At 33.0% G+C, this 120,790-nt stretch overlaps 11 protein-coding genes, 1 long non-coding RNA gene and 1 pseudogene across 13 annotated transcripts; 5 read left to right on the top strand and 8 right to left on the bottom strand.

Moving 5' to 3' along the window:
• Positions 1-6,074: 6,074 nt before the first annotated feature.
• On the bottom strand, positions 6,075-7,447 carry LOC106361397 (homeobox-leucine zipper protein HAT22-like). The gene is made up of 3 exons (XM_013801132.3): positions 6,828-7,447; positions 6,654-6,733; positions 6,075-6,559 (listed from the first exon to the last, which is right to left on the bottom strand). The coding sequence occupies exons 1-3, from the start codon at positions 7,266-7,268 to the stop codon at positions 6,268-6,270; spliced, it is 813 nt and encodes a 270-aa protein (XP_013656586.2). The 5' UTR covers positions 7,269-7,447; the 3' UTR covers positions 6,075-6,267.
• Positions 7,448-27,493: 20,046 nt separating this feature from the next.
• Positions 27,494-30,239, bottom strand: LOC106359937 (1-aminocyclopropane-1-carboxylate synthase 8-like). Its single transcript, XM_013799555.3, has 4 exons — positions 29,237-30,239; positions 29,015-29,146; positions 28,748-28,908; positions 27,494-28,646 (listed from the first exon to the last, which is right to left on the bottom strand). Exons 1-4 carry the CDS (start codon positions 29,381-29,383, stop codon positions 27,677-27,679), a joined length of 1,410 nt encoding a protein of 469 aa, XP_013655009.2. The 5' UTR covers positions 29,384-30,239; the 3' UTR covers positions 27,494-27,676.
• An 11,453-nt stretch (positions 30,240-41,692) lies between these two features.
• LOC106361398 (AP2-like ethylene-responsive transcription factor ANT) lies at positions 41,693-44,087 on the bottom strand. The gene is given in 8 exon segments (NM_001315805.1): positions 41,693-42,114; positions 42,196-42,272; positions 42,364-42,488; positions 42,591-42,679; positions 42,786-42,794; positions 42,927-43,009; positions 43,099-43,648; positions 43,754-44,087. Coding segments are annotated over 8 exon segments (1,689 nt in total).
• Positions 44,088-44,366: 279 nt separating this feature from the next.
• LOC111200094 lies at positions 44,367-53,034 on the top strand. The gene is made up of 5 exons (XR_007315401.1): positions 44,367-44,576; positions 44,837-44,971; positions 45,073-45,186; positions 45,420-51,499; positions 51,626-53,034. It is a non-coding gene; the product is annotated as an uncharacterized LOC111200094 (long non-coding RNA).
• Positions 53,035-59,824: 6,790 nt separating this feature from the next.
• On the top strand, positions 59,825-60,404 carry LOC111199764 (putative phytosulfokines 4). The gene is made up of 2 exons (XM_022690107.2): positions 59,825-59,955; positions 60,071-60,404. Exons 1-2 carry the CDS (start codon positions 59,827-59,829, stop codon positions 60,203-60,205), a joined length of 264 nt encoding a protein of 87 aa, XP_022545828.1. The 5' UTR covers positions 59,825-59,826; the 3' UTR covers positions 60,206-60,404.
• Positions 60,405-60,533: 129 nt separating this feature from the next.
• LOC106359939 (VQ motif-containing protein 29-like) lies at positions 60,534-61,552 on the bottom strand. The gene has a single exon (XM_013799556.3). It carries the CDS (start codon positions 61,140-61,142, stop codon positions 60,669-60,671), a length of 474 nt encoding a protein of 157 aa, XP_013655010.2. The 5' UTR covers positions 61,143-61,552; the 3' UTR covers positions 60,534-60,668.
• A 2,035-nt stretch (positions 61,553-63,587) lies between these two features.
• On the bottom strand, positions 63,588-64,493 carry LOC106361400 (50S ribosomal protein L7/L12-like). Its single transcript, XM_013801134.3, has one exon. It carries the CDS (start codon positions 64,491-64,493, stop codon positions 63,930-63,932), a length of 564 nt encoding a protein of 187 aa, XP_013656588.1. The 3' UTR covers positions 63,588-63,929.
• On the bottom strand, positions 63,588-68,752 carry LOC106361401 (protein SHORT-ROOT-like). Its single transcript, XM_048737841.1, has one exon. The coding sequence runs from the start codon at positions 68,303-68,305 to the stop codon at positions 66,728-66,730; it is 1,578 nt and encodes a 525-aa protein (XP_048593798.1). The 5' UTR covers positions 68,306-68,752; the 3' UTR covers positions 63,588-66,727.
• A 1,826-nt stretch (positions 68,753-70,578) lies between these two features.
• Positions 70,579-72,387, bottom strand: LOC106359940 (annotated as a pseudogene).
• A 2,738-nt stretch (positions 72,388-75,125) lies between these two features.
• LOC106359941 lies at positions 75,126-76,112 on the top strand. Its single transcript, XM_022690623.2, has one exon. The coding sequence runs from the start codon at positions 75,126-75,128 to the stop codon at positions 76,110-76,112; it is 987 nt and encodes a 328-aa protein (XP_022546344.1).
• A 5,147-nt stretch (positions 76,113-81,259) lies between these two features.
• Positions 81,260-86,312, top strand: LOC106361402 (calcium-transporting ATPase 2, plasma membrane-type-like). Its single transcript, XM_013801137.3, has 7 exons — positions 81,260-81,649; positions 81,730-81,784; positions 82,456-83,264; positions 83,441-84,586; positions 85,057-85,387; positions 85,463-85,761; positions 85,840-86,312. Exons 1-7 carry the CDS (start codon positions 81,476-81,478, stop codon positions 86,077-86,079), a joined length of 3,054 nt encoding a protein of 1,017 aa, XP_013656591.2. The 5' UTR covers positions 81,260-81,475; the 3' UTR covers positions 86,080-86,312.
• Positions 86,313-90,420: 4,108 nt separating this feature from the next.
• Positions 90,421-93,626, top strand: LOC106361403 (BTB/POZ domain-containing protein NPY5). Of its 2 annotated transcripts, none has more exons than XM_013801138.3 (5): positions 90,421-90,662; positions 91,015-91,433; positions 91,574-91,643; positions 91,722-92,822; positions 92,910-93,626. In XM_013801138.3, exons 2-5 carry the CDS (start codon positions 91,372-91,374, stop codon positions 93,402-93,404), a joined length of 1,728 nt encoding a protein of 575 aa, XP_013656592.1. In that variant the 5' UTR covers positions 90,421-90,662; positions 91,015-91,371; the 3' UTR covers positions 93,405-93,626. The 2 variants fall into 2 exon arrangements, with proteins under 2 accessions (XP_013656592.1, XP_048593796.1); XM_048737839.1 differs by lacking the exon at positions 90,421-90,662 and adding an exon at positions 90,891-90,909.
• A 2,603-nt stretch (positions 93,627-96,229) lies between these two features.
• On the bottom strand, positions 96,230-98,455 carry LOC106361405 (probable N-acetyltransferase HLS1). Its single transcript, XM_013801140.3, has 3 exons — positions 97,962-98,455; positions 97,485-97,660; positions 96,230-97,407 (listed from the first exon to the last, which is right to left on the bottom strand). Exons 1-3 carry the CDS (start codon positions 98,121-98,123, stop codon positions 96,534-96,536), a joined length of 1,212 nt encoding a protein of 403 aa, XP_013656594.1. The 5' UTR covers positions 98,124-98,455; the 3' UTR covers positions 96,230-96,533.
• Positions 98,456-120,790: the final 22,335 nt, after the last annotated feature.

Here is a 120,790-nt window from a genome sequence, read left to right as displayed (position 1 = left end):
CCTAAACCTTACCTAACCCTAAACCCTACCTAACTCTAAACCCCTTCTAACCCTAAACATTACCTAACCCTAAACCCTACCTAACCCTAAATTAAACCCTACTAACCCTAAACCCTTCTAACCCTAAACCATGCTAACCCTAAACCCTACCTAATTCTAGACCCTACCTAACCCTAACCCTACATAACCCTAAACCTTACCTAACCCTAAACTCTACCTAATTCTAGACCCTACCTAACCCTAACCCTACATAACCCTAAACCTTACCTAACCCTAAACCCTACCTAACTTTAAACCCCTTCTAACCCTAAACCTTACCTAACCCTAAACCCTACCTAACCCTAAATTAAACCCTACTAACCCTAAACCCTTCTAACCCTAAACCATGCTAACCCTAAACCCTACCTAATTCTAAACCCTACCTAACCCTAACCTTACATAACCCTAAACCCTACCTAACCGTAAAACCATTCTAACCCTAAACCCTACATAACCCTAAACCCTACCTAACCCTAAACCCTACTAACCCTAAACTCTACCCAATTCTAAGCCCTACCTAACCCTAAACCCTACGTAACCCTAAACCCTATGTAACCCTAAATCCTACCTAACCCTAAACCCTACCTAACCCTAAGCCCTACCAACCCTAAACTCTACCTAACCCTAAACCCTACCTAAACCGTCCTACCAACCCTAAACCCTACCTAACCCTAAACCCTAAATTCTACCTAACCCTAAGCCCTACCAAGCCTAAACCCTACCTAACCCTAAACCCTACCTAACTCAAAACCCTACCTAACCCTAAACCCTACCTAACCCAAAACCCTAAACCCTACCTAACCCTAAACCCTAAACTCTACCTAACCCTAAGCCCTACCAAGCCTAAACCCTACCTAACCCTAAACCCTACCTAACTCAAAACCCTACCTAACCCTAAACCCTACCTAACCCAAAACCCTTTCTAACCCTAAACCCTTCCTAACCCTAAACCCTGCCTAACCCAAAAAACCCTACCTAACCCTAAACCCTTTCTAACCCTAAACCTTACCTAACCCTAAACCATGCTAACCGTAAACCCTGCCTAAACCTAACCCTAAAACCCTACCTAAACCTAACCATAAATCCCATCTAACGCTAAAACTGTAGCGTTAAAACTGTAACCTAACCATAAATCCCATCTAACGCTAAAACAACCCTAAACACTAAAAAATAATCTCAAAACTTAAAGCTAAAAAACCCTAAACTCTACCGCTATGTAAGTTGTTGTTGTTGTGATATTCAAATAACAAATTACATAGCGGATTTTAAATCTTGCATCCATTATTTTAATTGCCAAAATATTTTAAAAGTTGTATCTTATGAATAAAAAAGGTAAATTATATTTTAATAACGTTAAATTTTGTTAAAATAGAATGAAAAACTATTATCATAAATAAATAAAGAATTTTGATGAAATTTGAAAATCTTCGAATCAATAACAATTAATTAGTAATATTTTAAAAACCCTTAAACTATTATAGTAGTAGGATCTCAAAAAAATAATAATTAAAGTTCTCAAACATTTATTTGCCAATAACCATCCTTTAATCTTTGCTCATTCACAAAAAAATAATATTCTTTACATAAATTGGAAACAAGTTTTGTTTTTTGACTAGAGACCCAAGTTTAAATTATAACACTAAAATATTTTAATATTTAATTGTTCAGAAATAACAACTTAATGTTCTTAAAACAATAACCATCCTTAAATCTTTGCTCATTCAAAAAAATAATATTCTTTACATAAATTGGAACAAGTTTTGTTTTTTGACTAGAGACCCAAGTTTAAATTATACCACTAAAATATTTTAATATTTAATTGTTCAGAAATATATATATTTATATATTCGAGAGTAGACAATGCATAGATGATACTAAATTGATCGTAAGAATTCTTTTTGGAAAACACAATATAACTAGTATAATATACAAATAAATTTTCAAAAATTTATGAAAATGTTTAAGCCCGCTTCGCGGGCAAAACACCTAGTATACTATTATATTGATATTGGTAAGATAACGCGTATAAAGCTCAGCAATGACACGAGAGTTGTTATGCTAACTTATGTTTGTTTTCTTTAATATCAAATTTAGGAGACGAATAACATGCGAGGAATTAAAAATACTAGTATGTTTTGGAGTTTTCTACCAAAATTTTCTTTTGAGAAAGAAGTCTTCAGTCTTCTAACACCAGATTCATACTTAAAAAATATTAATACATTTTAAAAAGAAAAGTCAGGAGCAAGAATTCGACAAGCCGACAAGTTAATCAGCAATTGACACATGTCCATTAGTGTTCTTAATACACTAATTACGTCCATGCACACGTAAACCAAATCTATCAATCATTAAAAGAAACAAAATTAGTCACCTGGATAAATATACTTATTAATAGAGTAACATATAATACGAATCTTAATTATACTTAATTATCGGTTCCGAACTTCCGACCTATATATTTGATACGTTTCATCAGAATCTGACCGTCTTATATTAAATCGTTCGTCTTATCTTGATTGAGCATTTTACTTTTTGCTACAACGGCCACGTATATTGCAAAAGTTCTGTATTAATCATTTAATCTTTTTCTTTTTAACTGATAAAAGATGGTGTTCTTTTAATCATTTAATCTTAGAAGTCTTCAAATGCCTATAATAAAATATTATTTTTTGCTGATCCAATTATGAACCTTCACTTGCCAATATGTATATTGTAGACAAACACATACACATACACGCACACGTTTAAACGTATAATTAAGTTGGTGGATTAGATGCACTCGACAACAAAACTGAGTGAAAAAATAAAAAATTAAACAAGCAAGAAAATTTGTTCATTTTCTCGGTTACTATTTACATATCCTAAGTCCAAAGTCGTATCTGAGATTATAAGACCATAAATATTTATTAAAAACTTTGATATACAAATAAAATTTTAAGAATTTGGACATCAAAACCAATGTTATCCGACCATGTCTAAGAGCATCTCCAATGTATATCTCTATATTTTCCTCTAAAATAGAGATCTCTATTATAGAGATGGATTTGCTCCAATGTATGCCTCTATAATAGAGTTCCTCTATTTTAGAGGAAAATATAGAGGAATCATATTTTTTACCTCTATATTTAGAGATGAAAATAGCAAATCTCTATATTTTCCCCTATAAATAGAGGAAATCTATTATAGAGGCATACATTGGAGCAAATTCACCTCTATAATAGAGTTTCTCTATTTTAGAGGAAAATATAGAGATAAAAATAGAGGTGGGTTGGAGATGGTCTAAGTCTCATTGAAATCTGGAGGATAAAACCAGAATTGGATTAGTTTTTTCTTAATAGTACATATAATATATTAAACTTAATTATTTACCATGGTGCTTAAAACAATATTGAAAAAATAAAAGAACTTTTCAAAAAAAAAAAAGATAAAAGAAGAAAAGAGGACAGTGGATGAGAGTGAAAATAGATTTGAGGGGGGGAGGGGGGTATAGAGGGTTTTAATCAACTACGCTACAAAATCTTAGATAATTTCTATATAATTTAATTTTATTATAAATTTTATTGGAGGAAACTACCTCTGCTGTATAGGATAGATCCCCCATCTGTATTATATTATTTTATATAGAAAATTTTGATTTTTTTTTCCTTTTTAGTTTATGGGGTATCTAAACCATATATAGTACTAACAATTAGTCTGGTTTTGAATTTTTAATGAAACCTAAAGTATTGCTCAATCTTTGTCTTATCAAGTAAATGACAATTTAACAGGATCCGAATCCAAACTGATGAATTTACATCTTATTTCAAATTCTCTTCCTTTTATCAGACTACATCGTTTCAAAAAAAAAAGTTAAGACTCTGTTAATACTATTACTTGAACACAAGCAATAGATTAATCTTGAACTCTTGTTTTCCACATTACATTAGGGTAACTTTATCGGTGTGGTTTCTTAAAAAATGTTTTCTAACAATTAATATTACTATCTTAGAAATTTTTTTGTTTTATTAAATTTTATTTTTATTGAATATGTCAATGAATTAACAAAATGACACGTAGGCATTAAAGGATGTAAGAATTTCTAAGCACTTCTCTTTTAGAACTTTTTCTCTTTTTCATACAGTTTATTACTTTTATTAATTAGATACTCAATGCAAATTGCTATTGGACTTGTTCTTATATGTTATATAGGTGTATGTTTTAAAACTTACACAAAGACAATCCACATTAGTAAATATCTGAGGAGAATAAATTGGGGGTGTAGCTCCATTGTAGAGCGCTCGCTTGCATTAGAGAGGGGTTCGAGAGGGGTTCGGTTACCGCATCTCCATTTTTGTAAAGAAAATATCTTAGCAAAATCTTTTATTCATTATATTAATATTATATTAGTTCAGAAAAAAATGAGAAACTTATGTGAATGTTTCTCAAATAACAGCTTCTAACATAAATTTTTTAACTTTTTAAAAATATATATATAACTAAATATTAATATGTTTAAGTGTTTACTTTCGGTGAAAACATACATCCATACTACTTTTGGAGATCGACCGCATATCTTTTACGACGTGGATGTCCTTTTATTAGTTTACCTCGAGCTCATGGTTTGAAAGACTGATTTTGCATTGAAACGTTAGAAAGACTCCATCCATGGGGCTAAGATAAACTGCATCCACACTAGTATTGTACATGTACGTTTGAAATTAGAATATTCATGAATATGTCATGCGTGTTCATAATCAAATAATTACTTTATGATTATTTCTCTCTCTCTCTCTCTCTGTCATTTTCACAGATATATTAACAAATACGTCTCGTTTTCATGTATTTAGCTCAAAAAATGAATATACGTGTATAATAAATATAGGTATACTAGTATGAAGTATGAAAAATCGTAAAATTAATCCCATATATATCTATCTTAAAAAATGAAGAGAAATCATGTGAAGCATGTCCCACCTTGCCCCTTAAAGACAGATCATCTCATTACTTCAAATCTTCAAGAACATTTTTATATTTATTTTAAATTATTTATCTTCACTTTTTTTCATAAAACAGAATTCTTTTCTTTGCTATCAAGTTTTATAATTCGACTCTATTTTTTTTATTGGATAATATTTGAACACATATCTGAACACGTTTAGGTTTAGCTTTCTTTTATAAATGATTTATTATTGTTGTTATTGGCTGAATAAATTTTAAAGGTCGAAGTTTAAGGAGATGTATCAATACACGTGAGCTAACCTCCTAGCCCCACACCCTTTATCTCCCTCGCTTAAAATTATTCACACACATGAAATGATTTTTCAGTTTCTGTTACCGTTGGATAATCTAATAACAAAACCATTATCTCTGGAGCCAAAATTAATAATTATGTAATTTAAAATTATTTCATTTTTTTTTCTGACATAGAAACAATAGTGTATTTACTATGTTGATTGGTTTGGCTTACCGGATTAAATAACTTTCTTCGATTTTTCTTTTCACGACCTTGACCTTCTCCAAGTTTTCAGATTTTTCATCTATTTAGTTATAAGTGTTTTATTTCTTGGCAGGAAATTTATTCCAACAATTACATTTCCATTTTTGGTTATACGGTTGAAAAACAAAACCAGTTGGCACCAGTGTCTCATTTAGATGGACGGCTAGTAGAGATAGACCTTTACCGAATTTGTAACTACAAAATATAAATGAATTCTACGTATACAAATATATATACTGTCTTATTGTTAACATAATCAATATAAGAGGCAAGAACGCTTACAAGACCTTTCAATTCAAGGAAGGAGCGAAGCCATCTGTTTAGTAGTTTGTCATTGCAAGTGTGAACCAAAATTAGGACCCATATCTAGTTATAAGCTTATGATAAAAATTATGATAAGAAATATTATATCCGCGTGAACAAACAATAATTTGTTAAGGAAGACGTAATCAATCATTGCAGTTGTACAAGTTTTATTAGATATAACACCAATATATTCTTAATGATATATTTGAATTTGATCCAACAAATGGGTTGAAAAAGGAATAAATAAGATGGATTAGCAAGTACTGGTACTATATATCTTTTTTCTCTAAAAATTGAAAACTATAATTACAACTATTTTTTTCTTCATCAACCAACAATGGACAATCCCACCGAAAAATTAAGTGGGATCGTTGAAGAGTCTTATCTAATTATACCCCAATTCCTAATTAAATACAAAAAACAAAAACAAATTAATTATTAAGTAATTAACAAGCTGCAGAAGGATTAATAAAAGGGATGGAGAAAGCTCCCTTCGCCGTTCCTCCATCCACCGCCACCGTACTTCCACGGCCTCCTCCAGCAACACCACCGCCGAGTCTCTCACAAGAAGGACACACCATCAGCGTCGCCGGCGGCATATGCATGTAAAAAGGTTGAGACATCTTTAAAGCCTTGAGATCTTGAAGCTCTTTTTGAAGCCTTCTGTTCTCATCCGTTAAAGTCTCGCAACATTTCTTCAAAAACTCACAATCCACATCTGTTTGCTTTAGTTTTGTCCTGTCCAATTTTTTTAATTTAAAAATATATATATAAGAAAAAGGGTAATATATGTGACTAAAGTTTTCTTAAAATTTAATCAATTGTAATTCACCTGGCTCTCCTGTTTTGGAACCACACTTCAACTTGCCTGGGCCTTAGACTCAGCTGTCTCGCAAGAGCTTGTTTTTGCTTCTGTGAATTTTTAGAAAAGAAATCAAGATAAGATCAATGTAAATAAGATAAACCTGATTAGATTAATTAGAGGAAATAATTAACTATATCATACGGGATTAAGAGTGCTATGCATTTTGAAGTTTTCTTCAAGAAGAACGGATTGTTGTTTAGTGAGTCTAAGCTTTTTACGAGCACTAAAACCTTCTTCGTCTTCATGATCATCTCTTACACTCGAACACACCACTCTTTTCTCCGTTTCCTCCGCCTCTTCTTCGCCGTCGCCACAAACTTCTCTTTCTCTCTTGATCCTTCCGCTCGAGAACGATGAGATTCCGCTGTGAGACGACGTCTGCCGATAAATCTGATCTCCGGCGCCGGAGACCGTCTTTTCGACCTTGTAACTCTCACCGGAGAGGCTTAGTGTCAACGACGGATTGACATGGTGGTCAACGGTGGCGGAGGACTTCTTGATGGCATAATTGTAACTATTATGCGTCGGTGAGAGGCCTAACCCAAGAACAAGACCTGTGTTGCATGAATCATCAAGACCCATCTCAAGAAAAGCAAATGATCTTTGTAATAAAGCTTCAAGATCTGAAGAGTAATATATACTAAGAATTTTTTTGTTTACTAACAAGGTTTTTGGTGAAGTTTGGAAGATAATTGGGACTAAATGAAACCAAGAGGCTTCTTCTTAAGAAGGAGAGGAGAGTTTTTTTTTTGTTGATTTATTTGTTTTATGGGTGGGTGGGTGGCTAATAATTAGAATTAATCAAAGAAATGATTTAATCTTTGCTTATGATTTTTTTTGGTATTTTTGATAAAACAATATGGGAAATTAGGATGGCCCATTTCTCGCCTTTTTATTTTCTCATTCACTAAGGTTGACCAAATGCAACTATTCTTCCCACTTCATAAATTCCTATATTAAGTTTGACCGTATGATATTCTTTTTTTTTTTGCTAAAATACCGTATGATATTCTTTTGAATATCTTTTTGCAATATTTGATTATTTTCTAAGAAACGTCGTTTGAATAAATATTGTTTTTAATAGGAAAACTCCGATCAAAACAAAGAGTAATCTTCAAAACGTATATGTTACGTGAATGATATATACTCTGATAATACACTTCGTTATTCCTTTCAATCCTGCAAAAGTGTAATTTAAATGCATACTGAATTTGAGTCTAATAAATGTTAGATTCTTTAAAACTTTTGATTTGTCGGTAGTACCAATGACAGTGGTTGTGAACTTTAATACCCGGATTGTGATCTCCATATCCAAATTCACTTATTATATTCTTACGATTATTTTGTTCAAAAAAAAAAAAATTCTTACGATTATAAATCGTTTTAAGTGTTATTATTATCTGCATTTGCATATTCACTTATTTATTATTTCTGCGATTATATATCATTTTAAATAAGAGACCATGAATTGTCTCCCACTCCATGCTTTGCTTGAAGAAGGCTGATATGGGTGACATGTCAGCTTGCCTACCAATCTTCAACCTCCTCACACTACACATTGGCCCTTTAACATCTTTTAATTTATTGTATTACTTAGCTAGTTTGGATTTTGGATTAACTGTGATCTCCACTTTTTTGTTTAAATTCGGTTCTTTTGATCTGGCCAGATTGTGTTGGGACATAACTATTCAACGATTTCTACCCATTTTTATTTCCACCGTGTTTTAAAAATAATATTATTATTTGGAACCGACAAATAGTTCATAAAATAAAAACTCTATCATGCGTTGAACATCTCTAAAACTCTATCTTTACATGTGTCTTTTTCATAAAGTTAGCCAGAGAAACCGAGGCTTGTTTAATCTACATCACCTCGTATTTTCTAAATAACAATATATTGAAGAATTTTTAGAGTTTGATAAAATTATTGGAGAGCTATTTTTTTAATAAAAAGATTATTGATGGACTTAACTAATATATTCTTCGTCAAACAAAATTAGTAAAAGATTATCGATGGACTTAACTAAGAAAGTTGACGTGGATCGTTTCATTGGCTTTGGTTTGCATTTGTTTTTAGCACTAACCAAGAGAAGTTAGGTCACCCATATGTGCAAATTAGTAAAAGCGTGGGCGCGAAGGAGAACTGGATAAATCACAATTTGGTTAAATTCGCTTTGACTGGTTAATTTAACCATTAATTTATAACCACTATTGTAATATCACGATATTAAAAGTTATGTTAGTGTGAAAATTCGTATCAAAGGTTTTACTTATGCACATGAATAGCTGGAAAAACAATGTTGTAAATTGAATGATTGATTACTGAAAAACATTGTAGTACAAATATGATTGATCACGATACATATAAGAAAATTTGACGATTTGTAAGATTCTGTAAAAACTTATTAGCTTTTAAAAATAGCAAAGAAAAACAAATGTAAAATTTAGGGTATCTCCAATGAAACTTTATTTTTTACTCTATAATTTATACAAAAATAAAGTAATTTTATTATAGTGTAATTTTGTTTTAATGGTGTTATTCTATAATAGAGTTATTATATTATAAAGTGAAATACATAAGAATGTTATTATATTATAAAGTAAAATATAGAGAAATGTCACTTTTTTACTTTAAATATAAAGTAAAATATGACATTTTTTTATACTTCACTCTTTATTGGAGTAAAAATTACATTATAATAGAATTATTTTATTTTATCATAAATTATAAAGAGAAAAATAGAGTTTTATTAGAGATGATCTTACTAGAGAGAGATGACCAAAAAATGCGAAAACAACTGATTGAATTGATATATAAAATGTTAGAGTGAATTGGATTTTCTAACTACATCCAAACCAAACCAAATAACCCAAAAGTTTTTTACTAATCACAAAACAAATAAGTTTTGAGGTGTTAGATTATACTTTATAGTCATCATTCAACAAGGAAATAATACGTAACATAAATCCATTTACACAAATAAGTTTGCTTCTCATGGTATCGGTTCCGACGGCCAGACAAGTCTCCTATGGGGGAAAGGTGTGGCAAACTCATTAACAAGTCGGCAGCTGTATTTAACATTGTTAACAATTAGTATTTTAGACTCAATGTGTCAACACAAGAAAAAATCAAGACTCATGATTAAAGGATCCAATATTTATTTTCTCAACAAAGACACAATATCTAGAAGACTAGAACTTTCAAAGGAATGACGAGAAGACGAATTAGTAGTTGGACTGACCGATAAGATAATTTAATGTTTAAGGCGATCTCCAATAACCACACATCTTGACTGTTTTTGTTTTATCTTTTTTTTTTTTGTGTAAGTTTTTGTTTTATCTTATTTGTTTTTTTCCAATAATTTAAATGTCATTCCATTATGTTTTGGGTGTGTTCTATATATGACATGCACAATCATATAAAATAATCACATTAATTGTAGGATAGAAAATAGAGTGAAAAAAGAGAGAAAGATTGAACGTGAAAAATATAAAAATCAAAGACTAAGTTTTAAAATTAAATATATTATTTATAAAATATATAAATTTGTTTTCAGATATGAAACACAAATTAAAATATTTCACATTATTGTTTAAATGCTATCTAATGTAAACAATATTTTATGATAATTTTATTTTTATGAAAATATTAATTTTTAATTATTAATAAATTAAAATGTAGTAGTTTTTACAAAAAAAAATCAAAATTCGTTTTTCTTCATAAAAGCTCACAAAAGTTGGGTTTTTGGTTTTTCTTCATAAATTGGTTACACTTTTCAAAAACTAGTTTCCCTAAATTTTAGAGAATCTATTAATTGAAAATCTTGATTGGCAACTCAAATGGTTTTTACAAAAACAAAAACCAAAAACTTGATTGGATGAAAAATAATTTCTACAAAAACAAAAACCAAAAACTAAAGCAAAAACGAGAAACAATCAACCTCATATAACGAGGAATTAAATATTAAATTTTAATAATTTTTTTGTCACTTTAAATTTTTGAAAGTATAAATTTTGACAACAAATAAAGTGTTTTTGGGTGGAAATCTTTTTTAAAAAATATTCTGTTGAAGAACAGACAAAGATCTGTAAAAAGTCGGGGGAAATATTTTATTCTCAAGCCACTTTATGATTGTATATTTTTCAAATATACATGTTAGCTATATACCTTCATTTTAAATGAAGAATTCGTTAAGTTATAGGTAACCTGATTTTAAATGAGGAATATAGATATCTATCTATTGACTTCTAAAAAGTGTTGGGCAAATTAAACCAAAAAATGAATGTGAAAGGAGAATAAAGGCAAAGGGGTAAAAGATGTTATATCTATCTTATTAAAACAAAAATATTTTAAGTTTTTGGTTAAAAACATATATAACATTTAAAAAAATATTGTTGTTTGTAATATGGATAGCAGTAAGTTAGCAAAAAAAAAAAAATTTATACTATTAAAAAAATTGGAAGTTATATTAAAAAGTAATGGGTTTATGTTACTTGATATACATATTCAAATCAAAATAATAATTTAAAATTGATTTATATCAAAAAATCATTCAAAAATATACATATATTCAAAATTTGATTTTTACTAACATATTTTTCAATAACCATTATAAAAATATTTTCAATATACATAAGAAAAATACAATACAAAGCTCATTTTCAAACACCAACTTTAATTATGGTTTTTATATTTCACATTAAAATTTAAAGAAAAATATAATATATGTGATTATTTATATCATTGTACGTATAAAATATTATTAATTATAAGAAAATTATTTTATGATACATATAAAATATGATTAATTATATGATAACACATATTTTTGTAATCTCTAATGACACATACATGATATATAATAGTGATTAGGTGTAGGCGTTCGAATTTATTTTCGGGTATGTTTGGGATTTCGTGTTCAGTTTAGATCTTTGAGGATTCGGTTCGGATTTGGATAACCAATTTAAATTGGTTGGTTTAAATATTTGGATAGAGAATTAATAATTATTTAAGTATTTTTGGAGTTTTGAGTATATTTTAACTATTCTAGATATTTACGTTTGATTATTTGTATATATTTTCAAGTATTTAAACGAACTTAAAAGTATCATATATATATTATGTATGTTTTATATATATTAAATCTAAAAATAATTAATATATATATAAGTATATAAATCTATTTTGAATACCTAAGATACTTCGGTTCGGATCAGATTAGGTTGCAGTTCTTCAAATACCATAATTTTGAGTAATTTGGATATTTAATCAATTTCGGTTATGATTTAGTACTACTTATTTGAATTGGGTTCGGTTTGATTCTTCGAATTCGAGTTTTTTGCCCAACTTTAACTAGTGACCTAAAAAATAAATAGTATCATATTTTTTTTAAAAAGTACACACCTTGAAGCACGAATCAAAATCTAGTTATACAATTATAATACGATGTGCATACTAAAAATATTTAAATAACGATGTGACCAGAATTTGTAAAATATCGGATGGGTCTAGATGCTTGGAAGACAATAAAGAACAATAGGTTTGGATTAATCAACACCTCATCCACCGCAAAATCATTAAATATGTATAGTATACATTTGCTTATAACAAAAGTAGGCCTGGGCATTCGGGATCCCAATCGGGTTTTGGTTTTTCGGATTTATAAAAATCAGTCTCATTCGGATTATATGAAAGTTCGGTTCGGGACCGGTTCGGTTTCTATCAGATTCGGGTCAGGATTAGTAAATCTTCAAAAAACCGGTACAACCCAATATACTTTCGGGTTAGGGTCCCAATCGGTTTTTCGGTTTAAAAGTACCTGATTTTTACCTATTTTATAACCAAAACATGAGTAAAATCGGTTCTTCAGTTTTAAAATATCTGATTTGTACCTATTTTGTAACCAAAACTTAAGTAAAATCGATTCAAAAATAAGGAACATCAACTGTGATCATTCAAAATCAAACGAAAAGTAAATATATTTACTGATAAAAAGAAAACCAAATAAATAAAAGCATAAAACGAAAAATCAAGTTCTCATGAAATGAGAAACATTGTTTAAAGAAAACAAAATCTAAATCTAAATACTTCAAGATTCAACGGCCATCTTTAACCATCAACCTTCATGTAATAGAACCACCAATCTTCATGTAATACATAAGTATTTTAGATGTTCAATATTTGTTAGTGTATTTTGGATACATATTAGAAATTGAGATCATGTTTGGTACAAGATCTTTTCGAGGTTTTGAATGTTTCGGGTTCTATCGGATATCCATTTAGATTCAGGTTCGGTTCGGATGATACCCATAACCCGAAATACCACAAAACAAGACCCATTCGGTATTTACGTCGGGTTCGGATCGGTTCGGATTCATTTTTATCAGATCGGATTCGGTTCGAGTTTTCGGGTTCGGTTTATTTGCCCAGCCCTAAACAAAAGTATTAATAACCAAATTGGAATAAAAGAGTTGAAAACGACTAGGAGGGAAGATGGCAAAAGGGTGAGAATAAAAATGGTGGTCGTCTTAGTTCACAAAACAAATGGTGGTTTAACACTTACCATACTTTCTTAGTGGTTCAACTCTTTTTATATATCTGTATTAATTAAATATTTTAATTATATAAAGTAGTATAATGTTCCAAAGATATAATTTACATAATATATATTCAAAATTTTATTATAATAATATTAGGATTATTATATTTTATTAGTTTATAGAGTTATTAACTTACATTTAAATTTTATAAGAAAACAGAGTTACAAAAATTATGTAAATTTTATAATATTTCTATACATTATTAAAATTTAGAAATTTGAGTTTCATTTTATTTTTTATATATTTAGTGTATATAAAATATTTTTCCTAAAATTTATATGTAATTTTGATATAATTTTACCAAATATTATCAAAATAAAGGTGTTATAAAAATATAGATGAACTCCTTTATGAAAATTAAAATAATACAATTTTTTTATATTTATATAAAATTATATATAAAATCTGTTCATTTGTAATTTTAGTAGGACCATATATTGACATAGGATTTTGTTTAAAAATATTATTTTATTATTTTACCAATTTATGTCATATTTTGGATTAGTTAATTCAAAATTAAATATATATATTAATTTATCATGTTTATTAATTTATTCAATATTAATTTATAGATTTTTTGTATTACGTATTTTTTTTTCAAAAACTCTGAATCTCTGATTGCTCTAATCTAATACGTCTATTTTCTCCCACTGATGCACTCAAGAACTCGTAATTTATTCATATCTATTTAACCGGATTATTATTTCTTCATAACGAATGATATATTCTTAAAGTAGACTTTTGATGTCTCAGACTCCATGATTGTTTCTTTACAGTATCTACTTGTGTGACAGAATATTTACTTTTATTCCTGTTAATCATGCAGTTCTTTTATCCTGTGAATTCATGTGGCTATTCATTTATTTATATTTTTGTAAACTGTCTTTTATTAAGGTCCAATAGGCCGAATTTACAAACATACAAACCTAAGATTAATATAGTCGGCCCATTACGAAACCTAAACACAGAAGATCACGATTGCGGCATGTGCGACATTCATCTATATTACATTCTATTATAATGTAACTCTATTATAGAGTAAACTATTGGAGCAAATTTAACTTTATAATAAAATTATTCTATTTTAATATAAAATATATAGGAAAAATTAATGTTTCATTGAAGATGCTCTAATCGCCACCGATTCACCAAAAACTTCTCATCACTTGCTAGATATTGATCCAAGAAAAACTTCAAAGAGAATCAAATTCAGCACCTTGTCGAATCACTTTCCTATACGGAAAGCTCCGCCTCATCTTCGGTTTTGATCTTTTGGGAAACTCCACTTGAGCTGAGGCGAAGATTGATTCCTATCCAGAATCAAGAACAAAGCTTTCTAACAAAATGGAAAAGACTCTTGGAAATCTTACGGGATACATATGAAATAAATAAAAAAAGATAAAGTTTTAAGAACACATCAAAAATCGCCAAACGAAAACTGAAAATCCGATAACCAGAAGTTACAATTGCCTAAGCGAAACAAAACAAATTGATCTATTGGTCAAAGAAAAGATTTATACATCAAAAAACATAAGACAAATCTCTCACTTTTTCTCTCTGTGAAAAGTAGAAGTCTCTGAATAGGGAAAAAAAGGAGAAAGAAAAGAAAAAAATAAATCTGGCTATACATTTAAATAATCAAAAAACATTTCCTTATTTTTCCCAAATATGGTTGAATTATTCGCATTCGTTTACATTTAAGGCCTCGAGGATATTATTCTTTATGATCTTTTAACTTTTAAAACATAACTCATATGTTAAAAAAAATTACTTAAAATACACTAAGTTAGATACCGATTTTCGAAAAATAGACTCAATTATTCAAAACTTAGGATTTAATATTAGTGAGTAAAATTGAGTTTATAAATTTTATAAATAACTTTAAAATATTTAGAAATGATTTAAGAGGATTAGTTTTATCTTTTTCATAATAAATTAAAACATTTATGAAATACTTATTATTTAAAAGTAAATTTAAAAATAGTATCAGATTTGAGGTAAAATAAGAATTTTCTCTAAAAATCTTAAATATGAAAAATTAATAATTCTTCATAAAAAAACAAAGGAAGAGTCTCTGTTTTAGATGCTTTTCAATTAGTCAACACAAAAAAAAATTAACAAAAAAAAATAGAATTTGTATGGTCTATTAACTGTGCAAAATATCTCTATAATATTGTTTGAGAAGTCAGTTTCCCACGTGTCGCTCTCACGTTAATTCTAACAACGGTTATTTACAATTGTATCCTGAATGAATCAAATATGTCTAATTGTCATTATTAAATATTCTATTTTTTCCTTTTCCTTATTTTATTTAGGTTTCTTTTTTTTTCAGATAACCTTAGAATAAATAACATTTATAAAATTTTGACCAAAAAAATAAAATAACATTTATAAAATTTAAAAACGAAAATAGATTTTTTTATGTAATGTGATTTATAAAAAGGAAATTTCACAAAATAATCTTCTATTCAAAAGATATATATTATTGTCAACTAAAATTATTTAAAATAAAAATTAAATATTAATAAATTACTATAATATATTTACTTTAGAAATATTTATACACGTGCATGAGCACGGTGAAATCATCTAGTATATGTTAAATATCACGATTTTAATATAAACATTATAGATAAATTTTTTAGGATAGACCTAAAATTTTTTTTCATAAATATAGACCTTAAAAATAAAAATGACCTAAATAGACTTAAATATTTTATCAAAAGAAGTAAATATACACTTATACTCCTAGGGTTAATTAATCTATACATTATGGTTTATAGTTAAGGTGGGGTGTAGGGTTTAGGGTTTAAGGTTTAGGGTTTAAAGTCTAGAGTTTAGAGTTTAGGGTTTAGAGTTGAGTAGTGGGATTTTAGGGATATGATTTCAAATTTTTAAAAATTTAAAAAATTTAAAATTTTTAAAATAAAAATGTTATTTTGGTCATTTTAGTTTTTGAATTCTATTTTTGTGGAAAAAACTTAAAAATGTCTAGTTTGGTCATTATATTTATTGCCTTTATTTACAAAAACAAAATGATATACAAGTTGAATGATTTTCTTTCCATAATAGTTTTTCTTGCCCTCTGGGTTTTCTTAATTAATACTCCTTCCGTTTTTTTATATTTGACGTTTTCAATTTTCTATATAAAATTTATTACTAATTAATGTTAGATGACTAATGGTATTATAGTTTCTATTTTATTATTAGTTAAATTATAGTTAGGTTAACAATTAATAATGTTTTTGTTTAAAAAATTAAATGTTTTTTAATCTATGCGTACAATCCTAAAGCGTCAAATATAAAAAAAAAATGAAGGAGTAGTAGTAGTAAAAACATTGTCGACAAAAATGTACGATAACATCATAATATTCCTTCTGACATTCTGCAAAGAATCATTAAGACAGAAATCCATCTCGGATACCTATATATAATTCAGGATTATATTCTGATTGATACAGATAATACCACACCGTCAATTTTGGTGGCTTTGTTAAAATCTAAAGCTATGATTGACGGATCTTTTTTTGTCATTGTTATTATATCCGAGTAGATACTTGAAATGGGATTATAGCAAATAAAGAAGCATAATCCATGATTTGACAAACGCCCACAATTATAGTATAAACTAAAAGGAAAAGAATAGAAAAGTATGAAGACACGAAAAGCAACATGTCTGGTTGGCCGTAGAGCCGCGGAGGTGGCAAAAAAGGATAGACAATCCTTCTATCATCATGTTTTAATACGTTATTTTTCATATTGTTATATTTTTCTTGTTGATTTTCTTCTTCGTTTATTCTTATGTACTCTATTAGTCATGTGTTCCTCCTTTTCATGAATAATATATATAAATTATTCTGTTAGTTTGATATTGACTTTACTTATAGAGCGGCAAACTCATGTTTTTCAATTAGTATCGTTACTAATTTTAAAATTTAGCAAACTGCTTTTATATAACCTTTTCACTGTTTTACTAATATATCCTGATAGTATTCAATTTTTAAATAAAATATTTTTACTGTCGTCGAATAAAAAATTATAGAAAAAGGAAAAGAGCCAAAATTTTCAAATCAGTTGAACAAAACTTAAATACATCATATCCGATTTACCATTTCAATCAGATAATTTTGTTGTTATTAAATAAACATTTATAGAAAAAGGAAAAGAGCCAAATAAAATCATATCAAATCTTTTCAAACCAAGTTAAATCGATACCAAAACTGGTCCTAATACCAAAATTCTGCATGCATATATATACCTAAATGTGCAAGCAACGTAATTATTTTAAAGCTTATCGGCTCTTTCATAAAAACTTATGTGAGAAAAAAGTAATGAATAATGATTAAATTGATTGTAAAATGTTTCATCTCTCTTCATTCAACTGATATTCTACGCTATGGTGATTGAATGAACAAACAAAAAAAAACTAATATACTAGGCTACTATAATTTATTTTGAACTCAATTATACAAATAAGGCACATACGATTTTTAAATTGTTGGGTTGTAATATATTCACTCTGTCTCTAAAAAGATAAATGTTTTAAAATAAAAATTATTTTTTAAATGCATGTATAAAGTTTTATATGAGATTTTTATTAGTTAATATTGGTAAATCGCAAACTTCACAAAGATTAATTGTACTTTTTCAAACACTATTGTTTTAGAATTACAGGAAATTTATAAATACAAAAAAAATATAAGTTTATTAAAATTTATAATATGTTATTATTATGTGTAAAAAAATACAAACATACATCTTTCAAAAACAAAGAAGTATATATTTAGTAAAAAGGGTAAGCCACTGTAGTGGATTAGTGACTATGATTCGAAAGAGTAATATACATTTAGGGAAAATAATAACTCGATGTTTCATGTCTTTTTTCACTACTCAAAAACAAACATATAATACATTTAGGGAAAATACAAACATACATCTTTCAAAAACAAAGAAGTATACATTTTTGATCGTGAATCAAAAGATTTGCAAAGGCAAGCCATGATGCAAGCTTTGTCTACTAAATATATATAGTTTTACACTACTAAAGGTCTTTGTTTGCATGAGTGTGCGTATATGTGTGTATGGTTGAAAGCAAGTTAAAAGAGAGAGAGAGAGGTAAGATAAAAAGATGATTTTTCTTTTCTCTTTTGATTCGGCATAGTAAAGTTGGTGCGTCAACCACGCGTTAGTGGTCGGGTGGTACATGGCGTTTTAGCATCTCTAATAAGCTGAGTTTAAATATGTTACTACTCAATTTACTTTAACGTGTAGTCACGCAGATATATGATCATATTTTGGATTCTATTTAAATACTCAAAAAGAAGATTCATCCATAGACTGCATATCTTCTTAAAGATTAATATGTTTTTCGGTCCGGAATTCTCTCAGATTAAACAAAAAAAAAAAGTTGGTATGTCTCTTCGCATCTTCGTCCTTCTAGTCTCTTATCATCACCAAGTCTTCCCATTTTGTTAGGTATCACAATCTTTCCTTCGTTTTTATAAATAGGCCCCCTGATATATAATATATACGAACTTTATGTTTTTGTTTTGCTTACTCATGAAATTGTCATTAAAAATATATATAAGCATTACATAGTGGAAATTTGAACTATATCTGAATGTTTTAGTTAGCACGATTATTTTCTGCGTCATTTTCATAAATCTAATATGTCTTCAAATTGTTTGATATTTTACAGATAATCTTCATGTTATTTGTCAAATAAATATTTGTAATCAAACTATTGGTGTATATAACCACTACAAATTTTCGTTTTGATTGATGGTGGTTATAGACTTATAGTTAGATTCTTAGATAGTTTTAGCTTTTTTTTAATATATGTTAAATTAATTTAGAGCAAAAAAATTGTTTATACAATAGTTGTGACTTAACCAAGTCGTTTCGGTCTAGTGGTAAAGGAGCTACGGTTGGAGTTTCTACAATGAATTCGATTTCTCTTGGCCACCCATTGATTCCTTAAGTGGCACGAAAATCCAGATTTCTATGGATCTCGTATTGATTAGTCATTAGGACTAAAAAACTTTTAAGATCACACCACAATTATCAAAAAAGAAACAATAGTTGTGACTGATACTGAACTTTTTTAAAATAAAAAGATTGAACAGATAGAGATCGGTGGTTGAGATGGTTATGGTGAAGCGCACCATGAACAATAGCACCTTTGTATGGGTTCCTTTTCATCTCTCAGAACGAAGAGATTATGTTGTGTACCATCATATCAACGTTGTGAACAGTAGCCAGAGCCGGCTCAACACTGTTAGAGATCCTAGGGCAAAAAAAAAAAATTTATCCTTTAAAGTTTATGTACATATAATGTTTAAAATATTTTTTAAAGTTCAATCAGTAATATTTTTTTATATTTTGTAATGAAAATAAAACTATACACATATCAAATAATTTTGAGCCCTTTTCAATTTTATTTATTATATTTATAATTTTTTTTATATATAAAAATATAGATTTTTTTAAAAAAAATTGGCTATTTAATTATTATTATATGGGGGACACGGACTAGCGGAGGCATAACAAGGGTTACAATTTATTTGTTTAAATTTCATCAAATTTGAAAAGGAAAATACAAGTAAAATTTTTTATCATATAGGTCCTTTGACCACCCTAATTACACGCTAGCTTCACCACTGGTTGGGAGTAATTTGAGCTGCTGGTATAAAGGGTGACTTGAAAAGTTTAGCGGATAAAGAAGAGAAGGACACTATCTTGAGCCTTATCAACCAATATTTGTAGAATCTTATTCCATTTTGTCGTTTATTCCATGCCCATTAACTTTCGACAAAGGTTACATTGGAAAAATAGGTGATCTAGTGTCTCTAATGAAGCGTTGCCTAGAATACAAGAAGCATCTGTCTGAGTATTCTAACTCTTCATCTTGGTTACTGTAGACAAAATTCTATTTTATCATCAATCCAATCACCACTCATGTTTTTTTTTCTTTTTCACTATCATAAATTGTATTTCAGACAAGAACATCATATTTGGGGTAGCTTGCGTGAACCATACTCCCTTGTACCACCGGACTGGTTGGTTGCTTTCGCGAGTAAGCTACCATGTATGTTTTGTTTTAAATTTTAGGCTTAAATAAGCTGCCATTTAGAGATTGTTTTACGTTTATCTAATGTTAAATTTTTTTGTAAAAAAAAGGAAGGGGGTAAAAAGACAAAGCCCATTAGGTAAAACAATATATGCATAATGAACTAGTTTCATCCCCTTGTTGCTGTTTGGAATCATAGTCTGTATGCGGACGTTTATATTTTAATAGAAAGTCTCCCGTGTTGGAAAAAAAAAAACTAGCTAGTATTCTAGCACGTAACATGAACGGAAGCCATTCCAATAGAAACACAGTACAGTTTTGTCCTTTCGCAACCCGAGATTTATAAGATAAATGGGTCCGTCTTAGCAAAAAATATATATCTTGGTCCTTACTCTTGACGCTGATTTTCACATCGATTATCTTTTGGTGCCCATTGTCTTCTTCACATTAATTGTCACTATCACGCTATTATTACTTTAGGATATTGGGGCATAAAATACAAACTGAAAATGGTATTATGATATTATCATATACCGAGTTATTTAGGAAAACAAACTTTTTGTTTTTGCAATGTTTAAAAAGCAATTCTGTCAATTCTGTAAAAGGCTTTTAAAATGGCCTCAACTCGTCAATTCTGTAAAAGGCTTTTAAAATGGCCTCAACTCGTCAATTCTGTAAAAGGCCCATAATCTTTCAAATTTTCAAACAGTTGTAAATAGGCCTCTAACTGCATAATGTAAGACCCAGCACCTAATGGGTCTTTACATAATTACATATTCGAAATCGCAGGGGTAAGACTTCTTTTACTTTTACAGTTTTACCATTTTTAATAAACTGTATAAAATTATAAATTAATAAATATTATAAATTAATAAATTTCATCGGCCTGGAATTAGATAGATGGAAAATATAACACAAATCGATAAAATAATAAAATAATAATTTAATAAAATATATTAATATATATTATTTTTTATAAAATAAAAAATATTATTATTTGTTTTATATTCACAATGAAATCTATTTCTACTTTCTTAACACTTTAAAATATTTTGAAAAATTTAATAAAATTATATTTACAAACACATTTAAATTTTATGTTACATATTTTATATACACCAAATAATATAGTAAAATAATTTGAAAGATGAGTTTATAAAATTTAATCAATATATAAACTGCAAAGTTAAATATTTTTATGTATATATATATATATATATATTCTAAATGTAAAAATCTAAAAAGAACTTTTTATACATCAATAAAATAATATTGTCTTGGTATTATTAATTTATAGAGTTTTTAATGTATGAGAGTATTGTGTAAGACTACGTAAAAATGTCGTTTTACCATTTGATAAAATCGCATATTTTACATCACACATACATACATGTTTAGTAAAATATTTGAAAACGATCAGGAAACATAAGTCTTTTATCATGAATTCACGATACATATGCATAAAGGATATTAGTCTATATATTTGAAAACACAAATACTTATGTGTTGGAGAAAGCTTCTACAAAGACAAGAATTTTTCGGCCTTTGTTTTTGAATTATTTAATCCAACTTTGAATCCTCATGCCATGCCAATGTTGTTGGATAATATGTTTTTTTGTCAACATTTATATCACTAAACTTTCGATCAAAATACAACAAGAGCATGATTAAAGTTCGCTAAAATATAACGGAGAGAAGAGAGTTGCAAGGTAGAATGCCTGGGATCTCATTCTGTTCCAACCTTGATCACATGGAAGAGATAAGGATTGACAAGTCCAAAAAAACTTGGAGGCTCTTGAAATCTGCATTAGCTGCCATTTGAATTGCTTCCTTGAGTGCCAAAGCTTCAGCTATCAAGACTGAGCCAACAAAGGTTCTACTCGCTGAACCTTTACAATTGTTTGATCTTTTAAACGAAGAATACAACCCAAACCACCATTCTTAGTAAAATCATTCCAAGCACCATCAACCTAAAGATTGCTTATTGAGTGCATATCCCTTTTCTACAACATGATTTCAAGTTCACCTTACAACAATATATGCAGAATTATTATGATTTGGTACATACAACGTAGTTAAAAGAACTATATATATATTATCAGCAGAATTTACATTAATCAGACTTCAAATCCAGAGTTTAATATTAACCTAATACAAACTAACTTCAAATACTGAAATGATAAGGAACAACTGTAAACCAACAAAGCTTAAAGCTTTGAAAAAACATAGCGTCAGGTCCTCCAAGTTCAAAACATCAAAACATATACTATTCTACGAAGAGAAAACAAAGCCATTAGTCTCCAACACAAAAATGTAACTATGAAATTGTTGTCTATCTTATGTTCTTTACTACAAATGGTACTTAGATTTTGGTTCTAGGCATAACACTCAACATACTGAAAAACTTATAAAAAATACGCGAGTTAATGAAAAACAGATCATACTGCTATTACTTACTACCATTAACAAACCAAATGCGCAGTCTTATTGCTATAATGATTGTATTTTATAGTGAAAGAGTTGTATAAAATATATGCGGAATGGTTTGACATATATAACCACTAAACATTTTGTCAAATGCGCACTTATTTCATTTTTCAGTAAAAAAAACATTTTTTTTCATTTTAATACAAAACGAAAATATATTAAATGGATGGCACTGCTATCATGATTGTATTTTATAATACTGCATGATAACATATAGCTAGTAATTAACAGATCTATAAGAAGACTTAACATTCATATGTGATATTTTTCGGAAAAAAAAATTCATATGTGATAATAAAAAAAAATGTAAAATTCAAATACAACTTGAAGTTTTTTTCGTTTTTTACACCAAAAAAAAGTTTTTTCGTTTTCTTTTAATATACTTTGAGGTTGAAGACATGGAACAAATCCCGTGGAGCACTGGTCATGTGGTCCCCGGATGCGTCGATCAACACAAACATAACATATCAACACCAATAGAAATATACAAATACAAGGTTGGTCGAAAATATACAATAAATGGTGGAATATTTGCGGAAGCGACCAATCAGAAAATATTAGCAGATGTTCTCTGTTTCTTTTGCCATGTGAATCCCACCCACATGCACAACATTTGCAACTATCCCCGAGACATCCATCCTTTGTAATTTCTTTTCATTTCGCATCTTTGCACTATTTACCGGTTAGTAACTTAGTACTCCGTCGTGATTCGATTATATAATACTCTTTCCATTTCAAAATATATATATCTTACATTTTCAATGCGTAAATTTCAAAATACATAATGGTGTTCGTAAAAAAGTAGGTTAAAAATTATGGGGAATAATTGATAATGAAAAATAATACATTAGTAACTAAAATCTGATATGTTTTTTTTTTAAGTGTAAAACACCAAAAACATATATCTTTCTAAAATGGATGGAGTATCTATTATTAATGTCTTAGAACATCCACATTGACAAATATTCTTGAAAGAGTACCTAAGCAATATTTTAATAGTATTATCTAATAATGTAATTAAATTTTATTACAGAAGGAAATAACTTCAATCATGTGATGACGCATGATAAAAGTAGTCTCTTAGACCATCTCCAATGTATTTTGTTATTTTCACCTCTAAAATAGGGGAACTCTATAATAGAGGTGAGATATGCTCCAATGTATTCCCCTAAAATAGCAATTTCTAAAATATAGAGTAAAAAATAGAGGAATGCTATTTCTTCCTCTATAAATAGAGGAAAAAATAGAGATCTCTATTATAGAGGAAGAAATAGAGGTGGGTTGGAGCAATTTCACCTCTAAATGCTATTATAGAGGTGAAAATAGCAATGGGTTGGAGATGCTCTTAGCAAAAGCCAATAGTTTCTTCTCCTAAAGACGTCTCTGAATATTTCATCATCTCTCTCATCACTTTTTGATTTTTTTCATCATCTCTCTCATCACTTTTTGATTTTTTTAATTATTTTATTTGTAAAATACTGGGTAAGATATCCTTGCTAATGATGCTCTTAACACACACATTAGATTATACTCATAAAAAAACTCATTAATGCCTTAACACATACACACTAACAATGTAATAATTTCAGTTGGTGTCTTACTTGAGATTACTTCAAATTCCAAGAAATACTATCTTGACATTGTATTTTAATAGTCTAGACATAATTTTCTTATTAATACTTATTAATCTAAAACCAGCATAATAAGTTATTATTTATATTTTCAAATAGTTAAATCAAACACCAATGTATTTATGCATGTCAAATATTTTTCATCAAAATATATACTTATTATTGTGCTAAATTTCTCAAAACATTCATATCCTAGAAAGTTTAGAAAATATCTTTATTTTTATATTTTGCTTGACTAATATTTAATTATAAATTGTTTTATATCTTAATTTTTTTTTAATTTTATAATAAAATATTATTTTCAGATAGCAACACAATAATATATATATAAGAATTATCTTATTTTTAAAATATATTATTTGGTATTTTTATTACATTATTTTATAATCAGTTATTTAATATAATATAAAAAATTTAATATTATTAATATAAAATTCTTTTTGATTATATATAAAATTTATTAAGGATATTTTTAAATTAATAAATTAGTGAATCAGTTAGAAAATAATAATAAATCAATAAGTTAGCTAAAAGTCTAAAACCTGATAAGAATATGACAAATAAAAAAATGAAATTCGTTTTTAGTTATGTATAAGATTCATTAAGGGTATTTTTAAAATTAATAAATTAGTGACTCAGCTAAAAACTAATAATAAATTAATGATTTAGCTAAAACATAATAAAAACATGACAAATAAGCAAAAATAATTAAAATTATGGAGAATATGAAAAATCATCAAATTTACTTCTCAAATTAGTGAATCAGTTAGAAACTAATAATCAGTTAGTAACTAATAATAAATCAAAAAATTAGCTAAAAGTCTAAAACCTAATAAGAATATGACAAATAAGAAAAACTAACTAAATATTTAATATAACATATAATTTTAATATTATTAACATGAAATTCGGTTTTAATAATATATAAGATTCATTAAGGATATTTTTAAATTAATAAATTAATGATTTAGCTAAAACTAATAATAAATCAATGATTTAGCTAAAACCTAATAAAAATGATTAATAAACAAAATTATCTAAAATTATGGACAACAAGACAAATCAGCAAATTGACTCAATTGTTCCTTTCTTACTTTTAAAAAGAATCAACAATCTACTACTTAAGATTAACTCGATACATGAATAAAGATATCTCGCTCGCCACGTCTGTCTACGTGGCTGTGAGTCAATAAATGGGTTCATCTATTGAATTACAATGGTAGTTTTCGTTGACTTACGTAAAAGTCACTACAACGAAATCGATCACTTCTAAACCAAGAATTGAATATTGAATGCACTAATTTATCTTATTGTCAACTAGTAGAGTAATGAATAAATTCTCGTAGCTGTTCAAAAGGATAATAATGATTAACAATGTGAACATATTCTACTACTATAGTGCTCAGAAGTAGGTTCAAGTTAATTAAATAATAATAAACTAGATTTTGATCCGCGCTTTCTGTTGGATTATATTATAATAAAAAGTTTTATTATATTGAAAAACATATTTTTTAACAGCTATATAATCTACAAATTAGTTTATTTGAGATTTAATATGTACACTTTTACGTAAGTTTTTTTCGACATAAGAATTATATCCGGATCAAAAAAAACAAACCGAACCGACCCAAAATTATAGGTTTAGTTCAGGTCCAGAGAAGATAACATATTAGGTTTTTTTTTTGACCCGCAGGTCTTTGTTTGAGTTCGGGTCCTACCCTAGACCCGATCATAAATATGTGTTTATTAGGTATATTTAGATATTCCGAATATGTTTCCGGTATTGTGGATATTGTTTTTAAGTTTTTGGTTTACGATTAGAGTTTTGATTTCAGGTAAATTTTTCAAATTAAAAAAAAATTTGGGTATTTGGATAAAATTTTGGGTATTTTTCAGTTCATCGTGTCAGATTTTGAATAAGATTTTAAATTTTTAGGTATTTGAATTTTTTTGGCATTTGTTTGGAGTTTCAAATACTTTTCGTGTTTTGGATATTTTTCAGATTTTTCATATATTTCAAATTCTTTTAGGATCTTAAATACCCAAACAGATGTGGACCCATTACGTCCATATCAGGTCCAACAACCTTTTGATATAGATTTTTAACGTTATTGTACAAAAACATGGTTGATGAAATATTTTTCTAAGTAAAAGTATCATAAGATATAATAATAAGATCTGTAAAAAATATTTAAAATATTGTATGTTTAGAATGATTAATGTATTATCAGAAAAATAATAAATAGTTATACATAACTTCAACAACTTTTTTATATTAGATTTTTTAGAACTCTTTTCTTTTTAATAGTATTGATTCGTTTTAAGTGAAAAGTATTTAAAAGTATAATATCTAAAAAAATAATTTTCAAAATCTTGAATAATCAATACTGATATCGTGAAGTCAGGTTAGCTTTAGAACCAATGAATTTCTTCATTTTTGTGAAGGTAACATGAATATTCAGAAAAATCATTTTTAAATATGAAAATATTATCAAACTATAGACGGTTGAAAATTTAGTATATGATATGAGATTTTAGTGGGAAAGTTTATATATGATATGATTACTTTATTATAAACAAAAGAGGAAGTTAGAATGTACACATATATGTCTTGTAATTTATCTTGCTTTAAATCATATATTATATGATAAAAATAATAATATAAAACATTAGTTTCAATGCTTTTACGATTAAAAATCAAAATAATAAATATAGTAATAGTAATGATTAGGATTTAGGAGTGAGATTTAAATAAATAAAAGAACTGACTAAATTATTGTTAGAGAAATATATGGTAACATATTGTTAGTATAAATTTAAGGTAAACCAAAAAATAATGAGAAATGAAAGGGTCTAAACAACTTTTATAAGTAGATTTTTTTAGACTGCTTCCATTTTAATAGTATTGATGAGCGGATTTATTGGTCGGACCCAAATTACGGCTTCTCAACCAGAAATGTCGCCAGCAATTATTTAACACGTGACATGTTTTAGCGTAATACTGAAGCAATTTTTGACAATTTTGTTTTTCTTTTCAAATCTCACTAAACAAATTATACAAAAAGCTACACTGCATGAACTTTTCTCTATAAACTTTACCAAAATATAGAATTCTGATAAAAAGATACATCTGACGAATAAATCACTAAAAATAATGAAAACCAATCATATTTATTACACTTTTATTATAAAAATAAACCAGACTATCGTTCCTCGGGTTCACGGTCCTGAAATGATAGCCGTAAAACCCAATTAGAGACTTTCATCTTTGTTAAAGTCTTTAGCCTTTGATGCTCACTTTGACTTCTTGTAGTAGATGACGGTCCATCAACGAACATCTTCAATCTAATCAAAGCAACCTTTAGTGTTTCCTCGCTCATATTCGCGAAACAAACCCTAAACCAACCCGGTTCGTTGCAATGGCACGAAGAACCGGGAGAGATATTGAGCTTAACCTCGTAAACGATCTTTTTCCATAGCTCAATCTCGGCTTCAAACGTGTTAGATCTCAATAGGTGTCTCATGTCGACCCAGCAGAAGAGTCCAGCATTGCTCTTGAGACACTCGATACCTACAGCCTCTAGACCAGACACAAGCTTATCGTGTCGATTTTTGAGTCGGATTTGATTCTCTTTGAGGTAGTTCTTAGTGAAGTTTTTGTCGGATAATAATGCGGATAAGAGGTACTGTGTTTGAGAAGATATTAGACCGAAACTAGACATTTTTGTCGCTGCAGCCACAACAATATCATCGTTGGAGTAAATAACTCCAACGCGAAAACCAGGTAGGCCTAGATCTTTAGACAAACTGTAAACGATGTGGACACGTTTAGAAACATCGGTGTTTTCGAGTTTTTTTTCTTTGAGGACTTCCAATACGCTGATGAAACCAGTAGAAGTGAAAACAGTACCCGAGTAGATCTCGTCGCTTATCAAATGTATATTCTTACGTGACACGAAATCTAAGAGACGGTTTAGTTCGGTTCGGGTTGTTGTAGTACCCAACGGGTTAGATGGGTTGGTTATAAGGACTCCTTTAACTTTTAGGTTAAGCTTTTGCGCTTGCTTGTAGGCTTCTTCGAGTGCGGATTTGGTGATGCGGAATCCGTTTGCACTTGTGCATTGGATTGGTACAATCTCAACTCCGGTTCGCCATTTCAAATCCCTATCAAATCTGCAAATGATAAATGTAAATAGAAAAGGGTTTTAGTTAGCGTAAGTTTTCATGTTACTTGTGAAAAAAGCAATAATTTGACCCCAGAAAAGTGAACTAACCCTGGATAATATGGAGTAGGGAGCAAGAAAGCATCTCCAGGATCAGCGAGACAGAACATAAGAGTTTCGTTAGCCGAAGTAGCACCCGCGGTGAGGACAAGCTTTTTAGGATCAAAAGAAACTCGGTTTCCTCTATTTTCCGACATGAAATCCGCCATAGCCTGAAGAATAGTTATGACAAAAACAACCGATTTAGAAAATTTTGGTTTAATATGATAATAGTTAATAATATTTATCCGATCATTTTAAATACTTATATAATCCTACATTCTTGAAGGAAGGAAGGCCATGGTAATCTTGGAAGAGAGCTAGTTCCCGGAAAATAGATTGGCCTTCTCTTTCGAAGTTTGCTGCTTCAGGGTTCTTGGCAAGCCATGACTCAATAAGATCGAAAGATAACTGCAAGAGCGAACCAATCCATAAGATTTATAACATTTTGCTATACATTAATTGTCAAAATCTGTTTTATGATTAGTGTTAACTAGTTACCTGATTTTCTGCGAGACCCGTTTGGATAATGCCATCAGGGTTCTTGACCTCGTCGTAAGGGTTCTTCTCGTACTCTTCCCAGCCCAGGAAATACGAAGAATCTTGGCCATGAGTGTTGCAAGTAGCTTTTCTTGATAAAATACCCATTTTCTTTAGCTCTAGAGAGAGAGAAGGGGTAGGAGAATAAAGTGGAGAGAAAAAGTAGATATGGAAATGAAGATTTGAGAGAGAATGAAAAGAGGTGTTTTGATTGGATTGTGGCAGATGTTGTAGGTAAGCTACGATGGAGAGGGTCACTAGGCATGTGTGGATGTTTATATATAGTTTTCATGCTACGCCACGACAGAAATTTGACCAGTCAGATATTCAAATTTTCAACAATTTTTGTTTTAATGATTAATCAAGAGAATTAAAAGAATGTTAATCAATTCACGCGTTTCCATCCACCGTCCCTAATCACTCAAATAAGCTCAGCTTAAAGAGTTATTACCACGCTTACCACAACGGTTTATGTTATGCCTTTCTCTTCTAAAGGCCGTTTGTGCGTTTAAGTTATTTTACCGTTAAGAGTAAAATTATTTGGATAGTTAATAAAAAACCATGTAGAACAAAGAGAGAAACAGTAATGAGTAGCAATAGCGACAGGAAAATCAACTTGTAAAATGGGATATACCACATATTAAAATATATTGGCAACAAGTAGTACGAATAATTAAAAAAGGAATGTGAAATTGCCATTGTTGCATTTAGGAACTCTTTGGACCATGTTAATGTTGGTCCAGGCTGCTTCACAATCTATACATGTTGTGAACGTTGTCGGCTGTATTTTTTATATATCCTTTAATAGATATATTTATTTATGTAATCTAAATTGTAATCTAAATTATATTTTCAAATATATATCTACAAAATTTCACAATATTACAACTGGAAGGCTTGAAAAATACTGGAATTAAAATTAACATTCACGTTTAAGCTAGGTTCTAAGACTCATTAAAAGTGTTACTTACGAACAAAAACAAATCCTTACATCTTTAGATCTATATATATAATTAATTTATTTCCAAATTTGAGAATATAACAAAAGTATTAAAACAATAATTAAATAGAAAACTATTTCATTCTTTAGTTTCTAAATCAGGTGCTAAATTTTAACACAAATGAAAATTTAGAATATACATTATTTTTTGGTGCACGTTTTAGAATATACTAGTTTTTAATATATAGAAAGACATGAGGATATTCTCTACACATCGGATAGAGAGTTTCAACGCATGCGATTATGTTGATTGCATTACATAGTCTGTCTTATTTTCAAACTTGATAAAACCGAAGTAATATTTTATAACCAAATCAAAATATGATTGATGACCTATACAAACGAAATTAAAACATTTTAAAACCAATGGGAACAAGAACAAGATGAAATCTTTGAACGAATTATATAGTTAGTTCTATCGCCGGAAATGTGTCGGAACATACAAAGTTTAATTCAAGTTTTTCTTCTTCTTTTTGCATAATGATAACCACTAAATTAAATTTACAAATTATATTAATAATAAATGGATAAGTCTATTTTCGGAAACTAATATGGTTGGATATCGAACCAGTAATTAACTAACTGTTTTGAGGTGTGAAAATCGTAGTACTTTTTTACAAAGAAAAAAAAATTGAGAAAATTGTTTTTTTAGAGCAAAAAAATGGTAACTATGTCCCTTTATATTAATCTATATTACTTTATGTCCTATTAGACTAATTTTTTTCAAAATGCCAGTAATGCCCTTAAAATTATAATTTTTATTCTTTTTTCGTTTTTTTTTTATTTTTTTGTTCCTTTTTCGTTTTTTTTATTTTTTTTTTAAAAAAATCAATTTTTTTTTCAAAATATAAAAGTGAATATTCTCAAATATTTTGTTTCCATATTTTTAGGAACTGATTTTTTATCTGTAAAATACAACTAATATGTAGAAAACGGTTTCTACAGTTTTTTAGAATTATAGTGATGTTTAGATTTTGATTTCTACATGTTTTAGATTTATAGTAAATCTGTAGAAGTCGGTTTCTACGTGTTTTAGATTTATATTAATGTGTAGATTTTGATTTCTAAAGATTTTAGAACGATAGGTTAAGCGCGGAATGTGTATTCTAAATATTTTTAGAATACTCCTATTTACGTAGATCACGTATTCTAAACATTGTAGATTCAATGAAAAAAATGGATTTCGTTTTCTACTTCGTAGAATGTCATTTTTACTTTATTTAGAATATAATATGAAATTGATAATTTTAACTTTTTTATAACTGGAAAAAATATGACTAAGTTCATATAGGTATTTTATCAAAAGTTACTATTTTTCCAAAAAAAATTTGTTTGTAAAATTATTTATTAAATTTATTTTCAAAAATATTAAAGAGTGTTATAGGAAAATATGACACAAAATATAGATTAGTCTAAAAGGACATAGTTACCATTTTTTTTGCTCTAAAAAAACAGTTTTCCCAAAAAACTTCGTAGTACTTGTCTTTTTTATTTCATTCTATATGTCGTTCTCAACTTGTATTTCCCAAAATTGAATAGTTAATCCATCTTGTGATGCCGAATCACATCGTGTTTATCAGTTTAAAGCTTAAACAGATGTCGTCTCAACGATCGCTTTTGCTTCTATCTTTTCAAAAATCTACTTTAATTTTACTTAGTGTGCGTATGTTGTCCCAGCTGGTAAAATGCCGAAAACAATGATGAAAATATAATTAAAAATGGGACAACAATAGTTATTGTTCAACTCGCGCATAGTTTTTAACTCTCTGATTAATCAAGTTTTCCGTAGTAACTTGTACGCATAGATCACGACATCTTATAAACGGATCCAATATTACTTTTTCTTGTGATCATTTATTTTTGGGAAAATTATTTTTAGGCCAAAAAAATGGTAACTATGTCTCACTAGACTAATTTCCATTTTGTACCATTTATGTTTTTAATGTCCTTTAATATTTTTTGAAAATAAATTAAATAAATATTTTTACAAACAAAAAAAATTGAAAAAATAGTAACTACTAACGAAATACCTATATGAATTTAGTGATATTTTTTTCAGTTTTAAAAATATTTAAATCATAATTTCAGATTCTATTTTACTTAAAGTAGAAATGATATTCTATGAAGTAAAAAATAAAATCCAGTTTTTAATATATGATCTACGTAAATAATAACACTCTAAATATTTCGAATGCACATTATGCGCTTAACTTATCACTCTGTAGTATGTAGAAATCAGAATCTACAAATTATTATAAATCTAAAATCTGTAAAAATCGAAATCTACATATTACTATAAATCTAAAAACCTGTAGAAAAAGAGTTCTACAAATTTGCTGTAAATCTAAAATTTGCAGAAATCAAAATCTACACATTATTATAAATCTAAAAACTTGTAGAACAGAGTCCTATAGATTTACTGTATTCTACGGATAACAATAATCAGCTCTGAAAAACATGGAAAGAAAATATTTGGAAATATTCAGTTTTCATATATGAAAAATCAATTTTTCAGAATTTTTTTTTAAAAAAAAATTGTGGGACATAATGTTTAGTTTTTTAAAAGGATTTTTAATGTTTTCTTTTATTTTAATTACTTTAACTATTTATTATATTTTAATATTAAAAAATTGTTTTGTTAATTGTAATTTTGAATTTATAATTGAAATTGAATGCATTATTGTCATTTTGAAAATACTTAGCCTAATAGGACATAAAATATATAAGATTAGTCTAATGTGACATACTTACTATTTTTTGGCCTAAAAAAACAATTTCCCCTTTATTTTTTAGTTTTTGATCTATTACTTTTTTCTTGTGATTCCATCTTAATAAAAAACACTGGTACTCAAAAAAAAAAAATCTCTTGTACAAAGAGTTCATATGACTTGTACTCTATTTTCATCCGTATTAGAAGAAAAACAATCTTTCTCACACTTTTTGACTTTCAGAGTTTGCCGATTAGAAGTTATGTATCTCGCGAAAACTTTTGACTATTTATACAATGCTCTTTTACAAAGTGCTCTTTCGAACGATCAGAATTGCCAAATATATGTATGTTTAGTTTGATAATTCATCATTTCATTGATTATAGGTCGATTTAGTCAAACCTTTTTTTTTTTTTTTTTTTTGTCATCAAAAGCTTTATTTCAAACTTAAACCGGTCCTATCGTACTAGCCTCGTGAGCTAGCGGAATAGAGACCATACTGTCAACCAACATGTAGTGTAAATCACGTGATCGGGCCTCTTTTGCAAGAGCATCCGCACGGAAGTTCAAAGAACGAGGTAAAAAACTCAGCGAAAAGGAAATAAAAGAAGTTCTCAGTGCCTCAATGGCATCAAGCTCTGGATCAAGTGCTGGCCACTTCTTAGAGAAGTTGATGATGTGTACCAGCTGTTGACAGTCTGATTCCAAGCGTACCTGCTGGAACCCACGGCTACTAAGCTCCTCCATAGCCCACACTAAACTCTCCGCTTCCGCATGTAGTGGGGATGGGACGTTGATTAGTTTCCTTTGCCCTCGCATTACCTCCATGTCGCCATCGAACACAATAAAACTCAGCCCCACTCCAGTATCTTCTAGGACCCAAGACGCGTCGAGCTGGCATCTCCATCGTCCCACCCTTTCTTGTTCCTCCACTTCCGCTATCCTCTCATTCCCGTCGTCTGCTGCTTCCAAGATGTCCGGCAGGATCTGCGCTAGCTTCCATGTTGTAGCTTCCGAAACCGCTAGTTGCAGGGTATCCACAGGTGATGTATCCTTGTTATTAAAACATTTATCGTTTCGTGCCTTCCATAAGTACCAGATCAACCATGGAAAGAAGGCCGTGCTCTCAGCTCTGCTAGGATCTGTTTGCAAATTCAGTAGCATATCAAAGTTAACAAAGATTGAGGAACTCGGGAAGACCCCCGGAGACGTCGGGACTGTCGATAATGCCCAACTTTGAATCGCTGGCGGGCATTCAAAGATGATATGGTTAATCGTTTCATTCTCCGCACCACAGCGTTGACAGACCGAGTCGTTACCGCAATGTCTTTCTTTTAGCTTGCTCGCTGAGGCGACATATCCAGACAGAGCTTGCCACAGAAAATGCTTGATTTTCCGCGGCGCCTTAAGTCTCCAAACCTTCTTCTTTGATTTAGTCAAACCGTGTTCACAATCAAAACATTTAATACATTGCCATTAAATATATTCAGCTAGAGGTACACATGTAGTATCATTTGTCAAACTGCATTAATGTTATCCTGTATTGATATTTTTCCCTTCTTCACTATTTTGGGAATTTCTACTTCAGAATTAGCTTCTTCGACATGCTGCCAAGTTATAGTCAATTAGTCAGGTCAAATTAAATTTTTATACTTTTAGCCTACTGAAATCTAGTATAACATATGTGATATATGTAATCACATGTTTTAAATATCTTAATTATCTAATTTTGATATTCATAATTAAACAAGTATATCTTATTAAATAGATAAAATGGTAATATACATATAATAACAAAAAAAATTGAGAAACAAGTAATAATCAAATTTGAAATGTTTTATTACTCTTCCACATAGTAGTGCTATATATCTTGTTGAATATGTGGAAGAGTAATAAAACATTTCAAATTTGATTATTACTTGTTTCTCAATTTTTTTTGAATATCTATCTTGTTTAACTTATTTTGATGTTGTAGCATTTGGTTATTATCGTCGATAATAACCAAATGCTATTTATCGTAGAGGGTGGATAATTTTTTCTTGTTATTGTAGTTTGTAAGTTAAAGTTTAATGAATGAAAGTAAACCTCTGAATGGTAACATGCGGGACAAGTGCGATATAGTTGTAATAGTAACAAAAATATATAAACATGTAAAAGTTTTTGTTACTATTTACGGCAGTGTGACCCGTTATCGTTCGAAGACTAAATTGTGTTCACTCGATCTAACCAAATCATTGGGTAACGATCAATTATAGATTAATGGGATCGGTTTTACTTATGTGAATGGCATAATATTCAAACTACGGTTTATTGCTTTAGTTTTTTGGTAAAAGTGTATTGCTTTAGTTTTAGTGATTTGTTGTGTAAACTGTTCCTTTATAAAAGAAATGCACATGTTTCAGAAAATATTCTAGTGCGATCAGTAATCAAAATTTTACGAAATAATTCATCTGTTTTCGAAAGTAAATTTTTTTAGAGTTTTCACGTTTATTAAGAATACAATAAATATTTACAATTTAATTTAAAATTTATTTTTTATACATTTTTCAATAACTATCCACCAATAAAATTTAATCAATTCAAATATTCACAATTAATGTTTCTCAGAAGAATACAAAAATACCTTAAAAATATAGAAAATTTATTTATTTGGAACAAAAATAAACTCTAAAAAAATCTTAATTTAGGGAACAGAGACTACATGTTTAGGGATATAAGGGAATAATAATTAATAAGCACGTGAAAGCCCAAACGCATATATGTCCCACAACGAAAATGTCACATATTATCCGTGAATGCAATATATATCTATACAAGATTAATAGTCACGATGTGAATTTCTATGGAGTGGGGTTTATAGTATTGCCAATCTATAAATAATCATTGTCATTTTCTACTAATCGACTTGGGTCCAATTCAGATTGAGTGACAATTAACGTGACGTTCACGTTGCCTCGATCCTCAAGAATTTTCTACGAGAGACACTCTATGGACCAATTTGCTTCACCTCTTCCATAACGTAGGACCCTTCTTCATCCCCTCCATCGTCAATTTTACATGACTTCTTTTGTCTCTTCTTCCTTTCTAAATAAAAACAAAAACAGCTCGATATTTTTCATTTTGACAAGGAAAACATATTTATCCAATTTTTATGTCTTACTTTTGACTCGGATGGCCATAGTGTTTCATAAGCAACCAAAAAATCCGACAATGTTTTTTTTTTTTTTGATAAAGGGCTTAAAAATCCGACAATGTTAATCACTACCGTTGAATAAACTCGATCTTCAATTCAATTGGTCTTTATTTTAGCTGAAGTCAAAAATTGATTTCATTTTTTTGTCAGCAAACAAAAATTATATATATATAATTTTTTTATTAATCTGAAGTGTTTCGGACATATGAAAAACCTAGATTAATCATTAAGGAAAGGTCTAGCCTACGGATAGATTCTCTCTTCCGATGTTCAAATGGATCGAAAGCAAAGACTTATATCCATGTGGATGTCTAAAATAATGTGAAGTAGTTTCGCACAGCAAGCCGAATCGAACATGAAATGTGTTGGCGTCCCAAACCATTTCCTTTACCACTCGACTACAAAATCTCGGACAAAAATATATATATTTGATTGCATAATTTTATTTTTGGTAAACATGAGAACTATAAATGTGTTCAAATAACCATAACAATATTTGATTGCAAACTTTTTTTCGTAAAGATAATTTTAACTTATATACGGTGGTTAATCAAGTAGTTAGGTCCATAAAGTTCAAGTTCATTATGTTGCACACATTGACTAGTATTTTTTTACATCCATTCTTTATAGTTGAGTGATCCTCGTAACAAATTTTAGGTCTCGAGATTTCTTTGAGATTGAATTTACTGGATCTTATAACCCAATAAAATGTGAAGTTTATTTTCAGTTGAGTTAATTAATGTCCGTGCAAGCTGGAGGAAATTAAAACACGCAACACACGGAGTTATTCCAGTAACTAGACGTGATATCTTTGAAGCGCATATATATATATAGCGTTTAGGCTTTGAAGTCCCTCTTGTGTGTCGTTAACAAGTTGCATAATTGGTGGATATGTACCTACATTGTCCAAGTCAACGAAAACTACACATATTATGTCAACTAACTCCTTATATTTTTTCCGTGTAAAACTAAGTCCTTATATTATCCATAAAGTCTAAACCATTTTATTTTTCGACCTGTTGAGATATATAATCAATTATCAAAATTTCTAATAGAACCAATAACTCTTATCACATCATTATTCAGTAGCATCTCTCTGGAATGCATTCTCTTTTACAGCCAGGGCCGGTCTCAAGCATAGGCGAGGGAACCGACCGTTTAGAACATCATATTTTAAGCAAAAAATTTAGTTGTATATAAGACATAAATTTTTTTTACATGAATAACAAATGCATTATGCATATTAGGGCATCAAAAAAAAATTGAGGATATTGGACCGTCACTGTTTACAGCTAAAAACAAACAGTATGTTTTCTCAAAAAAAAAACAACAAACAGTAAGGGAATGGGAGACGTTACGAAGGTGCGTGCGTGGGGGATTGTTTATGTATGGGAGTGATAGATTAAAATCGATGTAATATTATCTTTGAACCTAGTATTCTTTTCGTGCTTAAAAAAAAAAACCTAGTATTCTTTTCATATTATATAAGTTATCGTTCTAGTATTCATTATAAGTTATATATATTAGTTTTACTTAGGATCCTTTATACTAAAGTCACATGAGCAATCAAATTTTTTACACATGGCATAGCATGTGCTTACAAAATTTGTTTTTGATAAAATAAAATGTGATCTCTAAATTTTTTCGCATTATTACTCTCAAGTTTCTTAAATCACATATAAAACTGTTTTATATGCTGTATAAACTGTTTTATCTTTTTTGGATCAAAATATTTTACTCCATAAATTCTCTCTCTTTCTCTTTTCATCTCCTTTTCTTACTTTCCATCGATTCATTCTTTTACTATTCAATTTTTCTATATTAAAAAATTCATACAAATTTATGGTTACTCTTAATTTAGATGCAGCTTCCTCTTATTTTTCAATTAATAATATTTTAATAGTTCATCTCAGGTTAAAGTGACACTTGAATATATTTTGCTTCAAAGCTTGATTTTTCAATAGAAGTTTGAAAAATTAAAGCTTTGCCACCAATGAAAGTAATAATAAACAATTTTAACTCTTATCTAAAAAGTGGATACTTGCATATGTTCATTTTTGATGCAAGAGAATGACAATCGGCACATACCCATCTCCCCACTGCCAAAGTACTGGCAAATACTGGTCTTCCTCGTGTGTCGCGAACTCCTCCTGCTGCCGGCCCTAGCACTGTGATCTGCAATGTAGTTGCAGCATGGGATGCCTGAACTAGATATTAATTATGGTATCGGTGGCATTTTCTCAGGCTGGAGTCCGCGCTCTAAACTGGATCCCATCTGCGAGTCTTGCAGCTTTTTCTCATCAACGTTAATGGCTGAAGCCCTCGCCATCCGTTCGGTGGTTATGTATGATGCCTCTTCGAATGTTAAATCCTTGATGATCATGTCTGATTCTCAGTCCCTGGTGAAGTTGTTGAAGAGAGAAAGTTTGGTTCCAGTTTTGTTCGGTATTTTATTCAATATCTATCAGTTTAGCTCTTCTTTTGATGTTGTTTCTTTTTGGTATGTGCTTCGTTTGAGTAATGTGATGGCTGATTCGGTGGTAAAATTAGCTCTCTCATTGTTAAACTTCTCTTCCTCTAATGGAGTGTAAACTCTTTATGACATGAAATTAATGTGTTTGATTAAAAAAAAGTTTTCTTTGAAGCAAACTTAGAATAAAAGCAGAACTGTACACAATCCAAAAACAAAACAAATGGTATGTTTAATTCTTCTTTGATTCGATCTCTTTTATGTAACTCTTTGACAAAACTGTGTTTTGTTTTGTAACTTGAAAGAAATAGCAGCCCATGATTAGCAAATGATGTGATACCACCCCACCGAGAAAAAATGTATTAACAGTTATGATAATGCAAATCAGGTATTTACAGATTTGTTTTGGTTTGGTTACTATTTCACATATCTGTTTTTTTAATAAAAGATCATATTCTAGTATCTTACAATTATTTGTAAGTCATTATATAAAAATCAAATATTTAACATTCATGTTTAATTTCATTTTTATGATATTAAATTTTAAAAATTCTATTTAAAAATGTACTTATATATAAAATACAAATAAAACTGAAAGTATCAGTTATGATATTTTTAGGTGTTATCCATCTCTAGAAATGTGCCTCAAGTAAGTTTAATTTTGATTAAAAAAATTTAAAATTATTGTTAAATATAATTTAAACGCAAAAAAAATGATATGTGCTTAGCATGGGAGATATTCTAATAACCAAATAAACCTCGAGTCAAAATTAATATAAATTTGAATAATATTATTCATTTTTTCTTATTACTTTTTCTTGGCAAACACTTATTACTATCTTTTTATAATATTATTTTTGACAGTAAAATTATTAACAATAAACGACTAAACGTTAAAAAAAAAACGACTAAACGTTACCCCAAACTTAAAAGAAAACAATCTAACTCCGCCCTTAGGAAGTTGAAAATGAAGGGTATAAAGAGACTCAACATAGGTTTAACTTGATAAAAAAAAAGAATGGTAGGTTTTAAGACGTGGCATTTTGATTTGGGCTATTAATGGGATCTAGTCCTTAATGTATATAGCTCCAATCCATCTTTCACTCCTTTCAATTGTTTTCATATCATCAACGCCCATCCCCTCTTGTTTCTTAATTGAAGGTGATTAACACTCAATTCATCATTTGATTGTGCATAAGGTTTTGTTAAACAATAAAGAAGTAAAAGGAAAAATGAATTTCGTAGTAAAGCCGGAAGACTACATGACAATTTATACTCATAAGACTGTCTAATGGCCCATGAAACTATACATTATATAGCCCATTACAAGTTTTATGTGTGTTTATATCCGTTAATGTCAGACATCAAATCAAACATACATGAAAAGTTGTCAAACAATGCTTCTGATTCATATGAAGGAAGAGTATGAGGAGCTTTGTAGCACGAATAGTTTGAGAGAAGAACATTTGCCTCACACTGAAGGCTGGTCCAGAGGGATAGCCACCCAAGCCACCAGATTAGGACATCTAAATTGAGAAGGCATACTTCTGAATTTTTTTATTAGTATTTATAAATATGCAGAATTTTTAGATAAATATTACTTATTGAGAATTATTAACCAGTGAATAAAATCTAATATTCTATGACACTAGTGCAACTAACGCTTCTTTAATTATTAATATTAATATAATATACAATTAACTTTATAGATTTATTTTTAATAATTATTAATCCAGTTTAATTAGTTAAAAATTAATGTGATATTTTATGTTATATATATTTATATATTGTTATTAGGAAAAATATAAATATATGTTGTTAAAACTTGCTTGGGGCATCTAACCGTCTTAGATTGGCACTGCTCACACCTTCGGCTTTTATTATTGAAAATATAATCTTCGATACACTCTCTTTCAAACTAAGAGAACGATTCAAGATTCTTTTTAATTTACCACAATATCAATACTAGTATTTTCAAGGATAAAAAAATATTAAAATGAGTGTTTTTTTTTGAATGATTTATTTTTTTGTAAAAAAAAATGTGCAGTTCAAGTTTAACACTACACCACTCATTCATTTATCTGAAATATGGGTTATTATTTAATATTAACTGGTTTTTGTAAGTTTTCACGTAATAATTTTTTTTGTATGTATTTCTATCAATGAGTATTTAAAAAAAAACTGAAAAATAATTATGCATTACATTTATGATCAAAAAGAATAATAGAAAAATTGATGGAAAATGATAATTTAAATATAATTGAAAAATATGAATATATATATATAATTTAAAAAAAAATCAAACTATCACTTTTCTGTTTCTTTTTTATTCCGTTTATTCCATACATTCCTAAAATGAATTATCAGTTACAACCTAATATTTTGGTGAAACTTTAGGTTAAAAGAGACAAAGTAGGGAATTTTGAAATGAGGTGGTGATGTATGTTGGATTGCTGTGGGACGACATGGTCAATAAAGCAAATCGCATTATTGAAGAGAAATTACGTATATTACTTACTTTATCTTATTATTTCTCTGAACAAAAAAGAACAATACATCAACAACAAAAATTAAAGTGAGAAGAAACCTAATTATTAGATATGAGTCATATTTCGTCTCCGTCTCTTTTAATATTTTCTTACCATATATTTACATGAATTAACATTCTTATCAGTTACTAATCTTGCAGCGCTTCTGAATATTCATGCTCATAATACAGTACTATTAATAACCAGTTCGGGTTGATTGTATTTTCCCAACTCATTTTCTATGATTTTACCAAATCCATTTAGTTTTTAATCACATGACCACTATTGATAGGGATCGAGTGCTCTTATATATAAGTAACTTAGAGGGTAGTAAAAGGCGTTAAAATCATATGTTAGATTCATTCTGTTTCACATGAATACTAATCAAAAGAAACATATACCGCTCCTAAGCATAAACTATTTATAACCGAATCCAAATTTAAACCGGCTAAAACCCTCGATAAACTGAAACACTTAGCAGCTAAACCAAGAAAACCATAGTTAGACATTAGACTGGATCAAGAATCAGCCCAAGCAGCGAAAACCGGCATCTGAGGCAATGTAATAGAAACGGCCTTGAGCTCAGCATTAGGGTTTGTAGTCCAAGAACTCATGTTTCCGACCACATTTGCTCCGAACATCTTCGGACCATCTTGAGGCAACGAGAAATTCCCAGGAAAACCCAAAACCCTCTCCGGACCACTCACTTTTTTATTCGAACCACCGTCCAAGACGGCGTTTAAAGCGGTTTCCTCGTCGTTATTGTTGCGGACCACAATGCTGTTGCTGTTCCTTCGAGCCAACTCTCCAGACAAGAGTGTGTTACTAGACATTATTCGATCCACATCGTACCTTGTAATGTCAAAGTTAGTCACAGCGTTTGTGCCACGGAACTTGATAGCTGCTACATCATACGCTTCCCCCGCTTCTTCTTGAGTTCCTAATAGGGTTAAATATATTCCGTGAGATACAAGCAATCTAAAAAGAGCTTTAATAGATGATAATTATCACTGAAAATTACCAAAAGTTCCGAGGTAGAGATCTTTGTTTCCAGCGACTCTACCGATCCGAGCTTGCCACCTTCCATGTTGGTGATGTCTATTACAAGAGAACCACAAAGTCAGTATTCACATTTTTTATGAAATGAAAACTATATACTACAAAGCTATATACATGCAAGTAAAAGGACCTTGTAACTCCTCTATAGATGGAAGCACCCCTAGAGAAACCACTGCTTCTCCTTCTTAAATGAGCAACATGTTCTTGACGAGTCATGTTCTTCATGTCCTCAATCTCTTTCTGATATATCTCCACCTTTAAACCAATAAAGAAAACTCCATTAGCGTAATATAAAACATCAAAGATCAAAGAGATATAAAGTTGGAAGTAAAAATAGATTAAAAGTAAATGGTTTACAGAGAAATTAGTGTGAGTAGAGGGACCCCAGTACTTGAGTGCAGCAAGATCATATGCTCGGGCAGCTTTCTCCTCCATATCATAACCTCCTAAAAAGATTTAATTAAACAAAAAGCAGTCAAAACCCATCATTATTTTCCCTAGAAAAATATTGGGGGAAATCATGAATCCATGAAGATTGAAGTGTGTACTTACCCAGATAAACTGAGAAGAAGATCATCAAATCATAATCACACATAGAGAAAAAATAAACCCACAATGTCAGTAAATGTCAAATAAAAAACATTTATCCTAAAGAAAAGTAAATTATAAAACATAAAAATAAAAGCATTAGACCTTGTCTTCCTTTTCTGCTATGACCTTCCTTCTTGAAACTATTGTCCCATAGATGAGCTTCATATCTACCAGTCCATCGATGTCTATTTCACATTATTTAAACGATAGAATAAGTACAGAAACTTTATGACGAAAGTCAAATAATATTTAAAGAATTATAAGAAAATAAAACCTTGTAACGCCTCGGTATTGAGAAGTTCGTTGTCCAAAAGTATCAATGGATTTTCTATGAACAGTCTGCTGCTTCTGTCCAACAACCACAACTTCCTCTTGTCCTCTCTTCTTCTTCCTGGCAGCAGCCATTGTTGTTGTCTCAAACCCAACATTTGTCTCAACCAAAGCTTCAGAGATCTGATGGTGGTTTTGAGTTTGGTTGTGGCCTTGGTGGTTTTGGTTCTGGTGGTGGTGAGGGCCAGTGATGCAGCTAGATTGTGACCCAGGGCTCATCGATAAGCTCAGTGACTGTTGAAATTCCCCATATACCCCTACATTAAAAGGGCCTCTTCCATGTGTCAGACCAGGGACACTCTCGTAATTTCTTGATTCTTCCTCATGGTGGTTTCTGGTTTGAGGGAAACTAAAGAACTCTTGAAAGTTTGTGTTGTTGTCTGCCTCATGAGTGGTATTGTAGAATAAACTATCTAAGCTAAGATCCATGGTTTCTTTGTGATTTGTGTTGCTGTGATGGGTCCCAAAGAAATCCTCTATCTTCGGAGATGAAACTAAAACAACCAAAAAACCAGAAAATAAAATTTTATAATATAGAAAATAAAACATAAATTCTTGAAAACCAAACATGTTATCATGCCTACGTTAAATTAATTAACCTTGTGTATGGTGATGATGATTTGAGTAAGAAGATCTGTTGAGAGCTTCCATTAAGCAAAGAGAACCATCAGATCTGAGTGGCATCACGGACATTTGAGAATAAATATCCCCAGCTGCCGAGTTAGATCCATAGCAAACTCCATAGCTGCTACTGTTGTCACCAACAACAAGTTGTGGTGGAACAGAACAAGTTGCAACTGATGAAGACGAAGATGAGTATAGAGCTTCTCCTTCACTTCCTCCAATTTTCAACATATTTGAAGACAACGAGAACCCTAACAAGTTAGTCGTGTTGCTATGATCATTATCATCATTATCACAAAAAGACTTCATTTTCCTTTCTTCTGCTTCTCTTCTTTCTATAATGTATCTCTTTTTTTTCTTTTTTTAATCTCTCGAAATGGTAAGCTAAATCGCAATCATTAGCTAAACAACGAACACACGATCTTTTTCTTTGTTGCGGATAAGAAGAGAAAAGGAAGGGACTTAAGACCATCTTTAACGCAGAACCTTAAGAGGTTCTTAAAGATAAAAACTGATTTAATTAAATGAAAATTAAAACAGTAGGCAATTACCGATCCTTAGTAAGGGATTTTGGTAACCGCTTTTAAAGGGGTTTTTCGAACACGTGTAAGCACAGAAAATTTTCTATTTTTTTTCTCTTTTCTCTCTTTTCTTTTCTCTCTGTTCTTTCTTTCTCGACTTCTCTTTTGGCGATTGAAAGTTGAAACCGTCCTCACGGCATCTCCTCCGGCTTCTCTGGTCTCCTCCGGCTTCTCTGATCTCTTCACGGCGTCTCTTTTTCTCCATTGAGAATCACAGGTTCGTCCACTTTTAATCTTGTCTTGATCCTGGTCGACTGATTGTGATATCGATGATTTAGGGTTGTGGTTTGTCTTAATTGGTTATCTTCTTAATTAGGGTTTGTAATTCCTGTTCCGGGTTTCATCTATCTCTTTGTAAGATATGAATCTATGGTTTATTTGAGAGAGTTCTGCTTGCTGTAAGAAATGTTTGCAATTGAGACATCATGGATATGTTTGATTACAAGTTCTAATCTTGTTGTTGTTTTTATGGTTTAGAAGAGATTGAGATGTCAACACCAGCAAGGAAGAGACTTGTGAGGGATTCCAGGAGGTTGCTGCAAGATCCTCCTGCTGGTATCAGTGGTGCTCCTCTAACAACAACATCTTGCTCTGGAACGCTGTCATCTTCGGGTAACAAAAAAAAAAACACTTGCTTTCTTTTATGGTAAAACCTATGTGTCTTGTCTAGATTCTAATCATTTGTCATTCTCTGTTTTTAATGGAAACTACAGCCCAGATGATACGCCTAGGGATGGAGTTGAACAGAACTTACAGAACCAATGGAGTCCCATCTATGTATCTCTTTCTTTGTCGACAAAGCCGTTGCTATCATGTTGGATATGAAGGTAACATCTTGTTTTTTTTGTTTGTTTGTGAAGAGAGGCATTGCTAGAAGATACAAGAGTACGATTTAGGCATTGTTATTGTGTTACATGTAGGTCTGAGTATTGAACTGTTTTGAGTAACACTCAAAGTCCTATGACGAAAGTGAAACATAATAGAAGTTAATCGGTGTCAGTTTGAGGTGTGTGTGTGTTATATTTTTAACCGTAGAGTGCCAATCTTCCTTCTATAACAGGTTGATATCATATAAGATGTTCAACAGAAGTCACAAGGCGTTCATTCAAATCAAAAGAAGTCACGAGATTTGTTGTATATATTTGTTGTATATGCAATTCACGAGTATTGTCTGTATGTTAGATACATGTTGGTTTTGGTTCTTCTCTCCTTCTCTATATAAAGTTGTGATTCACCAAGCATTTTATTCACACAGTCTCATTATCTCCTTCTCACCAAACAACTTTCATTCTTTCTTCTCACCAAACAAGTTTCATTATCTCTCTTTGATCACAAATATTATTCACAAATGTTTTTTTCAGATTATTTTCGATTATTGTACTAATCTTTATTTTTATGTTGTTTTTCAAATCTATGTTTTAATGTTATCTTTTAATATGTTTTATTTAATAAATAAATTTTATCTTTTAAAAAAATTAATAATTTTTTTCTAAGAACCTTTAACTAAGAAACTCCCATTGGACCATTCAAAATAGAAGTTTCTTAACTTAAATTCTTAGGTTAATTTTATTAATTAAAAATTATTAAGAAACCCATAAGAGGTGATAGGGATAATCATGCTCTAAGGATATAGGAGAGGTTTTTGAGAGTACTCTTATATTATTCTAAGAGGGAAGAACAAAGCACACACATTTGCTGTTTGAAGACGTTGGGATCTGTGTTCTTATCGAGAAAGACATTTCTTTAATTTATTCACTTCTTTTCAAAAAATAATTTATTTTGGGTTTTAGCCCTACAAATCCCCACCTTCCACATATTATATGTTTTTTTGTAAAGCATCTATATACATTTCAAAGCTAATACATTGTTATGGGTTATGGCTTGACTAATGGATATGAGTCATATGAGATATCAGTTCCAATACAGCTATCAGTAAAACACACAGAACACTTGTAGGGAGTATCATATTAAATTTTCCAAAATATATCAAAATACATTTTAAAGTTTATAACTTTTTTTTGTTAGGACATTCAAACGCACTCTCGAAACATTTTATAAATTGTATTCCATTAGGCTTTAACATTTTTTATAACTCATTTCGAAACACACAAAAAGTTAAATATTGAAATGAATCGTTTTACTTATGGTGAACATACATAATACATATCATTTTTTTATCAAAACATAATACATATCATATTATTTATTTTTTGAACATTACATATTATATTATTGGGAAAAAGAAATACGAATACAAACCTATAAACAGACAAAAGGTTAAAGAAAAGTCCAAAATTTCTCTTCAGCGACCGTAGAAATTACGACGAAAATTTTGGTCACGGCTCTAAATGACCCGACATATATAACTCTGGATCATTTGAGCTGCATCTTTTTATATCGTTATCTTCCAAAATCCTCAAACCAAGTGGGTCGCTACTCGTATTTATATTTGATTTTGTAAAACATGAGACAATAATATGTGTACACAATGCTGTCTCTATATATGTGACATGTTTGTATATTCAGCAACAAATTATATTAAGAGTTTAATAACATGTTGAGTTTTTTTTTTTTTTTGATCAAATAACATGTTGAGTTAAGGAGATTTTTTTGGAAAAGGACGAACTAGATCCCAATGCACGAAACGAATAAATTGTTTTCCAATAATATGTAACTAGAAAGAAATCAGTTGGTTAGAACTTAGAACATTTTTCATAGATTATAATTTTTGGAAAACTAAGTTATATACGTACGTAATGTGCATGTGTGTGTGTATACATGTTACGAGTTTGATTTTTAGGTGTACAGTGAGAACTCTAACTAGATCTCTATAAAGTCTTACGTACAGTAAACCTCAAACATACGTAGGCCCTATGATCTCTGCCACGACCAGCTGTAACGTAGGATAAGACACCTATACGGCGCCGTTTTGCTGAAGAACCACCCATCCATCTTTAATCACTTTGACTTATTATGCATCAGAGCTTTCCAATTTTAAAATGGAAATAGTTTAGTCAATATTGATCAATATTTTGTGTTGCCGTCGGAATATACAAAAAATAGTAGCCAAATTTTTGAACAAAACATAAATTTGTGTATGGAATCGTTTTAGACGTTTTTTTTTTAATCGTTTTAGACGTTGGTATATATTTGGTTTCGTTTTTCCATTCTTAATTTCTTATTGTAACTAACGCATTTTTTGTCTTTTAATTCCGATTATCTTTATCATCTTTCATTAAACCTAAACTATAAGTCTATAACTAAGTTCGGTCACTGTACTAATTTCATAACTCTGCTTATATCGAAGCAGTTTGGTTTATCATTGTTAAACCTTATATTTTTATACTTTTACATTACTTTATTAATCTTTCATAAGAGTATTTCCCAGTAATCTAAAATTTTAAGAAAGAAAAAAAAATTATGCTTATACCTTACCACTAGAAGTCTAGAAACATTTTCTTTCTGTTGGATAATTTTCCTTTAAACGTATTGTCGTCGGTCAAATACCTGCAGCATGCAGCAGAGGGAATTCAAATGAGAATTATATACAACAATTATTATTTCTCGACTTAGAACCGCCATTTTTAATGACATAAGAGCAAACCCTAATGGGGTTTTTCAACCAAAGGTTTTAAAAATACATATATATGTATTTTAAAAAGCTCATGCTAATAAATCCCCATTGGGTTTGCTCTAGCAGTCTTGATCGATACAGATTTTTGTTTATTAAAATAAAATATTTGGTTAACTGATATTTTTTACGTTAAGACATGTAATAATTTACCCCTATCAGATTTTATTTATTTAAATGTTCTCAGTTTCTTCTGTGTTAAAAAGATTTCTCTGATTAAACACTTTTGATCAAAGTTAATATTTGCCTAATGATGGATTAAGCGGTGGTAACCTTTAATGGACAAAAACTTTTATTTTAATGATTAAAGCATTAAAATTAATTATCTTTTAAATGAATATATTAAAGGGACAAATAAACTTTATATTACATACGATCAACTATAAATATGAATCAACTAAAAATGAAATCAACATAACCTTAGAATAAGATAAGAGATATCAGGTAAAGTTAAGGAAGAATAATTATTGATAAGATGTTTACCAAACAATAGTATCATTAAATAATAGAACCGGAAAAGCAATAATTTGAGATTACAAAAGAAATTACGTAAGATAATTTTTTTTTTTTGCATGAAAGTGATTACAAGAGACAGATTTTCTAGTGTGGATGATTTTGTTGGAAGGAAAAAAGGTAGTGGGAGCAGTTGTTTTGGAGGGAAATCATATGCACGTAGAGGTCCCTCGTTCCTTCCTTTGGTTTTGGTAATGATTAACAATTCCACCAAACATCAAAATTAATAGTGGCTTTATATCCAATTAGTTTTAGTTTTATTGGGTCCGACTGGTATTTTTATGTCTTTTTCATGATACTTGTCTTTATTTTTCCTTGAATCGTAAATGAATTTCGAAAGTTATAATCAAGCCACAGATAGCTGACAAAGAAATAATCAAACGACGAGATAAACAAAATGTCAACATCCTCCCAATTCGCGACTGAGAAGGCAAACGGAAAACGCCACATGAGATCTCTCACCATTTACTTATTTTCTGTTACCAGGCGAAGCAGCTGTAGATCTTCGAGACAGAGACGACTCTTTGGCCTTATGGTGACTTTTGAATGACTATTGTACCCGTGAAATATTCATAGTCATTGGTTTCGATTATAAATTAAATAGTCATTGCAGATTTATAAGGCCTTAATGAAATGTAATGAAATGTGGAAGTATATTTAGATAGATACTAAGACATACAGTTAGGCTAGAACTTAAAATTTGGAAGAATCTAATGAATACATATACTTTAATTTTATTAATCTTAGTAGTGACGAAAAAATATAAACTTTGTAATATACTAGTATATATTGTTTCAAATTGGACGTTGTTTATGATTTTTTCACGCAGATTAATTTTTATCTTTTTTTATAATTTTAATAATTTATTTAATTTAATTAAGGATAAAATAGATAAATTAATGTAAAATTTGCAATGACACTAATTTGTTAAAAAAGGTTTTATTATACAACAAAATTTAATTAAAGAAAAAATATATAACTAAAGATGTCATTAGATTTCTTCAAACATCTTAAGTTATAGTTACATTGAGATTTGCACCTTATGTTCAAGTAAGAAATACACCAGAATATAGGTGTGATTGGTAATTTCAAGATTTAAAAGAGGATTGTAAAAAGAGAAAATGAGAGAAAAAATGTGAAAAAGGAAAAAATATTGTTACCCTCCTCACATCTAGAATAATAATGAAAGTGTATTTTTCTCAAATTAAACAGTAACTAAGAGAAAATATAATTCCAATTTATTGAGAATTTTATGGAGTAAACTAGATTTTAAAGGGCAGAATTTTTTCAATTTAAAATCTAATTTGAATTTTTAAATAAATAATATATTGTTGTAAGTATTATAAGTTTCATTTTTATTTTTTATACCAACAAATCAACTATTGTTTGGCTTTTTAATTGTACAATAAATTATTTTAATTATATTTGAGCTTGTGAATTAATTTTAAATTATTAAAACCATATTTTGATTAGTTAATTAAATGGGCTGACCTGTGTTTCTTACCATTTATATATATTTCATATATAAATATGTGATTGTTACCATCTAGCTAAAATTGTTATCATTTAGTTTATTGATTGTTACTATTAATACCTATAACAAGATACTATTATTTATTTATTGAAAGGTTTTATAACAATATAATGTATGTTTTTAAACAAATGTTTTATAATGATGTATTGTTACCATATAAACATTAATATCTTATTAAAAATTGTAAAACATTAAAGTTGGCCCAAAGTGATTAAATATGAAAAATGGTTGTTAAAAATTCCAGATGGATCTTCTTGTAGTAAATAAAGAGGACCGTGTGAGATCCAGTTTTGTTATAGTTATGCTTTTCTAAATTTTTCAGAGTATTACGATATTACCGAACCAGTAATTTATGTACCGTGTAATTATCAATGATGTATACTTTGAAGTCCTAAATGCTACAGTAGAAATATATAGTAATTCAGTTGAAATAATTTTTTTTGTCAACGAAATAATTAAATTTATTAACCATAAATATAAAAATGACATAGAATTGTAAATAAGTTTAAAATGCATGAGCATAATTCTATTACAAGTTTTACTTTAATAGTATAGATGATATAAATAATTTTTTCACTTACTTTGCTTACTCTGTTAATGCTGTACAATCTAATTCTTTTTTTTTTTACTTAGATAGTAATTCATATTTTTCACTTAACATCACCAATCGCTTAAAACAAATTTATACATGTTAATTCCCTCAGAATCACGACATTTGCTTAAATAATTACAGCCACACAAATCCACGAATAACATTCTGGTCCAGCTTTTTGGGTATGGATTTGAATAAAACTAGCTCTATCTAAGAATCTACAATCAAGTGCAACATATAGAACTATCCATAAAAGCAGAAACATTTGGTTGGTTATGTCATCTATATTAATGTTATAACCCATTTAAATGGATAATTTCAATTAAAAAGTATATATCGTATCTCATATGAACACATGTACAAAAAAGTTGCTCGCAGGGATCAATGTTTAAGCTTTTAGAAATTAGGACCACTGTTATTTACATAATTACCCGAACAAGACAGAAATGCAGGAGATTTTGCATGTATGGTGAAAGAGAAAGGAGAAACACAATAATAGACAAATCATTAAAATCAAGATAAATAATTAAATTAAATCTTACATACATCTAACACTATTAAAAAAAGGAGAATAAGAAACCTCCTAAACTACGCCACCTCAGCAAAAAATTCACAACCTATCAAATTGCCATGTCATCATAAATAACAAAAAAAATTCATGTCATCACAAATAACAAAAAAAAAATTCTTTTACGTCAATTTATTATTTTGCGATCTATCTTTTCGTTTTCTTCCTCAAATCAATTTATCCCTTTAATATTCATCTTCTCAATCCTAGGCGGATCTGATTCCGATCTATGTTTCTCTGTTACTTGATTCGATTACTCTGTTACTATGTTCTTTGTTACTGTTACTTGCTTTGTCTCATCGGTACGTTTAATCTTCCTGCTGCTTTTACGAGTCGGGAGAATTTTACGATTTCTTTGGTTCATCATCGTTACGAAGATTTTGTGAGATTGTTTTGCTGATATTTTGTTTTGATTTGGTTTATGACAGATCATTAACGATCGTGAGCGGGAAGATCAAGGGGATTCAGATTCGTGACCTTCAAGGATGAGAAATCGATGAGGGATGCTATTGATGAGATGAACGGAAAGGAGCTCAACGGACGTACCATCACCGTCAACGAGTCTCAGTCTAGAGGAAGCGGCGGTGGAGGAGGCCGTGGTGGAGGTGAATACGGTGGCCGTGGAGGTGGCGGTATGACACTTTTAGCTTTTCCGATTTATTAACGGTTGATTCATATATAAGATTGAACGATGGCCAAATTAGATTCTCACTTTCTCTCGCTATTAGATTTCTGGATTATGATCGTATTGGTTTCAACCCCCAAAATCAATGCGTGGAAGGATTCATATTTGTTATCCTCATGTAATTTTAAGTTAGTTCTCTCATTATTGTATCTTTTCGCATGAACATTGTAATTGAAAGTGAGTATGTATGTCTTTTTTGTAGATTGTGGATCTCTGGATCAACATGGGTTTTGCAAGGGACAAAATCTGGGTAATCGATGACAATCTAACTTTACGAGTTCTTAAAATCATCATTAGTTGATCTTCATCTCAAACCATCAGAAGAGGACTTAAAGCAATGGTCTGACAGGTAAAAGTAAAACCATCATCATCCTTTTATGTTCTTTATCTTTATAGATTCTGAATTTTATATGTGTGTTTCCTTTTTGAGTTATGGGTTTCACTTGCTATAGATGGCCACTCAACATTGATTTCTTTAGAACATCAATGGAAAACCCTTCAGATTCTTATTTGCATATATCAAACTTACCTTGCTGTCTTAGATATAAGGTTGTTTGTACTCTTTATAAAATATATATTATCAGCAAAATATTCTGTGTTTAATGAATATTCTACGTGAAACTTCAGATTTATTATTTACTCAAGTAACTTCATCTGTTAGGGTTTTTTTTAACAATAAGTCCTCAGGCAGAAGACACAATATATATATATATTCACTTTGTAGTGTGATGTAATACAGTCTCTTGCATCATCAAAATCTAATAAAATTTGAAGATTTACAATTTTTGTATTGATGATCTACTCACTAACAAAATTTGTATTTGCTTATTTCTTTCGGGTTTATGAGTCACACCGGTGAAGTGTGAGAAGAGTTTGGATGGTCGTTGTCGTCCTCCACAGAGGTTTTGGTAGAAGAGATGAGGACAGCGGAGCGACAGAGAGGGCAAGTGGTGTGAGAACAGAGCCAAAGGTGAATACAATCAAAATGAAATATGTGTTTGCATGAAGGCATTTCCACCAACTCTTCCTTTAACTCAAATTCTCACAAACATACGCAACATCTGCACCAATTTTTCATTAAATTAGTCAAACTTTAGATTTACCAAAACAAGCAACAACCAAAGATAATATTAAACACAAAGACATGAAACTATATAATATATTTAAATTAGGATTGATTTTATATATATCTTGATTTTTGTCTAAAATCTTGATTTTGGTCTTATCTAGAAAGTTGTTCAAAAATTAAGGTCTTATATTTAAAAGGCATCTCAATTCGTATATTTCAACTTCCAATAGGATCATTCTCAGACATCTCAATTCGTATATCAACTATGTTAACATAATTATTTAAAAGAATCTTGGTAATTAAAGTTCAGCCTCATGAGAATTCATAAATGGTAAGATTAAATATGCCACGTAGAAGATTTGATAGATTCATACGAATACGAAGACGCTGGAACCCTATGTTCATAGGTGAGGTGAAGGAAGTAAAGTAACTTCAGAGAATCTCCGCTTTGTAAGAAACAAAGGGGTAAACTATATTGTTTTCAAGTTACCATTAAACAAGTTTTGTATTTGATAGACATATAATTGTTTTTCGATCCATAAGATCTGAGTATTATAAAAATGTTATAGAAAATTAATCTGGGCGTAGCCCGGAAAAGGTCCTAGTATGTATAAATGTCTGTGTAAGAGAGAAAAGAGAGATATTTATTAATGTTGTTTGACCAAAAAAAAAGAAATATTTACTAATATCGACGTTTGATGGCAAGGGTAGATTGGGAATATAAGGTATAGAATCCAACACGAAATCTAAAATTAGATTTTGCATGCAGAGAAATTCATAATACACAGAGAAGATTAGAGAGCGGAGACAGCGACCAAGCATGTCTTCTCATTTTTTATAGTTTTATATTAAGATTCGCATGCTTACAAAGAAATAAATAGCCCATTGGGCCTTTTCCAATATGTATTTAATTACTTATTAGTTATTACAGACAATACTATTGAAGTATTGAGTTTGATCTGATGTTTCCGGAAGGGACTGATATATTGATGTATCTTCTTTTCTCTTGTTTTTTGTATTATGTATGCCATGTCTGATCTAGCTTTAGGCCACTAACGACACTTTTTACTTAATTCAACTACAGTAAATTTACAGCTTTTGGTACAGCTCTAGTCTCAAAACCTGCGAGCTTGGTAGACTTTTAACTTTAAGGGCACTAAAACTATTTTATAATATTATATATATTAAATTTTTTATTTATTATTTATTTAATTGTATGTTTTAGTAATAAAATAAGTGAATAGTATTTTAGTGGGATTAATAGTGTTTTAGTGTAGTGAATAGTGTCACACCAAATTTGGTGTCAAATTTTAGTGTTGCACTAAAATGGTGTGATTTTTGCAGTTCTATTAGAGAGGATTTGGTGTAAAAATAACACTAAAATAGTATTTTGCAGTTCCATTGGAGATGGCCTAAGTGCTAATACTGGTGAAACAACTACAAAGAATTACAAAAATTGAGGTTATATAATTGTAGGTTGTTATTATTATACGAGTATTTAGAAGTTGTAAAATTGTTTTTGTAGGTCTGAAATGTCATAGTCCAATATGTCACGTCACATCTGAATCCTTATGTCATTCTCTCTTTATTCTGCATAGCCAATTAACCATGGATTGGATCCATCCTTTGGCGTCACCTTGACTTGTTTGTATTCAAAAACTATTCAGTAAGTTATTAGATTCACTCACATTTACTATGAATGAAGACAAAATTGGAGTATTTTCTTTATACAGCCCACCTACGTCGTATATAGTATACATACAAAAAGGTCATAGCTATATTCCACTCCGTTGAAAAGAGAAACTCTTTTTACTTTGTTTTTCGAAAAGAAACTCTGTAATCAAAATTCTAATTTTGTTTTAAAACGTTATTGGTCAGATATTATTTCGCAAAAATTGACAAAAAGACACTCAGGGTATCTAAAGCTAACCATGCTCTCTAAGGGTAACAAAATTGTGATTTATAACGTCGCCACGTCGAATTAGAATCTTCTAGGTGTTATGATATTCTAACTCCAAATTTTTGGAACAAGCTTTGATTACCGCAAATCAAAGAATAGTATGAGGATTTTGAATTTTCATATGTTTTCTAATGTTCATATCTCTCGCTTATCCTGATTATAACGACAAAATTAATCCGAACGAATATTCATATATCAGAGAAAATTCGAAAACTCTAATAAACTGGGAAGGCGCCTCATCCCTTTTGAATTGTCTTCAAAATATTCTTGTATTCTTATATTTTATTTACACTGTTTATTGGCTTTGGCTTTTCATGAAAAGGCAATAAGAATGAGACCAAAGAGAGGGCTTTGTGCCTGGTTTTACCCTTTTTGTTTATTTAAATTATAATAAATCAAAATAAAAATAGCAAATAGTTAGAATATGGAATGTACTGAATATGACAGCCATTCATTTTTTTCATTCTGCGTTATTAATATTTTATAAAATTGTCAATCAATGTTTTAATTTATTGTGGACAGGTTGGATCATTTGTTAAAGTTCGTATATATAGAAAGTTCTGCAATCCATATTTATAGTTCGTATATATAGAAAGTTCTGTTGCGTGTGGAGTTAAATAAAGTAACTGCAAAGATGAATTTCATTGAGAATTGTAATTTTAGAAACTAAAATTACAGTAAGACACAATGAATAATAGTTTTCATATCCATTTTATTGGTGGCATCTTTTCCGAACTGAACACAAGTTTGATATTATATCTAATTGTTGTTGATATAACTCAAAAACCAATACTTAACGATAGTTTGTATTTTTTTTAATGAAATTTTGTTTTGAGGAAACGTCAAAAAATGTTATTGAGAAATAGTATCGCTGTTTATATGCTTGCTTAGCTCATTGTGGAACTTGGTTATGAAAGATTTAGCACCTTTTAATTTATTGGGTCGTCACTCCATCCAAAATACCTTTGTATCTCTCCTTTAACGGGCCATTTCTAATTTTATATCGAGAGGTATGTTTAAAAGGCCTTTGAAAACCAGAGTTAATATATTCACTATCCATTGTGCCTTAATTTTTTTTATCTACTGATAAATTTATTAAAGAAAGAGGATAAGGTTAGTGTGGGCATGAGTCCAACAGTAGTAATCTGTTATAAAATGAGGTTTTTGCCAAAGAGTCTGCATGCCCATTAGAAGATTTAGAGATGAAAGATGCGTGAAAAGTAAAGAAAGAGGAAACAATAAGCGATTCAATGTCAGATATCACCCCAAAAAATTCTACCAATCTTTGATCCATGATGCGTGACGAACATATCCCCGGTTGAGTTCTTCTCCTGCTTGTTTCGTGAAGATCTAAGCCAAACCCGCCACTTTGGAGTCTTTGTTCCAAGCTGCGTCTGTGTAACAGAAGATAGTAGCCGGCGATGCAATCTGGATCGAGATTTGCGGGGGAGGGATGCTTATTGGTTGAGCGCTCGGGGTTGGGCATGTTCCCATTCCTTCAGTAGTGCAATCGATTTGGAGAGGATTTCCATCGATGTATATTGCTTATTCTCGAAGGTGAAAAGGTTTTTGTTGATCCACAAGCTCCAACAAATCCAAGCAAAGATATTATCCAAGGTTCCAATTGGAGGCATGTTTACCTTTGTAAGCGAGGATTGTAAGGTGGTTTTGAAGGAGGAGCAAGCCAGAGGGTTCAGCGGAGCAGTCCAAGGGCATAGATCCCAAACTGCTTTGGCTGGTTCGCAGTGGAAGAGTATGTGTTCCAAAGTTTCCTCGGCTCCACACCATGCGCATAGGGTATGTTTTGTAGACCTCTTTTTCTCAGATTTTCTCTTGTTGGTAGATTGTTTAATGCACATCGCCAAATAAACATCTTTACTTTAGGGAGTAACTTGGGTGACCAAACATATTTTTGCCAATTCCAGTTTTGTGATTTTAAAAATGTAGTTGTCGATTGGATCTTTTCTATTTGTGCTGAGTAATAGCCTGACTTTGCTGAATATATCCCTGTTTTTTGTTGTGTCCAGATGAAAGAGTCCCATGCGCCTGTGGTGCTTGGTCGGATGGAGAAGATAAACTCTGTTAGCTGTGGGGAGAGCTTTGTAACAAAGCTTTGTTCCATTCCTTTGTTTCTCTAGATATGAGGTTTGAGACCATCAAGTATTGATCTTGGGGGAGGACAGGGCCCGTAGGGAGTACATCAGATGACGGGTTGATCCAAGAGTCAGACCAGACCCTTGTGATTTCACCATCTCCTATGACTTTTCCTAGGTGTTATTACCATTGTGCCTTAATTTAAAAGGCATTTAGTGGATCACTCTTGTATTGTTAATATAAGAATAAAACGAAAATAAAATTTATAACATATGCATATGTAACCTTATCTTTTATAAGTAGTACGTGCTTTATTTTATATTTGATTTAATTTTTATTCAAACCCTATTATTCGGTTCTTGGTGCATTGCTCTTCTTTTCGTTCTGTTGTGTTTTTTTTTTCTAGTAAAAATGTTAAGATTGATTACTAATTTTCATCTTGTTACAGAAACACATGGAAGACTAGAAACAGAATAGTGAAAAAAAAACTAAACAGACACTCTAGCTAAACTAAGCTGGAACAACGAGAAGAGCAACTAACCAATGGAACATCAAACTCGGTACAAAAATGCTTGCCACAAAAGAGAAAACCCGAAGTTAATACAAGATCTGCACCTGGTAGAAATTGGCTTGCCTGATGAACATATTTTAATGATTGTGCTCAGCAAGAACAACTTGCGAAAGACCTCCTAATCTGCATCCACACAGACAGAAAACAAGACCCGAGACCAAGTACACCCGCATAGACCAGATCTAAATGATTGTTTTGTTGTGTTTCTTTGGTCAGATCCAACTTAGAGTTTTCTTGCTCTATAATCGTGACTACAACTTAAATCAACATGAGCTTTTCTTTTCCATCGAGAAACCATTCAAAACCCAAAAACCTTAAAAGAAGGTTAATCAAAGAGAAGGTTAGCGCTTAGGTGCTCTTCAAAGTTCAAACATAAAACATATGGACTTGGGGATGGATCTAAGTTTTGTTGGGCTTATAGATTCATTCACACAGTTTTTTTTTGGGCTGAGATGAAGTAATGAACTAACGATAGTTCGCAGATTGATATGCATGCATGCAGTGTATAAAATTAATATTGGGATAGCTTGTTTTTGTTTTTTTTTGAAACACAACTTTCATTAAACATAACTTCAAAAACTACAAAGACAAGAGGGAATTAAGCATCCTCTTAAAAACAAACAATAAACTACAAGGAGAAATGAAATCAAACAGGATAAATCTTCATATGAAAATGACAGCGGACTCAAGACAATGCTTGAATGCGTCTGGAGAACCTTCACGACAAAGTCGGACAGCTGAGAAATAGTCACAAGTGACGTTGAGGGACAACCCTCACCAACGAAAAGAACCGAAGTAATCTCAATTGCACCTTCTGGCCCTGTACAGACCGCTACACAAGGTGACAAACCGGTGAGTAAGTTGAAACAAATGCTTGGGATAGAACCCAAGAGGACATCTCCATTCATTGAAGGAAGGTATGGTGGTGAAATACTCTCCTCACTAGAGGAGGATGGTGACAAATTCTTCCTAAAGAAGTGATATTGCAATAATCTCAGATTATAAACTCCTATGAACCCATGGGAAATCTTCAAATTATCCAAAGAATTCAGACCAGCAGCTAAATATCTCACGTCTTGAACTGATAGTCTGGCTTTTAGAATCTTGGTAATTTGGTTATAAGCTTCAGCAAAAGAGTTGGGCCAAGCCCACTTAGGTATAGATCTCAGTTCAGAAGCAAAAGCATACGCCGGGAAGTTACGAGACGGCATGGATCTAGGTTGAAGGTCGGAGATGGTACGTATGACGTTGACTGAGAGATATATGGCACTCGCCGGCGGAGAGACAGGTTCACTGAGGTAAGCTGGGTTACCATCGAAGCCGGATGGCGAAAGAGACGGTCGGTGAAGGTGAGCTAAGCCGCGGTTGAGAAGAGGGCACGCAGGGGAAGATGACAACACACTTAGAGGCGAGGAAAGTGAAGAGCTTCGGATTAGATCCAGATTTAGGCTTGAGTTGTCGTGGATTTGGATTCTGGCGTCGTATAAGTGAAAAGGAGCAACACCCAGTTGATTTGTTGTCTCACTTCCCGGTGGAAAGTGAGAGTTTGTACGTTGAGATCTGAACTCCGTGAGCAATTGAAGAGCAAGGACAAAGTCGACGGTGTGGCTTGTCCATCGACAGCCAGAGGGAGGTTCACCGGGAAACGTTCCCGTGAACCAGAGTACAACGGTGGTGAGAGAACCCTCTCGACTCATCATTGGGGAGGAGACCCACCAAAGAGGAGGCGCCGTCAGGAGAACTGCAGTGAAGACGACGAACCAAAGCTCTTGTCTCCATCGAAGGCTCCGTCGGGGACCCCTTTCTCATGTTAACAAAACGCTACGACTCCGCAGCACACGAAAAATGAAACAAGAAACGAGCAGAGAGATGAAGACAGAGGACAACATTGTTGGGAGTGGCCAGCGCCGGCGAAAAAACGCGCCGCCGGCGCCGGAGCGCATTGAATCACAGAGTACCTCGAGCCCCGTGCCTCGGAGCGTTAGAGCGTTAGGGTTTTCTTGGGATAGCTTGTTTAATTTTTTTTTCTTAACTATTCGTGTTGATAGTGTGTATTTATCTATTATTTTAAAATTAAATTGTTTGGGAGAAAGATCAGAACATTGAGAAGATAAAAGATAAGAATCAAACAGTCTATTTTTGTTCTTAAGATAAAGACTAGATTAAGAAAACAGTTGACCAAGATTCTCTCTAGTCTATATATAAAGGTGATTTGGTGATTGATATGAACATCCAAAAATTAATTACAAAATGGAAAATCTCTCTACTTTGCTCATAATAACTCTCCTCCTTTGCACCGCCACGCAAACGTGCACGGCCCGCCCTGAATCGGCCGACTTCGCCTCCATCACAATCTCTCCGGCCGACATACGTAGTCTGGTTAGTCATAAGTACCCATGCTATTAGTAGAATTTATACGTAATCATATATTTATTTTCAATTGTAATTTATATATAGTTCAAAAAAATTGTAATTTATATTTGATTACATTCAGGAAATGATAGAATCAAAACTACATGAAGCAGCCGATGAGAGCTGCGAGAAAGACGACAACGAAGATTGCTTGATGAGAAGAACATTGACGGCTCATCTTGATTATATCTATACACAGAAGAATAATAACCCTTAGGTTAATTACCCCAATTGTCAATAATTTCAAATCACCTCACATGTTATTAGTGTGTATATAGAATCATTAAATCATTCAATTAGTTTTTCTAATGGAAGTGTTAAATTATTGCTATATGTTATGTACATATATAATAGAATCAATAACGCGATTCGGTTCTATATTCTTTAATAGGAAAGTGTAAAATTATTTCCACATATTATGATCTGTTTATAGATATACAGAGACTCCGATCAATAATTTTTTTTCCTGAACATTAAAATGGTAGATATTGCAAATTCATTCCACCGTTATACTTCCTCAAGTTAACAATCAGATTCATATAAAGTTATAAACATATATTTTTCTTTATTGATATTTTTTGAAGGCACTCTTTATTAATATTGTATAGTTTTTTCTTTGTTGATACATTTCAATCAAAGGAAGCATCTGCAAGAGAAAAAGGAGATTAAAAAAATATAAGCTACCATCTGGAGATATTTGCAGGATTCCGAAGTGATAAGTCTCCCCATGATGACGATGATAGATCAAACGCGAAGGATGGAGAACTATCCTTTGCTGCATCATCCAAACTCTTGAACGGGTTAGCCACAGGCTCGTGCTCAGGAGCACCAGTCAGACGCTGAACCAACTCTTTGAAGTTTACTGGCTCGACTCTGTAAACGTGTGGATGCATGGGGTTCAAAGGCGATGATATAGGTCTCTTCAAGGGCTTTGAAGGTTGCTTTCTGGTCGAATGGAGTGAAGCTAGGTAATCTTTTGTTGCCTGTGTAGCGGTTTCTTGAGAATTAAGGTAACTCTGAGACATGAACGCCTGCGATGTATTTTCCATATAAACGTGATTATTGTTTTTGAAAGCTTTTGGGATTAAGCAAAAATTCTGGATGTGAAGTTTGAGTGTTGGTGATACTATTATATCATGATCCATGTGCAACATTTTCAGTGCGGGTCAAGCCTTTGGTTTTTGACTCTTATTAACGTTTGACTTTTAAGAACATTGTTTTTTTCGTGAGTTTTGTTTATTTCTAGTCATAAGCGAATAAAGTGGAAATTTTCAACGTATGCGTTCTCAATATTTAATTGATTTAGAGTTCTTAATGTGTTCAGCAGGAACTTTCTATAATCAACTTGATCAATTTTATCCAGTATAATAAACAAGCCGTCCACGTGAAATATATTGTTATTTTTGTGATGATAAGAATATTATTACTTACCTATATCTTTCGGATTTGACTATGTGGAAACAAGTAGAACCATTTATTTAGATAATTAAAAACTTGCAAATATAATAAAACACTATTATGAACAAACCTTGCCTCTAGTTTTGTCAGGACGTTCGATACTATACTAGGAGACTAAAGGTGTATGAGTTTCAGGAAGCGAGGCTACATATGTGGGACGTTAAAGAGTAACGTATGCAGCCTCTTTGCAGGCTGCTAAAGAAGCTGCTGGAGCCATATCAGTGATGCTTGAGGTCAAACACTATATCCTGGACCTTCCATTTTCAATATCCGTAGTAGGGGTGGGCAAAAAAACCGAACCGAACCGATCAAACTGAACCGACTGAACCGAAACTGATTCGAACCAAATCAAAGTTTATTTCAAATCATTCGGTTGAAGATTTTCCCAACCCGAACGGTTCAGTTCAGTTCAGTTTAAACCGAACCGAACCGATAAACCGAAGTGTTTTATAGTTATTTAAATTAAAAATATTAGTAAATTAAAATCCTAAGATTAAGCCCACGTAATTTTCTTTTACACTAAGAAAATCCTAATATAGTTTGATTTCCATGAAACTAATATAATTTATTATACGGTTTCATGCTTTTGTGTAACCATTATTGTATTTCTCTCAAAGACGTGTTCTGTTTTCAATTTTTGTTAGTGAAAAGAACAATATGGAATCATGGGTGTAGAGTTATAGTAAAAATATAGATAAATACTTGTATAGTATATATATAACATATACTAATTATTGATTCGTTGCACTTTTTTTGATGATATCACATGGAAGATGACTTATTACATGCTTTTTTTAATTCTTAAGAGACAAAAATATTGTTTTTTTCTTTTTATTTAGTTAATTTTGGTTTGATTGAATTCTTATAAAGTTATAAACTATATTTGTAACATTTTAAAAGGATTTTATTTTGGTTTTATATTAAATTTAATTTACATACTTAATTTTTTATTATGACCAACATGATTATTTCATGACAACCATACATTTATGTATTAAAACATAATTTCTTGTACAATAAATAAACTAAGAAAAATCCGATTAAACTGAACCGAACCGAAATACAAACCGAATTGAATATGAACCAAACCGAATATAAACCGAACCGAACATAACCGAACCGAAATCGATCCAAACCAAACTAACTATGGTTTACTTCAGCTGAAAAAAATCTAGAACCGAACTAACTAAACCGAACCAAACTCGAACCGAACCGATAAAATAACCGAAGTGCCCACCCCTAATCCGTAGGCATGGTGATTGTAGTGGCTTTCATGAAATGAGTGTTAGGGTTGATAATGGAACTTCTTTGCAGCAAAAGTGAGGCTTCTACTTTCCTTGTTTATTCATACGACTTTTGAGTCTCATCATATTCGGTTTCTTTGACTGATTATCTTGTTATTGATGGTGTTGATTTTGGAGCGACAGGTGAAGTTAAGAAGAAAGATGTAGATCGGACTTTTTTTGCTATAGGAGCAGCTAACCTTATTTGTATAATGGCGCTCCAATTCTTGATGAGAGTGGACATCTTATTCGTTTCTTGGCACTCCAAAGAAACAAGTATGTTAGTGAGAAAACGGGCACAACAAAGCGACATTGCTGCTAATTATGTAAAGACTGTTGGAGATGGAAGTATTTTGCTTATAATGACCCTCCTAACAACAAAAACCGTAACGCGAGAGCAGCATTTTGGGGAAACCGAAACAAATATCCAATTTTTTGGTCTTCATTCATGTATCAGCCCAGTTTTTTTATCCTTCTTACATGCTGCTATATTGTCAGTTATGCGCATTGTCAACTGTAATGTGCATATCATCAAACCCTTAAGAGGAATCTGGGATCTTGGTTCGAAACCGATGAAGAGGTTAAAAAGCCTCCCTTACCTATCTTCCGCAACTTATTTTTCTATCAGTCTGCCGTTAAAGACTCGATCTATGAGTGCATGAGTCACTACCAGCTTTGGATTCGTTCATGGTTGTGGAAAGAGGTCAGATCATTGCTTGTGGGGCTCTGTTTCCATTCTTTGTAGACAAATGCGGAGAAACGTTTCAATCGCCGTTGCATCAGATTCACACGGTCAAGGCAATAAATCACTAGGTCACTAAACTAAACTCAAGACGTGTGTGTCAAGTTTCCAAAAACTAGAGAAAAAAACATCAAAGAACACACAACACAATCTGTTTCTGCAGATTACAACCTCTCTCGAGTTAGATAAGCTGTTTCTGCTTACAACTCAGAACAGCAGATACCAGAGACCAAAACGCAAAGAATCAACCTTTCTAGAAGATCAAAAGGAAGAAGTTATTACCAGACAGGAGTGAAACATTCATAAAGTCTGAGACTTTTATTCATTCAAAAGCTACAGACTGAAAAAAAAGCAACCTTTCTATAAAATGTACTATTACATGAAGAAGTTATTACCAGACAGGAGTAGCAATCATTCATAAGAGTTGTTGTCTGATGATAAAGTCTGAGACTTTATTTTCATTCCAAAGCTACAACAGCACCAACAGCTTTGAGTTTCTCCATGATCTTCTCAGCTTCGTCCTTAGTGAGACCTGTCTTGACAACAACAGGAGCTTTCTCAACTAGTTCCTTGGCTTCTTTCAGCCCCAGCTCCGTGAACGCTCTTATCTCCTTTATCACCTTAATCTTCGACGCCGCTTCGAACTTCTCCAGCTTCACATCGAACGCCGTCTTCTCCGCAGCTTTGCTCTCGGCTGCGGCTGATGCGCCGGCGGGGAGATCTCCGGCGGGGACGGAGACGGAGGAGCCGTAGCGGTTGAGGCCGAGTTTATGGCTGAAGAGGATCGAGTAATCGTAAAGCTCGATCCTGTTCAGTTTGAGCAATTCGTCGGCGATTCGGTCGAGCTTCTTTGTCCTGGTCTCGGGAGACGCGACGGCGCATAGGTGGCGAGTGGCGGCGGTTAAAGGCGTTGCGCGGTGGAGGAAAAGGATGGATCTTGATAAGAATCTGGAGATCGGAGATCGCATTTTCGCCGGTGAGTGGTGTTTGCTAGGGCTTTCGCTGTCCGTTCGAGTTTTCATCTGCAGTTGCAGTTTTTGCTCGTCGAATTGGAATGGGCTTCTTGTGGCCCATTAAGTGAGGCCCATGGAGACGACCACATCAGTCGATCAAAAAGAGACGGACAGACAAACGGTTCTGATGATGTAGTTAACTGCAAGTAATATACTTTTTGTTACGGTTGTTTGAACATGATTGCTGCATTGAACATTTAGTCAATGATCATGCGACTGAAAATGACAGTAAAACCATTTTGTTACACAAACATTAAAATTTAGAGGCTGCTTATATCTATCATGTTATCATAACTCATTTCTCTTAATTATTAGATAGCATTTCTCCTTGAATTTATAAATATAGCATTAAATTAATACTATTTCTTACAAGACTCGATTTATCAGTGACTCGTATAATAAATTAAGAAAAATAAAATAGATTAAAATGACCTTCAAAATTAACCTTTACATCATGGGATTAATAATTGGGATATTCCCTATGATTTTAAGGGTTTTCTGGTTAGATGAATCATGTCTGTAATGGTCAAGTCGTGGTACAAAGGGACCCAACATGGTTTTGATTATAGTTAAAGCTAAAATGGGCCAACAGGTAGATTTTTATTGTATTAGTCTGCTTTTTGCATGACTTTATAAACACGAAAACAGACCAAAAGAAGCTAGATTTAAAACGATTAGCTTAGAAAGCGAAGCTAAAAAATCGTACCAATACTAACATGGGGAGGCAAAAAGCCTCATCAAAAGATGCAGGGGAGAGTTGTAGTAAAACCAGCCACATATCTCAAAAGCAGTACCCACACTACTTTTTCATATTTTTATTTTGTTCTCAAATTCAAAAGGCTATTATATAAAGGTTTTATTTCAATTATTTACTCTTTATGAGCTGTTTTCTAAATAAAAACATGATGGTAAGGGCCAAGGGGTGCCATGCACAATCTTTAGGTATATGCATGTGTAATCCATTGAAGACATATTATTTATATATATGAATCAAATAAAAGACTGATCCCTTTATCACTTCTACAAAGCAACAGTTGAATGATTCATTATTAAAAAGCCAATATAAATAAATGATATACACTTCACGAGAACGACAAATGAATAAGCTATAATTTTGTGAGTAACTAAGACGTTGATAATTTTCTTTTGTTCACACCAGGCATCAGAAATGTGAACCACTAGAACTGTAATATACCACTTTAACCATTAACATACGCTTTGGTGTTCCTAAACAGAAACTTGTATTGCATGTATATATATTAGCCGCCTAGCCGGTTGCCACTAGTCTCATAAACTTGTATTGCATGTAAACACATATTATCCGGTTGCCACTAGTATCAGAAAGTGATTGTTATGAAATTTCAAATGTTCTAAGTTTGTCTATTTTTATGAATGTTCAAAAATATGTTAAATACATTTTCAGAAGTGTGCAGACCACTAGAGCTGCATTCACGAAATTCAAAACGAAGAGATTCCTCAGCCAAAGTAGCTGTCCTAAGTTTCTATATTATATACTGTTGGAAGCAAGCTCAAAGATAACTTAGAAAGCAAGTCTTCCTAATCCTATTTGAGTATGGTTTACTAATTAGACTTAGGTTAGGAGTTATCTAACTAAAGTTAAGTGAATTTAGGAAATAAATAGGTTTATATAAGGAGATATCAATTTGTGATATAACTTATGAGTTGTGAGAGATCTATTGTGAGAGCTTAAGTCTTGAGATATTTTCTTAAACTAATAATAAGAGTTGAGTTATTCTTATTGAGATCTTTGAGTTCATGCATTGAGATTGAAACAATATACAAGAACCAAACATGAAGTGAAGTGCTGAGCCATCTCTCTTAATCAGCAAATATATTATGTATTAGAAACATGGAATAATGATATATACCTCAATTCGTATAAGTATACTCCATTATGAGCTCGATCGGTTAAATCGATCTTTCAATGTAATCATTCATAAACCCCTATTATTTTCCATAAACCAAACTAATCACAAATTTTGAACTCGATCAAAAAGGGAAGAAAGAAACATTATTATTTTTTGTGCAAAAAATAAAACTAATTATCACGAATTTATAAACTCTTGACGTCCTCCTCTTCAATGATCACAATTTAATCAGTCCTATTCCAAAAGCAAAATTCAAATTATGAACGCATTATCACCATACAGTAACTCTTAATCTCAAAATCCACCATCAACCATCACCACACGTGCGAATATATATAAAAAAGAACCAATCATTTACGTTGGCCGCCACGCACTAGCCCAAACCACCGGCTGATCTCTCCAACAAAGAAATATTCCGGCAGCATCAGAGCACTGTACCATCGACCAAACTCCTTCCTTATACCTCCTCAACAAAGCTCTGACGTCATCAGCCACCTCATCACTATACCCCACCGCATCAAACCCTCCATTCCTCATCCTCATCGACCACTTCCTCGCCGTCTCTCTCCTCTCCGTCGAATCCGACGGCTCACAAGCCACCAAGTCAACGATCGCACGTCCCGCCGCACGCTCTAGCGTCAACCTCTCAGTGCTCGTCCTCGGAAAACTCTCTTCCAACGACCCAAAGCAAACCCTAAACCAACGTAGGCTTTCTCCAAACAATCTCAAGAACTCATCATCAAAGCCTTCTTCTCCGACAAGATCAGCTTCTTCTTCGACGATGGTCATTATCCTCGGTCTTAACCTTCGTAATTTAGATATCAGAGCGTCTCTAGGGTTTCCGCAAGGCGCAACCCCATGCATGGCACCTACACAGTTGACGGCCAAGACCTCGTCTGATTTAATATTGAGCTTGTTTGAATCAAACTCGGATAAATCTCCGGCGTGATGAATAATATTGAATGTAAAAGGAACTCCCATTAGCCTAGCAAACTTCTCCATTCGGTGTCCTATCTCTTTCATCACACGACGCGACGCCGTTTGGTCGTTGACGTATTTATTAGCGACAACTATTGTGGTTAGTCTTAGGTGTGGCGTGTCGTCTGATCTTGTGGCTAAAGCTTCTAGAAGAGTCGGCCACTGAGTGCAAAACGTTGTACTTATGTCAACGATGTGGATCTTTGCCTCTCCATCTATTGCTTCCAAGATCGCTCCGTTTGCCGCCACATGTCCAAACGTGACCCACGGGCTTACTTCTTGGAACTTGAGCATGGTCTTGCGCGTCTGTTCGAAGGAGCATGTCTTCTCCGTGGCTGCGGCGGTTACCATGTCTCGGTAACATCGTTCGCCTGAACCAGTCATGCGGTTGAAGAGAGCTTGGAGGAAGTAAGAAGCGAGTTTCTGCTCGGTGTCTCCGTATGGTGAAGAGAGCTCGTTGAGTGTCCAGAGGATTTGTTGGGCACGTGTGGTGTCTTTGTCGGAGAAGGCACGTGCTGCTTCGAGGAGGATGGAGTCGGCCCACTTGGCATTGGCTGAGAAGTCGAAGGAAGGAGGAGTTTGAGGGATGGAGAAAGCGGAAGGGTCATGGTGGTGGCCGGATGAGTAAGGTGAGGCCAAGACGACGGTGGTGGAAGGAGTTGGTGATGTGGCGGGATGGTATTGGGTGGAAGTAGTGAAGGGAGAGTAGTAGTTACTAGGATTGTTATTGTGGTGATGGTTGTGTTGAGATGAATTAGAAGAGGAAAGGTCTTCTTCATCCATGAAAAAGTTTAAGCATTCTTCGACGGCGTCGCTTTGTGGGAAGTTGTAGTGATAAGCTGTTTGTGGAGAGCCTGTAGTGGTGGTAGAGGTTCTGCTTTGCGAAGATTTATTTGTAATGATACTATGGGATTGTTGTTGTTGGAGACTGACTAATGTAAAGAGAGTGTCCATTTTTCTTCGTCTTTAATATGGAATAACAAAATGAAGAGTACAGAGAAGAGAGATGGGCGACCCACAATATCTTAAGATTTAATACTTTGGTATGTATATTGCACCAGCATCGTGTGTTGTTGTATATATATATTATTTTATTTTTAAGTGGGAGTGAGTGAATCTTCGATGAAGCTGAGTTGTAGGGAATGGGTTTGGTGGTTTATGTGAGTTTTATAATTAGTAATTTAAAGAAAGAATGGAGCATGAAAAGAGGCTTTTCTTGCATCAAATTGTTGTCTCATGTCTATCTTTTGGACTTAATAGATTATTTGAATCTAATTTTGTGTTTAGCAGAAAATAATTAGAGAGAGAAAACACCGGTTTTTTTAACAACAATATGCTTTTTCTATTCTTGGCTAATCAAGAATGTTTTTGTTTTTACTTTAGCCCTAACTGATGATCGTTAAATAACTCTTGACGTAATGATTCTACTAGTTTTTTTTAGTTTTTCTACAGAAAAAAAGGTATAGTTATTTTTATTGGTTCTACGATTTAACACTTCTCCAATCTTTTCATGATATATAAAGTATAGCTTAAGTTATTTACATGGGAATATTAAATGTATTAGTTAGATATTTTGGAGGTTTCACTAGAGAAAAATGCCATGACAAAAGAAAATGAGAAAAAAAAGTTACAAAATAAAGAAGAAAAGGATAAAAAGGTCGATATCATGTAATGGCTTAGTGGGTTTCGCTTTTCTTTCCTTTTCATATCGATCCACCCGAGTAACCTTCCCTTTTATTTCTTCTTCTACATTTTTAATCTCTCTCTCATGCAATGTTGTATTTACGTGGATCGTTCATCACGCGAATATGTTTATGAATATGTGATTTTTAGACACCTAGATATTGAAAACGACACACATGTTATACAGTTAGCGTAAATTTCCCAAAAGGCCGTGTCTATTACGATGCTTGTTAAAATATAGGCCAAATGCATGAAACAAAAGTTGTTCAAGTACCATCCTAATTGGTGTGCAAAATACAAAAAAAAGGATTCCTCATACGTCCTAAATCAGCAGACGCAAAAAGTTAGAACGTGTCCTTACTTATCTCCTACCACATCCAACCAATCAAGCGCCAAAAAGGTTTCAAAGTATTAGATGATTCGCGACTAAGTTACCCATATGCAATGCACGAAATCACTATTTTATTACTATTAGATTTCTATTTGATGTATATGCGCATCTTGTTTGTTGATTAGTTAGGGTTTTGTTTGGTTTTGCTTTATCTGTTTAAGTTTGTCTCTCATGTGCTAGGTTCCGGGATTGTAAAAGTTAATCCGCCGGCTTCTTCTTCTGGAGTTCTTAGACCACCAGTTTTTGTCTATGGAAATGTGGGTGTGCAATTGCCGGCTTTGTATTCGATCAGACGTTTGCAGTTTGAATTTTATGAATAAATTAATTCATATAACAAAAAGACGCATCTTGTTCCATGCTACTAGTACTAATGTAGTCCGTAATGCTTTGAATCGGTGACATCGATCCCAAGTTCCCAACACAAATTTTGATAGACCAACAAAACAATTGCATGAACTATCAATTCAATTTTCTTTTGTTATAGAGATATGCGAAAATGTTATAAAATAGAGCTGAGAGAGACTGTGTATAGGTGTGAGTGAGTGGGAGCAGGCGTGAAGAAAAGCTGACGCCTGACCGCGTGCATCAACATCATCAAAGCTCTACATTTTCTCTCTTCTAATTATTCACTTATAGCTTCTTTAGACCACCATTATCCATGGTTGCTTAAGGAGTTGTTAGCAATTTTTTAATCAAAAAAAAGAAAGAAAGAGAAGAAGAAGAAGAAGCACCAGCGCTTCTGATGCTTCTTTAAGCGTTGTTCTGTTTGCGGGCCCCACCGACACGTGGCGGCCCGCTATTAGTTACTTTTCAATTCTTTTTTTTTTTAGTCAGAAAAAAAAAACTAAAAAAAAAAAAGAAAAAATTTAAGCATCCCTAATGAGTTGTTAGGGTTAATGATGCTCTTACTATTTTAGATTTTCTCATTTCATTCATATCTATCTTAAACCTTTTTCACATCAACACTTAATTAATAAACCAACCCATATGTCATCTTCTATTCCCTTAGAGCATCCACAATGGTGAGTCTCACCATGAAGTCCTTAGCATTATTATAATAATTTTTTTTTTTTTTGAATAGTTAAGAATCCTAATCCAAAAGATATGTCCAATGGTGTTCTCCAATTTGGAGTCTTTAAAAATTTAATCAGAGTTTGATCTAAAGAACTTGTATTATATTCTATCTTCTTCTGTCTCCATATAGTCTTAGAGTCAGAATAGGATGTACAAGTTACAAACATATATGCTTACTAACTAACAAATTAATTTTATGTGTTTTGGTAGTAACCACTCATCTTCTTGAAGAACCAATGAAAGAGAATGATAGTAAGAAGAAAAACCATGAAGATGCAGCAAGATTGTCCACTTCCACGTCTTCTTCCTTCACCCGTTGTAGTGTCCCTTATTTCACTCCACTCCTCCTCCGTCAACCTTACTGGAACATTCAGTGCTGAAGAACTGCAGATTTCACATACACTACAAAGAAGAGAAACAGAGGTTTTACACAATCCATATGGTTACTAAGCTAATGAACTAAATAGAGTACCTGTTTCCTCTTAGCTTAAACCAAGCTTCAACGCAATGAAAATGGGAAAGGCCAAGCTCATTTTTGCATTTGCAACCAATCTCAATCAAGTCTACACTTACTGACTTGCCAGAAACTCTATCAGAATATTGATCAGAACCAAAATGACAAATCCTGCAGATTCTTTGTCCATTATCACTTTCTTCTCCTCCACCACTCAGATCAATCACATGAAACTCCTTCTCCTTTGCTTTTCTGAAGCATCACTCTCGTGACAGCTTACCGCAGTATCGTTATTCGCAACGAACTCGTGAACAGCATGAGCTGAAACGTTACTGCATCCAACACCATCTTTCCCGTGCTTGAATCATTCTCTTTTTGCTTTTCCATCAGTACATGGATTGAGACAGAGTCACTGGTCTTCCAATTGAGACCAGAGACTACAATCACAGCCTCAGGGACAAAGAGTTCAAGAATGATTGTATCAGACAAAGAGTTAAACATAAACCCAAAACTGAAAACCTGTAATAGCTAGAACATACTCAAATTATTGGTAAGCAGAGTCGTAAAGTACAATAAAGATCGAAACTTTACCAGAATCAAGATCCCGTAGAGTGACAATGTTTCGTTTTTATTTCAGAAGAATGAAAATCAGACAATTGAATCTAAACCCTTTGCCGGAAACGGATGCGCGCCGCTACAAGTGCTCTCTAATCTGTTGCTCTTCGGTTTCAGTTTGTGTTTCTTCTTTCACAAGACCCCTCAGCTACGAAACACAAAAGCCTTGGTGATAAGAAAAAAAAAAACACAAAAGCCTTCCCATCCATTTACAAGTAGCCACGTACCATAAGGATCAAGTCCTAAAATTCCTTAGCTACGTTACAGTCCTTAGTTTTATTAAGCAAAATATTATTATTATATGTGTATTTGCCTAAGATTAAGCGCTAAGGACTGGTGATGTTACTCCGTTGCGGGTGGTCTTATATAAACAACAAGGTGTAATCATTATCTCAGACATCTAGTGCATGCTTCTTTGTTTTCTTCTTCTTCTTCAATCCTATTGCTCTGATTGAAAACACTCTCCACTGAGTCATGCCATTTTTGTATAGAGTCCATATATACTCTTCTCTGTTTACATTTTTGTTCTTTTTATTATGTCTATCGGTTTATTATGCATATGCAAACCTCCAGTTAACCAATGACACTTAATACATAGGCTCATCAAGATTTCAACGTTTGTCTCGATACAAAGCATTCTTGTCTACCGAAACTCATGCCCCTTGTTAAATGACGTTAAGCTCCCAAGTATCGACTTTAGATTTGAATCATTTGGCGGACACGTACCACTACAAGCTGAAGGAATGATCATCTAACAAAAAAAATCGTGACATTACATGGTTATTTTTGGTTAATGAATCATGATACCACATAGATAAGTATGATTAGTTAGTAAAAAACCGCATCGCGAAAATGCTTATATTTTTCCGTATATTATAATGTTACCATGGTTGTTTTTGGTTAATGAATCATCTAAAATTTGTAATATCACCAGGTTATTTCTGTTTATATAATCTCTCATATATGTTTATATTAAAAAAAACTCACCCAAATTTTAGACCAGTTTATAAAAGAAGCGATACAAAATAGATTATTGCATAGGCTATACACAATGTCTTAGATATGCATATCACGAGTCATCGCCATCTCTTGTAGATCAAGTTCTCTTGAGTTTCTTCTACAATCATTAGAACTTTAGAAGGAACCCCACGCTCTGCATCTTTGTCCCTTTCTTCTGAATCTATCAAGTTATTCAATTCAGTTTCGTATATCATTTTATCGAATTATGTTCTTGCATTATAGGAAATGTCCCATCTTTTCATTCAGAAGATTCAGTTGATTTCATATATTCACACATATATATATAAAATAATTTCGGTTCTGCGTATCTAAATTTTTGGTTTCAAGTGTATATATAAAAAAATAATTTCGGTTATGCGTATCTTCTTTTAAAAAAGGTTATGCGTATCTATATTTTTTGTTTCAAGTGTATATATACATTTGTTGTAAGTTTATACATGATGACACCAACCGACATGGCCAAACAAGTACATATGTGTATATTCTAATTCTGTTTGTCAACATCTATAAATCATATTTATGCACGCACTAATAATTCGTTCGTTAAGCATATATGCTAAGATACAGTATCAATACACACTTGCACAAAACATATTCATGCTTATTCTTTTTGGTACAATAAGACGATTGTTTGAACTATTTTATTATCGTCCAATTAGCCATAGTCGAAAAAAAAATATGTAGGTCTCCCTCTCCCATCAATCACATAAAAGTAAAAAAAGGACTTCTTGGGTAGTCAATTTCGTACCATATATGCAAATGATGTGGAAAGATCACACATTATTAAGATCAACTCAATCAACCTAGCTCAAACTAATAATTTGACATGACTGTACCGCTTTCTATCTAAAATGTACAGTATATGAGTGATACCAGGTAAAGTTTTTCCAAAGCTGTACCGCTTTCTATCTAACATACCAATTTGAGGCTGATAAGATTAGTGTACAATTATACGAATTTATACAATAAACATAAAACTATGTGCTTAATTCCTAAAAAAAAATCAGTGTTATCCAAAATATACGCAACTTTATATCGTTAGGTACAAATAGAATATGAATGTATATGGTCATGTTTAAAAAAAATCTAAAAAACATGTTAATTGGTTAATGGATGTCATAAATTTGACTTTGCAACTCATAATATAAGTTTAAGTTTAAAAAACTCGCTTTTCACGATATATAGATAAAATTATAATTTAAACATTAAATAGTAAAATGCATTCCATAATATACATTCCATAATATATATACATATATATATTATTTTTTGTTAATATATAAAATGTTTATTCTATTTTTCTCTCAGAACTACAACAATGTTATTTAGGACATGTGTAGCATATTTGAAAAAAATATATGTTGGCAATTAGGAAAAGTAATATAGAGAGAAATTAACTGTTTTCTCAAATAAAAAAGTGATTCATGTTACGAAAGTCAGCAACACTTTCGTGTGAGAGTTGATATGGAGCCCATATCATTTAAAACTCACAGTAACAATTGTCGAAACCTCTTCTATATAAGGAATTGTATTGCGATCATTTTATGACGCCCCTTTCGAACGTAATAACATCAATCTCTCTTATTTGGTATACTACTTCTTCTTCTCATTTATTAAGATTATTATTCTTTTCTACTTTCTATTATTTACGTAACATGATCAAACAAATAGACACCTCTTATATATGAAACAATATATAATATAATTATAACACGTTATCAGCACGATCACTCTATTATTATAATTCTTTCTTTTGATTATTATGTTCGGAGTGGGGCCTCCATTTTATTTGTTTATGATTACCGGAGTGCGGCCCTGCCGCCCCGCCTTTTATTGTTAATTTTACAATGGTTGCTTAAGGCACCATGATGGCCGGTATACCGCCTAAACATTTAACTTGTTATTTTATATTTGAGTGCATTATCATAATTTATTATTTTACAGATTTGATCACCTTAATATTTTTGCTTTCAAATTTGACGGATAATTTTATCCCCATAGATAACTAAATATATTTAAGTAGGCACATATATTTATATATATGTTTAAATTGATAAATTTTATAATTGCTCACTGATTGTTTATGATTAATTTTTTTTTCTATCTTATGTTTTTCTTTTACCTCCAACGGTCATATATAAATTTAAAAAAAAAAAAAAAAAAAAAAAAAAAAAAAATTACTTTCTAAACGGCTAGTTAACGGCTATGAACAGTGTTTTTATCTATAAATATACTCATTTCTCACTCATTTACTTCATCCAAAACATTTCATCTTCTCTCAAATATTTTCAAATCGCTCCATTACGGTTTATCATTACAAAAAGGATGATTCGCATATTTTTGGTTGTATGTGCAATTCTAATTTTTGCTTCTATGTACGGTCTTTTTATCGGAGAATTTGCTCCTGAGGAATTTACGCTCAATGTCGGTTTACTTTTCTATGCGCTGTTTCTCCTTGTAATTGCGTGTATTATTAATATAAATGGTTCATTTTAAAATTATGAAATTCTAATATATTATTTGATTTTAGAAATCCAATGGCAAACATGGAGAAGCTCCAATTCCCCGCTCTAGACATCACCGGCACCAACTACATTTCATGGGTTACAAATGTCGAACTTCATCTTGAATCTCTTGGTCTATCCGAGACCGTTAAAGAGATTAATACTTCAACGCCTCAAGAAAAGGCTAAATCGGTGATCTTCCTTAGAAGACACCTTGATGAAAGTATTATTTATGACTATGCCAACATGAGAGATCCTAAAGAGCTATGGAAGTCTCTGAAAGATCGTTTTGATCATCAGAAAGACATAACACTTCCACTTGCTCGGGATGAATGGCAGAGTCTGAGATTTCAAGATTTCGACAAAGTGATGAATTACAACTCGGCTGTGTTAGGGATTGTGGCCAAATTGAGATATTGTGGTGAAACAATCACCGAATCTCAAATGCTTGAGAAGACATACACCACATTCCATAAGAGCCACATCACCCTACAACAACAGTACAGGTTGCGGGGATATACCAAATTTTCAGAATTAATTGTGGCGCTTCTCATAGCAGAAAAAAACAACGAGCTTCTGATCAAGAATCACATGACTCGTCCAACTGGTTCAAAACCGTTTCCTGAAGCAAACGCGTTAGATGCAAAGAAACCAGTCAAGGAAAATAAAGCCTATTGGGGTCGCGGTCGTGGTCGTCAAAACTACCGTGGACGTGGACGAAAGTACAATCCACAAGATAGGAAGTCATTCCAGTGGGTCCGCTCTGAGCAAACCCCTAAGGGAAAAGAACACCAAGGAAATACCTCCCAGAAGCGAGAAGAAGCTTGTTTCAGATGCGGTACTAAGGGACATTGGTCTCGTTTATGTCGTACCCCTGCACACCTTTGCGCTCTATACAAAGAGTCCGTCAAAGGAAAAGAAAAGGAAGTAAACTTTGCGGAACATTCTGAGGGTACAACGCACCTCGATGCGTCTGACTTTGTGAATGATTTCGAGGAGACCGCTATCCCGGAAGCCTAAGTGCCCATCATGTGACTCTTGAAATTCCACAATTATACCATAAATAATTGTTGTTTGTGGAAGATTAATGTATAATTATTGTGTGCTTTTCACCTTCTTATGTATAATTATTGTGTGTTTAATGTTTGCTAATGATGTATAATATTTTATGAATAATATTATCTTATGTTAATTCTTTTTGTTTGTCTCAGAAATGGACATTACAAATGGAACATCAACCAAGATCAATGCTAGAGATATTTGTATACCAGATAGTGGAACAACGCACACTATTCTGAAGCACAGAAAATATTTTTCTGAACTAAAACCGACAAATATCACTGTTCATACAATATCGGGTCCTGCAGACTTGATCGAAGGAATTGGTAAAGCCCATTTCACGTTACCCAACGGGACAAAATTCTCGATAAATAATGCACTATTTTCTCCAAATTCTAAAAGGAATTTGTTGAGTTTTAAAGACATATATCTTCAAGGATTTGATACTCAGTCTGCAACTGAGGATGGAAAGAAGTATATGTATATTACTCTTGAGAAATCGGGAAAACAAAAGGTATTGGAAAAATTACCAAAACTCTCTTCTGGTCTACATCATACATATATAAGTGCCATTGAATCACATTTGGTGATTAAGGAAAATTCTAGTGATTTTACACTATGGCATGATCGTCTTGGTCATCCAGGCACTACAATGATGCGAAAAATCATCGAGAACTCACATGGTCATTCACTGAAACCCCAAGAAGTTTATCAAGGGAATAAAATGACATGTACTGCGTGTTCTCTTGGAAAGTTGATTATAAGACCATCGCCAACCAAAATAGATAAAGAGTTACCAAAGTTCCTTGAACGAATTCAAGGCGATATTTGTGGACCTATACATCCACCTTGTGGACCATTCTATTATTTTATGGTAATGATCGACGCGTCGAGTAGATGGTCACACGTTTGTCTATTGTCCTCTCGAAATATGGCATTTGCGAGATTTTTATCTCAGATAATCAAACTAAGAGCTCAGTTTCCTGATTATCCGATAAAGAGAGTTAGACTGGACAACGCTGGTGAATTTACCTCCCAAGCATTCAATGATTATTGTATGGTAACTGGAATTGATGTTGAACATCCTGTTGCTCATGTTCATACACAAAATGGTTTGGCCGAATCATTAATTAAACGTCTGCAACTGATTGCAAGACCATTGATTATGAAATCTAAACTCCCAACTTCTGTGTGGGGACATGCTATTTTGCATGCAGAAGCATTGATTCGAATAAGACCAAGTGCATATCACAAATACTCTCCAATACAGTTAGCCTTTGGACGAGAACCAAACATTTCTCATCTAAGAATTTTTGGTTGCGCTGTATATGTGCCGATTGCACCTCCCCAACGTACAAAGATGGGACCTCAAAGGAGGTTAGGGATATATGTTGGTTGTGACTCTCCATCAATTATACGATACCTAGAACCACAAACTGGTGACGTATTTACGGCACGTTTTGCTGATTGCCACTTTGATGAAAAAGTATTCCCAGTTCTAGGGGGAGAAAATAAACAAGTAGGAAAGGATATCAAATGGTGTGTACCATCTTTACTACACCTTGATCCTCCTACAAAACAATCAGAATTAGAGGTCCGTCGGATTATGCATTTACAAAGCATCGCAAATCAACTACCCGATGCTTTTGCAGACACCAAATTGGTTACAAAATCCCATATACCGGCTGCAAATACTCCTGCTCGCTTAGAAATGCCACATGAACGTGGAGTAGAAGATAATACACGAGAGTCTAAAATACGCTTGAAGCGTGGTAGACCTATTGGTTCTAAGGATAAGAATCCTAGAAAAAGAAAGGAGTCAGAAAAACAAAATTCTTCCAATATAGCAGAAAAGTTGGAAGAGATTAACAGCGAGGTCAATGAGAATGTTGAACATCATGATTCTGAAGAAAATCATGAGATTTCTATTAACTACATTCATAATAGAAAAATATGGAATCGAAACAAAGTGAATGGTGTTGATGATCTTTTCTCATACTTTGTTTCGAAGGAAATAGATGAAGAGAATGATGACCCTGAACCAAAATCTATCTTGGAATGTCAAAAGAGACATGATTGGATAAAATGGAAAGATGCAATACAAGTTGAACTCGATTCACTTAACAAACGAGAGGTATTTGGTCCTATTATAATCACACCTGAAGCTGTAAGGCCAGTTGGTTACAAATGGGTTTTTGTTCGGAAACGAAATGAGAAAAGCGAGATTATGAGATATAAGGCTCGTCTTGTAGCTCAAGGATTTTCTCAAAGACCTGGAATCGATTATGAAGAAACATATTCTCCTGTTATGGATGCAATCACATTTAGATTTTTGATGAGTCTTGCGGCTAATCAAAATCTAGAGATGCGTCTAATGGACGTTGTTACTGCATACTTATATGGATCTTTGGACACTGATATTTATATGAGAATCCCTGAAGGATTTAAAATGCCAGAATCATTAAGTTCTAAACCTAAAGAGTTATGTGCAATAAAATTGCAAAGATCATTATACGGTTTAAAACAGTCTGGACGCATGTGGTATAATCGTCTCAGTGAACATCTAACTAAAGAAGGATATGTAAACAATCCTATATGCCCATGTGTTTTCATCAAGAAAACATCATCTGGATTTGTTATCATTGCCGTATATGTTGATGACCTAAATATTATTGGGACTAAAGTCGAAATACAAAAGGCATCTGATTATTTAAAAGGAGAATTTGAGATGAAAGATCTCGGACAAACAAAATATTGTCTTGGCCTACAAATTGAGCATTCTCAAAAGGATATATTTGTACACCAGTCTACATATACGAAAAGAGTGTTGAAACGATTCAACATGGACAAATCGACTCCACTTAGTACTCCTATGGTCGTCAGATCACTTAATGTCGAAAATGATCCCTTTCGACCACACGAAGAAAATGAAGATATACTTGGTCCTGAAGTGCCATATTTAAGTGCAATAGGAGCACTTATGTATCTTGCTAATTGTACTCGGCCTGATATATCATTTGCTGTTAATCTTTTGGCAAGATTTAGTTCATCCCCTACGCAAAGACATTGGAATGGGATCAAACATGTCTTTCGCTATCTCCAAGGAACGATTGATTTAGGATTATTTTATCCTAATAATACTAACGGAGAAATAGTTGGCTTTGCAGATGCAGGATATTTATCTGACCCTCATAAAGCTCGATCACAAACAGGGTACGTTTTCACGGTTGGAGGAACCGCTATATCATGGCGATCCCAGAAACAAACACTTGTAGCCACTTCCTCGAACCATGCTGAAATAATCGCTCTCCATGAAGCAAGCAGAGAATGTGTTTGGCTCAGATCAATAAGTAAACACATCCTATCAAGTAGTGGGATCAACGTCGACTCAAAACCGACCATCATATATGAAGACAATGCAGCATGTGTCGCTCAAACAAAGGAAGGATACATCAAAAGTGACCGAACCAAACATATTCCACCAAAGTTCTTCTCATATACCCAAGAACTCGAGAAGAATAAAGAAATTGAAGTGAGATATGTTCGATCCTGTGATAATGCTGCAGACCTCTTTACGAAGTCACTATCCACTACGACATTCAGAAAACATGTTTACAACATTGGAATGCGTCATCAACAAGACCTGTAACGATCGTCTATTCGAGGGGGAGCTTCTGAGTTGTACTCTTTTTGCCTTACTATGGTTTTTCCTACTGGGTTTTCCAAGAAAGGTTTTTAATGAGGCAACAAGAGATGATATACATGAGACATTAATGATACTGGTCTCCAAGGGGGAGTGTTACGAAAGTCAGCAACACTTTCGTGTGAGAGTTGATATGGAGCCCATATCATTTAAAACTCACAGTAACAATTGTCGAAACCTCTTCTATATAAGGAATTGTATTGCGATCATTTTATGACGCCCCTTTCGAACGTAATAACATCAATCTCTCTTATTTGGTATACTACTTCTTCTTCTCATTTATTAAGATTATTATTCTTTTCTACTTTCTATTATTTACGTAACATGATCAAACAAATAGACACCTCTTATATATGAAACAATATATAATATAATTATAACAATTCAGAATATTTTTCCTCTAGCTTTTTCAACTTTTAACATGAAAAGAATGAATGTATGTTTTTGAGTTGGTTTTTCTAATATGCATATTAGAGAAGCAAATATGGCAAGATTCCATAATAACAAAGGCCCTTAAGCCCAATAAATAATTAGGCCGTATGAGGAAGATCTCGATAACCAAAAACAACTCCGTCAGGTTCTAAAATTCATAAAATGTACAATGAGAAAGCCCACATAAATCTCGCAAAACGCCTTCATTTGGAAGGCGCCAATAAAAGCCCATCAGTAGCCCAAACCTACCTACCAAATTCATGAAAGACAAATTAGATGGAATCATCGAGGGGGGAATTAAAAAACAACACATCATTCAACTGGGATGAGCAAAAGGAATCAAATGCTTTCCATAACTAATATAATAATCAAAAATACATAATAAATCAATGTCCTTTGGTCTAAAAGAACCAATGATATTGGGCCAACGTGAGTTTTAGCGATAGTCTTGGTCATTGTTTATAAGCACTAGCAGCCAAACAGTAAAACACAAAAGTTACAGAATATATCCCGAAGTAATCTTATCTTGGACATAGCGTAATCTTACTTTATTAGAAATTTAGACATGTGTTCTAAAAGTATTTAGCTATATAAAATACTTCAACAAAACTTTTTTGGCTTAACATTTGGTACTCTTAATTTGTTTGTTTAGCTAAATAAAATACTCTTTATATCCTCCATAACTTCTCTGTAATTTGTTTTCTTTAATTATCTAGCGTCGTTAATAAATTAGGAAGGAAAGAAAATCAACTAATCGAGGGACCCATTAACCACTCATTGTCATACTGTCCGAAAAAAGAAAATAATGTCCGAAAACGCGTCGTGCTTTGCATGAATATTTCAAGCATGCATTATTAAACATCGTTTACTAATGCGTACTAGTGCACAATTGTTATTATTAGTGTAATAAATAGAATGTTTTAATTAAATGATAAGAGTAGCAGAGGTAGATACTTGATTGGGTACACGAATTAATACGAGTCAACTCAGCTTCTCCCTCATTAAACTCAGCGACTCGGTCATCACATTAGCACAAAAAGCTCAGATCTTTAAAAAGAGAGAACTTTGCCTTTCTCCCACTAAAGCTTCCGAACTTTCTTCCTTACCCACAAAATTAGTTTTATCTCCGACCAAATAAGCAGAGAGACAGACTTCAAAAAAAAAAAAAAAAAACAGAAGCTGGAGGAAGATGGAGAGTTACCTGAACCAAAACTTCGATGTGAAGGCGAAGCATTCCTCTGAGGAAGCTCTTGAGAAATGGCGTAATCTCTGCGGCGTTGTCAAGAATCCTAAACGCCGGTTTCGCTTCACCGCGAATCTCTCCAAACGCTATGAAGCGGCTGCGATGCGCCGCACGAACCAGGTCTTGTCTCCTTCTTCTCCTTTCATGTGATGGGTTGCTCCTTCTTGAGGGTTCCCATTTATAGAACTTTCTATTTACAGGAGAAGTTAAGGATCGCAGTTCTTGTCTCAAAAGCTGCCTTTCAGTTCATCTCTGGTGAGCTTTATATGTCTAAAGCTTACATCTTTTTTGCCAACTTGTGTCAAAGTACAGAGCTTCTTTTGCTAATTTGTGTCAAAGTTTACAGCTTTTTGCTAATTTGTGTCAGTCCTTTTTTTTTTTTGCTAATTTGTGTAAAAGTTTAAAGCTTTTTGCTAATTTGTGTCAAATTGTAGAGGTTATTTGTGTTAATCTGTGTCAAAGTTCACATCTTCCTCTTTTTTGTGCTAATTTGTGCCACAGTTTACAGCCTTTTTTTTGCTAATTAGTGTCAAACTTTTGAGCTTTTTTTTTTGTTAATTTGTGTCAAAGTTTTGAGCTTTTTTGCTAATTTTGGTCAAAATTCAGAGCTTTTTTTGTTAGTTTGTGTCAAAGTTTAAAGCTTTTTGCTAATTTGTGTCAAATTGTAGAGGTTTATTGTGTTAATCTGTGTCAAAGTTCACATCTTTTTTTTTTTTGTGCTAATTTGTGTCACAGTTTATAACTTTTTTTTGCTAATTAGTGTCAAAATTTTGAGCTTTTTTTTTGTTATGTCAAAGTTTACAGCTTTTTTTGTTGTTGCTAATTTGTGTTAAAATTTTGAGCATTTTTGCTAATTTGTGTAAGCTTTGTTTTCTAGTTTGTATCAAAGTTTTGATTTTGTTTGTTTGTTTCTTTATGACTTGTAGGTGTGGCTCCAAGTGACTACACAGTCCCCGAAGAAGTCAAAGCCGCAGGCTTCAACATCTGCGCCGACGAGCTAGGCTCAATAGTCGAAAGCCATGACGTCAAGAAACTCAAGTTCCACGGCGGAGTCGACGGCCTCGCATGCAAACTCAAGGCCTCTCCCACCGAAGGCCTCTCAACAACAGACCCCTCCCACTTATCCCAACGCCAAGACCTCTTCGGTATCAACAAGTTCGCAGAGAGCGAGCTCAAAAGCTTCTGGCTCTTCCTATGGGAAGCTCTCCAAGACATGACGCTCATGATCCTCGGCGTCTGCGCGTTCGTGTCCTTGGTCGTCGGGATCGCTACAGAAGGATGGCCTAAAGGCTCCCACGATGGTCTAGGCATCGTGGCGAGCATTCTCTTGGTTGTGTTTGTGACTGCTACTAGTGATTACCGTCAGAGTTTGCAGTTCAGGGATTTGGATAAGGAGAAGAAGAAGATCACTGTTCAGGTGACTAGGAATGGGTTTAGACAAAAAATGTCTATCTATGAGTTGCTTCCTGGTGACGTTGTTCATTTAGGGATCGGAGATCAGGTTCCAGCTGATGGTTTGTTCTTGTCTGGATTCTCTGTGGTGATAGATGAGTCTAGCTTGACCGGTGAGAGTGAGCCTGTAATGGTTAATGCGGAGAATCCGTTTCTTTTGTCTGGGACCAAAGTGCAAGACGGGTCTTGTAAGATGATGGTGACTACCGTTGGGATGAGGACTCAGTGGGGGAAGCTGATGGCCACTTTGACCGAAGGCGGCGACGACGAGACTCCCTTGCAGGTGAAGCTTTTTTTTTTTAACACTGGTCAAATAATCGATTACATCATCATATAATATTTAATCTGTTACAATCAACTACTCGTACTTATTAGAGTTAGACATCTCTTTATATATTAGACACTCTTTGTCTAATTCTCCAATGTGCGACTTAGTTTGATATCTCACACACTCTGCAGGTGAAGCTCAACGGAGTTGCTACCATCATTGGCAAAATAGGTCTCTTCTTCGCCGTGGTGACCTTTGCTGTTTTGGTGCAAGGGATGTTCATGAGGAAGCTATCAATGAAAACTCACTGGATATGGTCTGGCGACGAGGCCTTGGAGCTTCTTGAGTATTTCGCGATCGCTGTGACTATCGTTGTGGTCGCTGTCCCTGAAGGATTGCCTTTGGCTGTGACGCTGAGTCTCGCGTTCGCGATGAAGAAGATGATGAACGATAAAGCTCTAGTCAGGCATCTAGCTGCCTGCGAGACGATGGGATCCGCGACTACGATATGTAGTGATAAGACTGGTACACTCACGACCAATCACATGACGGTCGTGAAGTCTTGCATTTGCATGAGTGTCCAGGATGTTGCAAACAGTAATGGTGGTAGTTTGCGGTCGGAGATCCCCGAGTCCGCTGTGAAGCTGTTGGTTCAGTCGATATTCAACAACACCGGAGGGGAAGTCGTTGTGAATAAGCTTGGGAAGACCGAGATCTTGGGGTCGCCGACCGAGACTGCTATCTTGGAGCTCGGACTGTCCCTAGGCGGTCGGTTTCAAGAAGAGAGGAAGTCTTGTAAAGTGGTGAAAGTTGAGCCGTTCAACTCCACGAAGAAGAGAATGGGAGTTGTGATCGAACTCCCCGAGGGAGGAGGAAGGCTGCGAGCTCACACCAAAGGAGCTTCCGAGATAGTTCTTGCTGCGTGTGATAAAGTTGTGAACTCGAGCGGCGAGGTTGTTCCGCTTGATGAAGAATCAGTAAACTATCTGAATGTCAAAATCAATGAGTTTGCTAATGAAGCTCTCCGGACTCTCTGCCTTGCTTATATGGATCTTGAAAACGGGTTTTCGCCGGATGAAGCTATCCCTGCCTCTGGATTCACTTGTGTGGGGATCGTTGGTATTAAAGATCCTGTTCGTCCTGGAGTTAAAGAGTCTGTTGAGCTTTGTCGCCGTGCGGGGATCACTGTGAGGATGGTTACGGGAGATAACATTAACACGGCCAAAGCTATTGCGAGAGAGAGTGGGATTCTGACTGATGATGGGATAGCAATAGAAGGTCCAGTGTTTAGAGAGAAGAGTCAGGAAGAGTTACTAGAACTGATTCCAAAGATTCAGGTACTTGTTGTTTCTGTTTATTCGGTTATTTTGGTTTGGGTATTTTCTGTTTTGGTTTATTCGGTTCGGCCACAATCCCATTGAAGTGAACCAAAAAAATTGGTTCAATTTTCTGTTAATTTTGGTTTTAATTTTGTTTCCAAAAATAACTGTCTTTTTTTGTTAGAATTCGGTTTAATTTTCTGAAAAAAAGATTCTGACATTTTTGGTTAAATTTGGTTATTTTCGGTTACGGTTAATTCAGTTCGGTTATTTCAATTAATTCCGGTTTTCAAGTTATTTAAAAAGAAAAAATCAAACACCAACCGAAAACCGAATCATTTTTCCAAACCGTACCGAACTAAACCGAATTCGAAACCGTAACTGAACCCAAAACTACAAATTTTGGTTCGGACATAATCCGCAGGCCTGGTTTCTTGTATCAAAGATCTTGTTTGCCACATAATACAAAACGTTTCCTTCTTGTACAGGTGATGGCTCGTTCTTCACCAATGGATAAACATACACTTGTGAAACAGTTAAGGACAACGTTTGATGAAGTTGTTGCTGTGACTGGAGACGGAACAAACGATGCACCTGCTCTTCATGAAGCTGATATTGGATTAGCAATGGGAATAGCCGGAACTGAAGTGGCCAAAGAGAGCGCTGATGTCATCATTCTAGATGATAACTTCAGCACAATCGTCACAGTTGCTAAATGGGGACGTTCTGTGTACATAAACATCCAGAAGTTCGTTCAGTTTCAGCTCACGGTTAACGTTGTTGCGCTGATTGTTAACTTCTCTTCAGCTTGCTTAACCGGTGAGTAAAGATTGAAAAACAAATGATTTTGAATCTCTACTTAACTAATTAACTCTTTGATAATAATTTCTTCAGGGAGTGCTCCTTTGACTGCTGTTCAGTTGCTATGGGTGAACATGATCATGGACACGCTTGGAGCTCTTGCTTTAGCCACCGAGCCACCGAACAACGAGCTGATGAAACGCTTACCCGTTGGAAGGAGAGGGAACTTCATCACTAACGCCATGTGGAGGAACATTCTAGGACAGTCTGTGTATCAGTTCATAGTCATTTGGTTTCTCCAAGCCAAAGGGAAGTCTGTGTTTGGTCTCGACGGTCCTGACTCGACTCTCATGTTAAACACTCTTATCTTCAACTGTTTCGTCTTCTGTCAGGTAAAAAAAGAGATACAAAACCATAATATTTCACATTGTTGATTGAATCTTGACATGACTTTGGTCTGAAACTTGCAGGTGTTTAACGAGATAAGCTCGAGAGAGATGGAAGAGATCGATGTTTTCAAAGGAATACTGGACAACTACGTCTTTGTGGTTGTGATAAGTGCGACGGTGTTCTTTCAGATCATAATCATTGAGTTCTTGGGGACATTTGCAAGCACAACACCACTTACATTAGTGCAATGGATCTTCAGTATCTTTATAGGTTTCTTGGGTATGCCAATAGCTGCAGGACTGAAGACCATTCCCGTCTGATCAAACCGCTCTTTAAAGAGTGCTCTTAGGACAGTTTCTTCAAAATTTTAGAACAGTAAAGTCTTCTGACAAAGTCTTTGCCTTTTGCAATTACTCTGTTTTTCATTGTTGACATTAATCTTCATAGGGTTTTATATTAAGGATACATATCTGATTTCTGATTCCTATATTTTTTGTAAAACATTAAAACTTTATGTTTCTTTAAAATAGACTCTTCTGTGTTGCTTTTTAAATCTAATTTGGGGTGAAATGTGTTAAGCACCAAGAGACTTGAATGATCTCAATTCTTTTTGCAGGTAACAGATGTTACTCTGTCACACCATTTCATTATAGAATCAGATATTGCATATTTATATTATACATGTACATAAGATGCAGATTCTTTGTAAAGAGAGCTCAAGAATCAAAATTCAGTGTCACAAGACACGGTTTCTCTTCAAAACTAATACAGTTAAAACCCATCACAAACCGGGCCGGTCTATCCTGGTTTATAGAAAGTGAGTTGTTCAATGTTCTTCATCACCAGTAGGAACAATTGCTAAAGAAGAAGCTTCTTCAACTGTTTCTTTTCCTTCCAACACATTTTGAGTCTTCTTCATTTCCTGCAAAATCACGCTCAATTAGTAAGTAAGTCCTCTAAACTCTCTGTTTAACGATATTTCAGACACAGTGTATGTATCTTCAAGAAACAGAGCATACCTTGTTATTTTTACGATGAGCAACCGTTATCTCATAGAGTTTATGCATCATCATCTGTTCTTCCACCTGAACCAAGAAAATGGTGAAAACTCATCGGTTAAACGATCTTCACTCGGTAATTACACCGCAAGCTCTTGTAAAAAAAGAGTTGATATGATCTGATCATAATACCATGAGTTTTTGGAGTTCTTGTGACATGGTCTTATGAGCTTCCTTGAGTAACTCATTCTGCTTCTCCAAATGTCTATTTTGACAACCAAAGACAAATTAGTTTAAGAACACAGATTATGAGTAACAAATAAGCTTAGTTAGCATAATGAGAATTACTTGAACAAATCACCAGTATGTTGCGGGTCCATCCTCGCAGATGATTAAGCTTTCTTGACCTCTGTGATACTTTTTAAGTATTCTACAAAAAAAAATCAAAAGAACATCAAATTAAGGACCACAGTTCTAAAACCTCCAAAACATAATAAGAGTCTAACTGATTCTACTAACAAAGATCATACTCCTCCACACTGACAAGACCTGGTTTCTAGATAATCATACACACAAATAGACTACAAAACTCAACAAGTCACTGCTTAATTTTACAAACAGCTGTGTTAAAACAAGAACTAATACGATTCCACAAAAAAAAAAGCATCTCTTGAATCCAAATAGGAAGAGAACAAGAAGGACAAGACACGAAAGCTTTTTGTTTCGAAAAAGGCGGTTCACACATGACATGGACAATTCATCGAGCACTTAGTGCGCATAAAACCCTAATAACTTTCTTCAAATCGCAATTCCACAAACATCATCAAAACGATACAAAATAACAAACCCACCAATCATCTCATCGCAAGTCATGATTTTTCATCCTCAGCTACGATTTTCAAAACCCTATAATAACACAAAACCAATCTGCAAGATAATAAATTAAAAACGTCGATTTGAACCCAAAAAAAAAAATTAAAAACATCGAAAAATCTTACCTGAGAAAAGATTAATATTCCAAGACGGATCGCTGTAGATCGCAGAACGATCGCTGTTAAAGATTTCACTTTTCTGATTTCTCGATTTTGGAGAAAAATAAAAATTATCCCTTTTTATACCTCTCGCTCGCTCTAGTTGCCGCCAATATTCAGAACCCTCTGTCCTAGCCAGAGGGTTTCTTATTTGAGGCTTACGGCTTTTTTATTTTGGTAACCGTAGGACTTTTTTTTATATTTGAAAATACAGGTTTTCAAAATAATGGGTGAATGATTGTTCAAATATTTGAGTTTTACCAACTATCGAAAATGATTTACAGATTTAAGCTTCCATGGTTACGAGCTTACGATCAAGTTGATCGAGGACAATATTAGTTAAAAAATATATGAAAAGGATTTAACAAGAAATCTATAATACAAGAGGATATTTGGGGAAAGGAAGCGATAAAGGCTGGCTAAAAAAGAGATGCATGGACCACGTTTTGGTGCTACCAATAATAATCACACGGGTACTCAACTCATCCATATTGTTATTAGGTAACACGTAGCTTTCCACTTGAACGTTCAATACTTTGGGAAATAAAATTCTGTTAAAATATTTTGTTAGTTGGGAAATAAAATTCTGATAAAATGTTTTGTTGGTTCTAATCATTTCATTACTAAACTCTATGAGAAGTTACATGAAACTCATTCTAGGTAAAAATAATGCGTGTTTACAAAAATTATAGAAAAATCTTAGAAATTTTGTTTCAAAATAATAGCCACTTAAAATGACGTTTGTATCATAAAAACTCCAGTTTAACTAACATGTCATAAACATTGCATTTTCCATCACATAATTCTCGGTATGGTCAGACCATATCTTGGAGCTATGAGTCTAAAGAGTTTTGGAAATAGTCTCTTATAAGCAAAATATTTAAACCGTTTATTTTGTTGTGCTAAACAATAAACTGAAATTTTCTCAAACAAATATGCATGTCCTTTTAAATTAAATTTAGTTTTAATGTCCTTCAATTAGATGTGTTTCATAATTTCAACTAAAAGATAAAAAAACTGAAAATATTGATTAAGTGAGTTTTATATCGATTATTCTTTTTCTCAAGCTTACAAAAATGCACAAAAGTGAAACTAGACAAAGGGAATCATCATTATAGCTTTTGTTGCTGGTAGAGTTATTTATTAGCTGTGTGCATTTAGAAATGTATGCCAATTCTTTTGCAAATGTCAATCTTAGGCCATGTGCTTTGCCATAATCACAAGCATTTATGTTTTAAAAATATATCTTTAATTTAAAATTACCAAAATTACAGATTATTGGCTTTTATACAGAGGCTCAATATCAATAATTGACCAATTTGTTTACAACTTTGTACAAAAGAAGAACCTCTATGATATATGGACCATTTTGAAATCCATTCAAAGCATCATATGGTTTGTAAATGTTATATTAGAAAGTTCTTTTCTGCGTGTTACAAAAAAAAAATTATTTTCTGCTAAACTGTTAAATTACATTCAGAAAGTTTATGACACCATCTGATATTTTAGATCAACTATATATAACAGTTTTTAAATTTTTTTGAGGGAAATTTACCAATGTCAACAAACAAGAATATATATAATAACATGAAGACATGCTTAACTTCGGTAGGATTGGTCTTAAAATAATAATTTATCTGATCTTATAATTATTATTTTTAATTACACTACTCTTAAACATTTAGATGTCATCCATTCGACGTCCAAACATTTACTTGCTGAGACCCAGAAATAGATGCAAATCTGATCAAAGGACAACAAAAAAATAAATAATAAAGAAGTTGAAGAGCTAAATCTATCGGATAATGTGAATAGATTCGTCAGAGTATAAACCATGTGAGGATGAAACAGCAATGAATCGACTTATAACTTCTTAACCTAACATGCATTGGATTCTTAATTGCCGCCACATGCATAGTACCATTTATCATATGATTAGTCTTTGAGGATCTACAACATTTAATATTACGTCATGAATCTAATCAAGAAGATTTTCTGCAGCATCCCTTAATAAAATCTCTAGGTCCAAATAGGTTTTGGAACTCTTTGACCTTTAGTTTATAAATATATACCTGTACGACTAACAGACTCACAGTTTCACGTTATACCATGTTCTAATAAAACCATAAATTTCACAAAGCAGGAGAGATTGGTACGTGGTATGGTAATACCGTAATACTAACTATGATATCATTATTATGAGTTGAATACTTTCAAAGATGAAACACACGCTGTATTGATATGGTATACATTATATTAAAATGAAAGATTTTGACATAAATTTCCCAAAATTTTGATATTTTAAAATTAAATATTACTATAGATATGTGATAAATATGAGAAACATATAATAACAATAACTTTAAAAGTGGTTCTTTAAGAAAAAAGAGAAATGATGAAAACGAAAGAAGAAAACATAGCCTGAAAAGAAGGTAAGTTTGTCTGAAGAGAAGGGGGCACTCAAGTAAGTGGCCTTTGTCAGATTTCGCGTGCATTTGTACAGAACAACCTTTACTCTTTTCTCTCTCTCAATCTCTCTGGCCTCTTCTTCTTTCTCTCTTTCAGCTCTGTTTGGCTCTTTTCTCCTTTAATTTCAAAGAAAAATAGCATCAGTGTTTTTATTACGAGAGGTCACTGTTTGATCTCTTAAGAAGAACCTTTTATCATAAACTCTGATCCTGGGTCGTCCTCAACACAACGAAAGGCTTCTGCTTTGTTTTTCTTGGTTTGTAGCGCCATTTTGTGTTCATGGGTTTAAAGTTCAAGAACACAGCCCATTCATACTTTTGATGTTACCATAGGATTATATAGCAGTAGATTTTGGTGGTGGCTCTTAGTCTTATCAAGAGACTTTGCAGAAAGAAAACAAGAAAGGTACTATAACCTTTGGATTCTGCTTTTTTTTTTTTTTTGGAAATTTGTGAGTAACAATTTTGATATAGTTTTTCTCAATTTTATTTACATATATATCTTAATTACAACTGTTTTATGAAGTCTTGAAAGTGAGCATATAAGGGTTTGAAAGAATAGAATTAATTCCTGATTTTAAAAACTATTTATTTCTTTACTTTTGCAGTCCTCTTGTACTGATATAAACGATCTGTGCCACTAATGTTTTTTGGTTAGATTCGTTTCAGCAAACATACAAAAAGATATGATTCATTTTGTCTACTGAATAAGTGGCAATCTTTAATTCTTTTTCTCCGTTTTCTGTTGATTATTGCAGGTTTACTACTAAACGACATCGCCCATCAACCCACAAACACACAAAGTTTCACATGTTTCTGTGTTTGTGAATGTGTAACGCACTTAGAAAAGAGAGAAGAATTTGATTATTAAACAACAAAAAAAAGAGTTTCTGTGTGTGTGTGTGTGTCAGTAAATTCGAGCTTTGAGTGGGTGTTTTGTGCATCTCTAGAGTTTTCTCTTTTATATAATTTTTCAGTGTTCTCTTTGAGATGTGAGTAAGAGACCCTTTCACTTCAAGAGTCTTTGTTCCTCTGTTTCTGGCTCCGCAGAAGCATTTTGAGAGAGTGTAAACACATTTTGAGTCTTTTTAAACTCTCTTTGAGATCTCAACATCATGAAGTTCATGAAACTTGGATCCAAACCTGACTCCTTTCAGTCTGAAGGTGAAAATGTTAGGTATGTGTTGAAGACCTTTTATTTTCTTATTTTTTGATTATCAAAAAATCGATTTTAGAATCAATTCATAGATACTAGATAATGTCAAGAAAAATACAACTTCAAGTTCGTGACCTTTGTTTAATTCTCTGCTCTTTAAGGTATGTACCAAGTGACTTAGCAACAGATGTTATTGTAATCATTGGAGATTTCAAGTTCTATCTCCACAAGGTAAACCCTAAAGACTTAACATCTTGTCTTAAAAACCAAGATTAAACTTTATTATATGTTTTTTATGTTATGTTTCAGTTTCCATTGCTGTCCAAAAGCGCACGCTTGCAGAAACTAATCGCAACAACATCATCATCCAACGAAGACAATGAGATTCATGAAGAAGATGAGATTGAAATAGCAGAGTTCCCTGGTGGTCCTGCTTCATTTGAGATCTGTGCTAAGTTCTGTTACGGCATGACCGTTACTCTAAACGCTTACAACGTAGTCGCTGCTCGCTGCGCAGCTGAGTTTCTTGAGATGCACGAAACCGTCGAAAAGGGAAATCTTGTTTACAAGATTGAAGTGTTCTTGAACTCGAGCATACTCCAAACATGGAAAGATTCCATCATCGTTCTTCAGACCACAAGAGCTTTGTCTCCTTACGCTGAAGAGCTGAAGCTAACAGGGCGTTGTCTAGACTCCATAGCTTCTAAAGCTTCGATAGATACTTCGAAAGTCGAATGGTCTTATACTTACAGCAAGAAGAAGAATCTAGACAACGGGTTGAGGAAGCCGCATGCGGTTCCTAGAGACTGGTGGGTGGAGGATCTTTGTGATCTTCATATAGATTTGTATAAACGAGTGATCATTACGATAGAAGCAAGAGGGAGAGTTTCATCTGATGTTATAGGTGAAGCATTGCACGCGTATGCGACTAAAAGGGTTCCAGGTTTCAGCAAAAGTAGTAGCTCCATACAGATCACTGACATTGCTAAATACAAAGCTTTGGTTGGTTCAATCATTGAGCTGATTCCTGATGAGAAACAAAGCGTTTCTTCGAGTTTCTTGGCTAAGTTACTGCGAGCTTCCATCTTTCTTGGCTGTGATGACGAGACAGGGTTGATGAACAGAGTCGGCGAGCGTCTAGATGAGGCGAGTTTAGGTGATGTTATGCTCTATGATGTTGACTTGATGCAGAGCTTAGCTGAAGTTTTCTTGAGATGTCATCACTCTGAAGAGGATGATATAAAGGCGAAAGCATCGGTTGCGAAGCTTGTTGATGGCTATTTAGCTGAGAAGTCAAGGGATTCAGATAGTTTGACACTTCAGAAGTTCTTAGCACTTGCGGAGATGGTCTCTAGCTTTCCAAGACAGTCTATTGATGGAGTTTATCGCGCTATCGACATGTTTCTTAAGGTGCAAGAAACTGCTGCCCTAACCCTAAGTTGCTGCCCTAACCCTAACTTGCTAATCAAGATTTTGTATTTTTTTTTGTCTAATCAGTTACATCCAGAGATTAGCAAGAGCGAGAAGAAGAGGCTATGCAAGCTAATGGACTGTAGAAAGCTATCAGCAGAAGCTTGCGCGCACGCTGTTCAAAACGAGAGGTTACCTATGCGAGTGGTGGTGCAAGTGCTCTTCTTTGAACAGGTAAGAGCTAACAGCAACGGTTCATCATCAACCGGGGACAGCACTCCAGAGATCACTCCGGCTTCGAGATCAACGAACACTGAAGACGACAGAGAGAGTTGGGACACTGAAGATATAAAAGCATTGAGAGGAGAGTTAGCAAGTCTAAGACTGGCCAAGAATCAGCAGCATGAGAATAGTAAAGGGAAGCTGGTTAAAGGAGGAGGGCTGGGAGTTTCTAGAGTGTTCTCTAAGCTTTGGTCTAGTAAAGAAAGAGGTGGAGAGATGATGAGTAGCTCAGGGACTTCGAGTCCTGGTTCTGTTAATGATGACTCCAAGTCTTCTTCTTCCACAAGCAAGAAGCATTAGAGGAAGCAGAAACAAGAAAACAAGATTTTTAGGTTGCTAAAATGTTCATGCAATGACTAACTCTTTTCACTTTGTCAGATCCAATTTCTCATTTTGTTGTCTTTTGATTCTCTTTGTGGTTTTCTTCTTCCTTAAAGTAGGTATGATGGTTAGATCGGTTTTAAAATGGAATTGTTAAAAATGGTTCTTGAAATAATAATAATAAGATGGTAATTTTTTTCATTTTCAAATAACCTTTATGATTGTCCATTAACAGAATATTTCAACAAATCTTGTCCAAAAGTGCTTTGCAAGACCTTTCATTTATCACGTTTAATGTAATTTTATCGAGAACACACCAAATGTAATAAGCCATTAGTAGAAACATTTTATTTTAACAAAATAAAAAGACCAAAAAGTATGTTTGCAAGTTTCCCTCATAGACATTTTATATCCAAAAAAGTGTAGAAGAGAGAAGTGCGACGAGAGAGAGAGAAGTTGAAAGTCATCGTCTTTCCACCTTCTCCGGTCGATGGCTCCGGCCGTTGGTACTGTGAGAGGGTGGATCCCCCCCCCCCTTTTTCCTTCTTGTTTCAGTTTTGTTTATGGTTTACTTATTAATCTAGAGAGATTCAGATCTGGTCGGAAGCTTCATTTATTCGTGTTGAAGCGGAGAGTTTCAAATCGGAATCCATGGACCTCGATCTCTTCAGATCTACGGTTTGTGGTGATGGATTTATAATTACCGGCTGGTTTGAGTAAGAGTGTGCTTCGAGTAAGGCTTGGTTGGCTCCGCTATGGTGTTGAGACGCGTAGACGGCGCATGGTGAGCTTCTACAAGGTCAATGGCGAGTTTAAGTTGGATCTGAAGGGAGGCGGTGGAGCTGAAGCACTTATGAGACATATTCTACAGCAACGGTTATCCATAAACTATCGATCCGGTTTGTTCTTTCTATGGCGGAGTTTGATTCTTATCTAGATTGGTTGTGCTTTGGCCTCTTATGTTATTAGCTATGTTCTTGTAGTCCGTGTATGGTAGTTTGATTTTGTCTCCGGGATTGTAGTTGTGCAATTGCCGGCTTATGGCTCGGGTTGTGTCTCTTAACTGTCCGCTCTAGATTATGGTGTCGTTTCATTACGACAGCCTTTGTAACTTGTCTTTTGGCTTAACCAGTTTTGAATCAATATAACAATAGATGATAAAAAAAAAAAAAAAAAAACAAGTTTCCCTAGTGTTCACTTTTTTGCTTTGTTTTGTTTTGTTTTGGACTTGCACTACGGCCCAAGTTGGGCCGTTATTTCATATCCGTCTACTTTTCTCTTCGTCCAAATGTTTATATCCTAGTGCTTGTGTAGTAGTGTAGCATCACGTCATGTCTAAGCCTAATATGTAGGCCTACTAATATGTGTGTATAATATAATTCTCAAACTGTTGCATTAAATTTGTATCGTGCTACTGGTGCTTATCTTCTCTCTTCGTATATTTGCTTTTTAAGAATCTTAAATATTCACATGATCGTCTACTTGAGAACCCCGTGAAGACTTTCTTTTTCTACCTAGAAAATCTTAAGATTCACATGATCGTCTGGTTTTCAAAATTTATATACCCAAGGTAGCTCTAGTAATTTATATATGGTAAATCAAAAAAGTTTAAATCACTTCGTATCAAAGATAGCACTAGACTCTATACAAGCCTGACTCTATATATGATAAAGTCCGTCATAATCGAGCTGATTTCAAATCCATGAAACTTGTAATTTATATCTTGTGTATTGTATTTTGTTAGCGAATCATATGTATGATTTGCTGTTAATCATTGAGACTGAACTTCGAGAAAGAAATGATAATTAATCTGCATGTTTAGCGCACACACAAAAAAACTAATCTGCATGCATGGCTACATGTCTTGTAATTAGCAACAAGTCAAATCGAATCCGATTAACCACCAAAACGTTCTTGTATAAACTGCCACGAAAATGCTATATGTACTAAACGCACAACAGCTAGAAACCAAACCTCCGGTCAATATACGCACGTATATGATAATGTTTATAACTGAAATATAATCCACAAACACAAAGTGGTAAGTTATCTCCACATGTCTTATTATGCGATGAAGGAGACCTTATTGTATAAACTTTCTCTGACTCGATCGGTGCTCACGACTCGACAATACCTCTTTGGACAAGGACACGTTCTCAAACCTGATTCAAAGGTTTCTATCATGCTACTGCAACACAACAAAAGAAACATATAAATCACATATAAATCTATCAGTCTAACTTCTTTGGGACCATTAAATGGAGAAGATGTGCGGTCCATGACATTGATATTCATATCATTTTACACGTAAGACTGCCGATATCTAAAGGTGTTTTTATCCTCCAATATCCATCAATGATCAACCTCGAATTAGCAAAGTACTAAGAACCAAATCCCACCTAAAAAAGAACAACTAAACTAATATACACCATACCAAAAAAAAAATATATATATATACACCATACCGTATTTTTTTCTCTTAAGAAAATGTGTATCTTAGTTGATATTCAAAAGGCTCATACAAATAGTGATTTTAATTGGTAACTTTAATCAACAATGGGTAGTAAGATTACTGGAAATTAGTGGCTTAGTATATTTTATTCGGCAATATTTTTTTAAAAAACGTGGAACTTAAAACGAATAATTATACATTTACAGGTTATGACACAACTGTGGTAAGGTTATCTTTATCGTTAATACATTCTGTACATCCATCTTCTTCTACTCTCATAATTGTTTTTTTGTCGGGAAGATTATCATACTAACATGATATAATTAGTTTATTCTACGTATCAATGCGGTCATTAAAGTTCTCTGTACGTATATATAATTTTATTAACATGGCCCGAGAAAAAGTATCTTGAAAAGCTAGTTCCATTTACAAGACAAGAAAACACAAACCCCAAAAGTAGGAGATTTTGCCTCTTACCACTAAGTTATTTATAACAACACCCACATCAAAAAAAAAAAAGATTACTAATCCTAAAACTGAACCCATCAAGAACTTAAAGAACAAAACAAGAGTTTACAAGAAACCCCCCTGATACTTTTTTTTTTGAAACCCCCCCTAATATATATATGACATGAAGGTTGTAATAAGTTTTAACTTTAAAATTCTCTAGGATCCACAAAGATTGAAGTGCCAGGTAGTGACTTAGTCCAGTCACCAACAACACCATCACTATAGTCTTCTCCAAGCCGTTTAATACACCATAGATCTTCGTCACACGATAGTACTTTCCAGTGAGGTATCCCTTGCCGCAACGGCTCTTCTCCGGCAACTTCCGCCGCCACAACACCACAACCTCCTTTCTTCGCCATGTTATGTGCGTGACCACACAATGACTTCACCATCTTTGTTGCACGTGGGCCTTCTCCGCCGATACCGTACATAAAGTGAAGACCAAACGGTTTAAACACCGACGGTATCGAAGGAAGTTTCAAAAACGGCAGCGTTTTATCAACCACACGAGTCGTCTTAGCCACTACACGTCTCAACCTCGACGCGCCACGAACCTCCAACCGAAACGAGTCTTTGCAGTTCCAAACGCTCAACACAGCCCATGACTCGGGTGGATACTCCAGAAACTTTGCCGAACCGGGCCATGATCCTGACCCGGACCCGTAACAGCTGACACGTGGCACCGCTACAAAAGTCCCGAGAGAGAGTTTGTTGTTCAACACCGAATCAATATCCCGCGGGAAAAACTCTGTTGTACTGAACCGGAGCCGGTACAGAGATTCTGCGTCAACCGGGTCCAGTTTGATGATGGTTACTTGACGTGAGACGTTAACCCGGTGGGCGTAAACCGGATTAACCAAAATGGACGGTTTACGGAACTTGGAGTAACCGCACTTTCCCGTGAAAAGATTAATGGAAGCTTGGTTATCGTTTTCAGTTGCAATATACGAATATTCTGCGCCGGTTTGCGTAAACCATTCTTCCATCATCTCCACGAGCTTAAACCCTATCCCTTCCCTCCTGCATAAAACCATAATTAACGTGTAAATAATTATAACTTTTTTTGTAATTTTGCGATTAGTGGGAGTAACGGAAACCTATGAGAGGGAGAGACACGGAGGCCCAAAACGTAGGCCAGTTTAGTGTAAAGAGGTTTAACGGTGTCGTTTTGGGATTTATGATTTAAATCGAGTTTTATGCCACACGTAACGGTTTTGATGCAACCTCTAATCATGCCCACTATCTCCTTCTTCTCCGTACCCATCTCAGCCACCTGTTACAACCATATTAAATTTTTCCGTTATTAAATTTGTTTTTTTCTTAACCTTTATGGATAAATTGAAAAGTATGTAACTTTATGTTTATGGTTAGCTACACGATATATTTGGTTGAGAAAATATAAATGATGAGCCTTTTGATCTTATCAAGAGTAGGATAATAAAATATGATGAAACAAAAAGTGAGCAATTTTTTTTTTTATATTAAGCAAATGGGTTTTTGGATTAACCAAAGGTTGAGAAATCAATAACCTCATAAGTAGAAAAAAAAAACAGGTTGGGAAGATAAGTAATTACCAACATAAGAAAAGAAGGTGAATGTCGGATCCTACAAAGCGGGTCACCCAAAAGGTCGGTGAAGAGAGAAAGCTTGCCGCTTGGTCCGACCTCGCACCGTCGTTCTACATCCTCCACACCGGCTAAGTCTCTGCTAGGGTCGTATTCTCTAACCACTATCATAGTTGCTTTCTAGAGAGAGAGAGGGAAGAAAGAACAGAGCAAGGAGAAGAAGAGAGAGTTGAGAGGAAGAGTGAAGTAGATAGGGTTTTATATAGGTAGGAAGGTGAGAGTGGAAACAAGAGAAGTAAGGGAAGATTAATCGGGATATAAGTATCTATATAAACGATATGTATATAACGTGAGATATAAGTAAAGAACTGAGAAGCTACAATAGTTTATAGGATTTGGATTTTAAAAAAAAAAGATAAAAAGAGTTTATTTCCGGCTACTTTTTATTTTATTTATGATGAGCTTTTTTTGTCAAAAATTTATGATGAGCTTAAAAAGTTGGAGAAGCCGAGTAGTTCATGACTGATAAGAGGTTTAAAGATCTCAATCCTATATATGGTCTCTACAGTTTCCATTTTGTTTTACTCCATTTTGTAATTAGAAATATTCGTTAGTTCTAAACAATAAGCAAAATCTGACCAGTACAACTTACTAGTGATTAGGGAAATACTAAAAATGTATTGAAAATTTGAAAAATTCTGACAAAACATGTAGTTTAATAGTGCATAATATTTATCATAAGTTTGTATTCATAATACTCATCATAAGTTTGTGTTATATGACACCATCAAAATTTAAATTAGCATAGTTGAAAAAACAGTATAGAGTTTAAAAAATCATAATATATATTATTAAATTCATCTTATAAAGTCATATGATAGTGTTAAAATAGTTATAATATATATTAGTATATTCATCTTTATAAAACATATGCCTTTAACTACAATAGTTTGTTCAAACGAGGGAAGACAAAATATAGTATGTACTCTCTCTGTTTTAAAATATTACATATTTTAGATTTTTTACATATATTAATAAAACACATTAAATTTATACAATTTTTTGTGATTATTTTTTTTCCAAAGCCAATAAAAATCTAATAAGTGCAATTATTTTTTTGAAATTTGCAATTAGTTAGTAAAATATACATTGAAAATGTAAAAATAGATCGGGATAGAGTATAAGGTAAATTATGGTTTAGTTACAATATTTGTCTAACAAAGAAAAAAATAGATAAATTTAAGTATTTTTAATAATTCTCCGCGAAGTTAAAATAGCAGTATTTTGAAAAATAGTGGGCTTCAGTGTACTAATGATGAGTAGCGCTTAATGGTGATTAAGACGAGCCTTGATGTGGAAAACTTGCCCAAAAGGAAGAGTTGTAAGTGGGAGTGAGAAGTGGAAATGGCGGCTATGTCTGCGTTAACTCATCATGGTTTTTCTCTCTTTTCGTTTTCCTTTTCCCATAAACTTACACATATTAACTTCTACATCACCACTCGAAAGTAATCATTTGCTCTCAACCCATCATTTACAAATAATCACTACTCCTTCTGTTATCAAAAGTAAATTTTTTTTAGTTTTTTATTTTATTTTACAAAGATAAATTTTCTATATTTTTAAGATATTTTTTATATTTTTGAATTGATTAGATTTAATTGGTAGAGAGTAATTGGAAAGTGTATAGAAAAATAAATAATAAATTAAACGGTAAACATTTATTATATTCTTAATAAACGTGAAATCTCTAGAAAATCTTACTTTCGGAAACATGTGTAGTATTTATTTTCCTTTTCAACATACAAATTATCTATTCGCTAACTTATTTTCCTTTATAATTGTAAAATGTAGACAACGAGTTTGTGCCAAATAAAATTTTAAATCCCAATAAAAGTAGATGGCTATAATTTTGCAAGAGGAATAAAAGTATTCTATCTTTTTCTAAAAATTATTAAAAAAATAGAATGCATTGAATAAGTTCCAAATTTTAAAAGGAAATTAATCAATTCCAAATTAACCAAACAAAGAAAATCATGCTTACTGTGTCATTTTGGAGATAATAAACCCCAAATCATCGTTTTTTAATTATATAGGAGTATTATGGCTCTACAGAAGTAGTCCATACTAGTCATATGTTGCCACGTATCGGTTTTTTATCTTTGGTGATGTCAAAATATTAATTTTTCAATAACCGAAATTTAAACCCTGGTGATTTCACCATATTAAACTTTTGTTCTCAAATTAATCACCACCAACCCACGAGCCATGGTTCAAATCACCGTTTACCGCCAGTATTCTTCTCGAGAATGTTTTTCAAAACTAGTTCCAGTCGATATTTGTTTATAAGTGGAAACTAGAGAAGAAACACCACGCTCACGAAAATTAAATAATAACATAAACATGTAACCAGACAAATAAACGGCACACTTGACGTGCCCCCTCAAAATATATAACATATAGTTCAGGTTGGTAGGTGATTAATATTGTCGAGCACTAACATATATATTTTACACGAACCAACTAATATCAAAAATTTTGATCATGACATTATCATATACTTTAGTTGAGCCGTGTACAACACAATGGGTCATTATTCTAATTAGCAATTACGAACATACACGGTGATTAAATAAATTCGTATCAAATTGAAATTATGTTTAGTGCAATCGGTTGAAGTATCATCGATTGTAATCATTTAACTGAAATGTGTATTATATGTAAGTTTGAATCTAAAAAGCCCGTGGTCCATAAAACACTTAAGTAGACACCAATATAGTGGTGGTTATTTAGTTTGCTTTATTCAATTATCAATGTGCTTGACAATAAATATATATATTCAACAAGATTACTAAAGCTAAAGTAAAAATAGGTATTTTTTTTTCTTTTTTTAAATGCTTGGTTTTTATATCAAAATAACATGTTACATAATGGTGAAGGATGCATGTAACACTCGGCCATCCACGGCTAATAAGCCATCAAAGTTTGCTCATTCGGTTCATGGATTCCGTCCCGATCGATAGAAGGTACGTTAAGTTTTTTGAAAATTCGAAATCATTGTTTATTAGTCCTGCAACTACTACATAACCTTTTTTCGTGCTTTGTTTCACTCCAATAGTATTGCGAATTACTTCTCGATATGTCACCCATCTTTTCACTACTCCAGCTCAAGCACGCTTAATCTTATAGTTTTAATGGATGTGTGACGGAAGAAATAAGTGCACTTTGTTGACATAGGTAACCAAATCAATTCTATTAAGCATTTTCATATACCACAAATCTGGATGTACAATCCATCCATCTCAGAGAACACAACGCTCTCGTTGCGTCCCAAGATCGTTACCCATATTAGTGTGAGTCCTCACTGACTCCACACTCATTTAGATTCGACTCTAATACCACTTGTAAAGCCACGACTACGCACGGTTAATGGACTGTCCACACCCGCTCACTCGGTCCGTGGGTTACATCCCGTTCGACGAACGGTGTATTAATTTTTCTGAAGGCTCGAAATCATTGTCTACAGACCATGCAATCACCACATAACCTTTTTCCGTGCTTTGGTCTCACTCACATGATATCACAAATCATTTTTTGATAGGTCACCCATCCTTCCACGACTCCAACTCAAGCACGCTTAACCCTGGAGTTCTAAACGGATGTGTGACAGAAAAGATAAATGCACTTTAATGAGATAGAAAATCAAATCAATTCTCTTAAATATTTCCATATACCACAAACTGAGATGTAACAATGTCATCCACATATGGAAAAATCTAACAACAAACTAAATGAAAAACCATAATAAGTGAAGACTGAACAACATCATCAGTAGATACTAAGCGATAGCCCCACAATAAAAAGTAAATAAACAAAGACTGCTCCTAATTAAAAGCCAGCGAAACATATAAACAAAGCAAAGACAAGCCTGAGTTCGAGATTATTTCCTTTCTGAGCTAAAAAAGGAGCATATAAACCTGAGAATACATGCATCTACGATCATATCTATACCGAAAACAACACTAAGAACCAACCGCTTTCATTTTTATAAGAGTACGAAAATTTCAAAATCCACCTTGCGACAAAACCAAGATAAAACAATCCTTAATTAATATGAATGTAAAGTCTGAGTCTTATTGATGTACAACTATAAATATATATACACGAGAGAAGTTCCTAATGCTAAGAGGAACAAGCTTAAAGATAAGTACAAATATGTTTAGTCATTATCCTAGTCAGATATGTATATATCTCAATACCCCCACTCAAGTTGGTGGTGAGATGTCTTGAAGCTCCAACTTGGACAGAAGATATGTAAATGTAGTTGATGGCAAAGACTTAGTGAGAAGATCTGCTGGTTGTTCCTTGGTAGAAATGTGTTCCAGAGAAATGAGCTTAGCAGTAACTGCATCTCGAACAAAGTGACAGTCTGACTCAACATGTTTCGTACGTTCATGAAACACAGGATTTGTCGCAATGTAGATCGCAGACTTACTATCACAGTAGAGATGCATTGGAGTGACATGAGGAAGACCAAACGAAGTGAGTAGCCGTTTAATCCACTTCAACTCTTTCAACGTATAGGCCATGGCGCGATACTCCGCCTCTGCTGAAGAAAGAGACACTGTATCTTGTTTTGTTGTTTTCCAAGAAACCGGAGAGGAACCAAGTAGAAGAATGTAAGCACTAAGCGAGCGACGAGATTTGGGACAAGCATTCCAGTCAGAATCGCAGTAAGCAGTAACCTGAAGATTTGAGTCTGCACGGAACAGAACTCCTTGACCAGGCCGTCCCTTGAGATAACGAACTACACGTAAAGCTGCATCCCAATGGACTTGTAGCGGTTTTTGCATGAACTGAGAAAGAATGTGGACACCATAACAGAGTTCCGGCCTAGTAAATGTGAGATAAATTAAACGACCAACCAGTCGTCGGTAGGGATGAGGATCTTCTAATACCGGACCAGTTGCCTTGGCGAGTTTGTGATTCAGCTCAGTTGGAACCGAAGCTGGTTTGCAGCCAAGAAGACCAGTCTCTGTAATAATATCTAGTGCATATTTCCGTTGGGAAATAAAGATGCCATCCATACTGCGAGCAACTTCTATTCCAAGGAAGTATTTGAGTTTCCCCAAGTCTTTCATGTGAAAACATCTCCCCAAGTATTCCTTGAAAGCTTGTATGGTGGAAAGATTGTTTCCCGTGATCACAAAGTCATCAACATAGATGAGTATATGGATAAGAACGTCGTTGCGAGTGAAAGAGAAGTGTGAGTAGTCAGCTCGACTTTGAGTAAAACCATAAGCTTTAAGCGCTTTGCTGAGCTTTGCAAACCAACAGCGAGGGGCCTGTTTCAAGCCGTAGATAGCTTTCTTGAGCCGACATATTTGAGTAGAATCAGAGCCTTCAAAACCAGGAGGAAGTCTCATGTAAACTTCTTCTTGGAGATCTCCGTGTAGAAAAGCATTGTGGACGTCCATTTGATGAACTTTCCACTGTTTGGCTGCTGAAATTTGAAGAAGAACTCGAACTGTAGTTGGTTTAGCAACCGGAGCAAACGTATCTGTGTAGTCCAAGCCTTCTCGTTGGCGATTACCACAGGCTACAAGACGAGATTTGTGGCGAAAGACCTCCCCATTAGAAAGGTACTTTATTTTGTAGATCCATTTACTAGAAATCGCCTTCCTGCCTGGAGGTAAAGTAGTTACTTCAAAAGTTCCGTTGAGAAGAAGAGCCTTAGCTTCATCTTTCATGGAATCTTTCCATACATCGTATAATATTGCTTCTTTGTAACTCCGTGGTTCGACGTTTGTCATTAACGCCGCTAAGAAAATTCTGTGGGATGTAGAGAAAGAAGCATCAGCTAAATAAGCAGAGATAGGGTACTGAGTGCTACCTGAGACCGTAGGAGGAGACGCATGATCGGAGGATGTCGAAGCGAGAGGGGAGGTGTTACGTAGCGTACTGCTGTTGACAACATAGTCTTTCAGAAGAACAGAGGATTTGTGTGGACGATGTCCACGACCAAGCAACTGAGGAAGACCAGGAGATAAAACCTCCGGTGAGACTGGACCCGTGTCAGCAGTTGGAACCATTGTAGGCGTAGTAGGTAGAGGAATAGGAAGATCTCTGCGAGGAGTTGTAGGCCCAGGCGTAGTGGTAGATGTAGACGTAGGTATAGGTGTAGTAGTAGGCATAGGGGTAGATGTAGGTGTAGTAGTAGTAGGTGTAGGTGTAGTAGTAGTAGGAAGAGGAGAAGGAGGAAAAGGTATAGTAGTAGAGGAAGGGTTAGCTGTAGTGTTTGGAGATGAATAAGGTGATAACCAATCATCGAGAGCAACATCAGACTGATACAGCACCGGAGACACATACTCAGTATTAGGAATGCCAGGGAATTCTTCTTCTTGAAAAACAACATCGCGACTGATAAAGAATTCATTGTCGTTGATGTCATATACATTCCATCCCTTCTTACCGACAGGGTAACCAACAAACAAACACCTGCGGCTGCGCTCAGAAAATTTATCTTTAGACCGCGGTTGACGTTGAGCAAAACATAAGCAACCGAAAACCCTGAGAAGATCATAATTTGGAGGAGAGCCGTGAAGCATCTCGTATGGGGTTTTGCCACCAAGAACTTGAGAAGGTGTGCGGTTTATGAGATGAGCAGCCGTGAGGATACTTTCTCCCCAAAACATAACAGGAAGTCGAGCTTGAAAAAGGCATGCTCGTGCAACATTAAGTATATGCCGGTGTTTGCGTTCAACTCGACCATTCTGTTGTGGAGTGTTGACACATGACGTCTGATGAGCAATTCCATGAGTACGAAAGTAAGAGGTAAGCGCTATAAACTCTGTTCCGTTATCTGATCTGACGGTACGGACTTTCTTTTTAAATTGACGCTCACTCATTGCAAAGAAGTTTGGTAATAACAACTTCACTTCTGACTTTTCCAACATGAGGAACGTCCAAACAGCTCGAGAAAAGTCATCTACAATGGTTAAAAAATACACAGCACCACAAGAGGAAGGTGTGCGATAAGGACCCCAGACATCAGTGTGAATTAATTCAAAAGCCTCTGTAGTTTTATTAATACTATCATGAAAAATCCCTCGGGATTGTTTGGCACGAAAACAAATCTCACACGAATTCGTGTGATCAAAATCATGAAATTTCTGAAACACTGGTAAAGAATGCAAAACTTTGTAAGACGGATGTCCAAGACGTCGATGCCAAAGAACAGATGATGAAGGTTTCTGCTTTTCAGAACGATGTACTCGAGCAACCGTAACACCCGTGAAGTAGTAGATCCCCTCTCGTTCTTCACCGGCTCCAATCAGGGTCCTCGAAAAACGGTCCTGTATAATACAAAGAGTGTCAGTAAATATAGCAATGCACCCTGTTTGCTTGAGCAGTTTAGATACAGAAATCAAGGTGCAAGTAAAATCTAGAACGTATAAAACATCCACAAGATAGTAGTCAGAATTTAGATGGAGAGTGCCCATCTTTGTAATACTAGAATTCCGTCCATCCGGAAATGTAACAGATGAAGGAACCACATCCTTGACATCTTTTAGTAGAGAAAGATCTCCTGTCATGTGGTGCGAAGCACCCGTATCAATAATCACATCTGTAAGTTGTGTTTTACCCGACACGCGCTCAGTAGTGATCTTTTGCTGATTTTGTAGTAGATTGATGAGTGCAGTAATCTGATCCGAGGAAGCAGTGTTATCGGATGAAGTAGACGGGGTAGTGCGAGAAAGATTAGCTCGGCCACGTCCACGTGTACCACGACCTCCTCGCCCACGCTGACCCGAACTTGCAGACCGTTGTTGTTGCTGCTCTAGGAACCAGTCTGGGTAACCGTGTAGAAGAAAGCATTCAACTGCCTCGTGACCCTTGCGATTGCAATGTGTGCAGGATCTGTTAGGATCACGACTGCATTGCTGAGATGCAGCTGAAAATGTATTTGTAGATGAATCTGCTTGAGCGGAGAAACCAACAGCATCATTCTTGATTTCCTTTGCTCGCATAGTGAAAAGGTGTTGTTCTGCTCGGATCACACGTGAGTAAACCGTGTTGAGATCTGGAAGTGGATCTTCGTCAATGACTTGAGATCTGATAGTAGAGAACCGAGTTTCATCGAGTCCAAAAAGAAACTTGTGAACGCGAGCATCCTCCCGTTCTTTGTCGATGATGGCAGCAGCAGAGCACGTGCAGATAGTAGAAGTAGTAAAGTTCTGAAGTTCTTCCCAAAGTTTGGAAAGACGACCGTAATATTCCAGAACAGATTGCCCGTTCTGCTTACAATTATTGATCTCATCTTCAAGCATGTGCTTGCGTACGCTATTCTTAACAGAGAAGCGTCGTTGAAGAGATTCCCATAGTTTGAGAGCATCAGGAACATGCGAGACTGTCGAACGAACCACAGGATCAATAGAAGTTCTGATCCACCCGACAATCATTGAGTTGGTAGCGGTCCATCGTGAGAGCTGAGGATTAGAAGTAGGCTTGATGATAGATCCATCGAGAAAACCAATCTTCTGTTTAGCCTGAAGAGAATTCCAAAATTCGGTGGCCCATTCTGAGTAGTTGTTTCCTTGCAGCAAAACTGGCGTGATCAAGGCGCCTGGATTGTCTGAAGGATGAAGATAGTAATGAGATTCAATGGAGGATGTTGTGGTTGTTGTAGTCGACTCCATGGTAGAAGAAGTAGAAGCAGAAGTAGTATCGGCCATAGTAGTAAAGTAGTAGTAAGAAAATTTTTAGAGATTATGCGGAAGCTGATTATCAAAGCGTTTTTCTAAGATCGATTTTGCTCTGATACCATAATATGAATGTAAAGTCTGAGTCTTATTGATGTACAACTATGAATATATATACACGAGAGAAGTTCCTAATGCTAAGAGGAACAAGCTTAAAGATAAGTACAAATATGTTTAGTCATTATCCTAGTCAGATATGTATATATCTCAATATTAATACTAGTATTCCAATTCAATCCAAACAAAGAAACAACCAAGGAACCAAACCTAATTCACATAACCAATTCAAACAAGCATATCTTAACAGAAAAACATATGCCTACAGATCTACAATCACTATAATAAAAGAGACAAAGACTCGAGGCACGCGACTTGCAATGGAAAGGACGGAAGAAACATTGAGAACCCACTCCACATATCGAGCCACCATAAAAAATCCCCCGGGAACACGCAATCAAACACAAAGAAAAAAGAGAGAGAGATGCCTTTTTCGGTGACGTCAAGGAATGCCGACCACTAGAGAAATGGAAACTGAGATAAAATTTTAATTGTGGCTAAAGAGAAAACAAAATATTAGGGAAATCCTTGGGGTATTTTTTGTTAATAACTGAAATAAGCCTTTTACCACAAAAATAAAGAAACTGAAAATAAGTTATGAGCTTAATGAAGATCCAAAATTAAAATAATATATAAATGAAAAGCATGGTTTTTAATGCGCCATTCATTACAAGTTTGAGCGAAAGGTTAAATCCAACTATGCTGTAATCTAACTAGTTTGTTAGTTTCCGAAAGTTCAATATACTACTGTATAAAATAGCTAAAATGAGATAATTTATTTTCTCATGGGTTTCTAATTCAATATTGGAAGTCTAGAGAGTCTTACTCATAATACCAATGATTTGTATGCTAATCTAACTGTTTCCTTCCGCACGTAGCTTGATTATAGTATCATTTTTACGTTTTCGATGTTGACAAAAATGCTTACGTTATGACATGAATATTGACACTTATCATTAAGCATAATCGCGATTAGACAATTATAAGGGTGCGTAATTTCCGGCGTTTGTTTCCGGCTCACTATACTATACAATACAGTGTGATAATATAATATCGTAATACATATGTCATACATTCTGTCGGATTAGAAACTGAAGATGTGATTTATTATCTTACACGAAAGACTTTTGTTAACTAATTGCGCGTATGGTTAATTAAACTATAATTAAAGAACGCCGTGGATCGCTTTGTAGTATTTTTGTATACCATGGACCACATCGTTCGACTCAAAGTGTCGAGTAATTAGGAGACAAGTTATTGTCTTCTTGGTCAACAATAACTTGTCTACAATTCAACACGTACCGTATAATATATGCTTATTATGTGAATAAGATTAACTACGACAGTTAGACAAACGATAAGAATACATAATAGTTTTAAGACAATTTCCTCGAAGATATCAAATGAGACGATCTTGATACATTATATCCCCGTCCATCTTTATGTAAATTATTTGACAAGAAAAAATCTCTATGTATAATAAACACTTAGCTAGATGTCCGTACGGTTTATTCAAATTTTAACCCTAATTTAATTGTAGCACATATACTTTGTATTTGACAAAAGACAGCTATTATCGTAGGACCGGGGCAATACAATTCGCATTCACACAGGGCTGCATTCACATATATTTTCATGTCGTTTTTGGACATTTCAAGATAACATGTTTAGTTTGACAGTACGTATAATAGGTCCATTGAGCATGTCATTTTGAGTGAGGATTTTCTGCAAGACGATTCATATTAGCTATAATATTTATTATTTTACTATATATATATATGTATCTGTAGGTTCTTCTTGGGCGTCGTAAGATCGTAACACATAATTATAGCGTAGTAAACTCATGGAGCGATGAACCGATGACACCCAATGGGTCCGAAAAAAATTGAAGTATTTGAAGCGGTGTGATTATTATATTGTGGTCACTAAGATACAACCATCACTACTAGCCAAAGCAGGTGAAATGTTGAACGATGAAATGGAAGAAAAATAATTGATAAAATATATATCTTAATAAAATGGAAGAAAAATAATTGATAACTGTAGAAATAAGATGTCACCACCATATGATCACATATATATCTTAATAAATAATATATTATAAACATATTAAGTGGTATATTAATAACACTATCAACATCATTCAAATAATTAAAAAGTGTAAGAAACTTGAATTTAAAAATGACTAATGAGAAATCTGTAAATTTATGTTTGAACAATAGACCATAACACACATATAGAAAAATTAAAATGAAATAGATTAAACATTTAAATGTAATGTTATATAATCAAGAACATTGTAGTATATGTCTATTAGTTATGTTTGTAGCATAAAATTTAATAATCTATAGATGTTATTAATTATTTTATTTTTTTATAGCTTCTAGTACATTACTTATACATATGTGTGGTTATTCGGTTTCATTTCTATAATTAGCAATTACTATTCTGAATTTTTTTTATAATAAAATGCTTTGAATCAAATATGTATATTGTAGCAGATAAGATCTAGTTAGGGTTATTCGGTTTTGGCTTTTGAACGGCAGTAGCTGTTAATCAGTTGTTGGTTTTTCTTTTTATTTTTGAGGCTTTATTTGTTATTTTATATTTTAGTTTTGTAAAGAAATCAATAGTAATCTGTTTTTTTTTTTTTGAAGTATATATGAGATAGTTTTCTTATTTAGAGTGTGATTGGTAAAAACAGAGAAACTGAAATGAATTTAAAATGGATGAACTGAGAGTAAAAATTATAAATTGGTTGAAATAGTAAAAAGGAATAAAAGGTGGAAATGAATGTAACTCTTTTCTTCCGCAAAACCATGAGAACAAAAAAGGATTTTACTTTTGGTAAATAGTAACAAATGAAAAAGAATAAAAAATTATTTAAAAAATTCCATTTGACTAAATTTATAGCTAAAATGAGCGAAACTGTATTTGTAGCTAAAGTTTTTCGCTATACATGACTTTCATTCAGAACCTTAGTCTCTGTTTTATATGTCAAAATTTTGAAAAGAATACATAGTTTTACTAAAAGCAAAATAAAAAATAACAAGTATGAAATAAAAGCATTTCCATCCACGAGTACGTTACTTAAAGTATCTCAATGACAAAATACAAATAGTTTTAATATAATTTAATAAGTAACTAAATTTTTAGTCTTTAAAACAAGCTCAACAAATGAAAAATTAAAGGCATTTCCAACTTCACTTCATATTCTACTCTAAAATAAAGTGGAAAATAAAATAAAGAACACAAAATAAAATTGTACTCCATTTATAAAATAATGTTTTTATTTTTTATTCAATATTCTATTTTAGAATAATATATGAAGTAATGTTGGAAATGCTCTAACAAATATCACAAAAGTATCTTGATTGATACTTTGTTGGAGTTCTAATCAATGAAGTTTCATTCTTCTTTTCTACTTCTTATACAATTCAATAATGTTTAGATACTCTTAAATACTAGTTTATATACTCCCATTGGACTTGCCCTTTAAGTACTAGTTTTCAATTAAAAGCAAAGTAAAAATAATCTGTGTTAAAAAAAAAGCAAAGTAAAAATAACAAGTAGGAAATAAGGTAGCTAATATATTTCCATTTGCCTTGTGGGGAATATAGAAAAGTTGATGTTGGCTACTTGATTAGGAACAAAAATATTAAATTAAAAATAAATATATAAGAGGGCTATTTCCACGCAAGTTGACCCAGAATCCCAAAGTATAACTAGAATCTAACTAATTGATAGGGATAGATTTTAGGGCTTATTTAAGGAATAACCAAAAAAAAAGAGAAATTAGATTTTTAGAGAGAAAGAAGAGAGAGATAAGAAGAGAAAAGAGGAGAGAAGGTGAAATTTTAGTTAGATAGTGAATTTTGGTTTTTTTCTTAGTTATTGGGTGCAATTTCTCTAGATTGTAACTGGTGTAAGGAGTGGCTCGAGGAGTGACGTGGGTTTGTAACGAGCTTTCCGGAAGTATGAATATGAATATTATTATTACCACTTCCTCATAGACCTTACCTAAATAATTATATAATATTTTTTTTTGTTTTTAAGTAATACTTCTTTTTCTGTTCTGAAAAGTTTTATATTATAGAAAAAACTTTTGTTTTAAAAAGATACATATTTTATATTTTCAATGCAATTTTTATCAACTAATAATTAAAAATTATAGAGAATATAAAATTACAAAAAACTATGCATTTATAGTTAAATTTTAATATATTTTATTAAAAAATATGAATGTTCTAAAACATAGATCTTTTAGGAACGGAGAGAGTAACATTTTAGTTAATGGTTTTTGTTTTGAATTACATAACGTTTTCAGCTGTCAAATATAAAAGTTTTAATTTTATGCTATATAATTCTTTTTGTCATGCAATTTATTTTTACTGGTTAGTTTGATAATTATTATGTTTTTTTTTGTTTGAAAATATATTAAATTAAATACTTTATTAATCAGTATGCACAATCTTAAAATGTTAGAGAGAGTATATAACTAGTGAAAACTTTATTTTATTTTAAACATCAATTATCATTAAAAAATTTAAGACATCATGTCAATATGCCAAAAAGCTTGATCATCTGCCATATCATCTGAATTATGATCTCGTCAATATCGAGACCTTCAAAATCTGATGATAAGTCTACCTATGTGAATTTTTGATAAAATATATATAATCAATTGATTTTGAAGACTAGTAAATACTCTATTAAATAGCAATCATTTTGATTATAACTGCATGATCATTCACGTGTATATGATGGATATTGCATATGCTTTCTTAGAAAGGTGATTAGTTATCGTGCCAACAGTATATATGTTGTTGTGTATTTTTGTTCCAGAAAATAAGTAACGAATATTTTTTCAAGCGTAACATATACATTTAGCTATTAATTGTTGCTTACCAACTAATTTGAAAGTATAGTAATGTTCTTTAAATTATCACTCAACGTTTATCGAGTTCGGCCTTTCTTCCGTGAATTATTCATTTGCAAATCATCTTTACTATTTCAAACGTCAATAGTAATAAAACCAACGTACATATATAATAAAGTGCATCTGGATCCAATAATCATGTGATGGCTATACAGGCTAATGACTTAACAATCTAACTGTTACACGAAAAAGCTACACATCAACTTAACTAAAGTAAGTTGATAAAACGATATACTAGTTGAGACCTGGGACTTGAGAGTTTTAAGTCTAGTCAAAGCCTACAGAAGTCAGACCAAAATTTTGTTGTTTTCACCGACTTATGTCGGATAGAGTAAAATGACAATTAATCCAGCTGTGAATGTTGAGGGCACAAAGCGGCCGGGCAGAGACACACACTAAGGAAGTGTCAATTCAAGCATTTAATTCACACTAACTTAAATTCTCTTAGTTTTAGACTTTTAGTAGAAGTATTTTACTTTATTTTTTGTGCAGGTACGGGCCTTAGGCTTTGGGGAGATCACCAAGATTATCTGCATGTTGCCTACCAATATCCTGAAACAAACTTATGAATCGTTTCTATACGTCTAGGTTCATGCATTTATACCAAAACATGCCAATATACTTTTTCAAAGAAAACATGCCAATATACATACGATGGATAATATATTTTATGAGTTTTTTTTTTTTGTAAGAAGGCATTCATATTAAATAGAGCAAAAGAAACAAAATATTACAAATCCATTGGCTTAAGAGTGTTAAGGGCCAAGCCCAGATGAATAACGAAACACATATCAGTAAAACTTTTGTGGCCCAGTTTAAAATAAAAGACGCAGCCCAGAGGGGGATGGGAGTCAAACCGTTTCAGAAAAGATCGTAGTTGTCTTGGTCAGTTTCCTCCACCCCAGTTACGATCAGACGAGCCACCGCTGCATCATTGATGAACAAGCACGAGGGTTCGTGTGACGGAAGCTTTGAATGCGATTACGGACCTGCTTATCGATGGTTGAGATGATGGAATCAGCAGACTTGAAAGTTTGATTGTGAAGTCTTTGGTTTCGTTCATTCCAGAGCCAATAGATTGTGGCCTGGGTGGCAAGGAGAGTAAGGCGTTTTTCATCTTTGTTGGGGCCAAGAGTGAGAAGTTGTTGAAGTGTTGATAACCAAGAGTCGCTTGGAGTCAGTCGACATCGGCATGCAATCGATCTCCAGATCCTGTTGCTGAAAGAACACTCAAAAAAAAGATGATTCCTACTTTCTGGAGCGTTATTGCAAAGCAAGCAAACAGCATCCACATTCATACCCCATCGGAGTAACCTGTCACGCGTTGGGCAACGATCGAGTAAAACCAACCAAGTTAAGAAGGACTGCCTCGGGATCCCATAGGAGAACCAGACAAGCTTTGCCCATGGAACAGTTGGTATTGGCCCTTTAAGGTAAGTGTATACTTCTCCTGAGTTGTACTTGCTTTTTATTTTTCCTTCGATTTCCCATTCATAGTAGTCCTCTTGTTCCGATAAAGAAACTGTTGTAAGATGAATTTGCAGAGCTAATTGTTCTTCTGACCGTGCAGAGGGTAGAAGCCAACGCCCATTACGATGAAGGGAAGCCACTGTCGCCATTTTCGGGATGCCAAGACGTGATGAGCTACCATTGAGCAGTACATCAAGTTGTCCAAGCGGAGACCAGTTGTCAAACCAGAAGTTAGTTTTTTTTCCATTACCAAGCCGTCTTTTTAGCAATGGGTAGATCAGAACTCTTGCCTTAATCATCTTGTTAACCAGCCATGAAAAGCTGTTGCTTGGGCTAATGGACCAGTAGTTACTGACATCCCCTCTCAAGATGACTTCTTTGAACCAGCAGACCCATACTGAATTCGGACGGAAGAAAAGTAACCAAATTAGCTTGAGTATGCAAGCCTGATTCCAGCAGTGAAGATCTTTGACACCTAACCCACCCTGGTCTTTGGTAAGTATTACCGTTTCCCAACCCACTTTAGCTGAAAAACGTCCCTCACTTTTACCTTTCCACAGGAACAACCCACAAAGAGAGTTGATGCGATTGATGCACGCTTTTGGGAGGATAAAACTTGAACACCAGAAGGTAGAAACACCCGTAATAACAGTTTTGATTAGTAGTAGCCTTCCAGCGAATGACAGGGCTTTTGATGACCATGATGAGAATCTCTGTTTTATTTGTTGAAGTAAGGGCTCACAATTTTGCAGGTTCAGCTTTTTTGTAGTTAACGGAACACCAAGATAACGCATGGGAAGGCTTCCTCTCTGCATACCAGTTGAGGCTTGGATCGAGGACACTTCTTGATCTGAGAGACCCGAGGCGAAGAAACTAGACTTTTGTAGACTTACTGCCAATCCAGAGCGGTTTTCAAACTCACGAAGAATCTGAAGCACTCGTTGGACAGATTCAATAGACCCATCAATGAAAATTAGAAGGTCATCAGCGAAGGATAAGTGTGTCAACTTAGTCTTGTGGCAGTTGTGATGGTAAGCTAGATTCCCTGTTCTTGCTTCTTTATCCAACATTAGAGACAAGTAGTTCATTGCAATCACAAAGAGGTAAGGAGAAAGGGGATCACCTTGCCTTAAGCCCCTCTTACCTTTGAAGTAACCATTTACGGTACCATTGTAGGCAACCATGAACAATGTTGTGCAGATGCAGGCTCGTAAGAGGCGGACAAAAGGAACCGGCAAGGCCAGACTCTCTAAGGCCGAGAAGAGGAAATCCCATGAAAGGGTGTCGAAAGCTTTAGCTATATCCACTTTAATGGTAACCTTCTTTGATCCCTTGTTTTTGTGATAGCCATTCACTAGTTCACTAGCAAGAACTGTATTCTCCACTAGAAGCCGACCCTCCACAAAAGCAGTTTGATTAGGTAGGATTAGATCTTGCAGGATAGGCTTTAGTCTCCGCACCAGTAGCCTTGAGATGACCTTGTAGATAGTATTCAGGCAGGAAATGGGTCTATACTCTGAGATACGAGTTGCTCCTGTGAATTTTGGTACTAGTGAGAGTATTGTTGAATTGGTTGTTTTTGGCAGGAAACCGGAGTTGAAGAAGTGCTGGATCGCATTAATACATTCTGTTCCAAGCAGTGACCAAGTGGCTTTGTAGAAAGCTGAAGAGAGGCCATCAGGTCCAGGCGCTTTGTTGGGGTTCAAAGAGAACATGAGCTTAGTGATTTCCTCAGTAGTTGGCATCAACAAAATGTTTCCTCCTTGTTGTTGACTGCATTTAAAGGGAGTGAGATCGTGGAACCAGGCAGCTGATGAGTACCAAATCAGGGGTAAATTTTCTGGACCCAGGACAGATTGGAAATGGGCAATAGCATGTGCACTCATCACCAATGGGTCCGTGATGATTACGCCAGAGTCTAGAAGGAAAGAGCGTATTGCGTTGAAGCTAGCTCTCGCCTGACAGACCCTCTGGAAGTAAGTAGTGTTAAGATCACCTTCACGCAGCCAATTTATCCTCGATTTTTGTTTAAAAAAACACTCTTCTAACTGCCTTAGAAATTGCCACTTCTGGTTTAGTGCTAGCTCCTCTGCGAAAGTAGTGGGATTAGGATCCATTAGGGCATGTACCTGCGCAAGTTGCAACAAACCGTAAGTCTCTTTCACTCTCTTTTCAATATTTGAGTAATTTTCTTTGTTTAGATTTTTTAAACTTCTCTTTATGCTTTTCAGCTTCCAACACAGAGACGTTAGGTTGGCTGACACACTTCCGGCCTGAAACCAAGCATCACTAACAACCTCCAAGAAACTCGGGTGTTTGGTTAGGTAGTTTAGGAATTTGAAGGGCTGGGAACCGGCTTTAGGCAGTTGGAAAGCAAGGTCAAGGAGGCAAGGGGCGTGGTCGGATGGGGCTGGGGGAAGGAATGAAGCAGAGGCATGGGGGAAGGCGGTTAACACTTCACTGTTTATCAAACATCTGTCAAGTTTTTTAGCAATAGGGGCTTCATCACGTTTGTTTGACCAGGTGAGCAGGGGACCTTGATATCTCAGATCAAACACACCCATCTGAAGGAGACAATCCCTGAATTCATACATTTGAGAAGCATGGGTAGTGTGACTGAAGTCTGAGTGCTCGTTGCTGAAGAGTATCTGGTTAAAGTCTCCTCCAATTATCCATGACTTAGTATCAAGTGCCAGAGTAGCCTGGAGATTCAACATTTCAACCCAAAGGTCAGCCTTTTCTTCACTTATATTGGAGGCATAAATAGCAGAGTAGTAGATAGGGGGTTTGTTAGGAATCTGAACTTCACATGTAACCATTTGCCTTGATTGAGATAGCAAACTGACTTTAACCGGGTCTTTCCAAACCACCACAATCCTACCATCTTCATCTGAATTGTGGTTAGAGAGATAGTGCCAGTCTCTACAAATTGTAGTCATTAACTGAGCCAATGATAGTTCCTTGATATGATTTGTATTGATGTTAACGGATACAGAATGGTTGTATTGATAAGTTTTTTACAAGTGTTGTTTACAAAGTTTAGAAGAAAACATAAAAATTAAACAGAAAACAAACTAATTTCGTTTAACTTGCATGTGTTAACAATGGGTTATAATTTCTTTTTTTGAAAAACAATGGGTTATAATTATAAACAGTTTTTTTTTTCTGAAAAGATTGATAGAAATAGTTTTCTTTATGTTTTTAACATGTGTTAATAATTCATAATTATAATATTATGACGAGACCGAATGTTCCAAGAATTACTACGAGCCTCCGTCTAAGACTTTTAAGTATTAATTTTTAATTTGCGAATTTATATAAAAAGTGTAAATAAGGAAATATGTGTAAGATTGATGGATGATAATTAAGATTGCTTGAAATGACGTTTCATACAAAATCACGATGTTTGTGGCAGGAGCAATCAGAGATCTGCTATATAAGAAAGCAGAGATTTGTATAACCTTATCCCAATATACACTAAAATATCTACTAGTTAGTAGTGACTATCTATTCGATTTATTTTAGGGAAATTATGTGAGGTAACTATAAAAAAAAATCACTAACTAACTAAAATTACACATTTTCTCTTCTTTTCTCTTCATATCTCTCTCTACTTTCTCTCTACAAAACTAAATTATCTTTTTCTCTTAGCTATTTCACAAATAAACTCTTTATTTTATTTGGAAAACAAACTTTGTCTATCAAACTGGCCTAGGCTCCTCGTCCAGAGATATCAATCTGTTTAACAAGAAGCAGGTTAAACTTGTGCCATTAATTGTAGTTGCCGAGGTGAATTTTTATCAAATAGACAAAAAAATATGTATTATAGGGTTAATATGGTTAGTTGGTGAAATAAGATAGTAGAGAGAAATAAGAACAGAAAGGAGAAAAGAGAGGATAATATAGTTTTTTTTATCTGGTTAATTATGCTATTACAAATTATGAGAAACATTACATAGACGATATTACAGCCGACAATTCTACCTGTCTTATGAGGATTCACGTCTGACTGCATCACCCTGAGTAGTCCTATGAGATCCATTCCTGACGGTACTCCTTGCAGTAATGCTGAAGATCTCTTGTACGCATTTTCTCTAATTTTCTGCATAATTCGCCTTCTCCATATTTAGTTAGTTGGTGAAATACATATTTTTTTGTTTATTTGGTGAATAATTGGACTTTGTTATAACAAAATTATTTGAGTGAAGAAAAGAAAATAGTCAAAGGAACAAGATGGGACTTCTGCTCGCAGTTGCAGTATTTTTGTTTCGGTGCCTCTTGGAGTAACTTGGAACTTCCCAAGTTTCTTGTTCCATAATCATATCATTGTACTAGAAATTACATTTGTCTAAATAGTAGGATAAAGCTAACCATTAATGTCAAAAAAGCTAACCACTATTAATCCGGAAGAGACTACTAGGACAGGCAGCTACTAACAATAAAAAAAATCCATAAATTATGTCAGCGAACAAGATAATTGTCTACTTACGACATTTCCAATATCATTCTATATTTTACTCTAATTAAAAAAATAGAGTAAAAAATGAGTAATAAACAAAAAATAAAAGGATTATTCCATTTTAGAATAATATTTATATTTTTTTGTTTATCATTCTATTTTTCACTATATTTTTTCATTTGAAAGTAAATTATAGAGTGGGATTGGAGTCTTGGAGATGCTCTTGGCCAAAAAAACTAGTGAATTATATAGTACAAACACATGTAATGCTACTTGGTTGCAGTTGACTTATTCTGTAATGCAGATCAATATACTATTAAACAAAAACTGCTTATTTTCAGAATAATGCTTACACTAGTATTCTTGCAAATGCCAATATATTAATCTATGCATTAAGTTTAATATATTTTTCTCTAATTATAATGATTAAGATATTTCTTCTATCCACTTGTCTTTCCATACGAATGATAAAAGTGAGAGACATGGAGCGATGTCTAGTGAGTACTGACGACAAGAAATGAAGTGTATATGTATATTGTTACTTCAATCTCATCGTCCTCTTCATGACGTTCGTCTTGTCAAATCAAAGCCCATATCATCATATCGTTCTCATGATCATGATAAATCATCAACCATGAAAATGCATGTGAGGATGAGCAGACGACACAAGTAACATCAATACCGATTCTCTCGTGAACATGTTTGTTCTCTTTATAGTACATACACGTCGTAACCATGTTTAGTAAAAGCTTTGGTTAACAACTGGAGAGATATACGGAAAATCTTGATTAACATTAATTATTTAGATTGGTAACATGTTTTACACTTGATGTAGTTTGAGTTAGGAGTATTAATGATAAATGTTACAAATCATGATTTGATTATAAATTTCTGATCTTGTTTTTGAATTATACTTTCACAAGGTTGAGTTATACTTTGAGTTATCTCTTTTACAAAATCAACAAATCAAATAGTAAATCAAATCAAAGAAAATTGTATAAATAGCGCTTGATTTGACTTGAGTTCGTATTTTTGTTTGGTTGTCCAAGTTTTTTACATTTTAATTTTCTAAAGAAATTTATCAACTTTGAAACATGGCAATTGTCCAACATTTACTTTTGGTCAATTATAAAAATTTCTCAACAATTGTATACAACTATTTATTTGTTAGTCAATTTTTTTTACAAACTTTCTTATTTCCATTTGAATAATTAAAAAGATTTATTTTATTAAAATACATAAATTAATATGTTTATATGATAGTTTATTGGGCAATTCTCTCAAATAGATTTTTTTAAGTTTTTGTCATAAAAAAAGACATCAAAACCTAAAATGACCAAAATCGCATTTTTCATTTTGAAAATTTTAATTTTTTTTTTAAATTCGAAATCCTAGCCCCAAAACTCCACTACTCAACTCTAAACCCTAAAATCTGAACCTTAATGTCTATGTTAATTAACCCTAGGGCTATAAGTGTATATTTACTTCTTTTGATAAAACATTTAAGTCTATTTTGGTTATTTTTTATTTTTAAGGTTTATATTTGTAACAAAAACGTTTTTAGGTCTATCCTAGAGAATTTATCTAGTTTATTTGTTTATTATACACACACACACACTATATATATATATATATATATGTTTATGTATATTTCAACAATTTTAATTTAACATGTTTAAATTTTATCTAATCTTTTTTACTTACTAAATTAGTAATAATTGTTATTATTTTTACATTTATAATTTTTATTTATTTTAATTAATACATACTACAATTATACAGTAAAACAACTACTAATAATTTATACTATTAGTTATAATTTTTTTGAAAATAGATGTTGTAACTTTTAAAAAAACTTATTATTTATTTATTTTAAAATAATTAATGTTTATTTGTTTAACAAATATTGTATTATTTACTTTTAGTTATTTTATTAATTTTACTATAATTTATACATCAAAAATGACTAATCTTCAGTTTTAGTAAATTCATAATTTTTATTTTTGCTACAAACTTACCACATTAAAACTTACACATAGGTGTATTGTTTCTAGCACATAACTTTTTGATTGATTTTCCGGTTTAAAAGATACTACAATTTTTTGGGTTTGAATGTTAATATTTGAGTTTTGATATATATAACCAATTTTAATTTACTTTAACATCTCATATAAAGTTTTGTGTTCCATATTTTAATATGTATTCAAAGAATAAAATTAATTATTAGTTTTTAAAATAGTATTGATTGGTATTTTTGTGTAAAAACATTATATTGATTCATTTTAGAATTTTTTATTTATAAAAAATATATTAAATAAAAATTCAAATGTGTAGACACTTTTATGTTCCAGTGTGCAATTTTGTTTGTAGCTAACATATATTATATTTTTAATTTCAATATATAAACTCATATTCCTTACCAACATATATTTTTTTAATCTAATCCGTACTTTTAAATGTGAAATAATTGTTTCTGAGGTATAATCTAAATTTTTTTTTTATTTTCAAAATATTAGTTTAATATTGATGTTAAGTATTAATATGTTTATAGTATGTTATTTGGACAGTGCGTACATAACTATATAAATCTAATAATATTTTATAGTATATTATGTGGGTAGTGCTTAGATAGTTATATAAATCTAATATTGTATAGATTTCAATGGATATCCCCTATATATTAATAGAAAAACATTTAAAAAGTTATAACATATAGTTTATACTAATTAAAAAAAATGTTCTGATGAGTTGTCACGTAATTAGAATGTCTATTTTACTTATGTGGCGGCTTGGAAATCAATTAAAAATTTTGTGAGTCCAAAATTAAATTGTTAGAGAATGTTATATTATATAATATGTCCATTATGGACCATTCATTTATCAAATTGAAATTATTATATATTCTTTCCTTAAAAAAACCTACGGAATTACCTAATATGAATAAGATATATAAGGGAATTAATAATTTTAAATAACAAAGATTTTCTAACAATCTATATATTTTCTACTATATCATTTTTGTTTAATTATTTATTATTAAAATAAATTACACAATTACATTAATCATATAATAAAAATTTAGATTTTTTTATATATGATGTATTTTGAATTTTTAAAACGAGTATAAATTATTAAAACTGTTAAAGTATCACAT

This window comes from Brassica napus, chromosome A8, assembly GCF_020379485.1.
Source record: "Brassica napus cultivar Da-Ae chromosome A8, Da-Ae, whole genome shotgun sequence".
NCBI classification, from domain to species: domain Eukaryota; kingdom Viridiplantae; phylum Streptophyta; class Magnoliopsida; order Brassicales; family Brassicaceae; genus Brassica; species Brassica napus.
This window is presented reverse-complemented; position numbering and strand designations above follow the sequence as displayed.

What these genes read in the sequence shown, in the direction of transcription:
- LOC106361401 (XM_048737841.1), bottom strand. Translation starts at nt 68,305, where the DNA reads ATGGACACTCTCTTTACATTAGTCAGTCTCCAACAACAACAATCCCAT.
- LOC106359941 (XM_022690623.2), top strand. Translation starts at nt 75,126, where the DNA reads ATGGCAAACATGGAGAAGCTCCAATTCCCCGCTCTAGACATCACCGGC.
- LOC106361403 (XM_013801138.3), top strand. Translation starts at nt 91,372, where the DNA reads ATGAAGTTCATGAAACTTGGATCCAAACCTGACTCCTTTCAGTCTGAA. An exon ending in TCTGAAGGTGAAAATGTTAG is followed by an intron (nt 91,434 to 91,573) that starts GTATGTGTTGAA and finishes CTGCTCTTTAAG; the next exon opens with GTATGTACCAAGTGACTTAG. An exon ending in TCAAGTTCTATCTCCACAAG is followed by an intron (nt 91,644 to 91,721) that starts GTAAACCCTAAA and finishes GTTATGTTTCAG; the next exon opens with TTTCCATTGCTGTCCAAAAG.
- LOC106361400 (XM_013801134.3), bottom strand. Translation starts at nt 64,493, where the DNA reads ATGAAAACTCGAACGGACAGCGAAAGCCCTAGCAAACACCACTCACCG.
- LOC106361405 (XM_013801140.3), bottom strand. Translation starts at nt 98,123, where the DNA reads ATGATAGTGGTTAGAGAATACGACCCTAGCAGAGACTTAGCCGGTGTG. An exon ending in CACCTTCTTTTCTTATGTTG is followed by an intron (nt 97,661 to 97,961) that starts GTAATTACTTAT and finishes TGGTTGTAACAG; the next exon opens with GTGGCTGAGATGGGTACGGA. An exon ending in CGTGTCTCTCCCTCTCATAG is followed by an intron (nt 97,408 to 97,484) that starts GTTTCCGTTACT and finishes GGTTTTATGCAG; the next exon opens with GAGGGAAGGGATAGGGTTTA.
- LOC106361397 (XM_013801132.3), bottom strand. Translation starts at nt 7,268, where the DNA reads ATGGGTCTTGATGATTCATGCAACACAGGTCTTGTTCTTGGGTTAGGC. An exon ending in TGCATAGCACTCTTAATCCC is followed by an intron (nt 6,734 to 6,827) that starts GTATGATATAGT and finishes AAAAATTCACAG; the next exon opens with AAGCAAAAACAAGCTCTTGC. An exon ending in TTCCAAAACAGGAGAGCCAG is followed by an intron (nt 6,560 to 6,653) that starts GTGAATTACAAT and finishes AAAATTGGACAG; the next exon opens with GACAAAACTAAAGCAAACAG.
- LOC106359937 (XM_013799555.3), bottom strand. Translation starts at nt 29,383, where the DNA reads ATGGGTATTTTATCAAGAAAAGCTACTTGCAACACTCATGGCCAAGAT. An exon ending in CGGGTCTCGCAGAAAATCAG is followed by an intron (nt 29,147 to 29,236) that starts GTAACTAGTTAA and finishes TCGCTCTTGCAG; the next exon opens with TTATCTTTCGATCTTATTGA. An exon ending in CCTACTCCATATTATCCAGG is followed by an intron (nt 28,647 to 28,747) that starts GTTAGTTCACTT and finishes TATCATTTGCAG; the next exon opens with ATTTGATAGGGATTTGAAAT.
- LOC106361402 (XM_013801137.3), top strand. Translation starts at nt 81,476, where the DNA reads ATGGAGAGTTACCTGAACCAAAACTTCGATGTGAAGGCGAAGCATTCC. An exon ending in CTCTTCAGCTTGCTTAACCG is followed by an intron (nt 85,388 to 85,462) that starts GTGAGTAAAGAT and finishes TAATTTCTTCAG; the next exon opens with GGAGTGCTCCTTTGACTGCT. An exon ending in ACTGTTTCGTCTTCTGTCAG is followed by an intron (nt 85,762 to 85,839) that starts GTAAAAAAAGAG and finishes TGAAACTTGCAG; the next exon opens with GTGTTTAACGAGATAAGCTC.
- LOC106359939 (XM_013799556.3), bottom strand. Translation starts at nt 61,142, where the DNA reads ATGTTGCACATGGATCATGATATAATAGTATCACCAACACTCAAACTT.
- LOC111199764 (XM_022690107.2), top strand. Translation starts at nt 59,827, where the DNA reads ATGGAAAATCTCTCTACTTTGCTCATAATAACTCTCCTCCTTTGCACC. An exon ending in CGGCCGACATACGTAGTCTG is followed by an intron (nt 59,956 to 60,070) that starts GTTAGTCATAAG and finishes GATTACATTCAG; the next exon opens with GAAATGATAGAATCAAAACT.